Genomic DNA, 121,896 nt, shown 5'->3' on the forward strand with positions numbered 1-121,896 from the left:
TATAATTGATAAGCCCAATAATCACAGGGCTGTTCCTCTCCTCGACCCAAGCAGACACCAATTCCACAAATGGCGCCAAATTCTTGAGCCCCGCTCTGAAGTTCATGTTGCCGATTTCTTAGCATTGTGCTGGATGACTCGGGCGCGGAAACCTCTCAAATGTCCAGTGCTCTAATTGAGGTTAAGCTGAAACTGTAAACCATAATCTGTTTGAAAGTATATAGCGAATGCCCCGGTATAGATGCTGTGAAAGCTATATTCAGAATTTAATGAAGAAACACCAGATAATATTTCACAAAAACCACCAGAACACACACATCAGCTTGAATGTAGAAATAGATTTAATAATGTGCCTGCATGTTGCTGAGTACAACTATTTTTTAGATCTTGGCCCTACAAAACATGTTGTGCAGGACCGAGATCTGATTATAAACATCTGAAGCTCGTAAAAGAGCAGATATGTATCCAATTCACTTTTTTTTTTTCAATTTATAACATTAATAGAGTTGGTATCAATGTGTACAGTACCGCTGGTACATTAGTACCATCTGGTAATCGGGTGTCAACAGGAATTCTCCACATGGAATGCGATTTCTGAAGGATAGATGACATTAATGAACAGTTTTTGACACTGGCATCTGAGAGAAGCCAGACATGGATCCGTGTGGGATATATCCATCAGGGCATTATATCCTTGAGTTTCACTTGCTGCACACAAAGGGGGTTTGTATGGAATCCTATTTCCGCCATTGTAAAAAACAATCCAGGTAAATGTGAGAAATAAAGCAACAAGAAATAAAACCACAATCGTATAAAGCAAATTGTAAAGCAATTAGCAAAATAAAGCAAAAGTGGAAATTGTAAGACATGCCGTCTAAACTGCGAGAAAGTTGCGATTACATGAAATTAACTCACAAATGGGAGATATGAAGTCGCAATTATGAGACAAAAGTTGAAATGAAAAAATAATAAGTTCCAACTGTGACCTATAAAGTCGCAATTATGATAAAAAAGATGCAATATAAGATGTAAAGTTGCAATTTTGAGATATAAATTGGCAACTTAAAAAATGTATTAGTGCCACAGTTACCTTTCTATTTTTTCACACTGAGGCAGAAATGAGCTTCCATAGTTTTAACTGCATGACATGTCGTCAAGGAATAAGGACTTCTGACAATGTGATTAATCCTTGACTCGAAGAAAAACGTGCTTTTACTTTTGTTAGAGAATAATCAAATCCATCCATTTTATTGAATTATGAACAAGCCGCTCAGTTTTCCGTCACTAATGCGTCCCATTTGCTCTCTTTCTAGGCGGTCAGAGGTAATGCTTTGTGAGGGTGTTGGGGAAATCGGACTCTAAATGTTTCATGTGCTCTGGGACTCTGTTGCCTCTCCAGCTTCGGTGCCCTGATGCCCTGCCCTTGTTGTAGTGGCACCTCGGCTCCAGCATATTCAGCTCAAAGCAGCCCGAGACCATGTGTGTGTGGTATTTATTTTGGCAGGGGCGTATTCGTTTATTCTTTTAGGTCTCAGCGCCCGTCCAGATGGCACGTCCTATAAAACACAATAACTGTTTGTGAGAGGAGATAACACATGGTACACTGATGCTGTCGAGGCATGCCAAGAGAATCAGATTGTAACATGGCGGTATGCTGGAAGAAAAAAATATAGAGAAAGAACAACATAAAGCATGAGGACAAGGATGGTCTCTGCCAGGATCTGGGCAGGATTCCATCCTTACCATGTCACTCTGCTCGCGAGTGGCCTTGCTGTCTTGCCTCCTCTGTTTCTGTTGGCCCACTTTGTGGAGAGTCAGGAATTCTGCCTTCAGGGACTTCTGTTCAAGTCAGTTGTTGTGAGCTGAGGAAAGTATTCTTTAAAGTTCCTTTTCTCGTATTAACCTGTAGCACTCATGTGAAATCTTAGCCATCCCTTTCGTCTCAGCTGGTGGGTAAGCAGTTTCACCCATGTGAAGAAAGAGACTAATACAAACGGCAACGCTGAGTGAGGAGCTTATCTTGGCGTGACTTTTTCTCAGAGGTTTGATTATAGAATGATTGAAGGGAAAGGTATGAAAGATCTCTGGAAGGCCCACAAAGTGAGGAAACACTTGAGATCCTTCATTGGACTCACTACAGGCAGGCAGAGAAAACTTTGTGGATGGTAACATCCCATTGGTTTTCACACAACTGTAAAAAATCGACAGTAGTTCCCAACTGCACTCCAACTGTGCACTTCCTAGAGGTTCATTTAGCTGACAAATTCACTCTGCTAAAATCCCAGTGAGCCGCATTGCTGTCTTTTAAATGCCCTTTACGTCAGACATGAATATTCTGCACAAACGAGATTTAAATAGAAAGAATATTCATGCAGATGAACATATACTAACCGTTTTTTTTTTTTTCGTTCATTGATGCAAACGTGCCAACCAAAAATATTTGAGTTGTGGGTCACGTGTCCGACGCCCCTGCAGTTACAAATATCAGTATATATGATATATCATTATAAATATCAGCCAGTCACATGCAAAATAAGTTTAAATGGCACTTTTTCTTTTTGGAATTTTCAGTGTGAATACACTACTCACACTTTTTACAATTAAAAATGTAATAGAATAGAGCATAAGTACGCAAATTGGGACGCACCCCTTGTTTTGGGTTGGTGCATATATCATCTCTTCTTCTTCTGCTCTTTTTCCTGTTGTGGCGGTTAGCAAACAGCATTACTATTACTGCGCGCGTCCCCTTCTGGATTGGAGTGTGGACCGCCAGTGACTGACTGTGTTCGCCATCTGACTGTATGCACCGAAAGGTGACGTCCGTACTGTGACGGTTCAGGACAAATACATGTACCCTTACACCCTGAATACATGCACTATCTCAACCGTTTAGTACATGAATTTTAGAAGGTATTGTCCTCCAGCATTGGAGTCTGAAGCTACAACAGTTGAGTGCATGAAATGTCCAACATTCCATCATCTAGGTATTTGAAGAGCATGTTCCCTTTTTGAATTTCCAACACACTATTCACACTATTTATACTACAAAATGGCATAGAATCATGCAAAAGTCCGTGAACTGTGAGGAAGCTATAGTTAGTGACGTGAATTTTGACTGACTCATTCAAAAGAATCAGTTCGTATTAGGCGCCATTTGTTTGCATCCGACATCACGACTTTGTGTGTTTGTTGTTTCAAACAGGAAGAGGAACCACTCACGCGCACAAGACGATGACAACATTAAATAGATGCATACAAAGCTTTCTCGGCTAGATTTTAAAGTATTGTCTCACATTTTATTTGATAATCGAAGCATTTTGACCACTTTATCAAGGTTTGACGGTCAGTTATCCAATTTATCTAACGCAATCTGTGCAGGACAAATCTTAATAAATCATAAAATGATTTGTCGCTTGTATGTCAATAATTGTGTACAAATAATTAAAAGAGCTTCCTTTCCTCCCCACGTCCTGTGATGATGAACTTCAGTAGAGCGCCAGGCCCAGGGTGGAGTATATCGTCTGGGGCAGAGGACATCTGTTTTGCGTGTGGGAGAGACACAGGCAGTGAAGTGAGACAAGGCAGGCCACGCATGATCAGTAGAGAGAGGCTTTGATCAGACAGACCCCAACTCCCCACCTCTCTCCTCTGCTGCATCAGAAGGGAACATCGGGGCCATCAAACCAAGTCTGTAGATGAGGAAGAGCAGGGATAACACACCAAGGTGATCTGCTGAATCTGTGAGGATTTGAGATGGAGATTTGAAAGAGAAGGCTTGTAGTATGATGTGGTCATGATGAGGACATATGTGTCTCTTGCTTTCTGAGTTATGCTTGTGTATGTTGCTGTTCTTTTTGAAGTCTGCGGTTGCTTATAGACAGGGCCTCCACAAAAAGTCTTTGAAGCGCAGCATGACCCAAAATGTAAAGTCTAAACTGAGTTTCATCTGGTGCTTATTGCATGTTGGAGAATAAACAACATGAACATTTACCCCATTTACTTATGACACTTAAATGTCACTGATCTTATTCTGCACAACTCACAGTTCACAACTCATCAACTGCACACAGTGTATGCAGGATGTGTGGGTGGGAAAAAATTATATTAGTAATTATTTTGTATCTTACTTTTAATGACCAAGAGTTCTGTATTCTGTTTAATCAATTCTGTTCACTGGTCCAAACCATTTTCTTCAACATATGAGTGTAATCAATTAAGCAACATAGAAATCACAGATAATTCATTATAATAATGATATATCTGTGATTCCTATGTCTATATATATCACACACATACTTAGTTATTATTTGATATTTTTTACATTTATTAATAAATTAAGTAGAGGTCAATTTTGATGTCATGCTTAATTTATGAATAATAATTAGTTAATTTATGATTTCATATTTACTTTCTAAATAATAATTAGGACATTACAGGAACCGATGCAGCTTGAAGAAACAGTGATAAATCATTTTAAATATTTAGATACTTATATTAATGTAATATTTAAATGCATTATCATCTTTAATAAATAAAATAAGAGTTTAAGCACTTTAATGGCTTAATATTTGAAAATCACCTGCCTCATTCTTGAGGTTTGAGACTTTAGGTTGATATGATTATAACAAGCAGCAAAGTGCATTGGAGGACTCATGGTTTGAGGACAACTGGGAAGACTTTTTTTGTACCGCCACAGACTTTATGTCTCCATATTAAAGTAAACCAGATGAAAGAGATACATATCCCTTAATGTGTAATCATTTACCTGCATGCACTGTCCCGACTCCTGAGTCTTCGTCCAGGAATTCGCAGTCCCTCTCCATCCACTGAGCGCAGCATTACCCGTAATGTCAAACAGCTGTCAAGAGAGTGAGCCATGACTGTCTCAGACTTGTGAGAAAGAATGAGCAAGCGTGCAATTCCTCTTCCTTGTTGATGTTTCTCTGCTGTCTGTTTTGTTATGTTACTAATGGTAACCCAATGGAGCATCGATTGACAGATATGCAGCATGGAAATCAAAGAACTCGAAGAGCGCTCTTGTATACGAAAACCCTAAAAGAGACTGAAGGAGTCTTAAAGGGGTCATGACATGTTTTTTTTTATTTTATTATTATGTTCCCTTAGGTGCAATTATAGTATTACTATAGTTTTTTTTACAAAAAACTTTTAAAATGTAGTGATTTATGACCTTTTCCCACCCTGTTTCTCATCCTCTGATTCACACAGTCTGTTTTGGGGGTGTTTCCCCTTTAAGAGTTCAGTGTTAACGCCCACTGTTATGATTGGCTAACGTCAGTGCCCATGCATCAATTATTAACGCCCCCAGCCAGAACATTTGCGGATTCGGCGTAACTGTTTAATAGCGGGTGATGCATGCGAAGCGATGGCTCTTGCAATGATAAAACCTTATATGTTTGAGCCGGAATCAGAGGAAAATGAAGCATCACCACAACAACGAAGACTGGATCAGCCCGTGTCCACATGGAAAGTGAAACTATTTTGAATTAATAAAAAAAAATTAACCCGAGACACTTGAAAACGGATTATTGTTGCATAATTATCTTATAGCTTCATTTGCTAACAGTTTAACATTATTTAACTAATTCCAATGAAATGATAGGGTGTACCACGGACAAAAATGCATGCACAGACAGGCCATCTTTGAAGATGCAGCATTGATAAAGGCAACATTTTTAATTTTCTATCACATGTAACGTTAGGCCTACTAGAAAGGCGACATATTTTCAAGATTCTCTTATACAAATGTGTTTATATTAGCCATGGTAAAAAGTAAGTTTGCGTCGTCGTCATTGAGCCCATAGTCGGCACGGACTTATCTTTGAGCAACCGTTTTCTGGCAAAGCCAATCATCATATTGGGATTTTTTCCTCAAAACAGTCATCCTTAAATGTATAGAACACTGCCGTGACTGGGACGTCCGCAAAAAATAAAGTGCATCCATTTTTCCCTGACGACTGGATCTTTCAGCGTATTTAAAAAGTAGTTTAAAGTTTTAAATACATTACTTACAGTTTGCGTCGTCGTTGTTGAGCCCAGAATAGACGGCACGGACTTATCTTTGAGCAACAGTTTTCTGGCAAAGCTCAAAACAGTCTCAAAACAGTCATCCTTCAAATGTATAGAACAAACGCTTAAACTAACACTGCCGTGACTGAGACGTCCGCAAAAAATAAAGTGCATCCATTTTTCCCTGCCGACTGGATCTTTCGCAGCGTATTCAAAGATGTAGTTTGTCCACAGCCAGGAACAGCACATCTGTGGCGTCGTAATATCCCTGTACACAGACCCACTCGCTCTCCGTCGTCGACTGAACACTTGTGAGGCGCGCGGCGCGCGGGCGCGACAACGATACGAAATGAGCGTAGTTGTCTTGCGCTTAAAGCGTAGCTGTCTTGCGCTGGAGGCGGTCTATATGCAAACGCTGGTACGTCACTTCGTACCGTGACCTCACTTCTTACCATGGATCCAGAACGAGCTGTATTTAGAGCTTGATTAAATAAATGATTCGTTTATAATGGGGAGGACGTCTTAAGCTATGAAACTTGCAGGACGTTTTAATGGTACAAAGACCTCTTATATACCAAAAGATCAAGGCAAATTTGGTTTCTCATGTCATGACCCCTTTAAAGGTCTGGGAAACAGGCTTTTCCTGGATCATTAAAGCAGAAGAAGGGTCTTAAATTATTTCCATGATTTCTACTATTCTTGTTCCAAAATCCACCTGATATGCTGTCATGTGTTAGACATTTCACTCCAGATGGGTTTATTTGAAACTCAGACATCTTTTTTCATATGGGCTATAAGGTCACAGCTGTATAGATTTGATATGGTGTTGAACTAAAACAGATCCTCTAACCATCTTTACGTGCATGACGAAATTTCTCAGAAGCATTTTTCTTTGGGCCTTTCTGGGGGCTTTGTGCATAAGGAAATGATGTACTTTCATCTAAATAAAGCTGGTTTGATCACCAGATGGTCCTTTAATTGGATACTATGTGTGCTCTTCCCAGGTCAGAGGTCAGGGTGGCTCCAAAGATGTCAGACAGTCGCTACAGGACATTCAGCGGCGGAACCAACTGAGGAGCGTGCCGCCTTTGCCTCGGCGTCATAAGAGGAGATGGTCGCAGATTCGCTCAGAGGGTGTCCTTCCCAAACCTGCTCCACAGGAAGATGAACCCTTCATTTTAGACCTGAAGAACTTTCCAGACCTTGCCAACGCGGACCTGGGCTCCCAAAACCCCAACATTCAAGTAAGAACAGGCCCAAACACACCTTATTGTCATTTTGATTGCCTCAGAGTCAAGTTTCTTCCTGTATATACATGCTTTTAAAGAAAAAATACAGTGTTTACAGACTCTTGGACCACAAGAAAATGAGGTAAAGGAACTGAATCAGTCATTTCGTGTATTGGGGGTCTTGGTGTTCTTTTGTTGTACGTCTATAATCTTGGCATTAGTTCTTTTAAAGACAGTTGTTAATATTATGGCGGTAGTTTGTTATTCCAGATATGTTTAACATCTCACCGTTCCCAAAACCTTGTCATTTCTTTCCTTAGGGTGAACTAAATCATTGTATAATGAGTTGGGTAATGGATTGATTTTACTTGGCAACAGTTTGTGGTGTATGTAATTAACCTATGCACTCATTGTTTCACTGTTATTGCTGCTGTGATTGCAGTAGGGACTTCAGGTTTCTGCGCTGTTGCTGGTCATGTCACAGCTGCTCCTAAACCGGAGAGGCCTCTTAAATTACCCCAAGCGAGACCTTTATACCGGTGTAGCTCATTTTAGCTATTCCACTCAAACTTCTGCACAGTGTACCAAAAAGAAAATCCAAAAGGTGAAAGGCCATAGTATTATTTTAACAGCCACTTTTAATGCTCCCTCCAAGAGCAGATCCCAATCTTTAAATGCTTTTACAACACCGGTAAAGAAGGGATTTTTATATTTTTAGGACTGTTATGAAGTTTATGTGTGTAAGTGGACTTGAGAGGAAACGAAGTTAGACTTCAGGGAAAAAATACAGAGGAGATCCCTGGTAAGCAAATTGACTTTTATAATAGGGAAAATTCCAGAGTCTTCCAAGTGGGACGGGTCCATCTTCTCTACTTTTTTAGAAAAAGCTATTTTGTTTTTATGTGTCTTTAATATGGCGGCAGCCAATGTAAATGTATGTGAATAATTGGCTTTTAATACGTCAGTATGCAATGGTCTCCAATGTACTGAACACTTTCTTACGGTTTGAGAAATCTTTTTTTTTAAACAAATTTCTCAATGACTCCCCATTCATAGTGGTAACAAATTTGATAAGAACTTGATAAAGTAATGCTGTGGAGATACCTCTTGCTCTTCGGTCACCTTTTGACCGAAAAAATGTACTTTTAGTTTTTTTTCTGGATTTTTTAAAAATTACCGCATTGGGAATGAACGGGAGACGAATTTCATCTAGTGAAAACTTTTGGTACTGCGGCCAAACAAAATCTTACTGAAAGCAAACTTTTTTGAGATATCAACCTCAATTTTGGAACACAACTTGTTTAGGTTTAGGGCTTTCATTTTCTTGCAATTTTAGAGTAAAACATGTTTTTGAAATGATATATTTCATATACAAATTGAAAGTAGTATTTTTGTGCATTTTGCATAACAATAAGCGTAAAATTGTAACTTTTTTTTTTAAGTTTACTTTTTAGTGAACTACACTTTTTAGAGCAATAATCTGCCAAGTGTCATCTTTGAAAAGAGATCAAACTTAAATCTGTGCTCAAAAGGATTCAAGATTTACCACAGTTTAAGTTCTCAAAAAGTTAATAAATGGATTATAAATACAGCATAATATAATTTTGTACCATAAAATCCCCTAAAAAATACCAAATATTTAATAAAAAACATTATCGAACTAAAATATAGTGTAATCATTTCATTGAATTAAAAAACTCATATTTGTTGCCATTGAACTTAAATTTCCAGTTTAATGGACCTCCAATGATATAAACCTTAGATCTTATTGTCCTTAAAAGCAATATGTTTTTTTTTTTTTTTTGGAAGTGAGAGTAGAATACAGTCATGATTAGTTCAAGGAGGAGGTGGAGGCCGACTGTTGTAAACAGGGCAGTTACAGTAGCGTAATCACCCGCTCTAAACTGCTCCATGCCTTTATAAACAGCTACTGCAGCCATCAGATTGTTACGCTGTAGGGGAAATAAACAACCAGTCCTTTGTCTCGGCCTGCTGGAACACTTGCTATCGTTTTCCTGGTCTGCCTGGTTTGGGCACTATAAGCCCAAGCATGTAGAGAACAAATCTGTCACCTAAAAACATCCTTCAAAATAAACAAACAGGAGAAAAGGGAAAACTTTGAAATATTTTGAACATACTTAACCGTACTCAAGAGGGCGATAGAGTTACCTTCAGATGTCATTAAACAATTATTCATTAAGGGATACTGGAAAAAAATTAAAGAGCATCATTTATTTGAAATATAATATATATATATATATATATATATATATATATATATATATATATATATATATATATATATATATATATAAAGTCTTTGGTATGTGATTGAGACATTGTCAATACAAGATCCTGACCCAAAAAAATATAGAAATAACATTACAACATTTATTTCCATCAAGAGGTGCATCAATAATTGGCCAGGATCTTTTATTGACAATGTGAGAGTCAAGCCCTCTGTAAAGTCTACTATACAGCACATCCCAAAGACTTTCAATGAATTCAAGGTCTGGACTCAGAGGTGCCAATTCATGTGTGAAAATGATTCTTCATGCTCCCTCCCTCATTCTTCCACACTTTGAGCCTACATTGTCATCCTGGAATATGGGATGGCCACATGAATTGTCTCACTTTGCATGTAATGAGTCTATATACAGTAATATAGTTTCACCTTTTAAGTTGAATTACTGAAATAAATGAACTTTTGCACGATACTCAAATTTTTTGAGTTTCACCTGTATATTGAATTGAACTATCTTGCTAACTTAAATGTTTCTCCACTGACAATAGTTCACCTGGAGAGAAAAAAAAACAGAATATAAAGGAAGACTTAGAGCATATGGAAGGTTATTTGTTGATCGGACACTGGACATGGTCGAGCTGGACCTGGCTCCAAAAATTTGCCTGACCCCCTTAAGCTGGGTTTTGAAGAGCAACGACTTTCTCATATCCATTTTTTGCAGATCAACGTATAACTTTTATCACTCCAATAGGTAACCATTGAGGTTGTGGACAACCCACAGATGGAGATTGAGATGGATCTGGCCAAGGAAAGCAGGAATGACTGGTCTTTGAGCTCGGAAGAGTGGCTGGGCCATAAAAAGCTCTTCTGGCCACTGTTCTGGGAATACCATGACTCCAGTCAAGAAGGTCCCGGGCAAGGCAGTCTGGAGGAAAACGAGGGGGACCTCAGCTACGAGGGAGAAGATTCCCTTTTGAGTGGTGTGGGTACAGACTGGAACAGACGATGGAAGGGCTGGGACTCCATGGACAATTACGGTAAGCGCAGGAGGTTGTTGCCAGAGAGAGTTTGGACACACATCCCAGTTGCTGTGCAAAAATGAAAAAAGAAATCTTAATAATTGACCTGAATAAATGTCTTTTCATGTTTTTCCAACAGTGTAATCGGAAACCATGAGTTTTTTAGTTTTTGTTTTTCTTCAGCCTTGTTATCGGAAGTATCAGCGCTTATGCTGGGGCTTCTTGGAACGTATGCCGAGCTGATTTCCTCAGTAATGCGGGCCCCAGCCTCCTCTTTAAGTCTTGACATTATGATTTATGCTTTGAGGGTTATACTCAAGAACTGCTACATAAATATGTCATTCCTGTCGCCACTTCTAGAGACTTTCTCTCGATGCCTATCAGCGGTAAACAGTGAAAGGCGACCCAGTGCTTTGTGTCCTAATACATTATCACAATATTAGTTGTGGTACGCATGTTATCTGGCCACTCAACTGCTTCTTTGTCGGTTAGGCAGATTATTACCTCAAAATGTTTACATACGGGGCAAACCATAGTGCTGAAATACCATTTTAATGCGATTTTTATCCTTAAAAAGCTGAACACAACCTATCATCAAGTGCTCTGGACCTTTTCGCGGTGAAGAAAAGATTACACTGTGAAAGTATTGAATAAGGGATTGCAGGAGGAAACTCAACGCTACGTCTGGTTCACGTTAGTGACAGTGGGCTTGAGCATCAGCTTTGTGTGTCGTCTTTGAAGTTGACACCAGTGCTTGGAAAATGTGGCTGTTTAAAACCAGTCCCGACGCAAAGGTCCTCTTCACTGGCTAAACAACCAATATTTGTGTTCAATTAGACAGCAGATTTTAAGAAGGGCCAGCATGCTTGGGCTGACAAAGAAAATGTCTGCTGTGTTTTCATCCCACGACTGGCGGGTCGCTGCGATTCACACGGTCTAGCCCTTTGAGTTCTCCCAAGAATTTGTGGCAGTTCTCAGGCCTTGGAATGAAAGTTTCCTTTTTTTCACACCAAAGTTATATTCATTGGCTGAGTATATTGTTAAAGCATTCAGTCACTGTGCTTTTATGTGTGAGCCGTTTTAAAAATTGGCAAACAATATCAACTGCTGGGAAGTTTAATATTGTACTCAAAGCTTTTTTTTGCATATTTTTAGTGCCTTTAGGTGGCAGCATTAATGATTGAACAAATTATTTCCAAACAGGTAGTGCTTAGCTGCAAACTCACGAGATATACTAGCATTCACAAGTTTGGGGTCAGTGAGATTTTATTGTAGACATTTAACATGTTACAAAATATTTTTATTTCAAGTAAATGCTGTTCTTTTGAACTATCTTTCCATTGAGAATCCTGAATAAGTACCATGGTTTCCACTAATATATTACTTTAAGTAGCACAACTGTTTTTCAAAATTGATAATAATAAGATCAAGCAAATCAGTTATCAGCAAATCAGCAAATATTGCATGATTAATCTAGGATCATGTGACACTGAAGACTGAGTAATGATGCTGAAAATGATGCTTTACCATAACAGGAATAAATTAAATTTTGAAATACATTAAAAATAGAAGAATGATTAAATCTTTGAGGGTTATACTCAAGAACTGCTACATAAATATGTAATTCCTGTCGCCACTTCTAGAGACTTTCTCTCGATGCCTATCAGCGGTAAACAGTGAAAGGCGACCCAGTGCTTTGTGTCCTAATACATTATCACAATATTAGTTGTGGTACGCATGTTATCTGGCCACTCAACTGCTTCTTTGTCGGTTTGGCAGATCATTACCTCAAAAAAATTATTTAGATTGGGGTCCAATTCTCACTATTACCATACACTATGAATTTTATGTCAATAAACTCCTAATTACACCTTTTTAATAGTTAGTAAGGTTGATGTTTAGTTTAGGTATTGGGTAGGATTAAGGGATATAGAATTTGGTCATGCAGAATAAGCATTAATATGTGCTTTATAAGTAATAAACAGCCAATATCCTAGTAATATGCATGCTCGAACAACCCGGTCTCACCCCAAAACGGCACATACTGACGGGTCTTGACCATACGTCAACATACGACGAAAAGGGTTCCCCTATAACGTCAATATGAGACGCAGACATAAGCGCACCAGCAGCGCTTCCGAGCGGTACCGTAACGCATACCTAAACCCAACCATACCCGAATCGTCACACATGGACGTTATAGGGGAACCCTTTTCGTCGTATGTTGACGTATGGTCAAGACCCGTCAGTATGTGACGTTTTGGGGTGAGACTGTGTTACTAATAAGCAAATAGTTAATAGTGAGAATTACTGCTTTACTGTATTTTTAATCAAATAAATGCAGCCTTCGTAAGCATAAGATACTTCCAAAAACATTACACATTTTTTTACCCAACCCAAACTTTTGTATGGTTGTGTGTTGTGTACAATTATCATAATTTTTTTAGTGATGAAGTTAAGCAACAAGGTGTTTTATTAGAATCTCTTTAATCTTTGGCACCAAAAACTGTGTTATTTTTAAGTGTATATTACATAGTATCAGGAAAAACAAAGTTTTAACAGAAAACCTTCAATCACATAGGCCTGGTTTCACAAACAGGGCTTAGATTAAGCCAGGATTAGGCCTTGGTTCAATTAGGACATTTAAGTATTTTATAATCTTATCTTAAAGTATATTTTATATATATATATAAAACACATTACTGGTGTGTATCTTGAGACAAAATAACAACACTGACATATTTTAAGATATGTCACTGCAAGTTGCTTTCAGTTAAAACAGTTCAAACATGCATTTTAGTCTGGGACTATCTTAAACCTTGTCTGTGAAACCGGGGGATAAGCTCTTATTTGGATTATTAAACTACAACTTGCTGCAGTGTCCGACTCCTCCACAATCTACACATATCCTTTTACCGTATTTATTTCACTAGGGCATTTTTCAACTCCATCTGTCATTGACTTTCAGGGTGATCCTCCACTAAGGTTGTGTTGCACCATGTTCTGTCAGCATCATTAGAGGGAAAGTGCGTTGGTGGTGTGTGGTCAAATCCAACACCCAGCCAAAAAAGAAGCAATTGCGGCATGCTTGCTGCGGTCATGTCAGCAGTAGAGCCTCTGAGGATGTGGGTACGAAACCGAAACGGCATCTCTCTCTTGCCCCAGTGGATCTAAAATAGACCAAATGAGTGTACTTGGAGTTGGAGTGTGTTGTGTACAAACAAGCTTGAATGCGAAACCGAGAAGGGCAAATGAGCCACATTATTAATGATGTGGTCTACGCTAGAGGCGTACAGTAATGAAGCGCTTTTCTGCAATTATGGTGAGCCACAGAATTACAGGCAGGCCATGTTCGGCAACAGCTCGGTCGAATGTTATAGCTGAAGGTCGTTTTTTTTCCTCTCCACTGACCTTATGAAAATTATTTACCACGGTTTTACTATAGTAACTTATTACAGTGGCTTTGGTATTTTAGTTGAAACAAAGTTCTCTGATAGCAAATGTCTAATGTCTATTCAATGTGTGTGGTCTCCAACTCTTGTGTTGCTAGAATTGGCCAGCTGTCATTGGAAATGAATGATGTCTGGTCACTTTGTCACTGCAAACCAGTGTCATTGTGTGACACAACACAATAACAAAACATATATGATAGGCTGCTAGGTTTCAGACCCATCGGATTTTACACCGGATGGGGCTACGGATGTCAAATCTGCTTAAATAGAAATTAAGCAACCAACAAAATGTCCTGATAGTCTTGTTGCAGTCACAGCTTATTAAACTCAGATTTATATAGAAAAGTTTGCTTTTAACATTTGTTGTTTTATTATGCCAGGCTTGTTGTAACACTGGACACAGTGTTAGGCAAGGGAGGCAATCTACTTTTTTTAGTTGTTGTCATATGGTCATTTCTAAATATACACTTTACCTTTTAAAAGTTTGGAATGGTAAGATTTTTAAAAATGTATTTGAAAGAAGTCTCCTATACTTACCAAGGATGCATTTATTTGAGCAAAAATACAGGAAAAACACTAATTAGGAGAAGCTCAGGGGAAAACACAACCATGTTAGACAGGGCAATGAATGCAACAAAACAGAGCGCATTTATACTTGAACTAATGAGATAGATGAACACCAGGTGAACATAATGACTAATCAAACACATCGGGAAACTAGGTCAAACTAGCAGACAACGAAGGCAAAGTAAATACACAAAGAAATATGGAAAAACAGAACATAACTCAGACACTAATAGCCTATAGTGAAATTTTATTATAATTTAAAATAACGGTTTTCTTTTAATATATATTAAAATGTAATTTATTCCTGTATATATATTAATATAAATATATAGTACACTGTAAACAATTTCTAACATCCCGACTCAAAATTTCTAGTGACTGGTCACATCTAAATTTTTCAATTGGCCCAAGTGAAATTCTGCTAATTTAATTTGATCAATAAACAGATTTTCACTTGGGCTAATTGAAAATTTTAGATGTGACCAGTCACTAGAAAATGTTTAGTTGGTGAGGTTACATTTTTTTACAGTGTATATTATATATAAAACTATATTATATATAAATATATTATAAATATATATTTCTTATATTATTAAAATAAAATTATATTATTATTATTTAATTATATTAAATCTTATATTATTCGAATAAAATTTCATTTTAAATTTTAAATCTATTTTTTTTTCTAAAACAGCAAATGATCTTCATTTGAATTAAATTTTGGATGTTTGGATTTCTTTATGGGAAAACACCCAATTAATACCAAAAAAAAAACTTTTTTTAAATTATTTTTTATTATTATAAATCTCTGAGAGTTTTTCGAGCGATTTGCAATGAAGTCCATCTGTCATCAGTGTTTTGTTTGCCGTGACAGTACAAGTGGACATCTTCATCATCAGAATGTGGGCCTTCAATTAGCAACAACACCTGGTAACCAGCAACAATGCAGCCAAAATGCATTAGCGAGGAAACAGTGCACTTATTTCTCTTTCAATCTTCTCTCTCTCTCCATCACTACCGCCATGAGTGCTCTGAAACTTTAATCTCTTTAGCATGGTGGTGGAAAGAGAGCATTGTTGGAAAGCGTCTAAGCTATTAGGCCTTGCCTTCCTGCTGAAGTGTTTGTATTGGCTCAGTTCTCACAGCTGTAAGCGGCTGACTTTGCCTCTGACATATTTATTACCAAAAAAAAAGGCATGCCTGGCCTGCCAGGAGAGCCACATTTTGTTCATTAGAGAGATTATATTTTACAGAGAAATACGCAATATTAATTTAGTTGCGCATCATTAGCTTCCTTATGCAAACAACACAGTGATGCACTTACCATATTGGCTGTTTTGGGATTTTTTTTTTTCTTTGTCAATCCCAGTATGTCAGACATTTCAAACGCAAGCAGGTCCTTAAATAGTGAAGTTAAAGGTGTAACCTTAGTACAAGGACTGAGCTAAAGTATTTTTAAGATTTCACTTCCACAAGTAAAAAACAAAACAAAAAAGTTACTCCAACTCATTTGTGGTCTGACCTGCATTGCATAACATTCCCACATGCTGCGTGAGAAATTCCTTAGCCTCAATTTATTGAAAAGGTCTTTTTTTCATCTACAGAATATGAGGAGGAAGAATGGAGCGACTGGTCACCATGCAGTGTCACCTGTGGACACGGGAATCAGAAGAGGATTCGTTCATGTGGCTACGCCTGCACTGCCACAGAGTCACGGACATGTGAATTAGAGCGTTGTCCTGGTGAGACTGTCAATACTGTCACTTATCCTTAGGCCTTTTCAACCCCACAATGCATTTAGCAGTTAGCACACTGTTTATCGATACTCTTCCCTAAAACGTCTTGATCTTAATTCCATCCGGCTCCTAATTATGCTGATAGTGATGGAAAACTCCACTAATGCCTCTCATTCATCTCTGTCAGGCATGCAGAAGTCGAACAAACACCAGGGGCACCAGACTCGTGTTAGAAAAGGAGCAGTCTGGCCTTCTGTGTGTGTACTGTATACACGATGAAACTGCTCTTTGAGCGCAGCAGGCATTTACTTGGCTTCAGTATGACAGCTCAATGAGGGCTTTCATTTTAAAAGCCCCTGATACAGGGCGGTCCGCAAACCTGCCGTGCACAAACGCGCATACACAAAATGAGTTCGCTTACAAACTCAAATACACTAAATGAGGCTCCACAGTGCTGAATCTACATAAACACCATTGAACTTTATTAAAACATTTTGAGCTGCTGAAAAACAACAGCTATTAGATAATAAGAGAAAGTTGTAGCATTACTGAAAAAAGGCTTCAAAAATAAATTGATTGATGAAAAAGACATCTACTGTGCTATAAATAAATATTTGTAATATGGGTTGCTTGTGAACATTTGTGTTGGAATACACCGGCAGTCAAAGGATAAAGATGCAGCTAATCAGATGATTTTTTGCAGCCAATCAGTGTAGTTTCGACATCTACTAGCAGGGGATAACCTTAGCCCCATAGACTGTAAAAAACAATGGACGTAGTGTCCGTGACGTCACCCGTAGGTTTCTGAAGAGCATTTTTGAAGCCCAAAGTGGGCGGAGCTAGACATCTTGGCAGCGCGTCACCTTGCGTCACTCCTGGGCCTGGGTAACCGAAAATGGGGAAAGAGGCGGGATTAGCTGAGGTGATGTGACGGCTAACAGACAGTAGACAAACGGCTAGTAGTGACAGCAGCGGCATTCCACCTGTCACTCAAGTAGCCACGCCCTTAATTATGCATAACTTTAAGGCTTAATATAATTTAAACGGATGAATTATTTTAAAAAAATTTCCCCCGGTGTTATGTTAATTTGATTCAAATTCCAACTTTTGAAACTTAAAAAGTTTAACTTACCCAGTTCTTCAATTCTGAATTTTCAAGTCACCACCAGTTTTAAATGTAAATCAGTTGTTGTTTTTTCAACACGATTGTTGAGCTCATATTGTGTGTTTTGTTTCAAATTTCATGTTGATTTTAAATATCTTCTATCTCTCTTACATCTATAGATGACATAGTTCCTGTGACAGAACTGACTCCTCACGAAGTGGCAAACAGCACAGAGCTTTTTGACACAGGTTGGTAATTTTTGTACAATATGGTGTGGGCATTCAACAATTCAGTGGTAGTAGCATAGTACTTTTTGTGCCATGGTACAGAATGATTACCATATTTATTTAATGTGGTATTTACATCATGGTACATGCCCACATTTCCATTACAGTATTTATTTTTGCCATTTACATAACTTATTTTTAAGATATAGGCAACATTATACTGTACTATCTCTTAATGGACGTTTCAGCAGATTGCCTTTCAAGCTTCAAGTGTGTTCTTTTATTAGTTTAATCAACGATTATTGATTTGTCTTAGCTTTAATTTAACTTAATGTCTAGTTCAAAACCCGTTTAATCAGCATCATTGTAGAAACTGCTCCTTAGAGACTTCAGCGGGAGGAACTCTGTGGGAGTCCTGTTAGACTGTAAAAGATCTGATGTTCACATTTTTCACAAATGCTCCACAGAGAGTGTTACTGAGACCACAAAGTAGAGAGTCCTCTTCCAAAACCCCCACTATTTGCTTTGGAGTTTTTTGTTGGTCTCTCATTTTTGGCATTGAACATTGAACGTAATAGCTCTTTTCATTTAACCGTTATAATAATGAAAGTAGTTTAAAAACATAACAGGATAAAGTGTTTTTTTAATCTCTTCACAATGGAACATAAATGTTACTAACAACTTTGTTTCAGCATGACCGCTGCCTGCAGCACATATTTTATGTATCTTTACGTTTTGGCAGCAAACAGAGACAACCCCCATTGCGTGTTAGGCCATGAATCTCAATATGGCCATAATTTGTTTGCAATAGTAAATGAGACTTGAGTATATAAGACTTAATATCTTAAGTAAATGTTTGTAGTTTAAGGAAGTTGAGATATTTTTACTAATTTATTTAATTATTAGTATTAAATACATTGTTTACTAATATACAAATATATGTAATTTAATCACATTTATTAAAACAATTATTACATTATTACACTGTAAAAAAAAGTTGCTGCCTTAAATTTTTAAGTACACTTAACTTGGTTGTTTAAGTCATTTCAACTTAAATTACGTTAAACTGACTTAAAAAACAAGTTGAATTTTGTATAACTTATAAAAAAAAGTTGAAAAAGTCTTAACTTTTAATGAGTTAAAGCAATGTAAAAACATGTTGTCATAACTTATTGATCATATCATTTTATAATATTATGTGTATAATAAAATCTTAACATATTTAAAACAACATATACAACATACTGTTTACTTCTACTTCTACTCTTTTTTAGTGAACTCTACAAAATTTATGTGAGATATGTCTTGAAATGTATAATGTTTTACGGATTTTTAAATATTTATACTAGGGGGGAAATTAAAATGATTTCTGCCACCCTTATTAAATTGATCTAATTACCCCATAGATGTTGACAGCTGTGAGAAGTGGCTTAATTGCAAGAACGACTTCCTCCAGAAATACCTACACCAGGTCCTGACCGAATTGCCTAACTGCCCTTGCATCTACCCATCCGAGGTGGTCTACAGCTCTGTCAACATTTTCGATAGGAAGTTGCAAAAGACCTATCGCTGGCGAGATGCCAGCGGCCCCAAAGAGAGACTGGACATCTACAAGCCCTCTGCGAGGTTCTGCGTTCGCTCAATGCTCTCTTTCGACAGCACCACATTGGCTGCACAGCACTGCTGCTACGACGATCACATGAAGCTCATCACTCGAGGCAAAGGGGCCGGAGCACCCAACCTCATCAGCACAGAGTTCTCCCCGGAACTTCATTACAAAGTGGACGTGCTCCCTTGGATCCTGTGTAAAGGAGACTGGAGCCGCTTTCATTCGGTTCGGCCTCCCAATAACGGTCTACAGTGTGTCGAGAACCCGCAGGAAGACGTCTACATGAATGAACTGGAAGAGGCCAGGGAGTACTGATCAGGGGAATACTGGATTCCATGGTACAGTATTGGCGCTCCACCAGTCTTGAAGGCAATTAAAGCCTCCTACTTTCTGATTGGGCGACAGTTTTACAGATATTGACTCTCATTGGTCAAACTATTTAGCTGATACTAAATGGAACTGTAGAGAGAGATTTGTCTGGAGACTTAAGCTTAGATACTGTCACAAACTGTTGTGTACAGCTCCACTGCAACAACACTGGTTGAACATGTTGGTCCAAAGACCAGATTGGAAGACCTTGATGCAATTTTCTGTGTTCTTTCTTCTTTGACGTTACGTACGTGCTCCAAACAAAGTTCAGCGACAGTTCTTCAATGGCATTCTCTGGAACAAGTTCACTGTATTTTCATTGGATGCATGTTTGTTTTCCTTCAGCGTCCTCAAAGACTCTGATCCACCATTTAAGGAATTCCAGTAAAGCTGCTAGAATTTCGAGATATTCAAAAATGCAACAGAATGCCGATTTTGTTGTCTTTAGGCCTGAAGCTCACTCCTGGCCTCGCTTCAACCCGTGCGAGATCAGTCCAAACAAATCAAACACAAGCCACACCGTTCGCAAAACAATTCAACTCTTTTGAGCTTGTATATTGTTACTCCAAATATGCACAGACCTTGTGTCATTGGACAGATATTTATGCAGGATCATTTGATTTATCTTTTAGCACATAACTGTCGCGGAACAAAATCGGGGAATCTGAGAAACGTTAGGAAACCATTTTTTTTAACTTGCCTTTGAGAAGACGTCCCTCAACAATGGGAGGCTCGTTTTTTAAAATCTGAAGTATATTTGGATCCCATTATGTTTTCTTTTTTGCTTTTCAACACAACTCAGCTTTGTACTGAATGCAATATGAGACAGCCGCCTGACACCAGTGTAGGGGGCTGTCAGAGCTCAGTTGATGGATTGAAGTCTTCCTCCAAAGGTGAGGTGAAGGTGACACTTGTTGTAAACGAACATCTCTTTAAATACAATGGCTCTTTCAGTGTTTCTGTTCATCCTTGAGTCCCAATTAAAGCCTGGAGGCTTACATGTAGTTTAAAGGACCTAAGCCGCCCTTTTCAGCACAAGTGTTATCATGATCTCTTTGTGAGATGTTGACATGGAATGCTGGTGATTTGATTTCTAAGTTCCCACTGACAGATGACTGTTCCATGTGGCAATGAACACACCCACCTTGTGATTTTAAGCACAATATAGTTCTATCAAATTTGCTTTATACTTTTTTACTAGAAAAATGAATAAGAATACAGTGTTTGCATGGATTACTGTTGCAGACGCTAAGAGTGATGTTGAACCTGTTACTAAAAGGTGCATAGTTCAAATCCCAGGACAGAGACTGCAAGGTAAAGACTTCTACAGGTTTTCAATGCTGTTGTCATTCTAAGCAAAGGACTTTGATACAAAACCATTATGCAATTGCCGTTTTCGTTGTGAATTGGATCAAGCTATATTTTTGTGATTTAAAACTATTATCAGTGCACACGTCCAGAGTTCATGGTTCATACTTGGTTCATCTCGAGATCTACATTCCTGTAAAGTTTAGTTATAACTCTAAACTTCTAAACTGAAAAAGATTATCTTCTGAAAAATATAATCATGGTATTTGCATTCGCTTGAAAAATACAGATAGGTTGCAGCTAACACTAAACTCTGCAGAAAAAGAAATCCAAGTGTAGGACTTAGCCAAGCACATTAGCATCGCTTATGATCCCTGTCAGACCTGAGCAAAACCGTAAAGATATTTTCATTGAGATAGCAGTAAATGGCAGCCATGAAAACATCATTCAGTCCAGCTGTAAGAACGTTGGAAGCATTCAAATATCCTGCTCTTTGTGATGGTATATTTACTTTAAATATTACAGACATGGATTTTATGGTATTTGTGGTATTTGGTATAATTACATTTTAGCAAAAGTCAAAAAACGTAGCTATGCATACAATGCACGGTAGTTTTCAGCTGAAATGAACGCTAGAGGCCGTAAAGCACCAACAACCTTCATTCCTTTTAACTCAAATTATGATTACGGGGGCAGATTATTGATTAATAATGACTTAGCATTGCACAGCTGTGCTGTGATTCGTAAAACAAACAGCATAATAAAACATTGCCATATTCATGTTCATGAAAGTGTAATGACATGCAAGAAGCAACGCAATATCATATTGCAGAAATGTATATGCGCAATATCATATCATATGACGCAATATCATGTTGCCTTCCTGTAGCTCAAACAGTAGCAAATGCATAAATGTAAATGTAAATGTCGCTACAGGTAATGTACGTATTTCCAATGAGCCTGTGTTGGTTCTGACAAGTAATTCAAGTAAATCGCAACGTCTACCTGACCGAGTATTGACTTTGGCTTTGTGTCACAATATTTTCAGTAAATAAACTGATGAATGAGGATATTTTGATTGGAAGGGGAAACTTTGTACCTTTTTGTAATTTGCAATACTGTCTATTCAATAGTTTACATTCAATACACCATTTTCTAGGTACATTTGATAATAAGAGTTCACCTTTCAGAGCTTCAAAAAGAAAGGCACTTTATTTAAATATCGATAATGGAATATATGTACTATGTGTATATAATCGTATATTGAATTAAACTTGTATAATTTACTGATTTTAAAATATATATATGTTATTGTAAAAGGATGAATAACAAATGCTGCATTTTTTAAGAATATTGTATTTAATGTAAAATTTTGGCATGTCATTTTTAACTTCAGATTTATCATTGTACAGTATTTATTGCTTTTTATTTTGTAACGCATTGCTATGAAGTGGATCATCAAATAATTATCTGCACTATATAAATCTGAGTTATTTTGGATTTCTGGTCTGTGAAAAGGAAAGTGCCATACCACACACCGTTCTACTTCAATAATGTGTCCAAAGTCATCTTTCATTGTATTAAACACTCTTTGACCAGATATAATAAATGTAACTTTGATAATGTCAAGTGTCTTTTAATTACAGTGTCCTGTAAATAATTATGTGGAGTTTAGTTAAAGAGATTTAATTTGTTGAAATTGAGAAACTTTTTTTTTTAGTAAAATGTTTTTTTTAAGTATTTTAAGGCTGCATTTATTTAATAAAAAAATAAATAAATGTAATATTGTGAAATATTATTACAATTTAAAATAACTTTTTTATTTGAATATATTTTAAATGTCATTTATTCCTGTGATGGCAAAGCTGAATTTTTAACATCATTAGCCTTCAGTGTCACAAATATGCTGTTTTGTTGCTCAAGAAACATTATTCTTATAAGTTGAAAACAGTTATGTACAAGTTTTTTGATGAATAGAATGTTAAAAAAGTTAAAGTCTTTTGTAACATTATAATGTCTTAAAGGTATAGCGGAGGATTTTCTTTTTCCGGGTGGGTAGCCTATACTATTGGTCCACCTAAGTGTCAATCATTCTGGTGATATGTTTACGTAAAGCCGTTCACACGCTGGCGTGCGCTAAAAGCACAGGTTGGGCTTCCCACTGATGCCGCAGTCGCGAAGATTCTACTAGACAGGTAAAGTTTGTCATGCTATTTGGAGAAATCCTTTAAAATCACTAGTAGGCGTTCCCTCTCGGGAGCAAATAGAGTGTTGCGCATGTGCATTTTTTTTTTTAAATGGAGAGGGGGCGGGTCTTTTCTAAAATTAGGAAAGATCCCCCGCTATACCTTTAACTATCACGTTTGATCCTTGCTGGATAAAATTATGAATTTCTTTCCAGACACACACAAAACATCTTACTGACCCCAAACTTTTGAACGGTGTATAATGTTACAAAAGCTTTATATTTCAGATAAATGTTGTTCTTTTGAAATTTCTTTTCATCAAAGAATCTTGAAAAAATAAACTGTTTTCAATATTGATAATAATACGATTTTTTTCCTCAGCATCAAATCAGCCTAGAATGATTTCTGAAGGGTCATGTGACACTGAAGACTGGAGTAATGATGCTGAAAATTCAGTTTTGCCTTCACGGGAATATATTACATTTTATAATATATTCAAATAGAAAACTGTTATTTTAAATTGTAATAATACTTTACAATATTACTGTTTTTATTAATCAAATAAATGCAGCCTTGCTGAGCGACTTATTTTAAAAACATGAAAAGACTTACCGATCCCAAACTTTTGAACAGCAGTGTTTAATTTTTTTAAACTGTTTTAAAGTTTTAATACAGAACATAATGTTAATGGGAACTCCAGAACTAGCGTCTCATTTGTGGTCCTCCCACGCACTTCGTACAGCCACAAATTGTCTTATTTTTATTAATAACCTCAAAAATGGTGTGTAAAATGGCTGCACAAGTTTTGAAATAGCTCAAAAACCTGAAGTGTGGACAGCTGTCACAGCAAACGGACACCAGCAGTCGTTTTTAATTTGAGCATGATGGAGTTAACAGTACGTTTGTGTTCTCATTTTCCGCTGGAGATTAGGTTGCCTTGAACACATGTGCGGCCTCCTTTTCTCAATTACCAATTAAGAGGAAGAACATTTTGTTTTTGGACGAAAAGAAGCATTAGCTCTAAGTCTAGCTAATGCAAAATGAATTGGACAACTGGCTTGGTATCATGTCTTTATTAGAACTGTGCTTAATGCTACGTACTGGGTAACATAGCTGAGAAAAGATTGAAGCCCTGAAGGGTTTTTGCAGTGCTTATCATTGAATAGCAATCTTGCTATGTAACTGCCATCTGCTGCTCTAATAATCTAATTGCCTTCATATTAAGTATCGCTTGAATGCCTCAGCCAGGACACAACCTGAACCAAGTCCAAGTCAGGTGCTGCAATGGAGGTCAGCAACCTTTTCCCCTCCCCTTCTGTTCTTTTGGAGCCCACTTAGTGGATTTCCTCAGCGGTTTTGTCAGATCTGCCTCAGATACATTTTACTCTGACATTGTTGCCTGATGCCCTTTTCCTCTTCCGTCATAAATGGGTGGAGATAGCGCTCAGGTTCTCTGTCAAACGCCTATGTAAAAATTTGCAACAATTTCTATTACTTTTCTAAGTATTTCAAAGATTTTCACCAGGTGGATGATAAAACGAACCATATCTAGGCTAATCATATTTTGCAACCACATAACCATCCAGGGGTGCGTTTCCCGTACAACGACGTAACCAACCCGATCTCACGGCAATTCGTACGAATTTTACGAGGTGGCTAATTCGTACCAATTCATACGACCTCACTCGTAGAAATTTGTACGTTTTTTGCTAAATCGTACATATTTTACGATTTGCCAAAATCGTATGAATTCATATGAATGACCTACCCCTGACCCCGCCCCTAATCCTACCCATCACGTGGGTTTAGACAAATTCGTACGAGTGAGGTCGTACAAATTCGTATGAATTAGCCACCTTTTAATCACTCGTACAAATTTGTACGAATTGGTCGTGAGATAGCGTTGACGTAACTCGATGCTTCGCTGCCGCAGTACGATGCATCGTTTAAGAAATCAACTAGCAAGTCACGACCATAGACTGTAAAAAAAATAGGTCACGACTGTTTCCCGAAACCGTATTGTCGCAAATTGGTCGTTCAACCACGTTGGTTAAACCGTTAATGATGTCACACAGGTGGTGGAGTATTAACTAGGCTACTTTTAATTAATCTGTTTGAGATCGAATTAATGCTAGATGTTATGCTATAAATTACCGACATCATGTCATCTAAGGACTATCTCATATTTTTCTCAGTTATTTGCTTTATTTCCAGATTCAATCATAGGCTTGTTCTTACCTTGTAGAGCACGTTCGCACATGCGCACTCTTTAAAAAGGGTGCTTTAAATCTATTGACAAACTACAAAACGTAACGGACATTTGTATGTCTTCTAAAATAAAATAGCCTATACTGATTGTACTGAATGTCAGCTTGCTTATTTGGCTCAAGATAAGGATTTATTAAGTCCACATGTTATAAAAACAAGAAACTATCCTTCTAACCACAGGTCGATAGCTGTTGTTCCAACCACACAACTTTGCGATGCTGTGTGCGAATGTTCGTTGGAACGATGTTTTTGGGAAACACAGACTCGTTGAACTATGCTGATAACGACGGAACTTGCGACCATAGTTGACTAACGATGCTTTTGGGAAACGCACCCCTGTTTGAGATCGAATTAACGCTAGATTTTGTCATATAAGTTACAGACATGGCATCTGAAGACCATTTTGCTTTATTACCAGACTCAATATTTGGCTCGTTCTTACAGCACGTTCGCACATGCGCAGTCTTCAAAAACGGTGTTTTAAATCTCTTGACAAACTAAAAGACGTAAATTACATTTGTATGTATTCTAAATAAATAACACGGGTTGTACTGAATGTCAGCTTGCTTATTTTGCTAAAGATAAGGATTTGTTCAGTCTACATCTCATGTAAACTAGAAACTATGCTTTAACCACAGCTCGAGAGCTGTCGGTCCAACTACACAAGTTTGCGATGCTGTTTGCGAACGTTCGTTGGAACGATGGTTTCGGGAAACACCAAATCGTTGAACTATGCTGATAACGACGGAACTTGCGACCATAGTTGGCTAACGATGCTTTCGGGAAACGCACCCCAGATTAATTAAAATAAGTTATTAGTCCACGACGTGCGAGACGTCATAAACCAACGTAGTTGAACGATACTTTGCGACATACGGTTTCGGGAAACAGTCGTGACTAGTTGATTTCTCCAACGATGCATCATACTATGGTAGTTAAGCAGTGAGCTATAGACCCTTTTACAGCCCACGTGATCAAATAGTTTTGCGCGCATTTTGGAAACGGAAGTGGTGTTGTTCCCCACTGGCTCTAACGTGTTAGCAACTTCGAAAGGTTATCAAAACGGTTTCCCAGCATCAAAATGTCTGGTTGTTACGTTTACGGTTGCACTAATCGATATTCCACCAAGAGGCTTAAAGGTTGTGTAGGTAAGAATTGTCTAAAGAACTTTTTTTCAAATTGGCTTAAACTGTCTTTATATACCAATACATAATTAAAATGTAAGTACTTTGAAAAAGAGAGTATAAAAATTGAGTGACTAGTGTATTTAATCTTCAAAAAACACAGCTCATTAATTCCTACCGGGACGAAAGTGATTGGCTTGCGCAACTGTCACTCTCCGTCGCCATGACTACCGCCGCTATTACTGGCTCTACCCACGTGCGCGCAGTCGCGCACCCGTTTAATGAGCTGTGTTTATTGAAGATTAAATACACTAGAGTCACTCAGTTTTTTATACTCTCTATTTCAGAGTACTTGCATTTTAATTATGTATTGGTATATAAAGACAGTTTAAACAAATTTGAATAAAAGTTTTTTTAGACAATTCTGACCTACCCTACCTTTAAGTTTTATAGGATTCCGACAGGATCACGGCCGTTTCAGTAGAACCGGCAGCGCCTGTGGCTGCTGGCGATTAAACGTGTTGATTGGAGCGAAAGACATAATAAAAAATGCTCGCGTCTGCAGCACCCACTTGACACTCTGCTGATTCTCGCCATACTTCCGTTGCCAATATGCGCACGCATACGTTGCTACGTCATCATTGTGTACAAACAGTAAAAGGGTCTATAGTTGTACGGGAAACGCACCCCAGAACGATTTTTGCAAAAGGAGTGTAGCCTATACACTGACTTTCAATTTTTTTCTGTCTTTTTACATGTCACTTCACAAGAAAAGGACCGACTTATTAGAGTCATTCGGACCGACGAACCTGGTTGTGCTGAATGTTTTTGATTCACTTACAAAAGTGGCTAATGTGAGTCATTCTTACACAGGTTCAGTTGCAGTGTTTGCGGCGCATTTTATAGTAAGACAAGAAATATGCTTTAAAACATTTACAAAAAGCAATAAACCATTAGATAAGAGTTGGTGGAAACAGTGAATGTTTTATTGTAGGTATAATATTTTCAATTAAATACCAAAAAGTCGTTTGAAGCCCTTTGAAGTGAACATGGCACCCTCTGGATCTCCCACAGCTCTCGTGGCAATGTTTCTTTTCTATCAGTGAAAATAACAAGCAGAAATTACACTCACTCCAGAGTTAAAACAGAATATTTATTAGAGGTCAGCCCTTCAGTGAGCTCAAAGCTTGGCGGCTTGGAGCTGGGTGCAGGGAGTCAGGCAAAGATAACTGTACCTGTATTTGGGGGCTGTTTGCACAGAAAACACCCCCCTCCCGGAGAACCCCAGGAGGCCAGAGGGACGCCTGCTCTTTGTCCCTCACAACGAGAGGAAACAAAAATAAATAGAGGAGTGAATGGTCACAGGACATTGCTTAAACATAAAGACCCGGCTCTAAAGACAGACAACCAAATTGGGTTATTCCGTGTACGACTGTGGCCTTTGCTCTTGCTCGTATATTATGAATAATTAGGAAGTCTATTTCCGAGCATATGTCTTCTCAATGTACTGCAAACCATTAATGCATTAGGAGGCGTAATTACTGTTGAACACATAATAGGGAAATGGTTTAGGGGCTCGTGAAACAGGTCCATTGAAGTGTGCTTAAGCTGGGGGGTTTTTTCACAGATTTTTTTAATACTTAAAAATAATTTGATTTATTGTTTGACTTATCTTTCATTTGATTTATTTAATCACTGAACCTCAACAGACCAAATCTTGTGCTTAGACCATTTTCATTTTTTTTGCATATTTTATTTGTAATGAATGTAGCAAAGTTAAGGTGACGGCTTTGGGTTTATGGTGACGTTCCTGTCCCTGAAAACTGTAGTAAATGCTGCTGAATGGCAGGGCAAAGGTATCACTGTGAGCATTGGTGAATGAGAGCAACATTTGAGAGAGGCTTGTTTTACAACCACTCTTGGGGCTATAAATAAGGGAGAGAGAGATCCAAAACAGACCTGAGAAAAGTGAGTCCATATGGGTGCTGGTGGAATGGTCCGTGATGAGCCAAGATCAAAGCCTTCTGCTCTGAATGAGTACAGCTCCCAGCACAATCTCCACTGCACCAGTCTCCTTTTACTAACAACGGATCCTACCAAATAGAGAAGTCTGTGTTATGCCATTGCTTGATTCTGTATCACTTCATTATATTAACTTCATATTTCTATCTTAAGACTTACAGTTGTGGACAGAATTATTGGCACCCTTGGTAAATGTGATCAAAGATGGCTGTAAAAATAAATCAAAAGGGCACATTAAACAAAAACAAAAAATCATGATAATAATAATAATAATGACAGTGCACGAATAAATTATTTATAGTATCATTTTAATAAAATATTTTATAATAAATAATAAAATATTCCATATCAGATGGTGTCATAAATAAACTGTATTTTTAGGACAGTTACATTACAGTTTAGTGGTGCTAAAATGATCCTATACTTCTTGAACACACTCCTAAGGCCAGCTGGAGGACGATATAAAAGGTTAAATCCCATAGACTGCTCCAAGACAAGAAGGTTGAGGATCCAAATGCATTTTTATTGAAAGGGTTATCCACAATCATAGTCAAAAACAGGCAAGAGGTCAGAGCACAGTAAATCAGTCCAATCACACAAACAAATCGAGAGGGTGAGACAGGAACGGGAAAACCAGGACAAGGACAGATATCAAGACCCAGGAACTTAAAACAGTGGAAACGCTCAGAAATGCAGTGTAAACAACTAACAAGACTTAAGCAGGGAATGAATGAGTGTACATGGTTTAAATAGGCTGAGACTGACAAGTAATGAGACACAGGTGGATGCAATCAGGGATGATGAGTCCGGGCAGTGAGTTATGGGAAATGTAGTTTGTGAGGGAATAACAAAAGTCTGATGTGGAGTGCCGTCTGGTGGCTCTCTCCAGTTGGTGACCGCTATACGGTCAAATTTATTGTTAAAAATTTGCTTAACCGCGGTAAATACACTAAGGAGCTAGGGACACATCGAAATGCACTAAATATATGTAATATAGCCTATTAATGATTAACTTACATTTTGCCTTTGTCAAATTCATTTTCCTCCCGCCAAGGATTATTCCAAACAAAGCAGTAACAGAACCATCGCGCATCACCTAGAAACACACAGTAGTATTGTTCCTAAATGAATTGGTTTGTGAACGAATCAGTTGAGTGAATGATTCAAAGACTCCCTTGAAGACGGAGACCGCGTCTGAAAGCTTAAAAACGCTGCCTTCGGAGGATGCTTTCCAAGGTAAGAATACGATACAAAGGCATGTCGAATTCAATATTAGCTTCACTTCCTGTTTCCTTAGATCCCTTCATCTGATCTATCTATTTTTGAAGGCAGCATGAATATATTCTTCACAGCCTTTGATATCCAACAATACTGTGGTTCCATTCTGTGACAGTTCAGATAAAAAATTTAGTCATTAATATTCTTACATATAACTCACAAAATGATGCAAACTACACATCTGTTGGGCAGAAAATTACCAGCCACTATTACGTAATCAACACTCATAAACACATACACTACACTGGTTTGCTGGGTGTGAAATTCCAGCCATTAGCACATTGCTGTTTGTTTGCATTACAGCAACTTCCCAGAACTGATATAATTTATTCCCCAGCATGCTGGGAAGGTTCCAGGGCCGCTCTAAGTCGGCACCTATACAGATAAAATGAATGACATGTGCCTGCAAGCTTTGCTCTGTTACTTCCACTGAATGTCGCTCCATAAAAAGTCTAGATTTGTAGTGAAACATCAGACCACCAAATTTGTGACACAGAGCATTAGAGAGACAGGAACACAAGCCACATTTAACATCTGATGTGAGGAGAGTCTGAGCAATGGTGCGTCATTGCTAATTCATCACCAATTAGCTTTGAAAAGGGTCGATGCAAATATGATTTGAGAGAACTGCCTGCTGGTGGACATCTGCATGGTGGCATAAAGCACATTACCAATTCAGAGGGAGCTGGGGCTAAATGGACAAAGAAACACGGCCAAACATATTTAGACCACATTGAAGTCCTTGGAAAAGATGAGGAATCACCAGCAGATGTGTAGACCATCGAGGGAAAGTGAGTAAAGGGAAAGCAGTGCAGTTAATTGCTTCAAGATTCGTTGTATGTCATAGTATGTCATGACGAACATCCAATGCAAGCTGGAAACTCATAAATATGCATTGTCCTAATGCTTAGATAGGCTATGTGTTGTTAGGATGCACTTTAGAATTATATTGCATAATGATTATTAATCATTTTAAACTCCTGAGTGACCTTTAGGTCTTCCTTAATTTGGGCCCCCTGCCTAGGAGACATATCCCTTCTTTCTTTTCCAAAGCCATTAGCTTTAAGTCCGAGTTTGTGTTACGTTAGCTAGCTCGTGAAAGAGGAGCTACTGTATGCGTACAGGCAGCACAGCCACTGGCCTGGTGGTTAATGCCATGTTTACTCTTCCAGACCAACAAGTATCCCAGATTTCCTCAGTGCTTCCTGCAGGGGAGCCACAAATGCCTATGAGCAATCTATACTGGCAACCAGGTCTCTGTCCCTCACAAAAGAGCAGTGTACATGTATATTTGTGCTTGTACTGTATGTCTAAAAGTCCCCACAAAAACAGGCTTATATGGCTATTAAGTGCATATGAAAGGTCTACATGCTTCCAGATTGCTGGATTAAATCAAGGATGTCTGTAAAGCCTTTAGAAAGATTTAAAGGCACACCGTGGAACTTTTGGCCACTAGGGGCGCTAGACCTGTAACTTTCATGTCGAGCGCCCCTAGAGGCCACAAGCGCCGCAGCACTGTCGCAAAAGTCAAGAAGACATACACCATCCCTCTCGCGTTTTCTCTTTTTTGCCTCCTCAGAAGCAGTTTTAAACTTTTTCCTTGCCTCAGCCATGGCCAGGAGTCGAGCAGGCTGAAAAATAGCAAAAGAGTTAGCTCCTTGAGCATATCAGAGCTTGTGGTCACGTGACGGTCGTAAAGTGATTCGTTCTCCAGGCATTCTCCAGGTCACATGACCTGGCCAAAGACGTCTTCTCCAAACTTACATAGGTGGTATTTCAAGAGGGCAGCCCCGCTCGGAGCATTGATAGTGTCAAGCGCTGTATTGGCCTGAGGAATCATTTAAAATAACTCATATGCTTCAAATCTTTAGGTCACAAAGTCCACGGTGCCTTTAACTATATATTTTAGTCAACCTTGATTAACAAGGCCCATTCACACCACGTATGATAACTATAATGATAATGATTAAGATATTGTTTTAAAATCTTTCTAAATGTAAGAGAATACCAGAGTCCACACCACAACTATAACGATAGCGGCACAGAGAAACAATATCGTCACTTTAAGAATGATTTTCTTCCAGCTGATGAATGACAAAAAAAAAACATTGATAGCCAATCACAATCCATCTTGCTTTAAAGAGCTCGAGCATTTTAAGCGGTAGACAATGCACAATTATTATAACAGAACATTATCGTGCATTGGTGTTGGTGCTAATATAGTTATCGTTATAGTTATCATTCATGGTGTGAACGGGCCTTAAAGCTCATATTTATGAAGAAGTTTTAGCATAGCAACTTAATATCCTATTGGAGAAGCTTGAGAATTATAGTGATTTCTTCCCTCTGTGGATGTGTTTGATATGGCATGTGTATTTTAGCCATGACCCTGCTGGTCTTTTCACAGCTGAGTTTGATTTAGGTTTTATCAGTTGGGGATTTCAGCTCATGTGTTACGCTCAGGTTCATTCTTCCACAGGCACAAATGAAACGAATAACAGACAGACCAATGATGTCAGCCTTGATTATCTGCAACTGTTCCTTTACACTAGTTTTGTGCTCTCTGCCTCTTTTCCTATTCTTTATTTAACATAATGCTGTCAAATATAAAACAGAAATTTTAACATATAGATTACCTCAAGAACTCAAGTAGATGTACTTCTGATAGATTGGTACTGTATAATGGCCAGGCCAATTAATCTAAGAGTTTTTGGCCTTGTATCAGTTCCAAAATCTACTGACAGCCTTTTCTTAATTTTGATGTTTAAATATATATTGTGTAAAATACATTTTTGCTTTATTTCAGCAATTTAATATGAATTTTATTTGGCATGATTCAATTATATACTATATCCTGTACGTTCGGAACTGCAAAACTTTTACAAAAAGAATGAACTGCCACCATTTACGGGAAATGTATTCATATATTTAATAATAATAATCAAAATAATATTTTTTTTTCTTTTTTATATCTTATTTTATAAGAGCTACATATACAAAATGCATATGTTTGGATGGAACTGAAAAACTTGTACCTAAAAGCGTTCCTTTCCAGAACTTTTTTATTAATTTATTATCTTTTATTCATTTATTATAATAATAAGAAACCTGCTTGCAAAGCTACCTGAAAAACTGTGCAATTGTTGTGAAAGGTTCTTAATAGTAAAAAAAAGGTTCTTTAAATGATTAATTTTTGTTCTTCACAATAAGAAAATAAATTGTTGTTTTAAAGCTACACTGTGTAATTTTTTAAGTTGATTCTTAGCAAAAAACACTTTGTTCTTTCAAAATTATATGTGCTCATTCATGTGTAATTACTTCCACCAACTAATCAAGTATTCTCGTAAGCGTATAATCTGCCATTCAGAATACATACGAGCGAGTCGCTCGAATGGCGGCAGCCTTGTTGCGCCTCCATCTTGAAAATACATTAGCCAAAGAGGGACATAACCTGGAAATTCAAGCTTCGCCTTTCGCGTTTTTACACTCAGTGACACCGTGACGAATGCGAGGGGGAGATTACTCGCGACTGCCGGCAGATAATACGGCCACCGTAGGAGTTAAAACGCCCTCAGAATGGGAGAGGCTAGAAAGTAATATTCAGTTGATAGTCATATACAATTTCACCGCTAGATGGGAGTAAATCCTACACAGTGTAGCTTTAAGAACTGATTGGTGAAAGGCATCACTGACTACGTTTACAAGCAGCCAATAACCCGTTCAAAACCAGAATTTTAGCAATAACCCGGTCGTGCACGGCCATGTAAACACCGGCAAAACCCCAAATATGCTCATATTCCGGTTTTTAAAAACACGAATATGATCTCTGGGTTACCCCTTTTCTAACCCGAATATTTGGTCATGTAAACGCGTATCGGCATATCCCAATCAAAAGGAACATTGATTTGTGTTCTGCGCATGTTCTATTCGCAAGGAATCTTGGTCTTTTGAGTAGAGGGCGCATACAAAAACCCGCGTTTTTTGTGGTATTAGAGAGAATTCACTATCAGAGCGACTGGAACTTAACCTCTTGGGGCCAGTCTATTGTGTGCTGCACATTTGGTTCTTCATAAAACCTATGCCTAAGAGATGTTATCACTCGGGGAGGGTATTTCAGCTATTCTCATTCAAAGAGCACAATAGCAGAAGATAACTCACCTGGCCACGCAGACAATAGAATGGAATTGCTACGGATGGCTGTAAAGCCAGATCTTTCGTTGTTCAATAGGAGAGTTAACCAAATGTTTGCTTCTGGCTCTCTACATGCGGCGCCACATCTGCTGAGCTCCCGGGTCCTTATGACTGTTTATTTTTTAACGGATGCTTTTCTGTGTTTAGCTAGCTTTTACAGCCTCCAAAGGGCAACCCTTGATCCGTGGTGCTTCAGACATGAATCTGACCACTCAAAAAGTGTGTGTAGCTTTTGAGAACTGGGAAGAGGGCTTTTTCCGTCAACCAGAAAACAGTGCAAACTAGATTTCGGGTGGATTTTGCTTACTCATGCCAAACTCACCTCCACAATGGCTGTTCTGGGTGGTTGTATAGGAATAGCAATAAGTGCTTTCCTTAAGGTGAAAGTTTGAATATAACATTTTAAGCCCATCATTAGTTATGGCAGATGCATTTATCAAACTTTATTAGTTTTATGGGCAATCTGTATCTTTGCCAGCTATGCAATGGTAACCTGCTGTTAACTAGGGGGAGGGGTTGGGGCCGAGCCCCATTGTGTGTTGGGGCAGTAGCTGCTTTGTGCTCAGTATGGAAGCCTGTTTCCTGCGGAAGCTTGTTTCGGCCACTGAATAAAAATAAAAGGTATTGCAACTTTTTATCTCACAATTCTGACTTTGTTTCTCACAATTGTGACACAATTGAGAATGTACAATTTTGACTGTAACTCCAATTGTGACTTTATATCACGCAGATCTGAGAAAAAAAAGTCAGAATTACGAGATGTAGACTTGCAATTGCAAGAAAAATGTCAGAATTGTGAGATAAATTGTGAGTCGCAATTACCATTTTTATTTTTTATTCTGTGGCGGAAACAATTAAGCTTCCATGTTTCTGGCTTGGAATTATAATAAAAATTATAAGATAATTACGACTTTTTTTCTCACAATTCTGTGATAAAATTCTTTATTAAAATTCACAATAATTTTTTTCTTCTCAGAATTGTGTGATATAAACTGCAATTGTGAGTCAGAATTTTTTAGATAATCTCATAATTCTGACATTTTTTCTCTCACAATTGGACTTTATGACTGAGAAAAGAAGTCAGAATTGCAAGATATAAACTCGCATTTTTTAGATAAATAGATAGTTGCAATAATCGTTTAAAATGTTTTATCCTGTGGCAGAGCAAGCTTCCATAATATTTCGCAGTTCTTGTTTATAGGCCTACCTGTTTCTATATTTTGCAAATCTGACTTTATAACAGAATTGTCAGAATTGTGAGATAAAAAGTCACAATTACCTTTTTCATTCCATGGCGGAAACAAGCTTCCATAACTCAGGGTCTCTAGAGGGGGCAGGTCCTCAGGAAGGCCTCAAGCTGTGAGTAAACAGCTGTATGTAGGATCGCCGGCCGGTCTGGAGCCAGGCACAGACCCCTAGTCCCGCTCACTGACCCGTTTGTGTCAGTCACCCCAGTCCTAATAGACAAGACCTGCAGCCATACACACACTTCTAAACGGAAAAACGTTAGGCATGACAACAATGGACCTTCATCAGATCTGTGTTTCATTGTTTGGTAAACCACTGAATCTATAAAGCAAGAACTGTTACATAATATAATATTGCAGATTAACTAATTTCAGAACAGTGAACAGGCCCAAAAAAGTTATAAGTTTGACATGATCCACTAATGTCTGACAACCAGAAAGTGTCCAAATACTTTTTTGAAAAATGTTATAATGATAGAAATAATGATAATAGGTCTATATATTACCATTCAAAAGTTTGGGGTCTGTAAGATTTTTTTTAAATGTCTCTTATGCTTAACCAGCTGTATTTGATCAAAAACACACTAAAAACTTAATATTTACTATTTAAAAGATCTGTTTTCTTTTTATATTTTAAAATGTAATTTATTCCTGTGACAAAGCTGAATTTCATGACAGTCTTCAGTGTCACATGATCCTTCAGAAATCATTCTAATATGCTGATTTGGAGCTCAAAAATGTCTTATTATTATATAATGTATGTTTGTGTTATTAGCAAATTCATATTTATTCTGAGAAGGACGATACTTCTTTATTTGACGTGGCCTGTGATGAGTGATGAGCCGTGAGAAATGCTCCAGTGCCTCTCCAGAACTGCAGGATCTGTGTCTGTGTGGCGGAGATGACCAACCTTTTGATAAGAGAAGAGGGAAACATGACAGGAAATGGGATTTGTTCAGGTTCAGCGCTCCACTTAAAGCTTGCTAGAGGAGAGCACTCACTAGTGTCCCATTAATTGACCATAATTAACAGGAAGACTAATGTGAGATATGAAATGGGGTCATGTTGGGGTGACATGGTTGTTCTGATTTGAAATGGCTTAACCACTTACATCCTACAGCCACATGATCCATCCTTTATAATGGAGGTAGTAGTCAAATCTTTCAACATTTGCTGATTTTGCATCATGTATTAATCATTGTGTCATCATCTGGAAAAGTATTCCACACAGAAGGCGGCTCAGTTTTCAGTCATGGAGTTTTCTGCTTCGGACGCCTTTTGATCCGATGTGAGTCATAAGGAAATTAAATAGGCATTTTAAACGTAATAGGATTTTTTTAAGCACACTTTTAATGTGCTGGACAAAGGGAGGGATGAGCAGAAGCACCATATGGGTGGCAGACTATTATTAATATTTTATTCCATGAAATGACCATGAATGGCAGATTCCTGTTATATATGACAGGTGCCCTGAAGGGACAGATCATTAATCTATTAAAAATAAATAAAAATAACGTGTAATACATAGGCCTACAGTAAATAAACAGGAAATATTTTAAACAAAACAATTATTAATTATTTTAATTAAATTATTTGAATTTATTTAAAACATAACATATAAGTTAAAATGCTCTTATTATTAAAATCGAGCATTGTTGAACTGTGCATATTAGTTGAAAACTCACAAAAGGAGGAAGGCCTTTTTTAATCTTCCACTGAATAATTATGGCAGTGCAACACTGCCATCTCTTGGCATAACATGTTTACATTTACTACACAAATTTCTTTTCCCAAATCAATTCACTTACAATGCCAATAGGTGTCAGTCTAACCCCACATTTAATTCATTTGAAATGAACAGAAGGTCCAGCGCTGATTTTAATAAAAAGCCTAATATGACTGTTGGCAAAACAGCACATCATACAGCACACATTTTGTCCATTATTGTGAGGGATGTTACAATAACCATAATTATATGGTGACCCTTAGATTATTTACCCTTTAGACCCTTAAAGATAATATAGCCTGTAATGATAAATAAGTTTGTATGCCTTATTTGTTTTGTGATCTTACAAAAGTTTAATTTGTATTTTAAATCTGTAAACGAAAACTCTTTTGACGGCTAATTTGGTCAGAATTCAGATCGCATGCGCAAAAGGGAACTAAAATTACATTCATCTCTCCATTTCTGCTAACAGGAAGACCTGCTTTGTAAATGATGTGTTTCTAGAGAGAGCTAAATTACTTTTCAAAGGGATGCCAATTTTGGAAGGGAAGCTGGCAGAGATGGCTGGCACTACCTACGTGATTGAATGCTCAGCATATCAATGACCTCGTTCAAAGCAGAGCTGGAATTCAACACACAAAGACATCATTGAAATGAGAACAATGTCATCTACCCACATTTGGATAACATAGCTTATTTAGTTATTTAGTTTGGGATGTGGATTTAAGAGGAATATCTCACATTCAAATCCTGTTTTTTTTAAGTCAAAGTTGATTTAAAAACTTCTCGAGCAATCTAAAAATTATGTTTAAATAGAACTCATAAAAAGAAAAGGCATTTTGCTGTACATCAATATTTAATTTTACGCTTCATGTTATTAGAAAATGTAGGCTATAGGCTATAAAAAGTAAAAATAGGCCTAAGTAAATTATAACTTAACTCACACTTGGGGTTGTTGCTTTAAAACACATTCATCCTTTGCTAACATTCTGCTTCGATTAATTGTGTTATTCCTATAATAGTTAGTTTCACTTCACAATAAAAACTTAACGTGATTGTAAAAGTTAGAAGAAAACAAACCGATTAAGGCCCCAGCGAGGATCGAACTCGCGACCCCTGGTTTACAAGACCAGTGCTCTAACCACTGAGCTATGGAGCCATGTTGTTGTATGCTAACGTGCTAATAGCTAATATACGCTTTTGTACATGATTAAGCATTATTACTACGAAAATAGTAAGACTATGCCGGTACGATAATATTCTTCGAAGATATTTTCCTTGTATTCGAAACACATTTGAATCTCCTATTTAGCTACAAACGTTAGCAAACCAATTCTAGCAACTGTGTAAATTACCTATTTGCTAGGCTACTCAAAAAATATTCACTTGCTACAATTATTTTACGGAAACTGTTAGCCTACTGTTTAGAGAAAAAATTGCTATCTGTAAAACAGAGAAAAAAGCGGTATCTTTAAAAGTAGGCCTACAACAAAACGAGTTTTGCCAGTTGATTGTTGCGTTTCCTATTCACGATAGCTTTATTGAAGTGCAAATTTGTAAAGTGATAAAGATGGATAGTAATATTACCATAGCTACTCTGAAACACAACGCAGTGTTACAATATTATACAAATGAGCATACAGGCTTTACCATAGGCTACTCATATTATAGCCTACTCCAATGCAGGCTACTTCACAATAGGCTACAACAAACGAGTGTCCAACATGTACTAGGCTACATGCTGATTTTGTTTCATGTTTTGGGTTGGTTAAAATAATCACAAAAAAGGTAGCATTCCAAATTTATTTGAACGAATAACACTAAATGAACTGTTACAAATGTTATGTAGGCCTAATGATATAATTTATGGGACAACAAAACTTTGATTCAGAGTCAGAAAATGTAAAACATCCACTGGTCTAATTTGAGCATAAAAATCATGAACATGATTGATTCGTCATGATTCAAACTAAACTTAAATATCATATTTTACAGTTTTTCTCAGCCATTTAGGGACATTTCTTATATCATAATTCTCAAAACTACTTCAACCTCCACATCTCACGTGAGCACATCATAAATCAATTTATCATTCTTTTGAACAACTTGCCAATGCTTTGGTACATTCATGCAAATGATTGTGTACAATTGTCTGCTGTTTCATACTTTATCAATTGCTTATTCTTGTTGATCATAATATATTGCTTACTGCTTCTCTGTTGAATAGTCAAAACATCTAGGCATTAGGTCATTGCAAAAGTCAGTAAATGACAAAATGGTTAACACTAGTTGTCATAATGTCAAGCACTTTTTTTTTCTTTCTTTTTTTTACAAATGTGTCCCAAATTGATGAATTGCACAGGTGGATCTTGGATTTCACGAATGAAGACACGTCTGTAACCAGTTCTGTAAAATACCTCAGAGGTGCATCTTATGAACCTTCAATTTAGTAGGCTAAGCATATAGACAGAGCACAACACAGTGTTACAATTTCTGAGAATGAAAGAACAAAGAAATTAACAGGGTCAACAGCCATGTAAGGATGCATGATGGAAGGTTAGCGAGGCAAACAGAGGTAGAAGAGGCAGAGGACATAGGCACATTTCTGATGAAATAAGGGCCACTATGAAACATGTTCTCAATCATGGCCTTACAATGGCCAAAGGCAAGCCGAAGGGTGCATGGAGGCAAAATGGTAGGCAGAACATTCAAATGTTTTGTGGACAGTAAAGGTATGTAATCCAACAATGTGCACTGTACTGTAATGCTGTATACTTGTCTTTTTCTTTTCTATATCACAATGACATTGCACTATGATTTGTTGACAGACCACCAGCACTTACTGATTTGCCATGTTAAAGGGTTAGTTCACCAAGTAATGCAAATTATGTAATTAATCACTCACCCTCGTGTCGTTCCAAAGCTGTAAGACTTTTGTTAATCTTCGAAACACAAATTAAGATATTTTTGATGAAATCTGACAGCTTTCTGTCCCTCCATAGACGGCTGCGCAACTAACACTTTGACGCTTCAAAAATGTTCATAAAGAGTAACTAATATATGAATTGAGCCGTTCAGTCCAAATTTTCTGAAGAGACACAATCGCTTTATATGATGAACAAATTTAATTTAACCTTAAATCTGTTCATCCAAAAGATCTTTACTTGTGTTCCGAAGAAAAACTAAATCTTAGGGCTTTGAAACGACATGAGTTTGAGTAATTAACGACAGAATTGTATTTTTCTGGGTGAACTATCCCTTTAAGGATGATTCAAGAAATAGACCTAAAGTGATAGGAAAAACTGTATTATAATCCAAATGTCTTCTCTCTTGCAGTTGGAAAAGATCAGTTATGTGCTATAACTAATAACAAAAAGGTTGTTTCTGAAACGTTTCAGATTATTCTATAGGCCTGAATCTGAATTTCCACATATCACTCCTGCATCTTCGTAGTGAGCGCAGTTGTGTGTGCCAACCCCAGCGTGCTGACAATCCAAGAGAGTTTCCTCAGTCCCCTCACACTGCACATCATCCAAAATAATCTTCAGGCTCGTCCCTTCCCCAAACTCAGCGTGCTTGGCAGCCTTGAGTGCATGGCGGAACCCGAGCTGCCGGCAGACCACAATGGCATTCTTGGTGTTCCAGAGATCATCACACACGGTCCCCCATTCCCCATTAGCGAATATTTCCACCCTTCCCCGATCCAACCGGCCCTCTTCATCCCCGACTAATCTCACCACTCCGTTCTTGTGCTTGCCCTTCCTGCGTCTACCCTTCCTCTGTCTAGATGTCCTATTGGGCTTGGGTGTAGTTGGGGTGAATGGTGTGGTGGTGACCTGCCCATCCTGCTCATTTAAGATGTCCAGCAGCTCTTGAATCCAGCCTTTTGAGCCATCGACAGGAGGTTCCTCTGCATTTGAGAGTCTTGGAAGCTTTGTTGGAACATGGACTCCTATCAATGCTGTGAAAAGGGGGATTTATAAAAAAAATCAGTTACTTAATCATGTTGTTATAGAGTGCCGCAGAGTCCTAAAACCTGGAATAAAGTTTCATTTTTATTTTATTTTCACTGCGGTTCTATTGTCCTGTTTTACGTATCTTGTAAAATAGGCTAAATAGGGCTTTCGGGGACATTAAACATCACACCGAACAGGAAAACTCTTCTACTCACCAGTCTGCTTCCACAGCCTCCTTGTGTTTATACTCAAGATCTTAAAAAAACTATTCTAACTCAAACTTTCCAAATATATGAATTTAAACTTTTCGGAAGTTTTCGGAAGCTTAGTGGTGGTGAAGTTGAAGTTGTGCGTACATGGTGTAGTTCATTAGAGCCTAACTTTCATTTTGACTTCTTGCACTTGCAGTGACGATTGTCATGATGATCAAAACGCAAGAATCATAAACTTTTGTTGGACGCTGAGCTTATTTTCTGCAATTTTAAGGGAACCAAGATGATGATGATTCTGAGAGGCCTACTCTAATTGTGGTACTCTATTGAACATTTAATAAATAAATAAAAAAGCATAATCTGATGACAAAAACACAGATTTGGATGTACAGATTGACTAGATCTCTTATGAAGTAAGCAAACTTACTTTCCTTTGGCTTGAATGGTACAAGACTGCTCTTAACACGAACTGAAAGTGGCTCATAATTACATTTTCCTGGAGGTGCACGTCTGTAATAAAGGGAGAACATTTTAATCTTTTAATGAATATTCTGGGTTTATTACAAGTTGAGATCAACAGTATTTGTGGCCTAATGTTGATTATGACAGAATTAATTTCACCTTGTCTCTCGTTTTTTTTACAGAAGCAAAAGTTCAGATTACGGTAAAACACATGGAAGCAAACAGGGTCCAATTTCTGGAGGATTTATAATTCTTGATAATGTGAAACTTTAAATTTTATATTCAGAATATTTTATTCTGTTTAAACTTGTGTATTATTTGAGCTTTCTCATAATTTTTTTGGTTGTTTTAGACGTTAAGTTGTCATAGTTGTAAAAGTGGCTATAGTTTTACACAGAATTGAAACACTAAACAGAGAGAGAGAGAGAGAGAGAGAGAGAGAGAGAGAGAGAGAGAGAGAGAGAGAGAGAGAGAGATTACAGCAGCACATATTGCTGCCAACACAGCATTTTGAGACTAAAGTCTGTTAAGAGGCAACACAAGCTGATCTTTGAACACCAGAGACTACATTATTATACCATGAGTGATGAAAAAGAATACCTTGAAGGGTCAACAATCTTATACACAACGCCTGTAGGAGATGTTGCACTTGGTATTTCGGTGGACATGAAATAGAGTTCACCTGGTCACAGACAACACAAGTTAAGTCACATAAAACACTACTCAAATTAACATTAAACTCTACATTAGGTGTTAGCAACTAATTTATGCAGCATAGGCCAGTGTAAAAAGATTATGTCTTTATGCCTTTCTTGAACATACCTGCTTCATCCTCTGCAAACGAAATGATGTAAGGATAGTAATTGTTGATAAGTCCTGGAAATGAACAAGTCAGACCCACACCCATGCAAATCTCACTGTATTCCCAACTGTGTGTGTTTCTGTTTTCCTTTAAACTCATCAGGCGTCTGGAAATTCATAGTCACATTTAAAAACAATGTTTGACATTTTGAAAACGTGACATTTCTAATGACCTCAAGTAGTATCACAACTGCATATTCATTACCATTCAAATGATTTTAATTTTAATGCTTTGAAAAAAAAAGTCCCATGCTCACTAAAGTTGCATTTATTTGATCAAAAATACAGTAAACGCAGTAATTTTGAGAATTATTATTACATTATAAAATAACTTTTGTATTTGAATATATTCTGGGAAAATGCATTTATTACTGAGATGGTTACGCGTTTTCAGCATCATTAATCCAATCTTCAGTGTCATATGATCCTTTAGAAATCGTTCTAATATGCTGATTTGGTGCTCGAGAAACATTTCATATCACTATCAATGCTGAAAACAGCTGCTGCTTAATATTTTTGTGGAAACCATGGCATTTTTACTTTGATAAATACAAAGTTTAAACTGCATTTATTTTAAATAGAAATATTTTGTAACATTTAATTAATGTCTTCACCGTCAGTTTAATACACTCTTTCTGAATGATTGATTAATTAATTTTTATTTTTAAAAAATCTTTACTTACCCACTCATGAAGTCCCCAAATATGTACATGCCATTTAAATTTGGATTTTCACAGCCTCTGTAAACATATCCACCTGTGACCGATTTACCCATTTTGTGTGGATATGCGTAAATCGGAAGAACATCATCTAGAAGTAAAAGAGTTTAACGTAAAAAGACTTTTAAAAGACACTAATTCGTCCATTCATCCAATATAAATCTATTCAAAATCCAAACATTAAGAATTTAAAGGACTGATAATGAGAGTAAATGTATTCCCACCTAAGGAGCTGTTGGCACAGAGTTTTTTGTCGTAACAAGAGAAGCCCTCTTTTGCTCTCCAGCCATAATTCCGGCCCTTCTCCACAATGTCTACTTCCTCATACTTATTCTGGCCCACGTCTCCACAGAAAATTCGTCCTTTTCCTTCCTTGGTGTTCGGATCTCCTCTGTCTACAGAGCATCTCCACATGTTCCTCACACCGTAGGCAAACACTTCTGGGCGAGCATTGCGTTCACGTACGAATGGATTGTCCGGTGGAATTCTATACAACGGCCCCCTCTCGTTGTCATCTACATCAATGCGAAGAGCCTTTCCCAAAAGGGCAGATCTAGCAGTAACATCCAGATAAGAGATGGAAAATTATTACAACTGTTCCAAACTGAAATTAGCTTCTTGTTCAAAATATTCCAATAATATCAAAGTTGACTAATCATCTAAACTTACTTGTTCTGTGCATTTCCGAATTTCCCAAATGGATCTCCTGCCATTCCACCATCTCCAGTGAAGATGTATAAGTATCCATCATCGGCGAAGAGAAGCTGCCCACCATTGTGATTAGAAGCAGGTTCATCGATCTCTAAAATGATTCTGAGGGGACATGAAGATACTGTATGTGGAGTATTGTACACTCTAAACTCAATTTAAATTATTGAAAGCATACACTCTAAAAATAAAGGTTCTTTATTGGCATTGATGGTTCCATGAAGAACCTTTAACAACCATGCAACCTTTCCATTACTCAAAAGGTACTTTATATTGGAAAAAGTTTCTTCAGATTATTAAATTATTTTTCACAATAAGAAAAAAAAAAAGTTTTTTTTAAAGAAGTGTTCACATAATGGTTCTTTGAGGAACCCACAATGGTTCTGTTGCACAGAAATGAAAGCCCTCTTTTGGAACCATTCATTTAAAGAAAAACAGCTGCTCACCTCTCTGAACCGTGGTCAACCACGTTCATATCCGTAGGAGAGATGCGGAACTCACTGATGCGGATTCTCTCATCAAAGCCCACCTCAACAGAGTAGTATACATACAGCTTCCCATTGTATTTAAAACGGGGGTGAAAGGTGAGTCCCAAAAATCCTCTTTCATCACCTTCCCATGGAGATGTCAACACAGCTTTTGTGATGTTTAGAAATGGCTTTTCAAGCTTTGATCGATCTGGAAGGTATACCCAGACCAGGCCAACTTGTTCAGCAACGAAAAACCTGTGCGTGCCATCATTGGCGTGAACCATGGCGAGAGGATTTCTGAGTCCATTGGCTATCTCCTCCAAACATAGCTGCAAGCAGCCCTCAGAGTCCGCTGCAGTGCGGCCCAGATTTTTGGTCAAGCGTTCGTTGCTCAGAATATGAGGATAGCAGTAATGTGGGTCATCCAGCTCTAGGTACTGACAAAGCCTGCGCTGGTCATGCTCAAGTTCTGGAAGACGTGGATCGTCAGACAACAAGGTAAGAAAGGATCTGCACTTGGAATGGAATTGAGAGCAATATTCAGGGCAGAGTCCAGGTATGGTCCGTAAAGGTGTGTTGGGGTCTTCAGCATCAAAAAGATGAGCAGCATATGGAGAGCATTCCTGAAGAAGAGAAACAGGAAAAGTGGGGGATGTAACTGAATCGTGACGGCCTCAAGCAATGCATTTGACTAGTCATGTCTGCTTCCCCACATTCAACACTCTGTGAAACCACAAGCACTTAAACCTCAATGTAGTGTTTACAGTGGCCCACACTGCACTTCATGGGAAAAAAGCAATCCATGAAGTTTGATGTGACTCCTAGACGTGTAACTTACATCTGAACCTAAAAGTTTAAAATAAGCTGCTTTAGCAATAGGTTTCCAATTAGGGGTGAATGGTTGCTGGTCTTAGGGTGTTCTGGCGGGTTGCTAGCATGGCAGGGAGTTTTGAAGAAATTACAGTAATACTTTTATTCAGCAGGGATACATTAAACTGATCAAAAGTGACATTTATGTTGGCCTATATGATTTCTATTTTAAATAAATGCTATTTTTTTAAACATTCGACTGATTACCCTGGGTGTTTTTTATCTATATTGTAGGCTACATATCTATATCTGGAGTCGTACTTGTTTACGTGTGTTGTTTTTTGTTTGTTACATTATAGTCTATGCATTTTTTTATATAATTTTATTTGGTGTTTTATGTTGTTTTGTTTTAGTCATGCTCTTTGTGTGTTAATTTACATGACTATGCAGTGTGCATGTATCTATTGGAACTGTTTGTTAATATTGGCAAAACAGAGATTCCTCTAGTGACGTCATTTGGCCCCAACCGAACCGTGGTGGCCCGTGATTCCATTGGCAACTCTGACAGACAGTGTACAATCATCATCGTTAACAGTTTATGGCTGCAAATTGCGGTACGTGTTGAGAAGCAAACACACAGTGGTTCGAGACTACGAGTACATGTATAAAGCCACAAACTAAAATTTAAACAAAAAATATCGTTTCATAATTGTGCGGTCAAACAAACTTACCTGACAAAGCATATCCTGAACGTACGCGGCACAGTTCGAATATCCATAATAATCGAAGTTATCCATTATTCGATAGTATTTTGCCTTCAGCTCTTGGTCCTTGGCAAAGTCACAGCAGCCGAAGTGTTTATACATTTGACAGAACTGAAGCTCTTGTTGAGGCTGAAAGGGGGGTTTAAAATCCAAACACTGTGGATGCAGGAACGCAGGTGCGACCCAAAACGCCAACAAATAAAACAAAATAAACGGTGATTGCCATATACGGCCGAAAATATCGCAAAAGTACCACATAGCGCTCAAATCCTGGTGCCCAACTTCAGTTAGCCTACATGGAAGTAAAAGTTATGCAATGGCGAGGAGGATACTCGACGTGCATGTGTCCTCACTGACTTAGCCTATGTTGTCGTGCACTTTGCCCTGAATTTAATCATCAACCATTTCCAAACAAATTCACGACTTATTTACTGTAGCGAATCGCAAATCGTTTTTGGACCTCTATCCTATCTCCTTGTTTGAGTTACGAGACGCGTCTTACATCCACCTGAGCAGTTGTGAAACACACACAGTTCCGAACAGCAATTCTCCGACTGTAATACATGTCTCTCTAAACCTGTTATGCTGCAGTTATAGAAACGATAAAAAGACACATTATCACAGGTTTAGGGTTTAATTTAACCCTTTAAGCCACATTTCAGCTTTAAACATTTTATGGCTTTTGCTGATTTTAGGAGAATTTCATGTTTCAAAAAATCCTAAGCGTGGGTCTCGGAGACCACAGGTTGTAATGTCTGATTGTTGTAGGCTAAGCTGTGTGTGTATGTTTTCTTGCTGGAGTAAAATCTAAATCTCTATTTTGTATAACAATCAGTGCATGTCTGTACCAAAGTAACAAAAGTACATGTCTGCACATACCTTTTTATTAGGTCAGATTAAGACATTAACAATTTGAAGAGAAAATAATGGGTTAAGTTTATTATTATTATCATCATAGTAATTTTATACAGAACCCAAACAGAAAGAAAGTCAACTTAAACAGAGGCTTAAAGTGAGAGCACTGGCTTTGAATGTACGAAAACTAAAAAATAATCTTTGTTCCATCTGTTCTGTTATGCAATCACAGCTGAGCTTACAAGTCATATTTCAAACACTTGGATATCCTCACTTTGTGCTGTTTATTTTAACTCATGTTCTGTTGAAACTGGCTTTACTTCATCTGTTTGCTGCATCAAATATAATAATAGTAGCCTAATTTAAAAAAAAATGAAACAACTTTAAGGTAGGGTAGGCAATTTCGGAGAGGCTAGCAATAGCAAGCTAGCATTGCCTCCCTTTAGAGCGTCTCCAAAACCACGTCTCCTTCAAAACACATGAACGCACACAGCAGTTTGCTAAGCGCCATGAGAGACGGTGTTAAATTACCTCATGTCTCAAAGCACATGACATTAAAATAATAATGTGTAAACAACTTACAGAGCTTTTACTTGCACCTGGCTCATTCTGGTGTTGATAGTGCTGACATAGAAACGCATAAATCTGAAACTGGGGACATGAACAACTCAGGGTACGGGAACGCCACGGGTTGCCATCTCGTACGGCTATGACATTACGTGAACATTACCTTCCCTCACATCCTAAGGGGGTGGAGCTAAGACATGAGGAAAGGAAACGAGGATGCACAAATAAGAAATGAGAAACACCCCCTGTATCTGTACTCTGCAGCCTCATGGAACGCACTGATGATGTGTGATGTCTGCGCCGAAGTATGGAAGTATATATATATTGACAGGCAAGTAGAACATCGACCGGCCGACGGTTTTTGGTACAGAAGATACAGTATACGGGTATGTTTTTTTTGTTTTGTTATTATATTTAGACCACGTCTATTACTGATTACAGTAATTAGTATTATCAGGATGTGAAGAGAGTTTCAGTAGTGTTTAAAAAAAAAAAGCATTAATCAAATATTAGCCCATTGTTCTATGACTACTTGTGAACTTCAGAAAGGTGTTTATTATCCAGGATAGTAACATCAAATTAAAGCAAATATACAAATGGTAGGATTGCGCAGTGTACACACAAATCAGATATAAAATCAGCATGTGAAAATATATTGTATTTAGCCTAATTACTTTTTTTTTATCTGAATGAACATAAAGCTGCAGGTGTGTTTCTAATCAATTATTGTAACTAAAGGAGATAATTACTTTTTAACCCTTCATTTGGAAACATTTTGGAAACAAACTCTTTGCAATCTCTGGGTCAGTTCAAGCCATTATATTTGTTTAAGGTCACACGGCAGTTATTAAGTTTAAGTTATTCCAACTTATTATTTTTTTCCTTGTAATCATGTTGATCCTATGCCACAATTACAGATGAGCAACGTTGAGTCATTTTAGTCACTAGATGGCGGTGTGTTCACACCACAACCCTAAGAAGAGTCTTATTTCAATACCCAGACCTATTAAGGGAGATCAGGAGATCATTTTATATGGAAATGTTTTTGTTCATTCATTCACATTACATAATGTATTAACATATGAATAGACAATTTACCGATGTTGCTCTAGTCTAGTGGAATGTTCCTGCTATAATTCTTCATTGTTTCAATATGGGTCAGCAATTTAGAACGTTATTATTAACTAAATTAAGCCCCGTCTGAATGCTCACAGAAAGCTTGGTGGCTATTTTTGTAACAACATTCACATGAAAATTATGAACTTCTTTTGGGAACAGAATTGTACTGATTCCCTATTGGCTGAAACATGCTTACCACTCTTTTGCTTGTGTTTAGCCCTAACATTTGTCATTCACACATCTCAAGTGGTGTAATCAGGCACTTTGTAGTGCTATAAATGCCACTACATTGTTGGTTTTATATACTTAATGTGTTGCTGACGTTGCCAAGTTGAGCATGTCTTTTAAGATTCTTAATCTCTTTATCTAAATTATGTAAAGTGTTTCAATTAGGAATCATGATCCCGTAATGCCTGTCAGCAAATGTCTACACTACATGGGCAATTTGGCTTAAAAAACTGTCAAATGTTTTTACACAGGTGTACATTAGACATCTAAAACAGTAGCCGGGGTAGTGATATGGATTGTATGTGTCGAGGGGCCAGGGTCTAATACTCATTTTCAGGAATGAGTCATGAATGAATCATAATCATGGAACTCAATTCTGAATCCCTGCTGGATGAATTAGTGAGTATTAGTGATACACATAAAACAATATTAAGCCTTTTATCAAGATTTACACATTTCAATTAATAGTGACAAAAAATTGAATTAAATAATGTAATCCTTATATTATTCATATTTTGAGTTAAGAATAAAAAAATAAAAAATAAAAAATAAAAAACTAGGCCTAGCACTTAAAAAAACATTTTGTATTCTTTCTTTCTTTCTTTCTTTCTTTCTTTCTTTCTTTCTTTCTTTCTTTCTTTCTTTCTTTCTTTCTTTCTTTCTTTCTTTCTTTCTTTCTTTCTTTCTTTCTTTCTTTCTACACAAAATCATATTTAGTAGGTTATAGTCTTTGTCTGTTATCCCAGTTTTGTGTTCCCTTTCTATTATCTCTATATTTTTTACAGTTTTTTTTATAAAATACATTTATATATATAAATATATTCATATTAACCTATACATATAGGCCTATCGCCTATGTACAGTAGTAAGACAAAAACGTGATATTTGAATGCAGCTCAAAACAGTTTCTGAGCTTTCTGAGACGTCAAGCGCCCCCTATAGGACATTAACATTAGCATGCAGTGCAGCGCGCGCGTCGCGTACAGCGCTGACGTCACTGAACGCTGAGCTGAGCTGAAGCGCATTTTCTCACCATTCATCTGTCTCGCGGCCGGAGAGTCTCATCATCACTGTCAGGAAGAGGAGATTCCAGCTCAAACAAATATGAAATAACGACATAAAAGGAATTTAGATAAAACACGACTTAGTGTTTACTTATCTGGGTCAGTTACGTGAGTTTTTTTTTTCTTGGTTCCTTTTTTATCTCGAATAACTGGATTAATTTGAATTATGAGTTTAATATTTGCTCGCTACATTTTGGCGAAGGAATGATTAGAAAATCGTGACCAGATTACCACTTTTAACGACAGGAATATGGCAAAAAATATTATAGACGTCCCTAGGGATGATTTAAGTAAAGTATCCGAAGAAGAACTGTTTAAATGTAGCAAAGATGAGCTGCTTAGGAGACTCCGAAAAGTGGATAGTGAAAAGATGAACTTAATGGTGGAGCACGGGAACATGATGAAGGACGTCAACCGGAGATTACAAGTGCATCTTCACGAAATACGGAGCTTGAAGGAGATAAACCAGAAACTGCAAGAAGACAACCAGGAGCTCAGAGAACTGTGCTGTTTCTTGGATGATGATCGGCAGAAAGGGAAGAAGCTGTCCAGGGAATGGCAGAGATTTGGCAGGTACACTGCCAGTGTTATGTGGAAGGAGGTCGGCATATTCCAGCAAAAACTGAAAGACCTAGAGAGCAACCAGGAGTGTGTGATGAGAGAGAACGTGGAGCTCAAGGAGATCGTCCTCATGTTGGACGATGAGAGGAATGGAGCTGGATCCAGGAGCTCCATAGACAGCCAGTCCAGTCTTACCAATCTGAACGGAAGTTCTGCCACTGTGAGGGATGTTGGAGACGGGAGCAGCACCTCCAGCACGGGCAGTGCTGGAAGCCCAGATCACCACCACAGTCATATTCACAAGCCTTCAGAGGGAAAGATAGTGTCTATCAGAAGGTCTATGGACGATCTATCAGCCAACCATCTTCTCAGAAGCATACCGAATGGGCTCCATGGTGAGTTTGGGCTTTTAAATTGAGGGTTTTGTGGAAAACATTCCATGTTTTTCCCAAATGTTGGTGTTTTAACAGTTCATTTACATGAAGAACATGTAATGGAGATTTGATGTGCAGGAATATGGGTGTCATATTGATGGAGCTGAAATAGTCGACTCATGTAGATGTGGGTTTTTCTGAAAGTCTTGCAATTGTGTGCACTAGCATCCAAATATAGAAAAGGATGCTCATCCTTGAGTAAAATGCAGTCATTGAGACTTCTAAAGGGTTTCCAGGGAAACATAGACTATACAGGATCACTGGGACTTATGGCCTCAGGTTTACTTCGCGTATGTGACAGTATTAACACATGACCAACAACTTATCCAAATAGGCTGGAGCTACAGATGCTACGGTATTGCAGTAATTGCCTCAGCCAGTGAAGTCAGATCTAATGAGGATTTAATGCTGTCTTAGCCTTGTGGCTTACATGCTGTCAGGTCTGTCATAGACCATCAGACAATTCATTCAGACACTTTCATTCTTACAAATGGCTGAGAAACTATATTGTGGTGGGGAAATGATATACATACAGTAGGCTACTGTCCAGAAGTTTGGAGTCGAAAATCATTTTAAATGTTTTTGATAGAAGTCTCTGATGCTCACCAAGAAACATTCCTTATAATCAATGTTGAAAACTATTGTGGTGCTTAGTTTTTTTCTATTATTTGAAAAATAGAACGTTCAAAAGAACAGCATTTGAAATAGAAGTCTTATGTAACATTATAAATGTCTTCACTCTCACTCTTGAGCAATTTAAAGCATCTTTGCTGAATAAAAGTTTTTTTATTTTTTTATTTTACTGACCCCCAAATTTTGAATCATAGTATATAAATACAATTAATATGTAATGTAGCCTACATTTTCAGAGGATATTACAGAGATTTCTTTTCTTTCTATTTGTACCTTTAGTGCTGCTAACCTGTGACCATAGAGGGTGTGTATCTGCTTTTACGTCATGTACTTTTATGTGTTTACTTTTGGTTTGCATACAGATACCAAATTATCTGATGTCATAACGTCACATCACATTGATTGCTTGGTCATACTGTATGTATTAGTTGCGTTGTTTTTAGTTTCATCATTTGATGCTCATTCCACATGTTCCAGTGTAGCTTGTTTTATTCAGTTTAATTCACAACTACTTGTTCCCCCTGTTCCACATTTTATTTCCACAATCTTCTCAATAAGTTGTACACTGAGGCAATAAGAGCTTTACATTTGTTATTTACATCGCTTTTAACTATTTTAGCAGATGCTTATTCAACATAAATTAAGAATGCTACATTGCAATTTAATACTAAATTCTCTGAATGGTATGTGCTTTGGGCATAAGCATAACTTGCCTGTGGGTTTTTGGTGCATAAGAAGAGGACACATTTTTTTTAAATATGTGCAATATGTGCATGTTCATGCAGAAGGTCTATTCAATCTGCAAGATTCACAAGACTTACAGTAGGGTTCTCAACTCGTTCCCGCTACATGACTGGTGATTTATGACAAGCTCACCGCCTCTAGTGCGGCATGTAACTGTAGCAGAAAAAATGCCTGTTATTTACTGCTGATAGTGTCAGCTGGAAGTGTCTGGCATCGGTGAAGATGTGGCTTTTATGCTTATAGACATTCTCAAAAGTGGTATGTGAGTAAATATTTCAAATGATTTTAAAAAGTATTTTTAATTTCCAATTTTACAGAACATTTGGATTCCTCTTTGCTATTTATTTCATACTTTCGCTTGCTTATACCTTTGCTCGCACTTTTCTTCAGGTGCCTGTCATTGGCTAGTGAACAGTGCCATTTGACCTACGCCTGCCAGGATGCTTTCGTCTTATTGTTCAGTGATCCTTAGTTTTGTCTGCTGAGCCACAACTCCACCTCCATCCTTCCTCCTATCATGACATGCCATAGCATACGTGCTGTCAGTCACGTGTGTGAAGCACAAGTCATTTAGACAGATTAGTCTTTTTGGGTTTTCTTTAGCGTTTTAGTATGTTTTTTACTTGAGAATTTACAGACGTTTGTTTCCACCTCAGAGTGAAATTTTTTTTTATCTCACAGTTACCTTTTTAATTTTTACTCTGAGGTTAAAACAGACTTATAATATAGTTATTATTTCTACTTTTTTAAAAAAAGTCATAGTGGCGTTTCCATATCATTTGAGTTTAGATTACTTTGTTTAATTATGTTATGCACATACACATACATTCCATAGCTGAGTTTGCAGAGCAACCCCTAAGATTGGAGGTTAATTAACATATTTGTCCTTCTAAAAATAATTAGTGGCATTTACTAAGCTTAAAAGCTACTCAGAACACCTTAGCAGCCGCAGAAAAACATCATGTCGGCTAGTTATGCATAGACTATAATTTTTTCTTAAGAAAACGTTGAAATAATTCCGTGATTCTTTCCAAACTGTGACGCATTCTCAGAACTGTGGTAGTGTTGTATGTAAGCCTGTGTTCAGTCAGGGAGAGAGATTAGGCTGGCCGGCGTTCTCTTTCCCAGGCCTGACCCCCCAATGAGTTAATCTGACCCACAGGTTGCGGTTCTCCTTGTTTACAAAACTCAAAACAACCAACTTGGACTGCCAACCAACCAGGAGAACATTTCTCCTCCATCCTCCCCATTCCGCACCGACAAAATGAGAAGAGTTCCAATTCTTTCTGACGTGGCTTGCATTAAAAACGAAAAAGCAGAGAGCTACTTCTTTACATAGTATCAAATCAAAAGATGCATGTTATTTTTTTTCTCCTACAAATATCTTTTTTTTCCCTAGTGCAGTATCTGCAATAGTTCTGTCATCATGTACTCCCCCTTGTATTGTTCCAAACCTGTCTGATTTTCTTTCTTCTGTGGAAGACAAAAGAAGATATTTTGAAGAATGTTGAAGAACCAATTTTTGGTTACCATTGACTTGACAATGTAAATGTAAAAATGTAAAATGTAATATCATATATTTTTAATTTAATTGAACTATCTCTTTAAGTGTAATCCACTATATTACTTTTTCAGTTAGAATCATTTTTATGGTTAAGCCATCGCGAGACCTGACTTAGAGGTATGTATCTGTCCTTTTGAGGTAAAAGTGTCTCTGTCCTGCTTTGAAAAGACCCTGGCCCCCCAGCAAGCCACCAATGGACTGAAAGTTTAGTGGCTGGGGTCGAGATTCTGTTTCAGAGTTCAGATAACACTCCTCCCTGACTCTTCCCACGGCTGAAGTGAAAAGGCCTTCAGTTGCCCCCATTCACGACCCTCCATCAAGCCTTTAGAGCCCTTCTGCGCCACTCAAAGGTACAGATGTCTGGCTTGTCATAAACCAGATCCCAATTTACGAGCGAAGCTTTCAGTGTGGAGGTCACCCCTTTGAAAAAAAACCCCATTGTGTTTGATTGAAGTTGAATTGGATTTAAAAGCATTGTTTTATTATGCATTGGCATTACATGCTAAATTCAGTTAGCTCACAGTTCTTTACCAATGATGGGAACTCATGAATTCCCTTAAGAAATCTGTGAGGTAATTTAATTGTTCTCCTGGGAATGCCAAATATAGGATAACGTGGCTGCACCTTTTAATTCCCCATGTCAATTTTTGTTAAGTCATACTTTCAGGTGGTAATCTTAACAGTAAAGATCACATTTTTATCAGTCGAGTGACCGTCTTGTGCTGTTGGTGCAAGGCATTGTTCTTTTAAAAACAAACAGTGACGGAGTGCACCTCCCCAACTGCTCAGACTTGTCAGTGGGAGTCTTTGGTTCTGCTGAATCTGAAGTTTACCGTGTTATTGCTTGTTCCCTGCCGCTCGTCTTTGCCTCATAAAGAAAATAATAATCTTACGAAGCATGCAAAGTCCCTGTGAGGCGGTTTTGCCAGAGCGAGCTTTAAATGGGCCTGTAATTGGGCTGTCCCACTCCAGTCCACTGACATTTACAAAATGGTCTCCTGGGACCAACAGATCTACTAGTGCTAGTGATGATTATGGCTGAGAGGAAGATGGTGTTTAGTTTTGTCTTTTAAAGAAGTATTATGGGTTCATTTTTACATTATTAGCCTACATTTATGCCCGGTTTCACAATCAAGGCATAAGACACAGTCCCTAAAATGCTTGTTTGAGCTGTTTTAACTGAAAACAACTTGCAGTGACATATCTTAAAATATATCAGTGCCATTGTTTTTTCTCAAGATGCAGACCAGTGATATATTTTTTTTCTAAGGCACGTTTGTCCTAATTGAACTAAGGCCTTCTCGTAAAGTAATTGTTTTAAGCCTGCCCCAGAGATTTGTATACAATGTTTCACTATCGCTGATGTGATGTGATTTGTATTGATTGATTGATTGAGCTCTGAGTTGTTCTTGATAATGATCAGAAAGCATTGGCTATGTCTAAGTGTGAATTGGAAGGAAGAAAAAGTGCAAAATAGCCTCAATTTTCTCTCACAGAACCTCATCGATCATCTTTACATGCGAATAATCCTCTGATACTCCTTAATCAGATTCTAAAGTTAATGAATATAATCACCTAACTCCAGTCTTTAGCACATTGCCAATGTTTAAAGCTGACTGGTTGTTCCTGGAAAGAACCGTCTACTCGGAATGAAACTAAAAACGTTAGAGATTACTGGAGAGTTTTAGAATGATCTTTTAGAGAATTACTTTTCAGGAAAGACAGAAGTCCGTTGATGGATACATCATTTTCTCTCAATAGAAACCTATGGTTCATTCATTGTGTTTTTTACAATAGTTTACGTCCATTTGAACATGCTGTGTCAAGGTGCAACGTGGTAGACTTGACGTCAGTGAGGTCAAGAGACATAATGAACTTTTAATGTAGTTGACTTCATTTTGGTGTGAAGCATCTCGACATGCCTTATTTAAGTGTATGATTGAATGTGTTTATGTTAATTAAAACTGTTAAAATATATTTTTTTAATTGAAATAAAGCTCAAAATAAAACGAAATATTGTAAATGATCCTACGGAATTTAAATATTGATGAAGATGAAAATATTTTTGTGACTAACCAAAAAATACGTGTAAGCACTAAAATTACTAAAAGTGTATTAAAACGAAACCTAAATACAAAAATTACACAGATTTGAAACGTGTAAATCTGAGTGAACCAAATCATATTAAAGATGTGGTGTTTGGTGTAAACTATTTGAAAATGCGTTTGAAGGTTTAGCTTTTGTGCCCATATGTAGGCTTTGTGATGTATAAATGAAGCATCCCAAGTGAGTTTTTTTCCCTGAGATATTGCAACTCATGTGCATTAAAAAAAGTTGGCTATCCGGAGTTACTACATTCCGTAACAACAATAGTGGAAGTTTCACATTGTTACTAAGTGAATACTGCTGAAGGGGCGGGGGGTGGTCAGGGTTTAACTGTTGAATTCTGTTGTACTCTGAATGTGCAGAAAGAAGAAATGCCATCAGCTGTAGTCAGTGAACTGGTTAACCCTGTCAGAGTGTTGAACAGATGTAAGGTAATGAAGTCACTACTGAATAAATACATTTACACATGCCTACATGAGCCTGAAATTCCTGCCCACCGAAGCCGAAGAAAGTCCAGATTGAATTAATTAACCAGTCATACGAAAAAAAATAGGTTTTCCTATAGCTGTCTACTTTTTGCTCTCCCTCCCTTTTATATCCCCTCCTCTCTTTTACCCTGTGGAAAATATGAAGGCAGTAGATGGAAAGGGGGTCACAGAGTGGGTGGCAGCACTGGGTAGCTGGTGAGTGCCATAGCAACAGTAATTATCAGCTGGTTGATTGATCCTGTAGAGGAAGATAAGGGCACCACTGTTTGTATACAGAGATAGTGGGTCAGGAGACTGGAGGGCACCTGGGGTGAGATGATTGAGAGGAAGTATGTTTGGATTTCTGGACCACATTTAGGGAATGCAAGTCAGTATGTGACATTTGTGGAGGATTTTGGGTCTTTTTTCTCATATTTAATGGATTTGAAGGGATAGTGCACAAATAAAAATAAAATTTGGTCTTCATCTACCTGCCCTTGTGTCACCAGCTCAATACCTAGGCTGCTCTATTTCATACAACACAACTGGATATTGACCAGTTGGCTGTAAAGCTAAAAAAAAGTCTGAAATTTAAGAATGAAACTTAAAGTGGTCATATGATGCTATTTTAAAAGGTCATTATTTTGACTATAAACATGCTTAAATGTTCCAAAAACATAATTTTTCACATTTTTGTACATTATTGCATCTCCAGTCTATCTGAAACGAGCTGATTTCTGCCCAGAGTGCTCTGATTGGCCAGCAGACCCAGTGCGTTGTGATTGGCCAAACGCCTCAAGCGTGTGTCGGAAATGCAACGCCTCTTACCATAATCATGAGCTTCAGCTTCCAAGGCTTTAAGCAATTGTAAACACACAGTTAATAATGTTGTCGGTATTACCATATCAGTTCGAGCCTGAAAATGCTGATGATCAAGCCGATCGATCGGAACCAACCTTGCAAGCACGACTTGAGAAGAACGTTTCACAGTGGGGCTCGAACAAATAATTTTTTCAAATAATTAATATATCATTATTTTTTATTATTATTTCTTAATAAGTAATAATATGTCTTAATTCAACTACAATTAATTATTCATTTGAACTATTATTATATTTACATTTTGCATTACGTTTTGCCTATATTTAATTTTTTCATTGACTTGCAGCCTTCTAGAAATATATCTAGAAAACAGTAATGTCTTATTTGAACTACTTTTGATTATTTATTTGATTTGATATTATTATTACGGTATTACATTTGTATGGGTGTTCCCTTTCGAGGGAACTCGAACTGCGTCGGTTACGACACTAGGAGAACGCCCTTCAGCGTAGCGCGTCTGAATTTATGAATGAAACCGAATCCAATCCTATTGGCGTTGCGTGATGACGTAGAGTGTGACGGCATAAGCGGATGTACACAAAAGCACGCCGGCACACAGGAATGTCAGCTTTTTACTATTCAGCAAGCGCTCTGTGTGTGTGTTGAACTAGCGAATCATTTGAAAAGAAAGTATATATCCTATATTTCGTCTCATCATGGCAAGTGAACAGTTTTCTAAATGTGTGTTCCCATGCCCACGCTTTCTCACGGCTGGGGATACACACGAATTGTGTGTGTCTTGTCTGGGAAGGCAGCACGCTCAAGCAGCTCTCGAGGGGGCTGCTTGCGCTCACTGTGAGTTGATGTCAGTGAGAGTGCTGCGTTCTCGGTTGGCTTTGTTTTCCGAGGATGGCCAAATGCGTTCTCCCCGCGGTACGGGTCCCGCATCTGCCGAGGCAATGCGGCGCCTCGCATCGTGGGGATCGCAGAGAGATCTTTTAGACGACAGTGGGACTGCCGAGGCACTTTCCCACTCTTCGTCTGAGAGTTCAGGTTCCCCTATTCCCCGCTCGGGAGCCCGCCTCGCGGCTTCTCCCGCTCGGGATGATGCAGTTTTACACCTCTCTGATTCCGAGGAATTAGATGTGATTAATGTTGAGGAGGGGGATCTAAGTGAAAGACACAGTACTGTTCAGCCTGCACCCAGCTATGGTGAGTTAGTGGAGGTTTTAACACGGGCTGTGGCCAAGCTTGATATTTCTTGGCCACAGGAAAGGCAGGAAGCGCGTCCTAAAAGCAAGCTCGATGAGCGCTTCCTGCAGCCCCGCACGCAACCTTCACGCCGGTCTCTCCCTTTCTTCCCGGATTTACACAATGAGTTGTGTAAATCTTGGAACAGGCCATTTTCTGCGCGCCTGTCTAACCCCCCGATTTTAAACTACAGTAATGTCGTGGGGGCTAGGGATAAGGGATACGGGATGATGCCTCGGGTTGAGGAAGCACTAGCTAGCTACCTTTCACCCGACCTTGCGTCATCCCTGAAGACACCGGCGCTGCCTTCTAAGCCTTGCCGCACCACATCAGCTTTGGTGGGCAGAGCGTATATGGCGGCAGGTCGGGCTGGTGCGAGCCTGCACACGATGGCTATTTTGCAGGCGTACCAAGCCGACCTGTTGAGGGACATGGACCAAGGCGAAGGTCCCTCGGTTGAGGATATTGCGGAGCTTCGCAGGGCCACAGATTTGTCCCTCCGGGTTACCAAGGAGACGGCCCGTGCCATCGGTCGCTCCATGTCAGCTCTGGTAACCACGGAGAGACATCTGTGGCTCAACCTGTCTGGCATTAAGGAGAAGGACAGGACCTTCCTCCTTGATGCGCCTGTTTCAACCTCGGGTCTGTTTGGAGAAGCCGTTAACGCCGTGGTTGACAGGTTTCAGGATGTTAAAAAGCAGGGCGAAGCTTTTAAACAATATCTCCCTCGCCGTTCAAGGTCCAGGAGGGCGGCTGCTAGAGAACAGCCACAGCCGTCTACCAGTTCCTCTCATCGCCAGGCACAGAAAGCGAGTGTCGCCTCTAGAGCTCCCCCTAAAAAAGCTTGGGACTCTAGACGTCGCTCGTACCCGCAGCCACCTGAGAGGGCGGATCTGAGGACCGTCCTTCAGTCCAGGAAGGCTAAGGGAAAGAGGTCCTAGCTCTTACGAGACCTCAAAGGGCCGCCCCCCCCGAGAGAGAGCGATTGTGGTCCCCTCTCTCGCTGGGCCCTCGGGAAGCTGGCGTCAGTATCCCGCCGTCTCTGACGCTTCGGGACACGCTAGCTCCCAGCGAGCACACACTGGTCTGTCTGCCCCGAGGGCTTGCAGTCAGTCAGTGTTCAGGTTCGCACACTGTGGGTCATTGTCGGTTCTCCCCTGCCGGTTCTCCGCTTCAGGGGGCCGTCAAAGACCTGCACAAAACACTGGACACCAGCCCCGAGGGGCTGGTTCCCTTGGTGAATTTTGCAGAGGCATGGCAAAACCTCGCGAACATTTCTCCTTGGGTCCTGCGCACTGTAAGAACTGGGTACAGACTGCAGTTCCGGGTCCGCCCACCAAAATTCAACGGGGTGGTCTGGACTTCAGTGCACCCAGAGCAGGGTCTAGTGTTGGAACAGGAAGTTCACTCGCTGCTGGAAAAAGGGGCCATAGAGTGTGTTCCCCCACCAGACAGGGAGTCCGGGTTCTACAGCCGGTACTTCATAGTTCCAAAGAAGGATGGAGGGTTGCGTCCAATTTTAGATCTGAGGCATCTGAATCGGTCTCTGAGGAGATTCAGGTTCAAGATGCTCACTATTCCCATCATCGTGAGTCAAATTCAATCCGAGGATTGGTTTGTCACGATAGATCTAAAGGACGCCTACTTCCACATCTCCATCCTTCCATCTCACAGGAAGTTCCTGAGGTTTGCTTTCGGGGGCGAAGCTTACCAATATCGGGTTCTTCCGTTCGGCCTAGCACTCTCCCCTCGCACTTTTACCAAGTGTATGGATGCAGCTCTAGCACCCCTGAGGCTCGAGGGCATCAGGGTGCTAAATTACATCGACGACTGGTTGATATTGGCCCAGTCGCGAGAGCTGGCGATTCGGCATCGAGATGTCGTCCTCGCCCGCATCCAGAGCCTGGGGTTAAGACTCAACACGAAAAAGAGCGTGTTGACACCAGCCCAGAGAACAACGTTCCTGGGAGTGGTGTGGGACTCGGTCACGATGCAGGCTCAGTTGTCTCCTGCTCGGATCGAGTCCATCCTGACCACAGTGTCCAGGATAAAGCTAGGCCAGGCCGTCACTGTCAAACACTTTCAGAGAGTGTTGGGTCTCATGGCAGCAGCGTCCAGCGTGATACCTTCTGGCCTGCTACACATGAGAGCCTTACAGTGGTGGTTGAGAACCAAGGGGTTTTCCCCGAGGGGAAACCCATTCCGCTTGATAAGGGTTACGCACAGATGCCTTCGTTCCCTGTCAATTTGGAAGAAGCCTTGGTTCCTGTCCCAGGGTCCCAAATTGGGAGCGTTATGTCGCCGAGTATCTATTTCGACAGACGCCTCCCTCACGGGCTGGGGCGCGGTCATGGACGGCCGTTTTACGAGAGGCCTCTGGCAGGACCATCATTCCTCTTGGCACATAAATTGCCTAGAAATGTTGGCGGTGTTCCGGGCTCTGAGGAGCTTCCTGCCAGACCTCCATGGTCGCCATGTCCTTGTGAGAACCGACAACACGTCGGTTGTGTCTTATTTGAACCACCAGGGGGGTCTGAGGTCGCGCCCTCTGTGCAGACTGGCACATCAGATCCTCCTGTGGTCCCAGCGGAGACTATCGTCTCTCAGGGCGATGTATGTCCCGGGGGACCAGAATCAGGGAGCAGACGTACTGTCGAGGCAGGGGCTGAGGCCCGGGGAATGGAGACTCCACCCCGAGACGGTGGAGTTGATATGCGAGAGGTTCGGCCCGGTGGAAGTGGACTTGTTTGCGTCTCGAGAGACGACACACTGTCCACTGTGGTTCTCCCTCACGCACCCAGCCCCACTGGGGTTGGATGCCATAGTACAGACGTGGCCGAGGCTACGTCTGTATGCTTTTCCCCCGATCGCTCTGCTCCCAGCAGTTCTGGAAAGGGTCCGTCGAGACGGAGTCAGTCTACTCTTAGTAGCCCCGTTTTGGCCGGCCCGAGTATGGTTCTCGGACATCATTTCACTCCTGGCAGGCCCGCCATGGCAGATCCCTCTGAGGAGGGACTTGCTGTCCCAGGCAGAGGGCTTAGTTCTCCACCCTCGACCCGAGCTGTGGAAACTGTGGGTCTGGCCCCTGAGGGGGCACAGTACCTAGAAGCCGGCCTGTCAGCTGGAGTGGTCGAAACCATATTAACTTCCAGAGCTCCCTCCACGAGGAAGTTATACGGCCTTAAGTGGAATGTATTTTCCATTTGGTGCAGAGAGCGTGATTTGGACCCAGTTAACTGCCCAGTGGCTTCAGTACTGGAGTTTCTCCAAGACCGCTTTTCTGCCGGGCTTACCCCGTCCACACTCAAGGTTTATGTGGCTGCCATTGCGGCTTTCCACGCTCCTCTGAGTGATGGTCCTCTGGGGAGGCATCACCTGGTCGTACGCTTCCTCCGTGGAGCCTGGAGGATGAGACCTGCGACTCGCACCAGGGTTCCCTCTTGGGACCTGGCAGTGGTTCTCGAAGGGCTGGCCGAGGCCCCCTTCGAACCACTGGAGTCGGCTGAGGCCAAGAACCTTTCATTTAAGGTGGTCTTTTTGTTGGCCATTACTTCTCTGAGGAGGGTAGGAGATCTCCAGGCGCTCTCTATTTCCTATGGGTGCTTGGAGTTTGCTCCAGGCAACGTTAAGGCCATCTTACATCCCAGGCCCGGCTATTTGCCCAAAGTGCCATCTAATGTGGCACGGCCTATGGTTCTGCAGGCATTTCATCCACCACCTCACGTGACGGCGGATGAGGAGAGACTTCATCTGCTCTGCCCTGTCAGAGCACTGCAGTGTTATATCCGGAGGTCCTCCTCATGGCGGAAGTCAGACCAGTTGCTGGTGTGTTTTGGGTCGCCCAAGAAGGGGCTTCCCGCCTCTAAACAGACCATCAGCAACTGGATCGTTCAGACTATTTCCCTGGCCTATCAGGTGCGCAATTTGCCTTCACCTATGGCTGTGAGGGCTCACTCCACCAGAGGCATGGCGTCCTCTAGAGCCCTCCTTTCAGGGGTTTCTATCCATGACATATGTGAGGCGGCTGGCTGGGCCACTCCGCACACATTCATGAGGTTTTACAGTCTGGACCTTCCCTCTACACCCGGTGCACGAGTGCTTTCGTCCTAAGTTGTGCCTGAAGACAGCTTCACACTAGAATGAGCGGGGTTCGTTGTGGTATAGTGGGTATCTCGTTCCCCTAGTGTCGTAACCGACGCAGTTCGAGTTCCCTCGAAAGGGAACGTCTCGGGTTACGTATGTAACCCTTGTTCCCTGAGAAAGGGAACGAGACACTGCGTCGGTTCGCCACACCTCACCCCGCCTGGAGCACTTGCTTCATAGCAAAAGCTGACATTCCTGTGTGCCGGCGTGCTTTTGTGTACATCCGCTTATGCCGTCACACTCTACGTCATCACGCAACGCCAATAGGATTGGATTCGGTTTCATTCATAAATTCAGACGCGCTACGCTGAAGGGCGTTCTCCTAGTGTCGTAACCGACGCAGTGTCTCGTTCCCTTTCTCAGGGAACAAGGGTTACATACGTAACCCGAGACGTTTTCTTTCCATTTGTTTAACACTTGCGGGATTCCAATTTGAAAATGCCTGCTCTTAGGTACAAGTACTATTATTAGCGCACGTTTTTCTCTGTAATAGCTCAGAATCCATGTGAATTGATGCTCTTTTAATGGGAGCACTTTTCCATGGCAGCTCTGAAACGGGTCAGTGTTTTCCAGAGAGCAGCCTGGGTACTAAAGTTGATGTCAAATGGAAGGTCAGATTTCAGCTCCATTGCACTGATCTTGTTGACTCAGGTTCCTTGTCTTGGCATGCTACCTCTGGAGGAAACTATAGCCAAGCATGAATGAATCCGGTCGGATGAGTCTTATATTGCTGAATTTTTTTTCTTTGGAAAATGGTCTGCCAATAATTTGATATTCCAGTGACATACAGTATGTGACTTAGTAATCTTGCAGCACAAACCTATATTATATGTCTCATTGAATTATGAAGGATTGCAGTTTTATCAGTTGTGCTTGCTGAGGCCCATATTCATTTGGGATATTCATTAACAACTTTCTTTGTGCAGAATAGCAAGTATTTAACTTTATAGCTTCTTTCCACACTCATCCTATCCTTTGTGTTTATTTTATTATCAAAATCTGTTGCCTTTTCTTCGCTAATACATTATATCATGTAGGGATGCACGATATATCAGCCATCATATCGGTATTGGCCGATATATGTTAATTTTTAATGTCATCGTTATCGGCCCGATAAGAAAATTTGGCCTATATATTAAAGTTAATAAATAATGGATTATTTCCTTCAGCTGAAAACCTTCAGATGAAAACTGGTCGCCATTGAACTGCTTGAAATATTGGAATCACTTCAAAAAAGGAAAATACAGTTATATTGTGTCATATGGCTACATAAAATTATAATGAGAATATTATAATTGAGTGCTAAGGACATGGCTTTTAATGATGAAACTTTTTGTTTTTGTAATCAGGCTCTCAAAAATTATATACAAATTTAGATGTATCTGCCAATATATCGGTTATCGGCTTTAAAATATAAAGAATGATCGGTATCTGCCAAAGTTTTCATATCGATGCATCTCTAATATCATGTTCGTATTTACAGTTGATAACCGCCCTGAATGTGAAATGGATCTTTCTCACTATTGTCCTTCTGCATCCCTTCACTAGATGGGGGAGTGGGGCTGGCGGACCCCTGCCACTGTCTAGAGGGGGTGTGAGGTTGTGTGCCCTCGGTTCGCTTGAGCCATCTGTCGGACAGTATTGTTTAACACACAAAGGGGAAAGAGCCCTTCAAAGACCACTAAGTGAATAGAGCCATAACGTCATTCTGCTTGAGCATGAGAGCGTCTTCTAGTTCTGGAGCATCTCTGTTTCCTGATCTCTACTTCCTGCCCCATTCCTACTTTATTTTTTATTCCAATCAAACGCTTGCGATCCACTGTCTTAGCTGTTCTCAGTCCCTCACTGAGAAAAGATGCATTGTAATCTTTCCTTACGCTCTTCTGTAAAGACAAACATGTGAGAACATGAAGTCGGGGGATTTCAGTGTATTTGCTCTAAGAAGATATTTCAATGTTTATGAATTGTCAAATGGGTTTAATGTGTCATTGTTGGGCAGCCAGTAAAGTGATTCAATACTTGATTTCCTGGATGTTGTGAGTCACGAAGCACTTCACATTAGCACTGCATTTCTTAATAGTGTAAACATTATTCCATAAAACTGCATTTTTAATTTTTTTAAGAAAATATGAGTGGTGCTTGACTGTGCAAAACTTGATTGGGTGTTATAATTGGTTGTTATGGGTGTTTTTCTAGTGGTTGCTCACTGGTCCAAGTCATTGTTGTTGTTTTTAACTAAAACTAAAACAATTTTTTTTAGAAAGGTTGCCTTGGCAGTTAACTGAAAAAAAGTTTAGTAAATAATTTAATAAAATAACTAAAACTGAAATAAAATAAAGCTAAATAGAAACTTTAAACTTAAATTAAAATGAAAACTAAGTATATAAAAATTAAAGCTACTTTAACAAGTACTACTATTATACAAAAAAAAAGAAACCAATATAGAAGAAACCATCTCCAAGTCTCCATGATATTATTATTTTTTTTTTTTTTTTTTACTATTAACCCCAGGCAAAAAATCTGATCACTTAGAAAAGTCAGTAAGTCACACTATTTGAGGTATCATTGATTGGATGACGTTCGCTCCCTAAAAAGTCCCAAAATGCACCATGAAAACCCGGGAGCATCGATATTCACTATGTTCCCTTAACAAAAGTTCGGAAGCGTGAAACATAAATCTTTTAAAATACAAACCATTATTTAATCGTTTCTGCATAAACATCTAGACAGGTAACATAATCATAATCTCAAGAACATAATCTAGCTAACATTTATAATTTATTTACAGCTGAAATGTTGCACACACACACATATACCATATATAGGCATATATATATATATATATATATATATATATATATATATATATATATATATATATATATATATATATATTGTACTTTAAATAACATAAAAAAGATATCAGTTCTGCTGTTGTTATGTTGTACAATGAGGACATTGTCATGTCGCAGGAAATAGAATTTGTGAACACGATATACTGATTCATGACCTCGGAAGCTAGGGAGCTGATTGAGACGCACCCTGTGTGTTTTCGGTGCCCTCAAACTGTCAAGTCTGTCTTATGAGATGTCTTTGAAGCTGTGCCAGGCGAGGTGTATTTGGAAATCACTGCCATCAGCACACCTGTCCACCTATGCTGATTTCCCCCACTGAACACGATCCAACAGAGTTAAAATAGCGTGAGTTTATAAAGATTCTCCAGTGGCGGAGTGACTGTAATTTCTCACTTGCCAGTTTGAATTACAGCTCGAAACCTTGAGGGCGAAACTTCACACTTCATGGGAGGGAGAATAGCGTATACATTGCCTGCATGACATACTTGTACTTGTTACTACCAGTTTTTGTTGTGGGCAGAAGTAGAATACATAAACATGTCACTCTTGCCTCAGTAAAGTGCAATGGGTTTTTCCACCAGAAAATATGGTTTAAAAATTATTGATGCCATATTCAAGTACTTCCTGTCTCATTGACCAGTTAAATATAGTTTAATTTATTACTTTGTGTTGCATGTACAGTACTTTTTACATGAACTGCTCACCTTTAGAGATGTCCAAATCATATGATTGTGTTTTCTGTACTAGTGTTCCTTCATTATGGGTGTGATCTGTTTGCCCGATAATCATGTGATTACTCAGGATAAGATGTGCAATCAAACAGTGAGTCATGTGTACTGCATGTAGATTTGTATAAGTTTCCCTGTAAAAGAATATTTGTATAAGAAAATACCAGGTTAATGGTGTTTTCTCTTCTAGTGTGAGCTACACTGCAGTCTTTGCATGCTGAATTCATGTGTGTGTGTAGAGAAAGACAGAGAGAGAGTGAGAGAGAGAGAGTGAAAGAAGCAAAGAGAAAGCTCATTTGGCAGAGGCTGGAGGTGTAATACTAAAGCACTGGCAGGCCCTTTAGTCAAACACTAGGGCTTGTTGCTAGGATACATTCTTATCAATACCTTGGTATGCCGTCTATCTTCCCCACACGTTTCTCAGAGCTGCGCTCCGCCACTCGCTTATTCACTGCTCTATTTTTGAATCAAGCCAAGTCTGCAGCAAGCTGGGAGACCCCAAAACCCCTGTGTTGACTTTTAATGTTGAGGAGACGCCCCATGCATTCTGAAGAAAAATAACTCAGATTTTTTCCTTTTAGATTGTGTGTGTGTGTGTGTGTGTGTGTTTTAATTCTAGAATGTGTCGTTATTCCTAATTTTTCTGAATACATTTTGTCTTTTTGCAACCACTTTTTAGTCCCTATTCATGCGTTCATAATATATTTTTCTTCTTTAATTTGTGCAAAAAAAAGATAAGCGATTCTTCAAATCACTGTTGGATTGAACTTTACTCATGTCTGCATATTTTCAGAGGGCGTGTGTTCAGTCATTTCAGTCTGTGATAAGACGGTTCTTTTGTCACGTAATGCGTCCAGACAGTGTGTAACGGTTATCTTTCATTAAGTCATTGAAAGTGCATATTAAGACAAGCAAACAAAATGTTATAAATGCATAGGTTCCATGTTGCGTAGTTGTGTGCAAACAAATGGGTTCTTTTATCTTTGCTTTCTTCCTTTGTGCGATGATGGACAAGACAAATGAGAACAATGCATTAGTTACTGTAAGCGGAAAGTCAATGACGTATTACACACAACTCTTCTAGGAATGCAGTAGTACTGTATGTGCACATTGTGCAAATCTTCTGTATGTATGTAATACCTGGATGACTTATTACACACACCAAAATGTCCATCTCATAATGTACAATTTCACAATGCACTATGCTAAACTTGACATTCAATTTTGAGTGAGAAATGAACTAGAAGTGATATTGTTCTCTCATTAATAGAACTGTATTTTTATTTGTAATTTTTATTCAAAATGTAAAATAATGTTTATTTTAACACGATTAACTCGACAACTAGAGATCTATCAATGTTTTTTTTTTACAATAACAATTATTTTGGTTTAATTCCTGCTATATGCAGATTTTTAACCTTTTATGTAACTTTCTGAAACTTTCTAAAAATGTAATCTATTATTTTTGTAATTTTGTATTTATTTTTTGTATTTTAGTATGTAGTACTTATTTTCAGACTGTGCATTCAAATGTAACAATCCCATAACGTTTTTTCAAATTAATTGTTTCCTTAAAGGGGACCTATTATGCCCTTTTTTACAAGATGTAATATAAGTCTCAGGTGTCCCCAGAATATGTCTGAGAAGTTTCAGCTCAAAATACCCCACAGCTCATTTATTATACCATGTTGTAAATGCAAATTTTAGCGTGGAATGAAAAACATGCTGATTTCGTGCATATTGTTAAATGCAAATGAGCTGGTGCTCCCCACCCTGCATTCCAGAAGAGGGCGGAGCCTGTACCGCTCGTGCATCGGATACTCTGCCAAAAACTAAAACATCTGTTTGGTTATAAATATGATTATCATCTCTATCGTGGTCATGCTCACGTGACACTGCAGTTCTTCGTCATCATGAAAGTTTAATATATGCATGCGTTTTACAGGCATATCATCTAAACTTCAGATATATGGTTTTCTGAGCGCACTCACCCGAATCACACACAGAAAGCTGGATGTCAGACGGCGCATCCTTTGAGTATTAAACTAGTACTAAGTTCTCTTTTACGTCTTGTTGCGCTTAAACTGTCAAATACACACAAGGTTGTCAAAAAAACACAACCTACTGTGTTTGTGAGCGTTATGTCTGTGAACGTAAACAACAAGTAAAGAAACCGCATGAGTATTAAAGGGAAAGCAGCGTAATATACAGTACCTACTGCTATATGCTGTTATGAATCAAACAGAAAATCACTCTGTTCTTGATTGAATAACTTTAGTAGCTTTAATAAGAATACATTTCTTTCTTGAATGCTGAGGACTGTGTACAGCTCACTCAGGGCAGGGTTTATGCTAATAGGGTTGAGTGTCAGCAGTCATGGGCGTGGCCTAAGCATGTGACGTCATCATAACCTAACATTTCATATCTTAATGGGAGCGTTAGCAAAACGTTCTTAGAACATATTTTCTTTTTAGCTGGATATCAATCCGTCTCTTGTAACCATAGCATACTGATATTTAAATTTTTATTTCTAAAACCGCTAGGCTGTAAGCAGTACATTAGGATTGCATTCTGAGCATGGTAGTTGTCGTCTCCATTCACAGTCGTGGTAAGTGAGGTGTCAGCAGATCCTCTGATGCCTCCTCCTCCTCCCCAGAGTGATGTCTGGAGACATGCTCTGCTTTTCCTTCACCGCCATTAAGTGCTTTACTCCCTGGTGTCGTTTTAAAACCTGTAGATAAGCGATAAAATAACCATATGACCAGATAAGCACGTAATATGGCAGTGCCGTAGGCACATTTATTGCTGTGTATATTCCAAAGTCACTCGCAAAACTCATGGTGACAATTACCTGGCAGTAAACACACACTGTGCAATCATTCTTCACCAAGAGAACACACAGCGTGATTCACTCTTATGAGGTCAGTAAAGCAAGCAGATGACCCCTGGGCAATTTACACCTCTTTAAAAAGACAAACATCGAGTTCAAAATGGAGAGAGACGGCAATAGAGCATAGAGAGAGAGAGACGGGGGGAAATGTAATGGGAGAGAGAGCATATGCCCCTGTGCTAATCTACAGATTTCAGCTGTAAGATGATTACAGAACGGCCTGCTTGAAAAACTCAGTGGGCAAAATGGCTATAGTCCATCCAAAACAACTTAGTAACTGTGTATTTAAAGGGAATGCTGCACCCCGGCAGAGTGAAGCTCATTAATTAGACGCTCGCTCAGCAGTTGGTTGTTCCGCAGTACAGGGTCAAACAGCAAAGGAATCTTTAAAAAGCTGTTTTTATTGTTTCTCGCCTTAATTGTGTTGCTTGCTGTTATTCAGCTGCTTTTCTAATGGACTGTGTAGATTGATTTGCATTTTTCTAACAGTGGGATGTATCTAATAGTGCATTCAAACAAATATGAAAATTTTGTCATCATTTACTCAGCCGTATGCTGTTGTTGTTTCTGGAACTCTAAAGGAGAATATTTGAAGTATTTTGATGCAACTATTTTCCAAATAACAGCATTTATTTACCAAAAAGCAGTTAAAGCACTATACTGTAAATGCATTTGGAGAGAATAGTGTCTTAAATGTTAAGTCTGTTTTGCACATACTATCAGATGGATTCGGTAGACTTTGAATATTACACATGGACTAATTTTAGGATGCCCTTTTCTCCTTTTTTGAGGTTGATCATGCTGTTTTATGGAGAATAACAACACAGAATTCATTAATGTCATTTTTTTTTGTTCAACAGAAAAATTAAATGTCATATAGGTGTGAAACGACTATTAGAATTGAGTAAATAATGACAGAATTGTAATTTTTGGGTGAACTGTGCCAGTAAGAAAGAGACTGATTTAGTCGTCCCACAATTAGACTGAGGGAATCATCTTGTCATTTGTAAAGGCCTAAAATCTGAGCTTGTACCCTGACCTGTGATATGATATTTTAGTCACTATACTGATTTTTCCCCCCACCTATTTTATCATCCAACAGGTCCAATATTCACAAGTCTGATCAAATCACCTCAACAAGCTTTATGATTTGCGGCAATTTTCAAAATATGTTTAGGGTTAGAAGTTTGTTCAAATAGACATCAACACTCACTGGAAGATTCTGTACTCGCACGATTCCCTTAGTGTTCATTAAGAATGCGTGGGTTGTTGTGTGGCACTGCTGCATTCTGGGTCTCTCAGCTTAGCATCAAGGGTTGTGTCTTGCACATGAGGGTCGTGGTGTGGTTGCCAAGGCAGCGTGCATCATGTTTGAGTAAGTGTGGTGGGGGGTGGGGGGTGGGGGGTGGGGGGGGGAATGACTGACTCGCGTCCTTGCCTCCTTATTACACCCCTGCGTTCAGCGCCGCAGACAGAGATTGATAGTGACAGTGGCGTTGCTGCACGAGGCTGCGTACACAAGGGCACATGCACGCTCTTCCTCTCTTTCCCTCCCCGTTATTCCTCAGTCTGTCTCCTTCTCTCGCTCTTTTTCTTTTCCTCCTCCATCTTTTCTCCGCCTCTGGCTGTTTAGGCTGCGGACCCCATTGAGGATACAGGAAAAGCATTTGTTGACATTCAAATACACCCGTGGGCCGCGTCATCTAAGCACACGTTCGTCACTGACACATGCTGCGCTCCGCAGCACATGAAGCCTTCTGGTGTTTCCTTGAACATGATATGTCATTGCCAGAATGATAGTTCATATTTGTTGCTTGACACAGAGGCATTGTTTTTGAAGACCGGTTTGTGTGAATGAAGACAATGTGAAGGAATCACAAGGGTTTTAGATGAATAAGACTTTTCATATATTTACTTTTCCCATCTGTCATTTTCTTCTTCCTGGAATTGTCTTAATAGAGATATGGAACCTGAAATCTTCAGTGACGTTTGAGATTTACTATTCAAAATCTACTCATTGGGAATTTTACAAGGAGCTGTTCTAAAACCTAGTAAGCTATGTAGGCCATAGAGAGCAAGGCAGCTCACTAACCAAAATGAAACCGTATAAGATTAATAGAGGTCCTCGTGTGAAGCACACAATTGATCTATAAGCTAATGTTAGGATGCTGCTAAGATAATTCTGCTAAGTATGCTAAGTATAATTGCTAAGTATGAAAATAATATTTTTACAAATATTTTTAAAATGTTAAATAATGTTGTTAAATGTATAAAAATGCTAAATTATTTCACACTCAGAGTGTTTAGCATGGTAATGTATGTGACAAATATTATTATGTTTGGGAAATAGATGCGCTACGCTGCTGCTGTGGAGCAAGTATGGGACTTGCTACTGCCAATACATACAGTACATGACACATTGCTGTGAGCAAGTAAGACAAGCTGCTCTACAATATAGCATACATTAATTATCCATAGCAGATCTATACAGGTGGAGCTGGGGAAGGTGGAGGGTTTCTGAAAGCATGCTGTACTACTATGGCAAATGCTGACCAAGTATTCGAAGGCTGCACAGCAAGCTTATTGGCTAATGATACTGCAGGAACCAATCAGCTGTGCCCTAATAGAGAATGATGTCCTTGCAAGCAGAATGAGTTAGGACCTGCGCCATCAGTTTCATGACAGAACTTTGTATTTACACACAATATACAATACCGTATACAACAAAAAAGTAGTGTTTTATAATGCTTTTGAGAACACTCACAATTCATTTGCTGCGCAAAAAAAAAAACAACGAAACAGGAATATGACAGTCTGCGCGAAAACGTATATAATATTTGTCGGTGAGTGAGTGATACGATGTACTTTGTCATTAGTATTAGTCTGGACATGCCTCTACTGTGCGTTTAATGCCCTGTAGTTTCATTGCTGTCATTGCAGCTCATGTCAGAAGGCTCTCTGTATTTTCCCTGACAGCAGTGCTGCAGACGTGCCCACGGGGCCTGGACAGGAGCCTGTTTTATAACAGTTAATGAGTGAAATCAGCACATCTCATGATTGTTAATGTGTCCCTGCTGAGCTTGCGCAATCTGAACTGGATACCTGCGCCAGAGCTTCCTGACTCTGCCTCTCGGTGCCAAGGTTGTTTTACAGGAAGCAGACAGTTTAATTCTATACTTGTCATTAGCGATTGCTCTGAAGGGAGAGTCGATCTTGACTTTGCTGTAATTTGGTCAGCCTCATTGATGAGAGGAAGGCTATATTTTCTATTCTAAGTTCTTTGAGGAGTATTTTTTGCTGAGTCTTCATTTATGGTCGGAAAATGTTTGATGGAGTGGACATGAGTCATTAGTAGTTTATAGGACCTACAGGGACACCGTATCTCTGAATAATGCTGAGCTCTTATCTGTTCACAGTAGGGAACGTGAGATACCAAGATTATTCTTTGCAACTGATTCTGAGATGTCTGTGAACTGTCAGTTTGTTATTTTAGGGAGAGCACAGCAACCGCCAAAAGTATTTAAACACTTTATAATTATGTTTTTTTTGTGTGTTTTTTTTCCCTCTCTCTCTCTCTCTCTCTATATATATATATATATATATAGAAAATTGTTGATCAATATTCTGTTCAAAATGAAGACAAAAGTATCTTGACACTTTTGCTTTCACATTTTTATTCAATTAAATTTTTAAATGTGACTTTAGTGTCCAAATACTTTTTGCTTTTGTGTTACACCTTTTGTGCTACAACTATTTTGATGATCGAAAATGATTTTTGGCTTCATAATTATGTCAAATCTTTCAAATGGATAATTGCGTATTTAGCAATAGCATACTTTAGCAACATTATAATGCAAAACTTACCCAAGAACATGAAGCAATTGTTACCTGAGAAACGTATTTAGTTCCTCGTAACTCTTGCTGGAGGGGATCAATGTTCTAGTTGCAGGGTGGACAGTATCCAGGTTCCTTTGAATATCAACCCGTTTCAGGTTTCATGGGGAAATGCTTAACACCAGCGAGACGGACCGCAGTGCTGTGGAACAATGCCTCACTGTTTGGCTAGCCCCACTTCCACATCTTGCAGTAATTGAAATCATTCCTGGGCCTCCATCCTACCAAAGCTTATTTCTCCGTGCTGCTCGGGGACTTGTACACCCGTGGAAGGTGGGAGGGGTGTAGAGTTGTTTTTGTAGAGTGTTACTTTATGTATGAATTGAATGTGGGGTCAACTGGAAAAGCTAATGAGCTTTTTATTGATTCCAGCAGTCAACCTGCCTGGGTGGCTGTGTTCATATCAAGAACTGCAAAAGTTGACACTGAAAACACCTCTTCCACACCCTTACTGTAATATCTTTCCAGACATCACATGACTAAGATTACATAACTTGTGTAACCAATGTGTCCTGGAGATCAAAGTTTGTAGCAAAGTGTATGCTAATGTTTTTCCAACATCTAAAGAACATCTATGCAGTTTTCGCTTAGATTTTTTTGTCAGTAATGGCTATATTGTAATGCTCATTATGTAGAAACTCTTGTGAGGAGTTTGCTGCTACCAACTTGCAGATTGAAGGTTACTGCAGTATCTAGCAACAACAGTTTTAGACACTTTTTATTTGATTTCTTATTGATTTTGCTTTTATTTTGATAGGAAAGTGATAGGTGAGTGTAGACAGGAAAGTATGGCCAAGATGGGGGAAATGAGATGAGGACATGACCCAGGTTGGACTACATTAATATTTATAGTTGAGAGAGAACAGGAAATGATGGATAAAAGTTAGGGCCAGATTTAATTTCACATTGCCCATATGAACACCCTAACTGCTAACCACTAATCCATGACACTAGCAGGGATTTTTATGTTTAAAGGTACACTATGTAACTTTTTTTTGTTAGAAATTCACAATCACAGTCAATATAGCAATCCTTCATCCAAAACTTGTTTCTATCTTACCCTGATTCACTATGGTAAGCCTATTATAAGTGTAATATTTTAGATCTGATGGTTTACATAGGAAATTGCTCACATTCGACACGTGTATGCTGTGAGAGTGGCATAGGTTAGTTGTCACAATGAGCGAGAAAGGTTTATATAGAGCACGCTAAACTTTAAACCTCAGAGGAATCACCCTTTTAAAAACAAACAAACAAACAAACGCTGAAAGGAGGAGAGTCTGCTGGCAAAAAGAGAACGTGAAAGTCCTCGTAATAAAACAAGTATCAACATTAGCTTGGCTTTACAGAGATGGCGAGAACTGGATTAGGATTGTTGTAAAACCGATGCGGAGATCCCGCTTTTATTACTCAACAGGTGAGTAAGGTATTTTACTGAACTGATAAATTGCCATATGTCGCTTTTTTTTTTACTACTTTATGCATCCCAGCTGGTAAAATACCACCATATGTACCAACCAGTGATGCGCGGGTCAATGTATAAACAACCCGCACCCGACCGACGTTTTCAACTAACCCGCCCGCAACTCGGACCGCAAAAAAAAAGAAAGAAAATATTGTACCCGACCCGCTTCCTGACCCGCATTTTTTAAAAGTAGCAAGTAAATATTCATAGTAGCATCTTTAGGCCATAGACGTAGGAACTAGGGGTGCGGGTGCAGCATTTTTCTGAATGCTGTATGATATTGCTTAGTGTTATGTAATAAAGGCTTGATTTATTCATTTATTTCGTTTCATTTTCTTAACAATTAAGATGCTGCATGTGTTAATCCAGTCTAATCGAAGTGTGCGTCTCTCCCCCGACTTTCCCAACAAAAATCATAAAATACATAAAACTGACATTACTGAGCTATATATGCGTTTAAAAGTTCAACGTCTTGGGAAATCGGGCATTTTGTCCCACGTCAGGTTTTATACAAAAGTTAATAACGCGCTCAACATTCAAAAGGTAAATAAGGATTTCCCACTTTCATCTCTGCCTGCAGACTGAGCTTGTGCGTCATCTTCAGACAATAAAGCGTAGGCCTATGTATTTGATATAAAATTGTGTCTGGTACTATATAAATTACCGTACAAAGGTTTAATTGGCATCTTTATTTCAAACGACCCGACCGACCGCGACCCAAATATCATTACAAATATTTTTGGATGACTCGTAACCGCGGGTGACCGCAGGCACCCGCTCATTTTGGATCAACCCGCGCATCACTGGTACCAACATACAACGAGCACATATAGCCCAAGACACTTTGGATGTTTTGGATATTCAGCAAGTTACCTCTCAGATATACGTCATAAAAAACTGTCCAATCAGGTTGTGACCAATCAGGATCTTTATCCTTTTGTTTTGTAACTTTAGGTTTTTTTGGTCCAGATCAAACGAACTAAGAGAACCGAACTACAAGTGTAAACACATCCTTATTTTCAGTCAGCAAAAAAAAATTTCATTTCGTTTTTGTTAATGCTAATAACACTGACCACACCTCAACTGGACAGACTCGACAGAAAGAGTAAAACCATGGCTCTGCAAGTGGGTCACTACTAAGACATGATCAAATAAGACAGAGGGAGACTTTCTCTGAGGCTATTCCACATCACAGCGTCTCTCCAATTAAGTCAAGCGCACCCTGAGATGTTGCCAGCACGATAGCAGATAGATCTGGCATTACCGCTAACATGTGTTTCACTCCGTTTCTCTAAAGACACAGTAGGACAGCTTGTTAGAGTTGAATGTTAAGTTGTGTGCTCTGTTGGAGAGCCTACAGCACTTGTGCGGATGGAGGTGAGTGTTGTGCGGCTGAGGATGTCTAATTTAGCCGAGATCACTAGAAGTGGGCGTCTGGGCGACGCTCTCACGACCGTCCCTGTGTCACATACTTTGCCAGGTTTATCTCGTGTTGCCTAACAAATGATGTCTAGTGTGTTTTTATCCTTTTTGAATGTGACTACACGTGTTCTTTTTATAATCCTTCGATGTCAACAAAAGAAATTGCTTGTACAATTCGCCATTTATCCTCTACTACGCCAAATAATGGTGGTATTCAAATCTGGGTGTATACCTCATTCCCCAACAAAACATTATGGAGGGGTGTAGAAAACTATTTTTCTCGCATGTTCAAAGAGTTCCTGTTGCATTTCAGCCCCTGCGGAGATAAAAGACTCTCCGGCTGTGAATGGAGCAGGAGGGAGTGTAGCGTTCCGCTTCGTCTTTCTCCGGTCACGCCAGAAGAGGGTCATGGCGGGGGTTATGTACGTGGCAGAACCGGTCAGGCTTTGTAGACAGTCTCCCTAATCAGCTTGGCTGTGAGTCAGGTGATCAGATGTACTGTAGTTAGATTAAAGGGTCACAAGGATTGGAAAAGAGGATTAACGAAGCAGGACCTCTGCCTACCGCTGCGGGTCTAGTGGGCTCGCAACCGTATGTCCATCCCATATGAGTTATTTAAGTTAAATTACCTTTCAAATCGGCATTTTCATGCATGTATTGTTGTCAGAAATAAGATGAAGGGAAAACAAACACAGTAATTCGTTCTGGGCTCATTAAGGGTTCATCAGATACTGTAAACAAGTCAGAGGCAGCAGTGACACCTGGTGGAGATCATCAATTTCACTGTGATGAACCATACAAAATGGCATGGATGATTGATTGGAGAATGAGGATTGGCCATGGTTTATACGGTTTGGGTTCATAGGGCACAGGAGACGAACCTTTACATCTCATTTCAAAGGGCCGGGGCGGCCCAACCTTGACTGATGCTGTTAAAATCGTTCTGATGTTTCAAAGGGTATTAGAGTGAATCTGTGGGCTGGAACATTTTTTTTTTTTTTGTAAGTCTCTCTTATGCTCACCAAGGCTGCCTTTATTTGACTAATAATACAGTAAAGACAGTAATATTGTGACATCCAGACTCTCCAGTTTCACACGATCCTTCAGAAATCATTCTAATATGCTGATTTGATTTTTATCAGTGTTGAAAACAGTGTTCTGTTTAATATTTTTGTTGAAACTGTGATGCCTTTCTTTCAGGAATCTCTGATTAATAAAAGTTCAAAAGTACAGCATTTATTTAAAATAAAAATAAATTTGATCAATTTGATTAGTCCTTGCTGAATAATCAAAGAATATATTTAAAAACAATCTTAATGACCCCAAACTTCTGTATAAAAATATGCATTTAACACAAATACAATTTTAAGTAACTTTAACCAAAAACAAACATATCATTATCCCTTTAAATTATCATTGTATTGTTATGTAATGTAAATACGCTAAATTGGCACTTTATTTAATGTTATTTTAGGCCAGGCTTAAAATACAACATACATTTTTATACAGTGTTGAACAGAGGTTCTCTATTCTGTCACCAAGGGGTCCTCCTTGGTCTTTCAGAGAGAAAGGAAGCAATAAATCCTAATGACGACTCATTCTGCTTTCATTAAAGAGCCCTGTTGCCTTTATCTGTCCAATCACACCTCACTCTGTTCCGGTTTGACACACACTCTGTGTGAGTTTGTGTACGTGAGTGTGTACATGCAGCTAATCTCTTCTTCAGTCTTCGCTCCTGATTGGTGTAAATGCAGGGTACCCATATCACCCTCATGCTATTTGTCTTCTGGAATTTGTATGACTCAAATATTGTTGTAAAAAAAACATGAAATGCATTTGTGTAATTCATTCAATTGCAAAAAAACAACAACAAAACCCAGGAAATATCATTATGTATTAAAGAAACCATTCCATACCCATTTACAAAGTCTTCATTTTGTCTTTGGGGTCTACTAGAATAGGTTTTCATGCTTGAATAAACACATTGTTGTTCACATATTTTACATTGTTGCAGCACCTCTCTTCCCAGTCTGTCAGTAACGCTCTGTTTAGTTCCGGTCTCTATGAAGCCCCTCCTTCCGAAAAGCACAATGTGCTCTGATTGGTTGGCAGGACCAGTGTGTTGTGATTGGTTAATCGCTTCAATGTGTTTCAGAAATGCCATGCCCCTTACCATAACATGCCATTGGCAGGAATTATTTAAATGAGGAATGTTGTGACTTGCACGTTCTCGGAAGAAAGCTCAGGGAGCTCAGAAACAGTGTTTACTGATATAGAGAATAATTGCCTTTGGAGTGGACTTGTGATTTGGATTCAGATATTTCAGTATGTTTAGATAAGCAACTCTTGGTCTCTTTCAGGAGTGTTTTGAAAATGGATATTTAAGGATTGCAAAAGTAAAATGACAAGACAGGCACACTTTTGGCATCTCCTCAGGTCAACAGATCCTGCATCACCAAAAGGTCATAAAAGGCATGCTGGGAATGCAGCATAAACACAAGACCAGACACTTCAAGATCCCCCTCTGCCACTATGACTAAACTTTTCTTTTTTTTTTCTGATTCATTGGCTTTTACTTCACAGACATGAAATCAGTGTGTTTACTAGTGCTTCTAGTTTCTCTAACATCTGATTATGTTCGAGACAAACGTTGGATGGCTTAAATGAAAGCAGCTTTTGTGTGTCAAAGGCAATGTAGATTTCCTGATTTGAGATTTCTTTGTCTAAATGAGGTCTTTAAAGTATAAGCCTTTATGTGATCATGTGAGATTGTGAACTGTGCTAAACGGTCGTCTTTCAACATCTTTCTTTTGCTTTGACAGATGTCTTCTATTTAACTTATGTAGCTGCAGTGCATTCTGGGATATGGTATTGTATGTCAGTGCATAATAGAAAGCAGCACAAAATGACTACGATTCCGGGATGACCAAATTACTTTTAGGGAGTTTTCACAGTAAACCAGCTTTCATAACATGAGAAATTATGTTTAGAGAAACTTGAGGAATGAGGAGGGTGAAAACAAATCTTACAAGCTGCATGTAGATGAAAAATCAGGGGCCACACAGAACTGCAGATCATCTTAATTTCATTAACTGGCATGATCTCAATGGACTGTTTGTTTGTTTTTAAGGAAATTTATATTTTTATTCTGAAAGGATTCATTAAACTGATCAAAAGTGACTGTAAAGACTTTTAGAATTTAAAAAAAATCTATTTCAAATAAATGCTGTTCTTTTGAACTTTCTATATATTAAATAATTCCGTAAAATGTATCACGGTTTCCACAAAAATACTAAGCAGCGCACAATTGAATTGATAATAATATGAAATGTTTTTTAAATAAAATTGTATTTGTAATAATATTTCACAATATTACTGTTTTTATTGTATTTTGATCAAATAAATCATAAATTTAAATAAAATGGGGAAAACATTTCAAATAAATGCAGCCTTGATGAGCATCAGAGACTGACTTCAAATGTTTAAATTGTAGTATGTGCTGTATGTTCTATGATCAAACTTTCTAATCCATATTTCTGCCCCCCCTTTTTTTTTCTTTGTACAGATTCTTCTTCAAACTACATCCGCCAACTGGAGACTAAAGTCCGCATTTTAGAGGATGACCACAAGCAATTGTTATCCCAGGTAAGAGTCTAATCCGTCAGCAATGTGATGGAAACGTACGTAAAATGAAAACATAAAAGCTTCCTTCCCTGGCCAGCTCTCAGCTTATCATAATAGGATCATTTGCATACAGAATGTACATATTATAGTAATAAGCCTGTGGAATTCTAACGGTCAGAAAGAGTGGAAAGTGGTGATGTAGATCTAAATTGTGTCTAAATCAGTTGTTTTTGTTAATAATAGAATGATACATGATAATAATAATAATAGGATATGATAATATGATCAAATAGATCATCATTAATAATAATTAAAGGGGTCCTATTATGCTGTTTCACTTTTTCAACTTTGTAATGTTGATGTTTGAGCATAAAAAAAGATCTGCTAGGTTGCAAAGCTCAAAGTCCACTCCATTGGGAGATATTTTATTTGACAGAATCCCCTTTTCAAAAATTACAACGCAAAACAGTTGGCAAGGCCTGGTTGAGCTGCGCTAGGAAAGATGAAGAGTTTTTTTTCACCCTGGAAAAAGTTTGTTGGCTGACGAACTTAAGAGTGGTTAAAATTTATTTTTAAAACTGTTCCTGAACATTACAACCCCAACGTTCGTCAAAAAATATTCCACGAAATGTCTTGCAAAATCTGTGCTTGCAAAGTCTGCATGAAATCCGTTCAGCTAACATCTTCTTTGCTAACATTGTCAGGGTCTGAATCGAGCTCGAATTGGTTTGAAATTGACACCATCGTTAATATTCACATCTGAGTAGAGTTCGCGGTTATGCAGGGGCGTGTCATTTCCCGAACACATGCTGCCAATCACAACACACTGGGCCAGCTAACCAATCACATTTCGTATTTCAGAAGGAGGGGCTTCATCGAAAATGACACGTTCGAGAAAGACTGGGTATAGAGGACTGTACTGTAATAATGTAAAATAAGTGAAAATAATGCGTTTTTTGAACAATCAAGCATGAAAACATATTCTAGTACACCCCAAAAACAAAATCAATCCTTCATAAAAGGGCATAATAGGACCACTTTATATGATGTGCTTTGTTAACTGTTTTGCAACCATGTACAGTATAGTCTTTTATGGATTTGGTGTGCAGTGCAGCATTATAATAGTTTGCTTGAGGGTTTTAATCAAGTGCTGATGTTTAAAAGCATGTTGCCCCAGTGTAGCTTACACAGCACATGATCAGCAATATAATGAAAATTAAAAACGAGTGTGGTTATGTGGGCAGGGGGCGCATGTTGTGGTCAGCTTGGGCCCATTTTTTCAGGCTTGCCTGCAGAATAGCATTTGCACTTTAATGTGTTTGTGTTGTAGATCGTAATATTGTAATACAAGAGGTAGATAGTAGGGATGGTGTCAAATATTTTACCAATTTAGTCACATGACTTTCACTGCTCAGGTGATAAGCTCACAAATTTGGCTAAGGCGTGCATTAAAGATGTCGTTTTTAATTACCGGTACATCTGGTTCCTTAAATGCATGTCATTGCACCAGGACTTATTCTTAGTTTTATGACACTGCAAGAGCTTTGAACAAAAAGCCCTGGAGCTCTGACAGTTATATGAGACAAAGATACAGATCTGTCACTAACAATTTTCTGTTTCAGACGGTCTTCATCTCCCATTTTCCGAGCCCAGATTTATAGGCATAGATAGCACATCCATCTCAATATTTAAAGACGGCACATGCGACTAGTAGCTGTCAGTTTAATTGCATACGCGCACCTCTGATATTCTAATGATACTTCTTCATTTTGTCTTTCTCTGATGATGGATAGAGCTGCTTTTTCTTTTTATTGCCTCCATAGATAACTCAATTGTTTGAAGAAAGATATCTCGGAATTTGCAAGTATTGTATATTTTGTTCTGTATTATATTGTGCCCGATAACCTTCAAGAATGGCTGATCAAGGCATTCTTGCTGTTACTATAAGAAATATGAGCATTTCATAGAATGGTTTTTAGCTGATGGGACTCCATTTAGATATAACTCTGTCACTGTATTCCTCTAGCAGGTACTAAACCAGATATTAAGCTGCCTTTGGCTGCGTAATGTAGATCTTTAGAGGAGAAGAATGTCGTTACCTTCAGGGTCATCAGTCCATGCCAAAGATCTCATTCATGGGTCAAACCTGTGTTCAATTATGCATGCTTTGTAAAACATTGTGAGCAGAAAGGAATTCATTTCACTCCAGTCTTTTTATCGTTTGATTGAGTCGTTTACCAGTCAAAAGTTTGGAAACATTACTTTTTTAATAATGTTTCAGAAAGAAGTCTCTTATGCTCATCAAGCCTGCATTTATTTGATCAAAAATATAGAAAAAAATTGTAATATTGTGAAATATTATTACAATTTAAAATAATGGACTTAAAAATATCAAATATAATCTATTTCTGTGATGCAAAGCTGAATTTTCATCCAACATTACTCCAGTCTTCTCTTCAGTGTCACATTATCCTTTAGAAATCATTCTAACTTAATTTTTAGTATAGTAATGTTTCCAAACGTTTGACTTGTATAACTTTAAATTAACTATATATAGAGATAGGTAGATAGATAGATAGATAGATAGATAGATAGATAGATAGATAGATAGATAGATAGATAGATAGATAGATAGATAGATAGATAGATAGATAGATAGATAGATAGATAGATAGATATGTTGTGCAAACAAAATGCAAACAAGTTGAATCATGTTTGCATTTTTAACAATGTTCATAAAAAAAAAAAAAAAAAATGAGACCCTTTCAGTACAACCATGGGTTTAGCTGCAGTCTCATGTTCTCTTAGCAGAACTTTTATTAGTACATGGCATGCTGGACGGTTACTCAACTTACGCACGTAGACACACACACATAAAACTTTTGTAACAATCCACTTTTCCCTGAAAAAAGTTCACAGCCTCAATTAAACTCCAGTAATCCCTTTGTGAGCTGTTGGCACACAACAGACATCAACATACGGGGCAAGAAAGTTCAAAACGGGGATAATCACACACAGATGCTTTTACTATGGAATACTCATTCATTTCTCCATTGTGCTGAGGGATTTTCGACATTTTTATTTCATTATTTCATGGCCTGTGACACTCAAATATGCAGCGATAAGAGTTTTGCGGACAGGTGCCTTTTGGCTAAATTTCTTAGGTCATTATTTATGAAGCGTGACTGACATTACCTCTCAGCTCCAGAACTTTTTCCCTTTTCTCAGATCACCTCTCAGGAAATGATCTCACGTGCCATCCGCTATCAATTTTTCATTCGCAAACGTTTTTGCAGAGGTTTTGTTATCATCCTTTAGTCAAATATGTTGAAGACAGCACATTCTACGGATCGTAACAGTTGTTTTTACAGTTTCATGGCCATAATGATAGAGGAAGTGGTTGTCCCTGTGGTTTCTTTGTGCTTGGACTGCTAGAACGTTATCATTGTTCATCGGATATGAACTATGAGATTTGCAGTTGTCAGGTGTTGTGAGAAGAGGTCAGGAAAGGTTGAAAAACCTGTATTGGTTAAACTAGCGGTAAGAGAGACTAAAATGGTTTGATACCTTACTATCTTGTAATCACACACTCAGTCTTGGATCTTTCTAGTTGCACGGATTGATTTCATACTTCTTCTTTTTTTACATATCCAGAGATGACAAGTTAGCTCTTAAATTAACTTATTGTAAGGCTTCTCATATATTATACTTTAGAGGTTAAATAATCAGTGCCTTTATTATTGAGGATTTATGCATCGTATACATTTTTGTTTGCTATGCAAGTACAAATGCAAAGTTTATTACCTTTTGGAAATCAAGTGGTCTGGCATTTCATGACATCATAAGCTTTATGTCTGGACACCGATTGTGTTTTTTCATCTCTCTGCACATATACAATACCGTTCAAACGTTTGGGGTCACTGAGATTTTTTAAAGAAATTAATATTATTATTATTATAAGGATGCATTAAATTGATCAAAAGTGACAGTAAATAATTGTATAATGTTAAAAAGTATTTCAATTACAATTGAATGTTGTTCTATTGAACTTTCTCTTCATCAATTAATCTTTTTGATCAAAATGTATTTTCATATATCTTCTGTAAAATGTATTTCATATATAATACTGTTCGTTATATTTCTTTTTGGAATGGTTTTGATTTATCTAGGGAACTGAAATAATTTTGTGTCTGATTGAAGTTAACTTTGCTGTTAATTCTTCTATTTATCTAAATGAATCTGTGTTTGACACATTTATGCTTCTCTCTACAGCAGGGGAACGTGGGCGATCTGAAGACACTTCGGAAAGGACTGTCCCTGTATCACTCAGAGTCCCAGCTCTCCTCACTATCCCAGTTTCAGGACACCTTACAGAATGTACGTATTCCAATGATGCAATCGAACGTGACCCCGTTATTTTGCATCAGAGCCAAAACCGAAATCACAGCTGAGCTTAAAAAGATTTGTCACGTTGAGCCGATTTGGAAGAGATTTGGCAACAATTAGCTGTTGCAATTCCAGCTGGTTACAGGATTCTGCATTGCTCTTTGTAGAAGCAGATGAGAATTGACCCATGCCAAGGAGCTTAAAACATCAGGAGCTTAAAACTGACAGAGTAAAGTCCCATTCAGGACCGTGTCTCATGTATTTATTTATTTATTTTTGTTTTATTTTTGAAAGAATAGGTGCCACTAGTTCAGTGGTTCTTAAACATTTTCAGGTAGCGGATAACTCAACATTGATCAACAACAATTGTGCACCAGCTCTATCTTGAAATAGTCTGATAATTTAGATGCCTGACTGTTTTTATATTTCATTGAAATGAACCACACTGTTTGCTAATACACAAACTGAACCAACTGTTGCATAACTGTAAGTTGCGTTATTGAAATGAGACAACAGAAAAACTAACGAATGATCGTTAGCCGAATCTGCTAATTTATCATTCAAATAACTCAACGTTGGTGCTCTTTGTCAATCATTTTATTTATTTAGGTCCACAGTTTATTTATTGCCAACTACAGTTTGAGAACAAGTAGCTTTTTAGAACTAAATTTGTTTCCCCTTTAAAAAAAAAAAAAGTTTATTACCAAATGTGAAACTATAAGCATACGCTTAGTTTCAATTTGTTACTGTGATGCCAAAGTAAAAAAAAATAGCAGCCATTATTCACATCTTCAGAGTCACATGATCCTTTAGAAATGATTCTAAGGCTGATTCGGTGAAACATTTCTTATTATTAGCAATGTTGAAAACAGTTGTGCAGCTTAATATTTTGGAGAAACTGATTTTAGGATGTTTAGAAAAACATTTTAACTTGCTTGAATTTGCTTTAAAAACACGCACACACACACGCACGCACACACTCACGCACGCACACACACACACACACACACGCACACACACACACACACACACACAGACACACAATATCTTAATAGACTCACATTTACAGTATCGTCTGAAAAATGTCATAATACAAACTGATTTGATTACTGACTAACACAATCATTGTGTAAAGAGTGAATAAAAAATGGTGGGCTTACACAACCTTGCGGGCCCCTGTACTACTTACTTCAACATCAGACTACACATAATTCAACTTCACTTATTGTGTCCTGTTTGTTAAAAACGAATGATACCAATGAATCAAGAAAGTATTGACTTTTAAATGAACTAATTTCTCCAGTATGTGGGTGAATTGTATTAAATGCAGAACTAAAATAAAAAAAGCAGTCTAGCATATGCAACTGGACTTTCCAGATGCTTCAGAACAAGGTGTATTAGTGTACAAATAGCATCATTAGTACTATTTGTAGTTACTCTCTTACATGAAAAATGGTATTGATCATCTAAGGATGGCTCCACTTCCCTAAACAGCTCTTCTATTATAATCGTCTCCAAAGCTTTCATGACATTGGATGATAAGGCCACTGGTCTCTGTGGTCATTGTTGTCCTGAGAACAAGAACTTTTTGAAGTTAGAATTATAATAGTTTTTTTTTTTTATTGATTAAAAAAAATATTGAGTGAAAGATGCTATACTCATAGGTCATTTCCTGTGGCCTTGCAGGGGTTTGTTGTGCTCTGATCTCTGCTGGAGTCTCAGTCCTGATCCGTTCTTTGTTTTAGAGATCCTTTCTAACCTAAAAATGACCTTAGAGGAACAATTTAATATATCAGTGTTGTCAAATCGATTAATCGCGATTAAAAAGTAATATATATGTGTAAAATATATGTGTATACAGTATATAATACGTCTCTCTCTCTCTCTCTCTCTCTCTCTCTCTCTCTCTCTCTCTCTCTCTCTCTCTCTCTCTCTCTCTCTCTCTCTCCTGAGATATGTTCATCTTCATCACCATCATTATTCCCCTACACCCGTATCCTCAGAAAAGGTCATCTGCGAACCTGGTGCTTTAGCTAATAAGTGCACTCATCAGCTATGACAGTGCAGCTGCTCCACTTTAATATGAGAGACAGCTTCCACAGGAAAGAGAAATCAATTAGAGAGTGGCGTGGGTCTCGTCCTCAGAGGCTTCTGCACTTATTTTATCCCAGCTCGTCTCAGCTCTGTCTACGAGCTCATCGCTTCATTAGCATGGCTTTGAACTTTCGCTTTAATCACGACGGCACTAAATAATGCAGTAGCGAACTGCTGAAACAATAATCAGGTTCGTACAAGTGACACAACAGATCGGTTGCTGTTGTTAGGGGTTACCTGAGTTGAGGAGAGGTAATCAGAGTAGTTTGGTGCTTTAGCTGTTTTTCGAGTTGCTTAACCCTAGTAAAATGTACTTTTGACAGGAATGTATATGTAGACAATGCTGTTCAAATGTTTGGGGTCAGTATTTCACCAAAAATACAGTAAAACCGGTAATAATGTAAAATATTACTACATTTTAAAAGAAGTTTTCTAATTTAATACATTTTAAAATACAATTTATTCCTGTGATCAAAGCTGAATTTTCAGCATCATTACTCCAGTTACATGTCACATGATCCTTCAGAAATCATTCAATGATTTGCTGAAACATTTCTGAAAGCAGTTGTGCTGCTTGATACAATATAGTTGTGGAAACTGTGATAATTTTTTTTGATGAATATAAGTTAAAAAAGAAGCACATTTATTTGAAATAATCTTTTGTAACAATATAATAGTCTTTACTATTACTTTTGAGCAATTTTGAGTCATTTGCTGAATAAGTTTTTTTGTTGTTGAAATCTTACTGACCCCAAACCTTTGAATATCTTTTCAAACTTTTGGAAATAAAGCTATTTGTTCTTCTTAAGTGATCGTTTTAGCTGCCCAGGGTCTTATATTGTTTCCAGACGGACTTAAAAAAAAACAGGCTCATACTTGATTCATTGCATTTTTTTAAATTTTGCTTTTTATTTTATTTTATGATGGACCTATAACTTTAATACATACATCATCCACATTTTCCTGTCTTTTTTAATGAGAAGCGTCACACACATCAGAGTAAGCTTGTATGCGCAAGTTTAGTCTTTGGATTTGTTTAATCCAGCTATGGCCTCTTATCTGATTCTGATTTCCAAGTGATGTTTATGATCAATGCATTTGGCGGATTATAGAAAGCCTCTTCAGACTATCCAAAAATATTGGTCCTGGATTTGATCGGACTATAGAAATATCTTAATGGTTGAATTTGGCTTCATCTATCACCAGTGCTCTGTTTGTGACAGCACTTGGCACGCTAGCCAATCACACAGATGTTCTTCGTGGCAAGGCTTCAAAACTGGGCTCCAAAACAAATAGGATGGTCACTCATTTCCTGTTAATGCCTTGAGATGCCACTTACTACTTAATAGATTATTTAATAATCTATAATCCGATGATCTGATGAAATTGTGTCTTTTTTGGGCAATAGAATAAACACATGGAAGACTATTTAGAATAATTTTGCACATACTAGAATGTAAACACTTGATATACTGTATATAAATCTCATTCAGGTTGATAAACAGTATGTTATCTTGGTTTGAAGATATATTTAGATATAATATATATATATATATATATATATATATATATATATATATGTATCAATTGTAAATTAAATTGGTCATATTTAATATCATATAATTAAATTAAATTATAATGTAGACTATACAATTTATATGAGATAATTAAATTGTAAGGGCTTGAATAGTCATCGGCCTTTGCTATTAAAAAATCCATAACGTTGACCACTGCTTGGCTTGTACTGGCAAACGAATCCATGCAGAATGAATTGTGGGACTCCTGGGCGTCTCTAATCAGGCTACGGGGCGATGCATGACAGCGAGCATTGGGTCGGGATGTTCTCGGGTCAGTCCAGGGTAAAGTACCCACGGCTCCAGCCCTCAATAAACCTGCTGGCAACTGCAAGTGAACATCACAGTCCTGTTCTCTCAGGCTAAAAGCGAGTTGCAGTTTCCATCCAGGGGTCCTCTCCCGACCCCGCTGCTGAAATGCCAGCTCAATTGTTGTGGATTTAACGCTAGAATGGGATTCAAAGGGCTGTGTCTATACTGGGGCTCACAAGACCCTGTGCACTGAAAGAGCTCTTTGTTGATGGGTACCCATGAAGGGGGTACAAGCAGAGATGAGTTATAATGAGATGGCTTAACCCATTTCGAGCCTGAGTTGACTCGGAGAAACAGCTAATGGCTTTTCCAGCGCTCGGATCTCTTCTGGTAATCTGAGAGAGCAGTATGAGTGATCTTTGATCATGACGAATGTGTGTCCATCTGTCCACAGGGATCTACGCGGATGCCTGGAGGTGATCTGCCGCCCCCTGTCACGGGATACCTGCCGGCAGCACAGAAACCAGAGGCTGTTGTACATGCCATGAAAGTAAGATTATGATGCTGATGTTGCGAAATCAAGACATACTTCTTGTGTTTGAATTCTAGATATGCAAAATATATTATGCTAAATTGTAGTATGCTTAAATATTACTGTTAATTTCATGGCCTATAGCAGTTATCATGCATTCTACTTAGTTCAAGGCTAGTTTGCATCATTATTTCCCAGTTGTATTCCCACATCATTTTTTAAAATAATTTCTTGTCCTCTCTTTGTCATCCCCATAAAAAGTGTCATAAATCATTAAAAAGTTAAAGATCAAGCCTGATTTCACAGGAATAGATTGAGTTTCATGGTAGAAACGCCTGATTGGTTTCTTGCTTGATTCCCCTTGAATAGGTTTTAGTACGCATCATTAATTTTACGAGTTGAACTATTATTATACTAATACTGTCACCTAGAGGATTTTTTGTGAACTGTTGAATCTCTGTTATTTGAAAGAAAACAAAACATTGGCCAGGGGAAGCAGAGAGAGCTATATATAGCAGAATATAAATACGACAATAAATACCACATAAAACAAAAATAAAGTACCAAAACATTATAATTTATTTAAAAATTTCTGAGATTAAGTGCTTGCCTGTGCAAAACTTACTGACACAGTGCAAGGTTCAGTGTAATTTTAGTATTATTTATACACACTTGTAGTATTTATTAATATTCTGAATTAGCTTTTATTTTTATATTTTCAGTTTACATTTTAATTTGAGTAATTTTGTTATTGTAACGTTTGATTACAGAGAGTGCACAGCGAAAGGAGTAGATAACAAGTCTTTATTAAATCGCAGGAGGAAACATTAATACAACCACGTTAAATAAAGACGATACTTGACAAGGGAACTGAAAAAAACGAGTGCTTAAATACTGCAGTTGCATGAACTAATGAACTACCAAAGAGACGAATAAAGATCAGGAACACAGGCAAAATGGGAACAGTGAAAACGAAACCAAAACACAATGAAAATGAGCCCAGTGCTGGTCCTCCCTATATGCGAAGTATCCAAGTTACTTATAAGGTTCCCGAACCACCAGGGGGCCCCCTCTCAAAGAAGATTTAATGACTAGCATTTTAGTTTAGTTTTGATTTTTTGGCTTCCGACAATTATGAAAACATGATGCCGCATTCAGTTCCTTTCCTTTAAAGCAGCCGTCGCACTTACTACATAACATCCAAATCAGTCAAATCATGTAACATGACTGTCGTAATATGTCTTCGGCCAGACGTGCTCAATAAAAATAAAATAAAAAAAAGAGATAAAATTGTATTGAGCTGCGAAGTTACTACTGTATGTGTTTTCTTACTGCTGCAAGGGAAAATAGCCCAGCCTCTTGTCTCTGTGATATTCTAACTGGGTCCCCCTTTCATTCGTTTTATGACAAAAAAAAAAAGTTTTCACTTTTGATCTGAGGTATCATTAATTTTGTAGCATAAATAGTACCTGAATCCTAAAAACTTTGGGTTAGGGAGGGTTCATTCAAGACAGTTAAGTAATAGTGAAGCTTGCTTTAGTGAACACCGCTAATCATTTAACCCTCTGTTGATTTGCTTTGTAGGTATTAGAAGTCCATGAGAACCTAGACAGGAAGATCCCAGAGGACTATGAGGAGGATCTCAGTGAGAAAGAGAAAGCCATTGTCAGAGAGATGTGTAATGTGAGTCTACCTAGTAGCATCTCCCATCTGCCTCCCCCTACCCTGATCCTCAGCTTAGATTCCTCTAGCGCATTGATAAATCCCCGTTCAACAGAAAGAGGCTGTAAGTTTCCCTCTCCCATGTGTTTGTTTTCCTGTCACTTTGTGTAATTACGCCGGCTTTGATTGAGGACACTGTTTGAATGTTTCACAACAGAGACCCACTTTCAGACCACTTTAATGAGAGGCCTTGGCAAAAGTCCTCGGAGTGTTTACCGCACAGTTGTCCGTGCAATTAAAATAACTTGATCGCTGAAACAATGCAGGTTTATCAGCTCCCTGAAGGGCCCCTGGAATCTGGGACCTGTGATTTGTTTCTGCCCCGAGAACCGCAGCCTGTCAAAAGCAAAACCTCAGATAGCACAAGGGCTTCTTTCTTTTCTGATTATAATTAGTCCCCAGTCCCACTAAACCCCCTTTTAGCAGATCTCTCTGAGTCTCTGTATGTTGAGTCACTGCGTAACTAAAGGTATTTTTTCACTTTTCAGGTTCCTGGTTCGAAAAACATAATATAATATAATGTGTATTTAAGGGTCTTTATATGTATAAAGACCCTTAAAAAAAAAAAAAAAAAAAATATATATATATATATATATATATATTAGGGCTGTCAAAAGATTAATCGTGATTAATCGCATCCAAAATAAAAGTTTGTGTTTACATAATATATGTGCGTGTACTGTGTATAATTATTTATATATATAAAAACACACACAATCATGTATATATTTAAGAAAAATTGGTTATATTTATATATAAAATATTTATATATAATATAAATTATATAAATGTATATACAGTATATAAATGCAATTATTCCTTAAATATATACATGAATGTGTGTGTATACATGATAATGTTTATGATTTATGTTCATGAATGATACGTGTTTATACATAATAATTCTACACAGTACACGCACATATATTATGTAAACACAAACTTTTATTTTGGATGTGATTAATCACGATTAATCTTTTGACAGCCCTAATATATATATATATATATATATTTTTTTTTTAAAGTATTTGTATTGTGTATACTGCCAGCTTCTCTGATGGCATATATATATATAAAAATACAGAAAAAAATTTTCTCTGTATTTATTAGATAAGTTGAGGACAAACCCCAAAAAAGATAATTTTTGAGAATTTTACAAACTTAAAGTCACACGACATTTGTAATTATATATATATATATAATTACAAATATCGTGTGACTTTAAGTTTGTAAAATTCTCAAAAATTATCTTTTTTGGGGTTTGTCCTCAACTTATCTTATAAATACAGAAAAAAAAAAAATCAGGAAATTTATACTTAGCACTTTTCCCTAAGAAGTTAAAATATTTTAATGTAAATGTATAGTAATTTTTATAACAAAAATTGCAGTAATTTATTTTAAATATTATTCGAATTTAAAGTTGATGAGTTGGTTTATTATCATTACTAAAATGGTCAGTATAATTTTTAATTTTGAAAAAAATATATATAAATAAATACTACATACCGTACATAAAATATGTATATACATTTTTTTGTTATTTGGCTGCTAGCTAATGTGTTCTGTTAGGGAGATCTATCTCCAGAACCCGAAAAATCACATCATAATTATCACACACAATACACAAAAATCTTCAGTTATAACATGACCAGATGTCGATTCCAGGACAAACTGTTCAGTAGCACAGGATAAATATTTTGAAGACACTTTTCATTTCACAAGATTTCAAGTAGTCGAAAGCTTGACCCAACTGTGTGTTTGCTTTGTGTGTTCAGGTGGTGTGGCGAAAGCTCGGTGATGCAGCAGGATCCAAACCCTCCATCCGCCAACATCTCTCTGGGAACCAGTTCAAAGGCCCTTTGTAGTTCCAGTGTCAATGACGGACAGGGCCTTGAACAAACAAACAAATCTGTGAATATAACGAGAGGAGCAGACAGAACAGGGCAACTTCGGGAAACCACACAAAGAACTTGGCTTCTACTGCCAGCTTCTCTCAAGGCATTCAGTTGAGACATTTCAAACCTATTACCTACAACGCAGGTGGTAGTTTAATATATAATGGACTCACAATTAGCACAAGCTAAATCACTGCTCCATTTATGTGCATACCTTCCAAGTATTCGTACGAGGCAGCTTAATGGATTCATTTCTCATTCCAGATACGGAATGAAAGCACACAGATAAATGCCCCATGGAGTTACTTATACAAGATTAAACCTTCACTCCTAAAAGCTTTTTTGATTTTGGCATAAGACCACTTCATAATATTCTGTTATCCAAGGATTTTTTTTCTTTGTAGACTACCATTCAAAAGTTTGGGGCTGGGATCTTTTAATGTTTTTATCTCTTCTGCTCACCAAGGGTGCATTTATTTGATCAAAAATACAGTAAAAACACTACAGTAATATTGTAAAATGATAATACAATTTAAAATAAATGTTTTCTATCCTAATATATTTTAAAATTGAATTTATTTATATGATGGCAAAGCTGAATTGTCAGCATCATCACTCCAGTTTCAGGGTCACATGATCCCTCAGAAATCATAATAATATGCTGGTTTGATCAAGAAACATTTCTTGTTATTATCAATGTTGAAAAAAAGTCATGCTGCTTAATATTTTTGTGGAAAACAGTCATGCTTTTTTCAGAATTCTTTCAAAAGAAAAGCATTTCTTTGAAATAAAAATCTTGGTAACACTTTACAATAAGGTCTCATTTGTTAACATTAAGTATTAACTGAACTATTAACTGAACTAACAATGAGCAATACGTTTGTTACAGTATTTATTAATCTTTAATGTTAGTTAAAAAAAAACAGTTGTTCATTGTTTGTTCATGTTTGTTCACTTTGTAATGTTAAGAAATACATGTAGTACATGTTGAAATGAACATTAAGATTAATAAATGCTGTAGAAATGAATTGTTCATTCTTAGTTCATGTTAACTAATGTAGTTAACTTATGAAACCTTATTCAGAAGTGTCACTGAAATCTTTTGAAACATTATAAATGTCGTTACTGTCATTTTTGATCAATTTAATGCATCCTTGCTGAATAAAAGTATTAATTTCTAAAAAAAAAAAAAAAACTGTATTTGACCCCAAACTTTTGAATGGATGTAAGTTATTTTGATTTAAGCCACTCACATCACATCATGTGACAGTTGCCAGCCACTGACAAATAACAAGTTTCATTTACTCCACAATGCCAGTTTTTATTCTCATTTACTGCTGACAGTTGTTTTTTGGAACCTGTTCACATAGCGGAACAATAAAATATGATAGTAAGCTTTTTTTTTCTCGCTTTTTTCTCCCAGGCATGAATACATATAATGCATTTGCTCAGGTTCCCAGACATACATAAAATAACAATAAAATAATACTACTTTATATGGCAAAATTCTAGTCAGGCCAGCTCATGATTATAAGCATTTAATTAAAGTACCCCCCCCCCCCCCCCCCCAAATAGTACTTAAAAATGCCAGCTCAACTTTCACAGCATATTATGTAAAGTACTTTAAATTCCAAACTGACAATCGTGATCAATTGAAGCTGCTTTCTATGCCTTTACTTCTATCCTTGTGGTCTATCAAATGAAAGCAGATCAAAAATGTCAACATTCAATATTGTTATTTTATAATGTATCCCAGTGTAGTGCTTTAAATTGCATATTAGACCTAATGGCTTAATGGTGTCATAATGGAAAGTACTGTTAAATCTGTATTAGGTGAAAATAAACTGGATGAAAAGAACTGGAACCCAATTTCAGGTTCTAGACACTGAATAGGTGCAATATAGAAACTGTCTGGATGAATGTAAGTGTGGAAGTGTTGTGTGTTTTCAGTTCAGCCTGGAATAGCATAAAGGATTCCAGTTTCATCATTACACTATTTCTAAAAGCATTTATTATATGATGCAACTTTAACACATGCAGTTTTAATGGCGTAAATCATGTAGTACAGTACCTCAGCCAGTCACATTTTGTTTTTTTACATTATTCCATTTACAAAGCTTATTGCTTCTGCGTATACTAAACTAAATCAGACCACACAGTATGTGCTGATAAGAACTGGATAAGGTTAGCATTGTTAATAATGAGCTTCTTCTGCTGAATTTTGTGTAAAACTAATTCTGCTTTATAGGCCTATGAGACCTTCAGGCAAAAATCTTTTTGTGTGCGTACTGTACATGATATAAAGCAAAGTCTGAATGGAAGTTAATGAGAACGCAGTAAATGAAGTGTATTGTGTGTTATAATTCAGAACCATTATCTGTGTATAAAAGAACTGCCTGAAAAGATGCTTGCTGCATTCACACAAAAGCTCTTTTTTCTTCTTCCTGAAAACCAGTGACCCGATAAGCCATAATTTTGTATTGTTTGTTTAAATCGAAGCTATTTTGAGCATTGCCGAAAATCACTCAGCCGATCTAGTTATTTTTGTATTAAAGTTGTGTGGAATTTCATTGAAATTGTATATTTATGAGAGCAATTTTTACAGTGCTATACTGAAATCACGTTCTTATTGGATGGTTTTGTTCACAGTGGATGCAGCAGGTGGCTTTTGGTGGTGTTACTTTTTTTTTTTGTCTGATGTTTATGAGAACAAAGTGCGCATGCAGCAAACATTTGAAAAAGAAAATAATTGCATATTTTTATGAAAAAGCTACGTTGTGAATTTGGGTCAGTAAAACGGTGTATGCTGTTAACAACACAGTACATATTGTCTCGGTTATGCTGTAAAGTGTTTCATGTGAACACAATGCCTAAATACTGGTGTTGAAGTACACATATTCATTAAAACTATTTTTGAAATCCAATTAAAAGTGTCCTTTATAAGCAGATCTAGTCTACACAACTACTGACTTTTTTGTATTTAAGTTTAAAGCACAAAATAATCTGAAATGCTGAAATCTTCCTTTTTTCATTCAAATGCACTGCTTCTTTTGTGAATGAGGATTTGATGTTTGAATCTTTCATGAAATTCATTGTTTTGTGTAGCTCATCTGTATGTGAAACACACATGAAGTTGTATTCAAGGACAATTCAGCGCGATGTAAATAACTTCTATTACTGTAGAATACCTGTAACTAGCATGCGTTTATATATTTTTAATAAGCTGAAAGTAGCTGAGAACGGACCTGTATTTTAGCTAATAAAAAAAATTCTAAATGCATTGCAAATAACCCTCTTGTAGATTTGAAATAAAGAATCCTCTTTGTAGAATGTTTCTCCTTTATTTGTATTGTATGAAATGAACAGCAGAATAAAAGGCAGAGTCTGCCATCTACTGGGGATGTATTGCAGTTGCATGGACTCTCCTAATCTTAACAGATTTTGTGACTGAATTTTTGTCTTTTCCAAACGTTATGAGAGAACGTGGGTGCTTAGGTCAAAAAAATATTACATACATATTACATGTATTCTTTATTAATTATATATGAGCTTCCAGTCTGGTTAATAAAATGTGTGATATGTCTGAATGTAGTTTAACATTGAACCCTATTTTGGTTGTTTTCTAAGAAATATATTCTAAATTAAATTAATATTCATGTATTTGATGTAATTTAAACAAGCTTAGGGAATAATCAGTTATCATACATGCCCACAATTGGTCAATAAAATATGATATACAATTATAAATGTAAGAAGTAAAAATATTATACATTATAAAGTATAAATTGGTAGAAAAAGCAATTAAATTATTGATTTTATGATTTGACTTTACTATAAATTTTAGGTAATTTATAATATATATGTTTTGTGCATAAATTATCTTACTTTTACAACAGAATGTTTAAAGTACTGTATGTTATATTTGAGTGACATTTTCCTCCGCGAATCACGTTGCGCAAACTTTATCCTTTTATGGTCACTTTATGAACCCAAAGTAAACTTCCAATCGCAAGACACACAAGCCTTTTTTGTTTGTGTAGTCAACCCAACCTTGTAAACCTGACCAAACAGATCGACTCCTCTCACGACCACGACCAGTGAAGTCACGACAAACGGGTACCGCCTTAGCGAAAACCAATAGATACGTACAGTTTAGCGAAGTGAAATACATTTACACTTTAACCAATTGGCTCGCACGTATGCAGTTGCGTATGTAACATCATCCAATTAAAATTCGTTTCTGGGCAAGCTTAGGGCGGGATACCGCTTCAATGACCCAATCCGCTTTTTAGAAATCTTATTAGGGCGTGGCTTTGTCTCTGAAGAAAGGTTAGGTTTTACCAGTAAACCGAGCTGAAGAGGATTGAATTCCAGGTTGACAGGAGGATCCCTGCAGTCAATTGGAAGGTAGTTTTGGTATATAATGGGACATAATATGATGTTTACTAATACGCGCGAGGTGTGTATAATTAAACAACATGTAATACGTCACATGCATGTAAATGCGTGGTAAATGTACGCTGTAAATGGTGTCTAATTCAGCAAATTGCGAAACACAAGCATGCTGGTTATTATTAACACATTGAATGTGTCTCAAAAACTAGTGAGCTGCCTACCTAGACAGCATATCTGGGCGTCGTAGGCGAGCTTGAAGCGTTGAGTAACTTACCCTGCCCAAAATGTTGTTGAACGTTTTGAAAGCTGTCTGTTTCAAACGCGCTTTATATCCTAAAATGAAGTCTGTGTAGGCAGCTAACCAGGATTTGAGATTCTTGGGCCAGGAAGAGACAGATAGCTAGATGAATATGAATGGATGAATATGTATGTTAAGGTTTTAATTCATGCATTTGATCACTGGACCACCCAGTGTTTAAAATGAAGAGTGACATGCTGTGTAATAGTGTGCAGTGTGAAGGATCATCTACTGGTGGGTTTGAATAGATGCAGTGGGCAAGGCCAGTTATTTTAAGGCATCAAGCTGCTGATATTATTATTTAATATATTCTGATCTTGTATTCTGAATATTGATCTGTTGAGTTTGTTTTATGTAGCATGTCTTTGCTGTCAGCCAGTATAATTGCATTGCTTCTCCTTTTCTCTGATGGTTTCAGTCTTAAGTAGCTTACTTTAAGTGTTTCAATCCAATTTGCTCTTCAGTAATACAATTGTGCCTCTCATTGTTTTTTAAATGGTAGGCTTTGGGTGATTTGATGGAAATATCCAAGTTTGAAAATTTGGCAGTTCAACTGGCCATGCATATTGTGTAATTTATGTATAATGGCATTCTATATAAAAGTCAGTTTATGCATGTATGATTGCAATCATAAACAGTGCACCAGTGGAGCTTTCGAAACGTATGCTTTACCATTGAAATATTCTCACAGTTTTGTACGTTGCCCAAATTTGCACAGGTAAAGAAGTTGAAATATGGGAACAGCTGCCACATGACTCATTTATTGAATTGAACTACATACAAGCATGTTGTATTTGATTAGTTTCATGTACAAGGCACATACTCATTGTTTACAATAGAGTACCTGATTTAGTGGCCTTTGGCTCGCTGTAGCCATCCGTTTAATCCCTCACAGAGACCATTAAGCTTTCTTGGCAGTGATTTCAGATTCAGAGATTATTTGGATACCACTTAGTTATGAATATACTGTACCTAGTCCACTTACACCTAAATATTTATAAGAAGTGTGGAGTGACTGGAGTCCAGTACGTCTCAGACTATTGGCTCATTTACTGTACAGCCTTCTAGGCTGCAAAAAGGAGAATACAACCTGGTCACATTTTAGCGTTATTTTTACTTCCTTTTTGCTGTAATTAAAACAAAGTATTTATTTTTGCGTTCAACTTGCATTTTCCACAGCCATCCTCTCTCCCAGACCAGCAAGATGGGCAAAAAGAGCAGAGTGAAGACCCAGAAATCGGGGACCGGTGCCACAGCTGTGGTTTCTCCAAAAGAGATGATGAATTTAATTTCTGAACTTCTGCAGAGTGAGTATAAAAGCATTCTTTATGGCTGCATTCCTGCTCTGAAATACCGTTGCAATGATTTTCTCTCATGGATGTGTGCATCGCTGGTACACAAAAGGCTTTTGTGATTATTCCATAATCGCATTACATGATTGTTATAATATTTGTTGTGGTGTTTAAGATGCAACTGGATCCTGAAAATTAAACCTCTTCCGTGTGAATGATTTCTTAATGTTTAAGTAAATCTATTTAGCATTTAATCATCTGAAGCTTTTAAACAAATGGAGCCTCCTGAGGTTGTGTTCAAGGGTACGGTGGTACTTCATGGAATCATTTTGGTCATCAATCTACATTTTTAAACCGTACATCAAACATATCTCCAAAATAGCATGTCATTTTGGGAAGGACATGCATTTGTTTATATCAAAGACAATTTGCGGTCCGTGCTCTTGCGCAAGGACTTTTACCAGGCCGATAGATGCCGTAACATTTTACAAAAGCACCCGGAAGAGAATGAATTGGCCAGCATTTGGTTACTCTCGGAACTAGAGCACTGAGCTATTTCCCCACAGTCCCCTTTTGGATTCTGTTGATCCAAGCATAAGTGATTGATAAATATAAATTATTGGAACGTTTTCTTTTCTTTCCCCCATTCAGAGTGCAGCAGCGCTGCTCCCTCTCCTGGGAAAGAGTGGGAGGAATATGTTCAGATCCGAGCTCTGGTGGAGAAGATCCGTAAGAAACAGAAAGGTACATTATTGCTTCACATGAATATGATTTAGCAGTTCTCGAGCTTTTATGTAGCGTGGTTTTCCCTTTGATTTGCCATTGGCTATTGTTAAGTATTTAACCTAGTTGCAAAAATAAAAAGGACGGAAAAACAGATGGTGTGGAACTTTTTAATAGTTTACCCAGATATGAAATTAATTCTGTATCTGTAATTTATTATTTTGTATTATCACAAAATTATGTGTGTGTGGGGGTGTGTGTGAGAGACCCTGGACCACAAAACCAGTCAAATGGTCAATTTTTTGCAATTGAGATTTAAACATCATATGGCAGCGGAATAAATAAGCTTTCCATTAATGTAAGGTTTGTTAGGATAGGACAATATTTGGCCGAGATACAACTATTTGAAAATCTGGAGTCTGAGTGTGCAAAAAAAATAGAAACATTGAGAAAATCACCTTTAAAGTTTTCCATTTATGTTTGCGATTGTGCTGCATTCAGTCACAAAAATAAATGTTTTGTATATTTATGGTAGGAAATTTACGAAATATCTTCATGGCACATGATCTTTACTTAATATCCTAATGATTTTTGGCATAAAAGAAACATCGATCATTTTGACCCATACAATGTATTGTTGGCTATTGCCAAAAATTGACCCATGTGACTGGTTTTGTGATCCAGGATCACATATATGTGTGTGTGTGTGTGTGTGTGTGTGTGTGTGTGTATGACATGAGGGTGAGTAAATATTGACAGGATTAACTACTTTCCAGCTACATAAAAAAGTACAAGAAAACTTGGCATAATAGATGGCTTGTTGTACATTTCTTTAATTGATAGAATGAATTTGATAACAAAATGCACATTACATAGAGTAAGTTGATGAAACAAACACAGAAATAGCTTCAGTTATACAGTGATGTAAAGACTTGAGAATGATCCTATCACATTACTTAATAAAATACTCAGTGGGCGTCTCTGAGATGTGCATTTAGAACACATAAATATCCATTAGAATAAACATTAGACAGCACATTATGCAGTAGGATACACAAGAGTAATAGGTAGCACCGTTTAGGTTCACTTGTGTGGTGTTACAGCAATATAATACAGCAGAGTGCCGTTGAATAATGGAATTCATTACAGAGAGAACTTCTCACGCTGATGTTCAATATACACACAATAGCTAAATCCGCTTGTGATGGGGTTGTATTATTTCCTCAGGGATGTCTGTATCGTTTGAGGGAATCAGGGAAGACTTTTTCTCCGAGCTGATGGCCTGGGCCGCAGAATGCGGGGCTTCTTGTGATGGTTTTGAGATCTCCAACTTTGCAGACGAAGGATATGGTCTGAAGGCCACCAAAGATATTAAGGTTGGTGTTTTTCCTCACCTAGTCCGCAGACTGATGATAAGTTGGATGAGTCGAGACTTGATACGTTTTTCATGGGGTTTTTTTCATGTTGGGAATTTTTATTTATTTATTTATCTTTTTGTGATGAATTGTTTTTACAAGTTGGTCTGAAAGGCTGTTTGTCTCTAAATTGGCTCTTCTTAGCCACAATAAGGTACAATGTGGACCAGGCTTCATGCTGATAGTGGTCTTAGCATCACACACACACACACTTGAAAATTATGGAGATTACATCCCTTGCAAATTATATGTGCGATGTGCTTGCTTTTTCTGTCATATATTCAGTTGAAGGCTGAAACAAGTAACCCAACTTGTACTGTATATTGGCACTGGCAGTAGATTGTTTTTTCCCCCCATTAACCTTGTTAGTGCTTTAGGGGGGAACGTTTTTGTGCTGATTGATACATAGAGGTTAATGATTGGTCGTATTTTACCTCCAGACTTGATTGGGTTCAATATTCTGGTGGTTCTTTAGCTAATTGTTATTTACAAAATGTAATTGTACACAATATTTCAAAGATTTCTGTTTAAAATAGTGGAATTTGAATGTGTCAGGAAAGAACTAACCCTGTAATCAAAATAAATCTTTATTCAATTGTACATTGTAACACTTGCTTTTGAATGTATCTTTTTGACCATGTTATTTTAATTTCTGTCCATTTCAGGCTGAGGAGCTGTTCCTGTGGATCCCTAGAAAAATGCTGATGACTGTGGAATCCGCCAAGAACTCTGTCCTTGGTGAGTTTGCATAGTGTAGCAATGTCAGTCTTTGACCTAAAACTCGAACAATCACATGCAATGCCACATTGAAGCGTGGAAATGTTTCTCTCCTTGCATAGAATATGGAGACCACAAGACATTTATATAAATGTTACCTTAATGTCCCTGGTTAAATAATTTTTTTAGCTCCAATATCAACAGCATCTATTGATTACCACAGAAAATGTATTTGACTTTTGATTTTGATTTTTTGATTTTATATTGTTATATTTATTTGTATTTTATGATAATAATAACAACTAATTTTTGTTGTATTTTAAAATTGTCCTCCTACCATGTACATGTTAATTAATGTTGTTTTCACACTTACAAAACATTTGATTTAGAACTAGTGCTGTTTAAATTTTATTTATACTGTATACGGTTATATTATGTGCTTTGATAGTAATGTACTACTTTTTTTTGGTGAAATTATAATGTTGTTTTCATTTTAGCTTTGTCAATTGCTGAAAATGTTTTTTAATAGTTTAAGTTAACAATAACAACACTAGTTGTTATCTGAACCATCTGTACAGTGGCACATTTTCAAAATGTAACTGTACTGCAGTTTACATGACCCGATATAAACTTGAATTAACTCTCAAACAAACCAAGCTTTCTGCTAAATTAAACACGGGTCCACGTCAAAAAGGTAGCGTGAAAACAGCATAATTGTAAGTGAAAAGAATGAGTTCTGTTTTAATATCTGGAAACCATTGCAGACAGACCCCTAATTGAACCTTTATTCACAGGGCCGCTGTACAGTCAGGACCGGATCCTACAGGCCATGGGCAACGTGACCCTGGCTCTCCACTTGCTGTGTGAACGGACCAATCCCAGCTCTCCCTGGCTGCCCTACATCAAGACCCTGCCTGCTGACTATGACACCCCCCTATACTTTGAAGAGGAGGAAGTGCGCCACCTGCTGGCCACACAAGCCATACAGGACGTGCTCAGTCAATATAAAAACACAGCACGACAGTACGCCTACTTCTACAAAGTCATCCAAGTAAGTCTCACAGCTATCTCAACAGTCCGTGTGCATGCATATATATTTATTCATATTTTAATTCCTTCATTTGGCTTGATTTTTCATTTAGCGTGTGAAGAATGAAAAAGTGACTTTCAACCACAATCTTAACAGTCTGATTGATTACACTACCAAAAAAAACATGAATACATTTTATATATAAAAAAAGAGTCAATTAAAGCCTCTTGTGGTTTGCCAAATGCAATGTTGTGTGATCAAGTTATGGGTTAATTGTTTATTGCATACTATTTTACATAGATTTACCTACTTTTTCAAAGTAACTTCAGCTGTTATTACAGACCTAACTGAAGCACCTACTCAAGCACCTACTCTCACATTTCAGCTACACAAAAGTACAAACTTTCTTCAGTAAACTCATAGAGTTGTACTCGTACGTATGGCAGTTTTGATGAGTGCGGCGACTGATAGCCCTATCTGTGTCTCATGGACTGCAAGCCGTTTGAGTGCTGGGTTTTTTAAGCAATCAGCGTGACAAGTTATTCAGACTCTCTAGCCACATGAATAGCTGTCCTTTACACTGCTGTCTGCTGAGGTGAGGAAATCCAGTTTTAAAAGGATCCCTGCTGTTGAAGGCACATTGGAGATGGGTAAAAGGAGCTTTATAATGCCCTCTTGCACCCAATTTCAGGGCCCCTGATAAGCTGCCATTGACATGGCTCAGAGATGGTGCTGCAGTGGCAATCTTTGACCAGCAGGGGGAGATGTGTATCCCTCAAAGTAGTGTTCAAAGCTAAACATAAGTGGGCTTGAATTCGTTTTTTTTTTAATATATATATATTTTTAATAACCGCATGTCTTAAGTTTTAAATTTTAGTGCTGGACAAAAATTATATGCTAATGATAAATATTATTGATACTTTTTGCTCTGTTACAATAAGGAATTAGAAATTATATAGAAATAAGAAATTAAATAGAAATGTACTTTTATCCTATAAAATCTTCTTGTCACTTCAGAAGTAAATATTTATAATTGTAGATATCTCATTGAAACTAAACAAAAATAAGTTTTGATTTTGCATAAGTCCAGTCAAATATTAATGCTTAATATTCTGTTGTAGCGTCACCTGGTAAGTTCTAGGATGTATTTTATTTCCACTTTGTTTACAAAAAGTGAATGATATGACTATAAAATGTAATTTCAGTGTTATGCAGACACATTGAGATGGCAGTTCATTTCGACCGGCATGTGATCTGTCCAATAAGTTTTATCCTGGTTCTTGGACCTCCTCTTAGCTATTAAGGAAGCAATAATATGCTCTTCCCAGTTCTCTCCAATTTTCATTCGAAATCTTTGCTGGTACATTTTGTTTCTTTCATTAGATGACTGTCAATTAGGGAAAAGAAACTAATATTTCACATTACTGTCAAGATAAGGCATCAAATATTCATGTGGATAGTTAATGTATTTGTCATTTTGTCTGCAAATCTGTTGACATTTTCTTTATTAAATGTTTTCTAGTTTATAAAAGGGGGTGGGAGTGTAATTAGGAGCTGCATTATTGTTTCTCCGTTAATAACTTTAATCAAGTGTATTTATACTGTTTTCTATACAGCGACTGAGACAAATAACAGGAAACACAATAAACTGAAATATATGCATCTGCTACTTTAAGCCGCCGGCATCAGTCATCCGAAAGTTAATCAATTTGTATATGTAGTGAACGATTTCAATTTGAATATGTAGTCCATTAGGTGGCAGAAGTGAGTTAAGCTTCCAAGGGTACTGGTCTAAATGAAATGTTACTTCCTCCGAAACGAACTTGGTAAAGTTTGTATTGCTCAAATAAAGCTGGAGGACCTGATGACCTCTTGGCGTAATGAGTTACACATTGATCACGCCGAGTAAACCTTTTAATGAACAGAAGGATTCTCTGTGCATTCTGGCAGGAGTTCAGAGTAAAATGAACATGACTCTTTTTGCTCATAAAGCTCTGTTCTGTTGAGGGGGGAGGGTTGTTTTGCCGGCCCTTCAGTGAGTGTCCTGTCCGCTCCTCTCCTCTTGGCTCTTCAGGTTGGGAGCCAGTGTCACTGTAATGACTACTGTCAATGTCAGCCTCTCTTCTGAGGCGGCCGCAGATGACCGGGCTGGAAAATTAGCTTGTCGCATTGGCTTTGAATTGAATTGACCTGAATGTACCTTCCACACATGACTGACAACCCCAGCCCCCCCTTCTTCTACTTCCTCCCACTGCCTGCTTTATCTGGTCCTTGCCTCACCCCCCCCCCCTCCTTTCCTCGAGAAGAAGTGAGAAAGCAAGGCCCTTCACCTGCTGGAATTGAGGAGCTTTTTATATATTTGCCTGTGTGAAGAGGGATAGGCTGTTGTCAACGCCGAGCGCCCTCGGAGGAGTATCCAAGCGCCTCCCGTGTCCGCGGGGGACCAATGATAACCGTACCTTCCTCATTGGGGCCGAATGCGTGCGTGTGTGGGGGAGGTGAACCTCATAAGGTGACCCCGGTATGCAGCGAATGCAAAGTAACCTTGGTGTGCTGCATCTGCCGTTGTTGATGAGAAATGAACAGGGTCCCAGTGGTATGCTCTCATCCCACCCCCCTCTCCCTAAACCTGAGAAGATATCTGTCTGACCTTCCTGATGCAGCCCGGAAAATGAGGGAGAGTTTGCGACGTCGAACGACGACGTAGGCATGCGTCCGTTTCATCATTTTCAGTAACGTGCATAAAGTCGAGAATTGAAACGGTCCGCGTAACAGAAGTAAGAAGTTAAAAATCAATCCTTTTTGAACCTCAGCATGCGCACTGATCAAGCTCTCTAATACCGGCCAGGGCGGCGGATGGGGTGCTCGGGGATCTCGGCTCCAGAAAGACCTCCTGGAGGCCACCGGCCAATTAGCCGCGTTTCCCGCCGTCCTCGTTAAGGAGAGCAGGCACTCGTAGTGGGAGCTTTTGTTTTCTAATTGATTTACAGGGCCGTTCCCCCCTCGTCTCTCTCTGAGCCGCGGTGCCATTGTGGCACATGATGAATTACCTCTCTCTGGTGATGCTAATGCATCACAAGATGAACCTGCAGCAGTGCAGCTGCCCTTTATCTCCGAAAACTACACCTCATCAAACGTGCCGTCTAAAAGTACCTCCGTTTCGTCTCAAACTACCTCTCTAGTCTTTACCTGAGCACATTTTACGCTTTTCCAGACTTCGAGGCCTTATCCTTAGCCACAGGACTCCTGACGGACCTCTTCGTGGCCTTTCTGCAGCCAGGTTCGCCCTCCCCCCTGAGGTGTATCACTCTGTTCAACTAATTATTGCCTTAATTGAATCTATTACGGTACTTGGGCACTCGAGTATTTGGCTCTCAGAGGACTGAAAATATCATTAACTGCGCTTTAACCCTTTTCAGGTGGCCTGTAATGGTTCATGGTTTGCAAAAGTGTTTTTATTCTACTTTGTTTAGCTGGCTTCAGCACATCTTCCTGCAAGAAGTCTGGGGAGAACTGCTTGACTCTCTCTGGAGATTTGCCCTATTACTTCCATCAAAACCTGTAATATGCTTTCCCCCCCACCCATACATGAACCAGTTCCCTTCATCTGCAATGTGAGGCTCAAACCCAGGACACAGATTTCTGACTTGCCGGCTTTACCCAGAGCTTATCTTTTAATGGTTGTCCGTCAGCGTACGTGAGCGATGCTTCCAAGTCAGCCTGTTTCTTAGAATTGGGGTTGAAATGAAAGGAAGTGGTCAGGCTTTGCTCTGTTATTATGTCATGCTTTATGAAATCACAGCTGACCTGTACACCTTCATCCACCTGAGTGTGTTACACCTTTGCCTGGTTACTCACAGCAGGGGCAGCCGATGCACATGTTCTCACACTCTGCTGTAGGGCTTCAACAATTTCAAAACTGGACTCTACTCTGCCGACACACTGAGTTACAGGCAAAGAAATGATGTGACCACACTGTGTCAGTGTGTGTGGGTTCCAGAGCAGCAAGGGGGAATACGGGGCTCAATTAGTGTCAGGGAAATTGATTAATGGGGAGAGACGTGGAAGGTAAAAGTTATCCACTTCTTCTGAGCGCTTGCATTTAATGCTTCTATTCCTCAGTTTGTGAGCCTAATGGTGCAGCATGGGTTTGCGCCCTCTTTCCAGTATGCGCACGTTTGTCTCTGAGACATCTGTGAAGGAGCACACTACTTGGAAAAAATTAAAATTCTGTCTTCAATTACTCGCCTTATCGTTCCAAGCTCGGATAACTTTCTTCCATGGAAAACTAAAAGAGATATTTTTGGAACACCAACTAAAGGAGTGTTCACGCTGCTCATTTCCATACAACATAAGCACATTGTGTGCATTTAAAAGCACCATAAAATAAGTATTTTAAAGATACTACTCACTGAATTTTGTATATTCGACCTTGAGTCTCGGTTGGTTACAGCAGAGATTCCCCAACTTTTGGTCAGCTGATCCCCTTTGATTTAGCCTAATCTTAGGATGTACTTCAAATAAGTATTTTAAGTTAATGTTTCCAGTTCTTAGATGTCAGTTAATGGTTACATGACTTGCAGGTAAACAAATACTGTAAATTATTATTTTTTTTTAGTAATTTTTTAACTTGATTGCTTTTATTTTAACTTTACTTTGTTTTAATCTATTTGCTTATCAACTCATGATTAGGGCTGCGGATTCCAATCCTGGAACCGGATTCTTGTTATAAAATGTTTTATTCCTCTTATCGATACCTTTGTGTGCATTTTCATTTAACTTTAAACCATTCAAGCGCAAGGAGACCCACACACTTTACTGTGCTGCACACACATCCAAAACGTGCGCACAGAAAGCTGTCTCATACTGTATAGTGCGCAATACTGAACTTGATTTCTCTTCCACGTCTTGAGTGAAGGTACCTCACTGTGGAGTACAGTTGGCGAAAACACGTGTAACAGTATATTGGATCCGTGCAGCTCTTAAAGTGACAGCAGCCTAATATTCCTGCTGCCGTTAATCAAACAAATTCTTGACTGAATAACTTTTGTAACGATATTTGTAATGTATATTTTATTTCTAAAATGCAGTGTTTTTTACATTTTGATTTAATAGTTTCTGAATACCGGTACCTGAAAATCTTAATTTGTTTATTTCAATCATACATTTCAGTTGTATTTATTTGTGCGATTGCTTATTTGTTCTTTTGTTTACTTGTCTTTAATAATGCTTGAACTTTATATTAGTTAGGCTAGTTGTTTTTGTTATGGTATTTTTAAAGTGTTTCTTTAGCCTCTTGATTTTTGTTCATGGTATTCAGCTACAATGAAATGTTTTGCAATACGACTTAGAATAAATCTGAATGATTTACAAGTTGTTTTTGTTTTTTTTACTTTATTGGAATTTAAATTAGGAATCGATAAGAATCACAACTGATAAGCAGAAATTCAAACAATACCCAACCCAACAATATTTGTGTAAAAACATCTGATAAAAATACAATTAAAATAGATTTTCAAACATTTGCTGTATGTTGATGTAACATTTAATTAAAAATGATTTTTTTAAAGATGAAAACCTTCATGTCAAAGAGACATTTATGGAGGTTATATTTTGTATTCATATCTGTAAGTGATTTATATATATTTTGAAATCTGCAAAGTTCACATTTTCTTTTGTTGTTTTGTTTCCTGTGTCTGTTGGGCAATCTTATCACTCGGTCTGTGTGATGGACTGATCACCTGAGTCGTGATTATGATATTCGAGCGCGAGCTTTTTGATGGACTGTGTTATATACATATCAGCACCATTATGGTTTTCACGGTACCTCATTGTGGAGTACAGTGCTTCATTTCACAGGACAAGCACCACACACACAGCCATGAGAGTACCTGTGGGGGAAAAGAAGAATATCCTTCACTCTCTGCTTCATACCTACATCTATTTTTATGGCTCATTTTGCATGTTCAGGAGGGTGCTACGGGCCGGCTGAATTAGACCCTGGCATTCTTTGCTCCCTACCTTTTTTTCCTTTTCTTCGGGATTGTAGCTTTTTCCCCCCCCCTCTACATGACACCCGCTGCAAATGAGCCCTTGGAGGGAGCGAGTCTGTGGCTTTAAATGTAGATTTCTGTGGCACCAGTGGCTCTCTGTCACACAAATTGATGAAGCAGATTTATGACGGCTGCTGGGCACAACAAATTAAGTTGACAGTGATGTATGGGGGGCTAATGCCACCATGATCCTTGCATAGCACCACTGGACGCTCTTTGCCTGGCTACACTCTTGTTAGGATCTGTTAGGCAGCCACATAATGAAATTCCACTGACTGATTTGTGTTTTTTTCCCCCTCTCTCTCTTTTCTTTCCTCCTTTTCCCCTCTACCTCCATATCTCCTTCTCTCTGGTCCTTTACTCTTTTCTCCTTTTTCCTTCCCTCCACTCTGTGTTCTTCATCTTCAATTCCCAGACTCAACTGAACGCCAGCAAACTGCCCTTGAAGGATGCTTTTACCTTTGACGACTACAGGTTGGTTGAAATGTCCTACTATGTTAAAAAAAGGAACTTCTCTTCCCTGCTGAGGTTCAAAAAAGAAAAAGAGCAGGAAGATGAGCCGTAGGTTGCTTGTAGGGCTACGCGATGGCCTTTAAAAATGAGGCGTTTGTTCTCATTGTTCTTTCATTAGCACCAAATTATCTGTGAAGGAATAATTTATCATTGGTCCCCTTTCATCTTCAGATTGTTGAATATGATGCAAGTCTGTGCTCCCGTTGGGTAATGTGTGAAGAGAATGGAATAGCGTCTTGTCACAGCTAATGTTGTCTTCGGTGGACTTCAAGTTCCTTTTAATAAATGATGTCCAGATTATTTAGACTAGATAAGTAAGAATTTTTCTCTTCTGGACAAATTCAGATTTAAGGTCATTATATTGCCTAATGCAAGCTAATAAAGCAGCTGTATTCTGTACTTTATTTAAATCTGAAGTCCACTCGTAATGGAAGAAGATTTTCTTTCAGTTGTAATTTAGTTTTACATGATTATTTTCAACCCTCTCACTGGCCTTAAGAACTAAAAAGGTAATTTTTATCCTTGTACATTTTAGGAATTTTGTATGCAATTGACCCCTGTTTTGATTAATTTTTGCAAATGAAATGCGCAACAGCGCTGCCTATTCAGAATACTAAATCAAATCAAGTCCTGATGAAATCAATATTGACCCCATTTACTTAGTTCGCACGCATTACTAGACAATTAGCTCACAGAAAAAATGAGTTGTCTTCATAATGTTGAATAGAATATACTTAACCTCTGTCTGCTGCGAGCAAGAGATGACATGTAGGTGCTAAAATCAAGCCCCATCTGCATTTTTTTCCTCTCTCATTTCAATATTCAATTTCAATTGGAAATGCATCGCAATACTGAAGTAAAATCGGTCGCAACAGTCCGGTTCACATGGAATTTAATGTTCTAAAGGTTGTGACATAAATACCATGAAGATATCTGAATTACCTACTTTTGCAGCTTAGTGTCCATACATGTTTTTTTTTTAATTTGTTAAAGTCATGTTAAAAGTTTTTTTTTTACTTTGACTCCTGTTTTCCATTATATTTCCTTTTAACATGTACCGTACATTTTAGTAGTGTTTTGAATCTGTAATGAAGTGATGCCATTTTGTATATCAGGTGGGCTGTGTCTTCTGTAATGACTCGTCAAAACCAGATTCCTACTGCAGACGGAAGTCGGGTCACACTGGCCCTCATCCCTCTCTGGGACATGTGCAACCACACCAACGGCCTGGTGAGTCCACAGAGTGCTGCAAAACCAATACAGAACTCCCCGTCAAATCATGTATGGGTAGCAGAAGGTTTTTGTAACCAATTCAGTTCAGCCATTTTTTTATTTTTTTAACAAATATTCCTCCATGACATGGACGTTTACAGTGCTTTCACTTGTATTGCAATCTTGATGTACAGGGGGAAAACATTTACTTTTAAGGAATGCGGGAGCAAAGTCTAATGCGATTTTTCGGTAGATTATGCCTTCATCCCAAGGGTTCTTTTATATTTATTTGGATAATTTGTCTTTGATTGTGCTCAGCAGCTCTTGCCACAGAGCAATATATCGCCTCTGTTCATATGACTCTGTAATGCACTTATATCCTCAAATGAAGTTTTGTTTCAAATTACCATGTGCATTGAAAATCACAGTCATTAAAATGTGTAATGAAATGTTTTTCTGGTAATCCCCTGGTTAAGGTTTAATAAAAACATATTGTATTTTTTGGTAGCAGTGTTTTTCCGTACAATTTACTCAAAGATTATTTGATTTAGTTGATTTCTTAAGATTTTGAGAGGTTTAATCGTGAAGGATTGTATTTGTTAGGGTGTGTTATTTTAATAGGTTGGCTCTATAACCATTAGTAAGTGCCATTTTATTTGTTGGTTTTTATTTTGATATTTTTCCCACCCACAGAAATATTTAATGAAATAGCCTTGCAGTTGTGGTTCCTAATTGTTTGTACCGGTATTTAACGCAAAAACAGAAAGATACAGGTTTTTGTTGACTCGAGCTCTTTTACACCTGATATTAAAATCTGTTTCCAGTGATCTGGTAACAAACGGCCAGTGAAAAGGTGTAAACAAAATGCAGTAACAATGCCAACACTTGAACTGGGAAAAGTGGCGTTAAAAAGTGGCTTTTGATGATGTCAGTGGATAGATAAGTCTTAGAGACTATATTTCATATAAAATAAGGTGGGACAGTTCATTAAAAAAGGCTAACATGAATCCTTGAACTTTTGTCCCATTGTACTGCTTATTTAAACGTATTCTCCATTTGTTCATGTGAAATATAATTCATATACACACTACCGTTCATAAGTTTGTGGTCTCATATTTCTTATAAATGTTAAAAACAGTTGCTTAATTTTTTTTTCAGGATCCATTGATTATTAGAAAGCTTAGAAGAACAGCTTTTTTTGGAAATATAATTTTTTATAACAATGTGAAAGTTTTTACTGTCACTTTTGATCAATTTAATGCATTCTTGCTAATTAAAAGTGTTTTTTTTTTCTTAAAAAAATACACACGTATGCATACAGCTCTCATATATTATAGCGGAATCAGTATCTTGTATGAATAATATGCCTCCAGAGTATATGACGTGACTCAAATGTTAACAAGTCTTTTTCTGTTCTGCTCTAGATTACGACCGGCTACAATCTAGAGGATGACCGATGCGAATGCGTAGCTCTCAAAGATTACAAAGAGGGCGAACAGGTGGGTCTTACAACACCATCACAGCAGCTCAACTGTTTACAGGTCACAATTAGTCTGTTACAGCAGAAATATTGCGGACAGTTTCACATCTCTCTATGCGATTGACAAAAATCAGCGGGTGGATTTCGTGCCATGCACTGTCCACCTAATGCTCTTGTACATTTTCAATTTCTATTCGCGCACTCTCACCTCGCGCTATTGCTCTATGCTTGTGCTTCCGTGATGCATTTATCAGCCAGCAGCCATTACGAAGGCCCGGGGGTAATATCAGAGCGCAGGCATTCAGATCCAGCCATGGGGAGAGCGGATATGCAGGGCACACAGTGACAGGCCAGGTATACCCCCCCCTCTCTCCAGAATGTGAATTATTTGATAAGATTCGCAGAGACAGCCAGTGGAAGAAGAAGAAAGAGAGTGCGGGGGCCGGTGTGTGGGACTCGGACAAGCGTTGGGGGGAGTAGGAGGGGCTGTTTCGTCGCTCCGTACAGAGCCGTTTGATCCCTGATTCCTGCTGCTGATTTCGCACTGGGCCGGAACTCACTGTGGAGAGGCTGAGAACAGGATTGAACTGTGCTTCTCTCTCGCCCCCTCTCTTTCTCTTCAGCACTATGTTTTTATCTCTCTCTCTCTCTCTCTCTCTCTCTCTCACACACTTTCTGCACAGCATTATCTGTAAATTTTGTGGATGTATTGTTGAGGGGAAGACGTGAGCGGTGTTTTGAGAGGACGGTAGTGTGGGAAGGAAGTTTTAGGGCTAAATTGCCACTGTGTAATTTTGCATCCATTCCCATAGACCTGTGCGTCCAGGTGTCCATGTCTACTTCCGCTATGAAATAAAAGGCAGTGCCAATTATGCTTTGTTGTAGGAATGTGTCAAATTACAAAGTTCTTCCCTTTATTTTCCCTCAGATCTACATATTCTATGGTACGAGATCCAATGCAGAGTTTGTGATCCACAATGGTTTCTTCTTTGAGGACAACGCACACGACCGCGTGAAAATTAAGCTGGGTGTGAGCAAGAGCGAGCGTTTGTATGCCATGAAGGCAGAGGTTCTGGCACGTGCAGGGATTCCTGCGTGAGTATCCTGTTCAGAAATGACACATGATCTATGTAGAGTCAGGTCTTTGACTAGCTTTTCTTCTTTTCTTTTTTTTAGCATTATTACTTTAGTGTTTAGTCTAGTTTTAATTCAATATAAACGTATCTGACCTCATAATTGCATTGCATAAATTATGCATTTATTAATTAAATTATTATTATATATATGTATAGCTAATGATGATTTTTTTTATATAGCTTATAAATTTTCCCTCCATTATTATTTTCTTTAGTAAAGATGAGCCAAAAGAGGCAATGGAAAACGTGTCTTTTAAATGACCAATTTTTGAAACACGTCTTGTAACATGTCTTTAAGTGGTTATTGAAACTTCTTATTCACTTGGAAAACAAATCATTTCATGGTAATCAAGTTTTAGTTTGAGAACTTTTTAATAATAAAACTAAATAAATTATTATTATATTAGCTGATAGATAACATCAGCACTGGAGGGCAGTGTACATGTAATTCATATTACTTTACTTCTCCATACCCTTAGAAAAGCATTTCCTTCTCTTTTTGTAAATGTAATGTGTAAGGTATTCGAATCTCATGTTAACATCCGATTCAATCCTAGAGGTCTCAGTGGTGAGTTTTACTGCTGCAAGAATCATCATACAGGTGTAACAGAATTACAGTGCTGTAAAACCTCTTCTATTGTGGCATAATACTATCAGTGAACTTTCTATCACACAGATCAATATCCTTTAAGTCTCTTAAAAAAAATCCTCACAGGCCCGTATGAAATTACCTTTTGATTCAGGTCAGAGTCAAGATGCTTCTTTTCATCCCCCTGTAAGGCAGACAGGAAGAGGCCATAGATATGCTCCAGTAATTAAACGGTAAATTATAAATGATTGAGCGTGTTTTTAAAAATGCATCAAGTTCAGTGGCCTCTCATCGCTTCAGATCAATCAGTTGTCATGCGACGGGGAGCAGCGCCGCGGTCTCGTGCAGGCAGGAGGCTTCCATTAGCACCTGCCCGTTCCGCTGGAGTTAATTGGGGTTTAATTTGAGATGGGTGGTGGGGTGGGGGAGTCAGTTGGTGCTTTGAACCCTCTCCGGTTCTTCTCCTCCTCAGGTCCAGTATCTTTGCCCTGCACTGCAGCGAGCCGCCCATATCCGCTCAACTCCTGGCCTTCCTGCGTGTCTTCTGCATGACTGAAGGTAAGAATCTTTTCTTTTCTTTTGTCCTGATACCATCACGCCTGGCACTAATGTACACCAGTGGCCACCTATGGTCCATAAATCAGGAAGTGAGATGCCTTATTCCATATCACATCCTTACACTAAACTAGACAGGACAATGAAGCCTAAACAAGTCCCCCTCAGGTGTTTAATTGATCAAGACAGTGTGGCAGATGTGTGGAAGGACTGATCCAGAGTCAGTGAAATATTTATTAGCATCCATGTAAGAGAAGTTTTTGTCATAAATCCCATAAAGCAAGGCCATGTCCTCTGGCAAGACCTCTTAAGTCTGAGTTGATACATTATTCAGAATTTTTATGTTAATTTTTAAACGAAGCGCGGCCCCTGTGCTGGGGGCTTCTTTTTTACTGGTGTGACAGGATTCAGCGTTGTGCGCGTGCGAAGCACTCGTTCGGCAAGCCCTTTCATCTCGATAGCAGCCGTGTAATCATACCTTACATAATCGTCACAGATCAGACCTGCCGGCTCACTTGCACAGCAGATTACTCCCTTAACTAGAGAGGTGTGCATTTCTGATTGCAGAGGAACTCAGGGACTACCTGGTGGGCGATCACGCCATCAACAAGATCTTCACCCTGGGCAACACTGAATTCCCTGTCAGCTGGGAGAACGAAATCAAGCTGTGGACGTTCCTGGAAACACGGGCTGCGCTGCTTCTCAAAACCTACAAGACGACCTCAGAGGTGCTGGAATCATGTCAAACGATATATGAACTTTTCACACAAATATTACAAAGCATCTTTAAGTTGTTGAAACATTTAAATTGAATAGGGAACTAAGGTAGAATATGCTAGAAACATTTCTTATTATCGGTTATACTTTATTTCTACTAACTAAATTCTAAGTGATTTCGCAACTACATGTCAACTCAAGCCCTATTCAGACTGACTAGTTTTCATGGAGGACATTAGAGAAATTCATGTTTCACAAGCGCACTTCGTGATTTTAAAACGCAACTTCAGTAAATAATTAAATTACCTACTGTTTTTCGGCAAACTAAACGGTCCTCTGAGAAATCTAACCCTGTCCGGATGCTAATGTTTGCGATTGCAGACGTGCTTTATATTCATTTAATTTCAACATGAATGGTATCCGACGAAAAAATTAATACATTAATTAAAATTAATACATTGAGCCAAATCGTGGAAACTGCAAAGACTGCCCATTTTGATTTTAATGTCTAGTAAGATGCATGTCTCTGCTCGCTTACAGTGGGGAGAACAAGTATTTGATACACTGCCGATTTTGCAGGTTTTCCCACTTACAAAGCATGTAGAAGTCTGTAATTTTTATCATAGGTACTCTTCAACTGTGAGTGATGGAATCTAAAACAAAAATCCAGAAATTCACATTGTATGATTTTTAATAAATTAATTAGCATTTTATTGCATGACATACATTTTTGATGCATCAGAAAAGCAGAACTTAATATTTGGTACAGAAACCTTTATTTGCAATTACAGAGATCATACGTTTCCTGTAGTTCTTGACCAGGTTTGCACACACTGCAGCAGGGATTTTGGCCCACTCCTCCATACAGACCTTCTCCAGGTCCTTCAGGTGTCGGGGCTGTCGCTGGGCAATACGGACTTTCAGCTCCCTCCAAAGATTTTCTATTGGGTTCAGGTCTGGAGACTGGCTAGATCACCCCGGGACCTTGAGATGCTTCTTACGGAGCCACTCCTTAGTTGTCCTGGCTGTGTGTTTCGGGTCGTTGTCATGCTGGAAGACCATTCTGAGGGGAGGATCCATCCTCCCCTCAATACAGTGCAGTCGTCCTGTCCCCTTTGCAGAAAAGCATCCCCAAAGAATGATGTTTCCACCTCCATGCTTCACGGTTGGGATGGTGTTCTTGTGGTTGTACTCATCCTCCTTCCTCCAAACACGGTGAGTGGAGTTTAGACCAAAAAGCTCTATTTTTGTCTCATCAGACCACATGACCATCTTCCATTCCTCCTCTGGATCATCCAGATGGTCATTGGCAAACTTCAGACGGGCCTGCACATGCGCTGGCTTGAGCAGGGGGACCTTCCGTGCGCTGCAGGATTTTAATCCATGACGGCGTAGTGTGTAACTAATGGTTTTCTTTGAGACTGTGGTCCCAGCTCTTTCAGGTCATTGACCAGGTCCTGCCGTGTAGTTCTGGGCTGATCCCTCACCTTCCTCATGATCATTGATGGTGCCCCAGACTGAGGGTGATTGACCGTCATCCAGAACTTCTTCCATTTTCTAATAATTGTGTCAACAGTTGTTGCCTTCTCACCAAGCTGCTTGCCTATTGTCCTGTAGCCCATCCCAGCCTTGTGCAGGTCTACAATTTTATCCCTGATGTCCTTACACTGCTCTCTGGTCTTGGCCATTGTGAAGAGGTTGGAGTCTGTTTGATTGAGTGTGTGTGGACAGGTGTCTTTTATACAGGTAAAGAGTTCAAACAGGTGCAGTTAAAGGGATAGTTCACTTTCAAATAAAAATTCTGTCATCATTTACTCACCCTCAAGTTGTTTCAAACCTGTATTAATTTATTTCTTCTGCTGAACGCAAAGAAAGATATTTTGAAGAATGTCAGTAACCAAACAGTAGTCTGTACCCATTGACTTCCATAGTAGGAAAAAAAATTACTATGGAAGTCAATGGGTACAGACTACTGTTTGGTTACTGACATTCTTCAAAATATCTTTCTTTGTGTTCAGCAGAAGAAATAAATTAATACAGGTTTGAAACAACTTGAGGGTGAGTAAATGATGACAGAATTTTTATTTGAAAGTGAACTATCCCTTTAATACAGGTAATGTGTGGAGAACAGGAGGGCTTCTTAAAGAAAAACTAACAGGTCTGTGAGAGCTGGAATTCTTACTGGTTGGTAGGTGATCAAATACTTACAGTGCTATGCATAAGTTTAGACACCCATGCTAAAGTTGACTAAAAAGAGGAATAAAAAATCATCTTTTGGAAATTGAACTTAATGCCTTAATTAAAAAAAATAGGAAAAATCCAACCTTTAAGGACACCAATTTTCGTTGTGAATGAATAATGTATCGTAAATAAATAAATGTTCTTCCTTAAAATACAGGGTGCATAAGTTTGGACACCCCTATGTTAAACTCCCATAGAGGCAGGCAGATTTTTATTTTTAAAGGCCAGTTACTTCATGGATCCAGGATACTCTGCATCCTGATAAAGTTCCCCTGGCCTTTGGAATTAAAATAGCCCCACATCATCACATACCCTTCACCATACCTAGAGATTGGCATGGTTTTATTTCAGTTAGCCTAACAGCTGGTTTGATTTGCATTGAGAGATGATCTTATGGAAAGTACTCCATGCCAATCTCCAGGTATAGTGAAGAGTGTGTGATGATGTGGGGCTATTTTAATTTCAGAGGCCAAGGGAACTTTATCAGGATGCTGAGTATCCTGGATCCATATAGTAACTGGCCTTTAAAAATAAAAATCTGCCTGCCTCTATGGGAGTTTAACATAGGGGTGTCCAAACTTATGCACCCTGTATTTTAAGGAAGAACATTTATTTATTTACGATACATTATTCATTCACAAAGAAAATTGGTGTCCTTAAAGGTTGGATTTTTCCTATTTTTTTAAATTAAGGCATTAAGTTCAGTTTCCAAAAGATGATTTTTTATTCCTCTTTTTAGTCAACTTTAGCATGGGTGTCTAAACTTATGCATAGCACTGTATGCCATGCAATAAATTGCAAATTAATTATTTAAAAATCATACAATGTGATTTTCTGGATTTTTAGATTCCGTCTCTCACAGTTGAAGTGTACCTATGGTAAAAATCTACATGCTTTGTAAGTAGGAAAACCTGCAAAATCGGCAGTGTATCAAATACTTGTTCTCCCCACTGTATGTGGGTTTATTATAAACATCCACTTCTATAAATTCATGTCAAGTTTATTTAAATAGGGTTTTAATAATAAATTAAAGGTATCAACAAGTAATTAAACGCATATGTCATAAGTGGTGCACACAAGCACAGCAGATGACCTTCTGTAATGCCAACATCTAGAAAACTCCCACTCCCACCTCTGGAATAAACACAACCATTTTATTCCCATCCTAATCGGTACATTAAATCACAGACATCCAGTGATAAGAATTGTAACACAAACATTGTTTAGAAAACTAGTCCTGTCCGAATACAGCTTAATTCTCATTCATTTGCAACTAGATGTCAACTAAACTCTAATAAGAGTTTTAGTACGGAATATATTAGACTGTTAGGTTAAGGTTCGTAGAATAAGTTGACATGTACTTGCAAAGTTATTTCTAGTCAGTAGATTATCTTTTGGGGAGCATCAAAATAAAGTGTTAATCAAGTAATTGCATGCAACTAACCCTCAACCAAATTCTACTGTTCACTGTTGTTGTCTTGATCAGGAGGATCGCTCTATGTTGGAGAAGCCCGACCTGTCCCTGCATTCCCGCATTGCTATAAAGCTACGGCTGGCGGAGAAAGAGATTCTGGAGCGCGCCGTGTCCTGCGGTCAGGCTAAGCGCCTGCACTTCCAGAAGCAGCTGGACGAAGGAGCCGCGCTGCCGCTCTACGAAGAAAGTGACATCGCCCTTTTGGAGAACGCCGATGCCAAACTCCCCATCATCCTGCGCAAACTGGAAGAAGAAGACGAGCACGTTCAGGAGGAGATGAACCTGGCCGAAATCAAGCCCGACGCTGCCTGCCTGGACTCCTCCATATCCCCCGTTCTTAATGGGCAGTGTAAAGATCTCAATGGTACTCAAGAGGATCCTCCAGGAAGTGATGCAGTAGAGGTTGAGAAGCACGACCCGAGTACCAAACGAACTGAAGGTGAACCAAAAGATGGTGGCAAATAGTCATGACCAGAGCACGGTGGCAATCTTAGTTCCTGCTATTTATTTATTTTTGTTTAAGAGACTCACAAATAGGAGCAAACGCTTTCTAAACAAAAAAAAAATGCAGAGGATTTCAGTTTAAATGTTTTTTTGTTCGTTTTGTTTTTTAATAAATGCAGCTTAAGTATGAGCTAGCTCAAGCTATTAAAAAGCCTGTTGTTTTATTTTTTTTAAATTTTTTGTTTCGTTTGAGTTTTTAATCAGTGCCACAACTTTTCTTTTGTAGTAGCTTCACTCGTGCTGCCAGAAACGTTCCTGGTAAACAACGTGAGGAAGTAACCAATCATATGGACTCCTGTCTAGATGAAGGCTTGCTCAGACTTCACAAAATGAAAAACATATATATATATCGAAGACTTTAACATGGTAACGTTGCCAAGGATGTTTCTGTTTAGTCATCTAAAATGCTGACTTAGGGATTTTTACTTGTCTCTAACCAGCCATTGCTGTAGATCATGGCAGAAACATGCTTGACGTTTAGTGCCGCTTGACAATCATTACTCTTTTATGTTCTGACATTGATCTGTGAAGAGATCATCACTGATGCACGCTAGTTACTTTACTCACATACAAAGTAAAGTTGCTGAAAGTCTCAACAAAGTGAACATTAGTTCCGGTTTTGAATGTTGTAACCTGAACCAGAGGATAAGAGGTTGTTTGTGGCCGTATGGTTACTCTTTGCTGTGAATGTAATTCTAAGTTTGTGTGTTAAAACCATTCACTCTTTAGTATGGTATATATATTCATTTTAATTCTTCTGTGCTAATGAACAACCTTGCAGTTAATGGACATGGAGTCTATGATCTCGGAGGACTAACTTCTCTCATACTGGATCTTTGGGAAATCGTTTTTTTTACTTATTTAGTATTTTATTTAAGTATTCACTGCAAAGTTCTCTCGTGCAACTAATGTGGTCATCTTTAAGCCTTAACAAATGTCATTTAGTTAAAGTAGAAATATTGATCCAGGATGAAGACGGATGTGCATTTACAGATGTGCACCTCCCTCAAGGCAAAACTCTTTTCCTGTCAACTTTTAAACGACAAAACATTGGGGACTATTAATCACTGGAACAGTTCACCCACTTATGAAACCTCTACCCTTATTCACTTACCCAAATGTTGTTTCAAATCTGTTTTTTTTTTAGACCTTAAAGCTTAAAATTGCAGCTGTGGTAACCAAGGGCCGCATCACCAAAAAGCTTCATGAAAGTGGTCCATACAGGCAACTTGAACACTACATTTCAAGTCTTCTGAAGCCATATGATAGCTTTAGGTAAGGAACAGACTGAAATTTAAGTGATTATTCACTGATAATCTTGCATCTTTTCCTCACACACGGCGATCATACGGCTATTTTTGTCTTTTTTTGGAGCTTTATCCCCCTTGGTCACTATGAACTGGCAAAGAGATGTGTAATTACTACTTAAAAATAATATAAAAAAATAATAATAACAAAGTTACATTTTTGTGGGGGTTTTTGCATTTGATCTACTAATGTAATAATATAAATAGCAGAAGTATGGTTTGGTACCACATAAGGCTAAGTAAATAATGACTCGGTTTTGCTTTTTGGGTAACCTAATTGTTAAATCTTGAGTCTCTACCCAGTCACACAACCCGTCAGTAGTGACTTGTATGAGGTGATGAGAAATTAATCGAAATATGCCCCCAGTGTTTTGTTGTCCTTTTTGAAATCACATGTTGAAATTGAAACTGCATTACTTTTAACATGTTCTGCCCATAAACAGCACTGTTCAATATACTGTTCAGAATGGTTTGTTTTCGTTGAAAGATGTGTATGGAAACCTGCCACTTGTTCTTGCTGCTTCTGTATATAGATTTATAGCTTTGGAAAGCTAACAGCTTTAATACACTTATTCTCAAATCTTTAACATGATCTAGCCATAAAGAAGATACATAGTGGATTGCACTTACTCCTAGTACATCAGTACGACTGTATAGGTAAAAGCCATTAGAGTCTGTCTACAATGACAAGTCCAAGATTAAAGTTGTGTGCATTTTTCACCTGAATCAAATAAGGTGGAGTGCTTTTCTTCAAATCTTTGACCTGTCTATCTGTCTTTAAGAGGGCCTTTAAAAAAAAAAATCCATTAAGAGACATAAGGGCGCTCGTCCATTGTCCTTTCATTCTTCGTTTCATTTGAAGGGGAAAAAAAGGTTTTATTTAATGTATTTTTTCATTCTTTGCCCCCCAAGCCCCATTACAAATTTATAAAAGAAACATTATCTTGAATCATTTAATTCGGGGCAATTAAATTTTGAAATTCAACATTCATTATTCATGGGCTTCAAGATAAAACCCCTTTAATCCTTGAATAGATTATTATAATGGGCGATAGTGTGGGCAGTGGTAAACTCGGGCAGCTCTGCACATGTCCGGTATTGTTAGTATTCCTCTTGTCAGGGCTGAGAGCAGAAGTGCATGAAGCTCCCTTTGGCCTGGGACCATGCCACCAAAGTAATTCTGCCTATGAATAATATACAGCGCTTCTATTAATATAGAATGCCGTCAGGCCCTGGGCGGAGGGCCCATTGTCATGCAAGTATTTACCAATACATGTGCCATACTTGAGGGAGGGGGGCTTTTTTCCAAGGTTGCGAGGTCACATTTACATGGGCGTTAAGTGGTGGAGGCCCGACCGGCACTGTTGACATGAAGAGATGACTTTTTAAGTTGCATGCTTAAAAATAAATGTTCCAGAAAGGGTTTTACAGCCTGATGACATGGGGAAAACCATTGTTTCAGAAAACCATCTACAATGAGGTCCAAAGTTTGAGACTACTAGTGAAAGTTGAGTTAAGTGTAATTCAATTCAAATGAACTTCTGGGACTTAAAGCTTTTTTTTTTTTTTTTTTACAACAGCGCTCGAGGTACATTAAGGCCACAATAATAGATGTTCAAGTTCTCTAGTAGAAAGCAAAAACAACTGATCATCTGTAAACAGTCACATGATCAGTGTCACAATTAATTTCGATAAGTGATGTAGCTAGAGCAGAATATTTTTTTGCTTTTTATGACATTTTAAACTCATGAACTGTATTTCAAGGTGTAAATCATAATTAATCATAGCCTCAGGCCTCATCCACACTACTGCGTTTTAGTTTAGAAACGGAGAATTAAAACAAATACGATCTCCGTTCACACCAGCGTTTTAGCTGCGTATTAGAATTGATCTCCGTCCACATTAATACGACTGAAAACGCGGATCACGTGACCATTCACCAACACTGGGCATGCGCGTGCCGGTGTAAACAGGCACATGTAGGCAGTTATAGCATTGTAAAATGCAAAATTTACTTGCACAACAGCTGCTAGCAAAGACATCAAAGACAGTAACGCTTGTAATTTGTTATCCATGTTGCAGTCACTAACGTTACGTAGTCCAGGCTGTTTTTGTATGTTTTCTTCTGGGGACGGGTCATGTGATGGGTGGCTGACGTATCAGGGAAGGATACGCCATGACTGATGACACCCAATCATAGAGCCGAGCGTGAGCCTCTGCGTCATCGTTTCTAAAGTCCTCCGTTTTGACCTGTCTTCACTAAAACGCCCTCCGGAGATTCAAAACGCAAAACGGGGTTGGCAGCATTTCTAAACTTCTCCGTTTTAGGTCTACAATTTTGCCGTTTTAGTCTGGACAGGAGGTGCAATCTAAAAAAGAGGTGTTTCTAAACGAAAACACAGTAGTGTAGATGGGGCCTCAGAGTTTTGGACACTACTGGTGCTTCAAAGAACCCAG

General features: G+C 38.3%; 4 protein-coding genes across 6 annotated transcripts in view; 3 read left to right on the forward strand and 1 right to left on the reverse strand.

Moving 5' to 3' along the window:
* ism2a (isthmin 2a) overlaps positions 1-22,508 on the forward strand; it is a 25,159-nt gene extending 2,651 nt beyond the window's left edge. Inside the window, exons 2-6 of the mRNA XM_079634124.1 lie at positions 7,032-7,271; positions 10,253-10,538; positions 16,144-16,281; positions 17,560-17,628; positions 19,014-22,508. Of these exons, the coding sequence (XP_079490250.1) occupies positions 7,032-7,271; positions 10,253-10,538; positions 16,144-16,281; positions 17,560-17,628; positions 19,014-19,531 (1,251 nt within the window). The 3' untranslated portion in view covers positions 19,532-22,508. The remainder of the gene's footprint in view (positions 1-7,031; positions 7,272-10,252; positions 10,539-16,143; positions 16,282-17,559; positions 17,629-19,013) is intronic.
* A 16,217-nt stretch (positions 22,509-38,725) lies between these two features.
* On the reverse strand, positions 38,726-46,484 carry hhipl1 (HHIP-like 1). Its single transcript, XM_079631985.1, has 9 exons — positions 45,865-46,484; positions 44,300-44,946; positions 43,815-43,958; positions 43,370-43,698; positions 43,110-43,236; positions 42,388-42,533; positions 42,166-42,247; positions 41,531-41,613; positions 38,726-40,896 (listed from the first exon to the last, which is right to left on the reverse strand). Exons 1-9 carry the CDS (start codon positions 46,153-46,155, stop codon positions 40,340-40,342), a joined length of 2,406 nt encoding a protein of 801 aa, XP_079488111.1. The 5' UTR covers positions 46,156-46,484; the 3' UTR covers positions 38,726-40,339.
* Positions 46,485-49,653: 3,169 nt separating this feature from the next.
* ccdc85ca (coiled-coil domain containing 85C, a) lies at positions 49,654-95,220 on the forward strand. 2 transcript variants are annotated; one of them, XM_079633255.1, is made up of 6 exons: positions 49,688-50,686; positions 79,275-79,354; positions 83,606-83,710; positions 88,094-88,189; positions 89,756-89,854; positions 91,669-95,220. In XM_079633255.1, exons 1-6 carry the CDS (start codon positions 49,981-49,983, stop codon positions 91,756-91,758), a joined length of 1,176 nt encoding a protein of 391 aa, XP_079489381.1. In that variant the 5' UTR covers positions 49,688-49,980; the 3' UTR covers positions 91,759-95,220. The 2 variants fall into 2 exon arrangements, with proteins under 2 accessions (XP_079489382.1, XP_079489381.1); XM_079633256.1 differs by lacking the exon at positions 89,756-89,854 and having other exon boundaries at positions 49,654-50,686.
* Positions 95,221-96,043: 823 nt separating this feature from the next.
* On the forward strand, positions 96,044-119,896 carry setd3 (SET domain containing 3, actin histidine methyltransferase). Of its 2 annotated transcripts, none has more exons than XM_079633217.1 (13): positions 96,044-96,195; positions 97,661-97,788; positions 98,425-98,517; positions 99,724-99,872; positions 100,577-100,649; positions 101,423-101,679; positions 108,127-108,185; positions 109,340-109,454; positions 110,861-110,935; positions 111,845-112,011; positions 113,114-113,199; positions 113,740-113,924; positions 117,641-119,896. In XM_079633217.1, exons 2-13 carry the CDS (start codon positions 97,686-97,688, stop codon positions 118,091-118,093), a joined length of 1,815 nt encoding a protein of 604 aa, XP_079489343.1. In that variant the 5' UTR covers positions 96,044-96,195; positions 97,661-97,685; the 3' UTR covers positions 118,094-119,896. The 2 variants fall into 2 exon arrangements, with proteins under 2 accessions (XP_079489343.1, XP_079489344.1); XM_079633218.1 differs by having other exon boundaries at positions 113,764-113,924.
* Positions 119,897-121,896: the final 2,000 nt, after the last annotated feature.

This window comes from Phoxinus phoxinus (genome assembly GCF_949152265.1).
Source record: "Phoxinus phoxinus genome assembly, chromosome: 13".
In the NCBI taxonomy this organism is placed as follows: Eukaryota; Metazoa; Chordata; class Actinopteri; order Cypriniformes; family Leuciscidae; genus Phoxinus; species Phoxinus phoxinus.

What these genes read in the sequence shown, in the direction of transcription:
- ccdc85ca (XM_079633255.1), top strand. Translation starts at nt 49,981, where the DNA reads ATGGCAAAAAATATTATAGACGTCCCTAGGGATGATTTAAGTAAAGTA. An exon ending in TTCAGGACACCTTACAGAAT is followed by an intron (nt 83,711 to 88,093) that starts GTACGTATTCCA and finishes ATCTGTCCACAG; the next exon opens with GGATCTACGCGGATGCCTGG. An exon ending in CTGTTGTACATGCCATGAAA is followed by an intron (nt 88,190 to 89,755) that starts GTAAGATTATGA and finishes TTTGCTTTGTAG; the next exon opens with GTATTAGAAGTCCATGAGAA.
- setd3 (XM_079633217.1), top strand. Translation starts at nt 97,686, where the DNA reads ATGGGCAAAAAGAGCAGAGTGAAGACCCAGAAATCGGGGACCGGTGCC. An exon ending in GCACGTGCAGGGATTCCTGC is followed by an intron (nt 112,012 to 113,113) that starts GTGAGTATCCTG and finishes TCTCCTCCTCAG; the next exon opens with GTCCAGTATCTTTGCCCTGC. An exon ending in CCTACAAGACGACCTCAGAG is followed by an intron (nt 113,925 to 117,640) that starts GTGCTGGAATCA and finishes TGTCTTGATCAG; the next exon opens with GAGGATCGCTCTATGTTGGA.
- hhipl1 (XM_079631985.1), bottom strand. Translation starts at nt 46,155, where the DNA reads ATGTGGTACTTTTGCGATATTTTCGGCCGTATATGGCAATCACCGTTT. An exon ending in GTTGACCACGGTTCAGAGAG is followed by an intron (nt 43,959 to 44,299) that starts GTGAGCAGCTGT and finishes ATGTCCCCTCAG; the next exon opens with AATCATTTTAGAGATCGATG. An exon ending in GTTTGCAGAGGATGAAGCAG is followed by an intron (nt 42,248 to 42,387) that starts GTATGTTCAAGA and finishes GTCTGTGACCAG; the next exon opens with GTGAACTCTATTTCATGTCC.